General features: G+C 39.7%; 2 protein-coding genes, 1 long non-coding RNA gene and 1 pseudogene across 11 annotated transcripts; 2 read left to right on the top strand and 2 right to left on the bottom strand.

Moving 5' to 3' along the window:
- Positions 1 to 4,144: 4,144 nt before the first annotated feature.
- Positions 4,145 to 23,042, bottom strand: LOC102148322 (uncharacterized). 2 transcript variants are annotated; one of them, XR_002809693.2, is made up of 5 exons: positions 22,926 to 23,042; positions 13,907 to 13,969; positions 12,960 to 13,041; positions 9,706 to 9,805; positions 4,145 to 4,312 (listed from the first exon to the last, which is right to left on the bottom strand). It is a non-coding gene; the product is annotated as an uncharacterized lncRNA (long non-coding RNA). The 2 variants fall into 2 exon arrangements; XR_001379017.3 differs by lacking the exon at positions 12,960 to 13,041 and having other exon boundaries at positions 4,254 to 4,312.
- LOC111769807 (U4 spliceosomal RNA) lies at positions 21,763 to 21,831 on the top strand (annotated as a pseudogene).
- Positions 23,043 to 23,053: 11 nt separating the features above from the next.
- Positions 23,054 to 47,236, top strand: LGALS8 (galectin 8). Of its 8 annotated transcripts, none has more exons than XM_023630577.2 (11): positions 23,098 to 23,140; positions 28,339 to 28,423; positions 29,922 to 30,070; positions 36,651 to 36,739; positions 37,718 to 37,928; positions 39,440 to 39,559; positions 40,391 to 40,447; positions 41,368 to 41,490; positions 42,002 to 42,090; positions 42,847 to 43,012; positions 45,954 to 47,236. In XM_023630577.2, exons 3-11 carry the CDS (start codon positions 30,029 to 30,031, stop codon positions 46,101 to 46,103), a joined length of 1,047 nt encoding a protein of 348 aa, XP_023486345.1. In that variant the 5' UTR covers positions 23,098 to 23,140; positions 28,339 to 28,423; positions 29,922 to 30,028; the 3' UTR covers positions 46,104 to 47,236. The 8 variants fall into 8 exon arrangements, with proteins under 8 accessions (XP_070116244.1, XP_023487432.1, XP_023486345.1 ...); NM_001309335.2 differs by lacking the exon at positions 23,098 to 23,140 and adding an exon at positions 41,215 to 41,241 and having other exon boundaries at positions 28,261 to 28,423; positions 45,954 to 47,224; XM_023631664.2 differs by lacking the exon at positions 28,339 to 28,423 and having other exon boundaries at positions 23,064 to 23,140.
- A 1,433-nt stretch (positions 47,237 to 48,669) lies between these two features.
- Positions 48,670 to 101,307, bottom strand: HEATR1 (HEAT repeat containing 1). Its single transcript, XM_001492085.7, has 45 exons — positions 100,205 to 101,307; positions 99,730 to 99,903; positions 98,951 to 99,167; positions 96,938 to 97,079; positions 95,059 to 95,160; positions 94,212 to 94,352; positions 93,328 to 93,539; positions 93,047 to 93,180; positions 91,516 to 91,618; positions 90,456 to 90,566; positions 89,916 to 90,033; positions 88,456 to 88,563; positions 85,263 to 85,358; positions 84,745 to 84,833; positions 83,407 to 83,618; positions 82,957 to 83,078; positions 81,888 to 82,079; positions 80,218 to 80,401; positions 79,932 to 80,068; positions 78,973 to 79,165; positions 71,282 to 71,451; positions 70,691 to 70,849; positions 69,133 to 69,375; positions 68,722 to 68,853; positions 67,795 to 67,898; positions 67,485 to 67,628; positions 66,713 to 66,831; positions 66,494 to 66,615; positions 64,570 to 64,698; positions 62,932 to 63,162; positions 62,040 to 62,166; positions 60,646 to 60,806; positions 57,491 to 57,537; positions 57,257 to 57,380; positions 56,496 to 56,636; positions 55,698 to 55,987; positions 54,838 to 54,988; positions 53,727 to 53,885; positions 53,428 to 53,562; positions 53,176 to 53,280; positions 52,920 to 53,088; positions 52,258 to 52,412; positions 51,559 to 51,717; positions 49,969 to 50,077; positions 48,670 to 48,958 (listed from the first exon to the last, which is right to left on the bottom strand). The coding sequence occupies exons 2-45, from the start codon at positions 99,869 to 99,871 to the stop codon at positions 48,870 to 48,872; spliced, it is 6,429 nt and encodes a 2,142-aa protein (XP_001492135.2). The 5' UTR covers positions 99,872 to 99,903; positions 100,205 to 101,307; the 3' UTR covers positions 48,670 to 48,869.
- Positions 101,308 to 101,996: the final 689 nt, after the last annotated feature.

Below are 101,996 nucleotides of genomic sequence, written 5' to 3'. Positions count from 1 at the left end.
CTAATAATTTTCTGGCTCTGAAAGCTTAAAATTCCTATCGTAATTGCATGAGGGAAGCGCCAGAGGGGAAGGGATTTTTTAAAATGGAGAGCTGATGTCAATGTGCTGCTTTAATTTGACTCTACCATTATGTGCCCATATGGCCATCTGTATCTCTTGGCATTTCCCTTAGGAAAAGTTTTAATTATTAGGAGTTTAATATTAGCAGAGAGAAATTTAAGCAAAAGATTTTTTTAAAGTTCATTCAGATTCTAATGACTAAATGTGGGATGGCTTTTATCTGTGTTACATCCAGACATATCAAAGAGTAATTCTCAGCTGAAATAGAACTATGTCTTAATTGTACAATAATCCAAAGTAATTTTCTTTAATCTATAGCAAATAAATACCATAATAGCATAAATATGCTGATACTTTACAAAGGGGAGCGTGAAGAGGAAGGAAATTACTTTATGACTAATTGATCAAATAATTGTTAAGATTTAAGTTCATTAATACATAAGAGCTTTGCTCATTATGCTGTCTGTAGGGATCCACTTTAAATTGACCACACTATGAGCTAAACTGCTTGTGATGAGGGCCTTTTGCTTATAGAAAGAGGAAATCTCTTTAGCTAAGTTCCAACACAAACTCTCTTCAACAAAATTCTCACCTGCATTGTTATGTGAAGAGGCTTTATACTAAGATGCATTTTATTTGGCCGCAAGAAAAAATTACTAGACTCAAGAGAATGGAAAGTAAAGCTGTGTTAGCCACCACACACACCCAGGACACACACATCCACATACACACACAAAGGAAGACTCATGTGAGAGGAGAGAGACTCACGTAAAGCAAGTATTATGTAAAATTGTAAGATTTAAAATTGTTAGGGCTTAAATTGATTGCCAGGATTGTCCATTGATACTCAAGATAACCGTATGAACAAGTTACCCGTTTTTGTGACAGTAAATAATAATTATTCAATAATACAGAAAATTCAGGGTAATTGACAAAAGAGGCTGCACCTCAGTTTTTCCTTAATAGTAATTTTTATGTGGTACTGCCCTCTGCTGGAGTATAAAATCTACACACACATCCTTCATGGCTTGGTTAAGACCAACCTAGGACCAACCTTCTATTAATTATTGGTTGTTTGTTGGAACTCTTATGAGCAGCCTGGCTAAGACAGGAAGAGGAGAGTTCTTTTACAAACTGACAGGTATAAGCAGATTGAGGTTGGTATAATTGAGATGGGGGTGCCAGCCTCCTGAAGGTGCCCATCATTACCTCAGCCCGTCATTCAGAATTCCATACTCTGGGAATTACTTTTAGCACTCAGTAGGACTTTTCCTCCATGTCGAGTTAGGATGAGCCGTCTGTGGGCATTTGGTCTCTCTCTCTCTCAGCGTAGCAATGCTCTCTCTTTACCATTGTGAGGAACAGTGGCTTTCATGTAACAAGGCAGAGGAGTTGAGCTCCCTTACTTGTGCAGACATCGACCAGGAGCACTAGCCTGTCCTTTTCCTCTATAATATGTAATATAAACACGTCTTCCTTTCAATACAATATTAATAAGTAAGGTCTGGCATATTTTCTTTCCCTTTCTTTTTTAGATGAATAAATCTGTTTTGTCTAGTTTTGAGCCAGGACTATCCTCCTTAGAACATTTTTTCCACGTCTGCCCTCCCTGTTGTGTAGTTCTTCTCTCCTTTGAGTGCATGTTTCTGTTCTTTGTGTTGCTAACTTTAGAACCATCCCCTCATTTCTCGAATCAGATTTCCTCTATATGCCCATGGCCTTTTCTGTCCCAGCTGCAGGCTAACATCTGCTTCCTTTTTTGACTTACACATGCGGAAGCAATTTGTTGGATTGTCTTTCACATTTAATGACACATTGGGCCTGATAACATTAACACTGTTTTCTGCCCTTGTAACTGAAACATACATAACTACATATGCCCAAGGAAGTGACGGGAAACATTCCCCCCGTTTGTTCTGTGATTTCCTACTTGGGAATTCAGATTCCATCTTCTGAACCCTGTGCACTTGGTCATAAATGGATGGGGCAAGACTTGCTTCTCTTGTGTTTAGAGAGGATCATGGCCCTGATGCTCAGCCATGTGCTGGGCCTGCTGGAGCCTCTGGGGGAGTGGGTGCCGCACCTGTGGTCCTCAGCAGAGGAGAGCCTGTTCTCTTTCTTCCTGTGGCTGTGTTCAGCTGAGGATGCCTCCTAGAAATCAGCTCCGCAGTTGAACTGAAGAGATCAAAGGAGCTGACAGTGCAACTCGAAATGAAATGATTGAGTTTTGTCAACCCTTTTGGAAATGTAAAGGGTAGCTTCTCATGACTTCCTGAGCTGAGCCATGCTCTTCCATTTTATGTGACAGCCAGTGACCATTCTCCTTTGAGGCAGGCCCTCAGAAGCTTCATGGAGGACATTTCTTCAGCTGATGAAGGCAATGCTTTTAAACTACGAGTTTTTGTGGTACTACATGTTTATATATATATTTGTGCTGTACTTTTTAAGCTGCCTTCATTTTGATCCCCTGTATGATTTTATATTTTTCTTATAAATAAATAAAGATTATTTTTAACTATAATAATGGGTGTTTAAAAATAAAAGATTGATGTCAACTGCTATCTATAATCGGTGCTTTTAAGTAGATTCCAACACAGTCATTGATTCATGTTTTCTGTTGGTCAGTCATCAATCAAAAACCTAGTGAGTTTCTAAACTATGTCCTGGATGCTGGGGATGCAAAAATAAGCAACATCTTCCTATCTTCACGGAGCCTATAGCCCAGGGAGAATCACTGTACACGATGAGAGACATTTCTAGAGAGAGTGCTACACAGGTCCAGGAATGGGCAGGACAAAAACAGTGAGAATCACTTGGGGCTGGCCTGGTGGTGTAGTGGTTAAGTGAGCGAGCTCCACTTTGGTGGCCCAGAGTTCTCAGGTTCAGATCCCAGATGCAGACCTATACACAGCTCATCAAGCCATCCTGTGGCGGCTTCCCACATACAAAATGGAGGAAGACTGGCATATATGTTAGCTCAGGGCCAATCTTCCTCAAGCAAAAAGAGCAGGATTGGCAACAGATGTTAGCTCAGGGCCAATCTTCCTCACTAAAAAATTGAGAATCACTGAAGTAGGAAGAAAGATGGATAAATAAACAACCTGATAAAATGCTTCAGATGCTGTAATATCTGTATGTGAAGGGAGATTTCACGGTTACTTTCCACCCATCCTAACTTTGTATCTCTGGCCCAGGCTTCTGCCAAACATCCCGAACTATCAACTTGATGTCTCCACATGGATGCTTCACAGGCATCTCAAACTCAACCTGTCCTAAACTGAACCCATGCTCCTTCCTTGCAAACTTGTTCTCACCCGAGTTCCTTATCTTACCATCCACCTTGTTGCTGGTACCATCCTTCAGACTTTCCTCTCCCCTTCCCTGTCTAGTCCACCTCCCAAATATCACTTAAATCTCTTCCCTCCTCTCCATCCTCATGACCACCATCCTAACCTGAGCAGCCACCCTTTCTCACCCTATAATGGCTTCCCAGCTGGTCTCCATATAGTTGGTGGATCCTGTCATCCCCACATTAACCCCTTCAGTGGGTTCCCATTTTGAAGATAAAGTCCCAAATCCTCGATATGCCTACAAGGCCCTGTGTGACTTGCCTCCAACCCCCCACTTAGCATCATCTTGCGCCACTCTCCTGCAGCTCCTGATGCTTCAGCCACACTGGACTTCTAGGTCCTCATGGCTCCCATTCTTTTTCCTGCCCAAGGCTTCAGCATGTGCTGCTTCCTCTACCCCTGTCCATACCCCAGCTACACTCATTCCTGGACGCACTGTCCTTCCATAGCTCATCCTACACAGCCCCTAGGTCTCACCCTGGACGCCCTTTTCTCAGAGAAATTGCACCTGACTCCCAGACTTGGTTGTCTTCCTATTATTTACCTTCATAGCACTAATCACAATAGTATAACTTGATTATTAGTGTCGTCCCCGCTAGGCTGCAAACCCCAGAGGACAGGCGCCTTGTTCTCTTATTCACCTCTTCATCATCAGGGCTAACTGGCCTGGAAGAGATTCTAAATATGCTGAATGGGTGAAATGGAGCTAATGAACAAATAAATGAAAGACTCTCAATATAGCAAAGCCTTTCTTCATAATCACATGGCCCTTGAGGAGGAAAAAGTTTATAAATAGAAAATAAAAATGAGAGGATTTGTTTACCAAACCACGAATGCCTCTGGTACACTGGGAAGTCTTGTTTATTTTGATGAAGTCCATCCCCTTCCATTCATCTTCTGGGCTGAAGAGATCAAAGCAAAAATGTTCTGGAATTACATAGGGAATTAATTACAATAGCACAATTTTGTGAATATACTAAAAGCCACTGAATTGGACACTGTAAAATGGTTAATATGGGGGCCGGCCCAGTGGCGCAGCAGTTAAGTGCACACGTTCTGCTTCAGCGGCCCGGGGTTCGCTGGTTTGGATCCCAGGTGCGGACATGGCATCGCTCATCAAGCCATGCTGTGGTAGGCGTCCGACATATAAAGTAGAGGAAGTTGGGCACGGATGTTAGCTCAGGGCCAGTCTTCCTCAGCAAAAAGAGGAGGAGGATTGACAGCAGATGTTAGCTCAGGGCTAATCTTCCTCAAAAAAATAAAATAAAATAAAAATAAAATAAAATGGTTACTATGGTGAAATTTATGTTATGTGAATTGTATCCCAATGGAAAAAAAAAAAGCTTAAAAAATAATCAAAGCTGTCCCCACAGGAGAAAGTCAAACAGAAACAGCAGCTCCCAGCTTAGAGACAGGAGTCTGCAGCTGGTGGGAATGGAGGAGAAGGCGGGAAGGGGGAAGGTGAGAAAGAAGCTGGTCTTATCAGTCAGTGAAGACTGCTCATGAGCCCAGCTAGGCAACGTGTCATCCGTCTCCATGGTAAGAGCTAAGATGACAAAAGCCCTCTGGTAGGTCATCCATCTCCGTGGTAACAGCTAAGATGAACCACTGCTCTCTTGTTTTTGTTTTTTTTTTTTTTAAAGATTTTATTTTTTTCCTTTTTTTTTTCCCCAAATCCCCCCCGGTACATAGTTGTATATTCTTCGTTGTGGGTCCTTCTAGTTGTGGCATGTGGGACGTTGCCTCAGCGTGGTTTGATGAGCAGTGCCATGTCCGTGCCCAGGATTCGAACCAACGAAACACTGGGCCGCCTGCAGCAGAGCGCACGAACTTAACCACTCAGCCACAGGGCCAGCCCCTCTCTGCTCTCTTGTTTTGACTCAGGGCTGAAGATCCTGTTCCTCAGAGGGTCTGTGGAGCTGAGGACTCTGCTCCCAATGCCACCATTCATCCAAACACCTTACCCTGCTGGCCCCTTGGTCCTTCCCTCTCTCAGGACAGGAGAAAACACTGATGAGGCCAAAGTGATCAGGGCTGTAGCTTTTCTATACAAAGTATAGAAAGTCATCAAATGTTTGGTGTGGACTCAAAAAATAACAGCATAAGAGAACCAACTGGATCTCATAAACAGAGGGTACATAAATTCAAGACAAAAAATAAATTTTGTTGATATTTGTCTTTCATTCAAATTTCTCCCTCCTTAAAAAAAACAAACAAAAAACCCCAAAAGTTCAACTTCATGGTTGTCCATAGCTACCTGCCATCTTATCTTTCTCCTTTCCTTTACAGCGTAGCCTCTTGAAAGAGTTGTCTGCTCTTTCTGTCTGGAAATCTAAATTTCCCCTTGGATCCTGTGACTTGCTGAAGTCTGACTCCAATGAAAGTGTGTGACAGAGGTGAAGAACGCCCTTCTAATTACTGTAGCCATCCCCTTTTCCATACCAATCCATATCCTTATGTAGAAAAGAGCTCACCTTTCTCCATGGGTGGCTCTAGTGTCCACTGGTGAGGGTCAAATCGGTTAACAAAATGGCATGACAGACCCAACAGAGAATGGTCACACAGGATTCAAGGAGCTACTGAGACTGAGACCGAACTCAAGCCATGGCTACTGCTAGATGGGTAGGGGTGTGTTGGGGAAATTAGGTCTTCCCACAGAAGTCACATTTGCTTGGGCCTCCTAAAAGCAGATTCTGAGCTTAGGAACCAGGCATAACAAACTCTTATGGAACCAACACATACTCATAGGAAGGAAGTAGGGATTTTAATCACACCGTAGTAGGTGTTTCTTGAATCTTCCCCCAGGGGATGTCCAAAACTTTGAGATTCCTCCAACAAATAACACACCTCTAACAAACAGTGACTCAAAGGAGAGGGAACCATCCTAGCTCACTCTGTCACAAATCTCCATGAAGCTGTGGCACCCTGACTGCTCAGGGTAGCCTGTGGCAGAAAAGGGCCATGAACAGCAGAGTCGGGAGGAGCAGTGCCCTTGACCTCCAGGTACTGTGGAACCACGGCTATGTGGCTGGAAGAGTCCACCATGCTCAGGGGAGAAATGCCTCTTACAGAGAAGCCTGAAAATTCCATGGGAGAGAAACACAGGTGCGATGCCCCAAGGGCTCCCAGGGAACCATTTTTGGTTGGAGAGGCTCAGGGGCTGTTGAGGGCCTCATGTGCACAGGTGGAAGTGAGGAGCCAGGAAAAATTTTCCTTTTGCTACATTTAACATTAAAATTCATCGCTCCCTCGGCTTCTGAGACTCCATTCTCTCCTGGTTGTTTTCTACTCTGATTTTTTCCTTCTCCTCTTCTTTGTAGCCGCCTCTTCCTCGCCTATCTCATTAAATGTTGGTGGCCCTCAGCATTGCCTTTTCGCTTCCCCGCCGTCTCACATTATCCTCAATCTCTCTGGCTTCAGTTACCACCTCTGTGCTGGTGACCATGGTTTTATTTCTTAGCCCTGACCACCTCTTATGCCTCCTATACATATATGCAATTTTCTATTGAGCAAGTCCCAGGTGCTTCAAACATAATACATCAAAAATGGCAGACACAGGGCCAGCCCGGTGGCGCAGCAGAATGTGCGCACTTAACCGCTGCGCCACCGGGGTTCCCCGGTTCAGATCCCAGGTGCAGACATGACACCACTTGGCACGCCATGCTGTGGTAGGCATCCCACACATAAAGTAGAGGAAGAGGGCACAGATGTTAGCTCAGGGCCTGTCTTCCTCAGCGAAAAGAGGAGGATTGGCAGCAGTTAGCTCAGGGCTAATCTTCCTCAAAAAAAAAAAAAAAAAAAAAGGCAGACATCATTTCCTGGCCAATACCTGCCCCTCCCTCTAAATTACCTATCTCGGTGAAGAGCGTCCTTTTACTCCAGTAAGAAACTGGGAATTCAAGTTTGGTGTTGCCCTCCTTCATGACCACATCCTATTGATCAGGACCCCGCTTCAGTCCCTACGGCCAAGGCCAGCCTAGTGCCTCATCTTCTCTTGCCTCGCCTATTGCCATAATCATAACTGACCTCCCGCCCCCCAGTTTCCTTTTCTGCCTCACCAACCCCTTCACAGGCCATCCCTCATCCACCTAAAGTGATCCAAAGTCAAAATCAAGTCAAATTACTACCCTGCTTCATTCCTTGATTTGCTTCCCCTGCGCTCCGCCACCCTCCCACTTGCAGCCAAATAAAATTACGGTCCCTGTAAGTGAAGGCATAGTGAGGAAGCTTCATGGTCACTGTAGCCTAAATACTGTTTAAAAACTCAATTTAAAACTTCATTTAAAAACTCGGTCCAAGTCAAACACACTCTCGGTAGTTAGAAGCAATATTCCGTTCAGGTCCTTGATGGATGTAATTTTACTTCCATTCATGAAAACAAAAGTCTTTTACACAGCACTCAGAAAAAATACATAATGGACATTGTCTTATCTCTTCTTGGCAAGGACTATTTAGCTCTCAACAAGAAGGCTAACTGTGCAGATGATGTTTTGCTCCAAGTTAACACTTAAATATTTAATTAGAAAGCTTTCAAATGGGGGAGGTATTCATTGGAAGGTTTCCGAAAGCTTCATTCATTCAACAAATAATGCCCTTGTGCAAGCACTGTGGCAGGCCCTGATGAACTAGCGGGACATGACCCTGCCTTTTGACCAGTGTGCCCAGAGTCCAGGGCAGCCCATGCCAGCACTGCTTGCCCTCTCAGGCCCATCTCTTCCCCCTAGTGCTGGATCAAGCAGCTTCGGGCCTACTGGGCCAGGTTTTTCCTATCATAGCTAACAAAGAGTCAGTTTTCAAAATGCATGTGTAGTAGTTAGGGTTTTTCAGAGAAACAGAACCGATAGGAGGTATGTATATGTATAGAAAGAGATTTACTATAAGGAATCGGCTCATGCAGTTATGGAGGCTGACTAGTCTCAAGATCTGCAGGGTGACTTTGCAAGCTGGAGACCCAGGAGAGCCGATGGTATTAAATTCCAGTCTGAAAGCTAGCAGGCTCAAGACCCAAGAAGAGCTGATGTTTCAGTTCAAGTCTGCAGCCAGCAAAATACCAACGTCCCAGCTCAAGGCCATGAGGCAGCAAGAGTTACCTTTGACCTGTGGGAGGGTCAGACTTTTGTTCTATTCAGATTTCAACTGATTGGATGAGGCCCACCCACATTAAGGGGAACAATCTGCTTAGTCAGTCTACCAATTCAAACGTTAATCTCACCTAAAAACACCAACTCCTGGTACTAGACACACTCAGGATAATATTTGACCAAATGGTTGAGCATCCCATGGCCCAGTCAAGGTGACACATAAAATTAACCATCAGAGCATGTCAACATGTTTGACTGAATCCAGAATACTTTTAGGAAATATCAACTCTCTAACACAGTAAAAAAATTATTGAGGGCCTAGGGTGGAGAATACCCAGGGAATCATCAAAGCTATAGCTCCAAGTGTCTACAATGAAGATACTTTAATCAGTAAAGGGACTTCACAGGTTGAATGAAAGCAGAAATACTCTTAGCTCTGCCAAGTCAGGAAACCTGAATGGCACATCGATAGAGCTGTATTTCAGTAAAGTTCTGAGAGTGCTCTACCGATCAAATCGTTAGTTAGATAACAAACTAGTTCTAAGACCCACTCCTGTGAAGTTCTGGGTCTTCATTCTGCATATCACAAAATAGAATGACTGGCACAAGAATGAAAAGAATACTTATTCAGAACATCACGAGAGGTTAAATGCCAAGAGTATTTAAAGTATACGCCCTCCTTTTACTTGGGGAATGTAGTGTCTGTTCCTGGACCTGGCCAACCACCTCTCCCAAATCCCCATAACCGGCTGGGATAGCAGCTACCTATGTTGTATGAATTGAGTCGGACAACATGTCTCCACTTTCTCCACCCCCACTGGTGTTGTGCTCTTAGGCTGTCTTATTTTGCAAGGAAAGACCTAGATAAAATATGATAAATGTTAAGACAAGGTGTAACCTATTCTTATTTTCTGTTACTATGGAGATATTCTGGAGCACCTCTGAGATATAAGTACTGTGGCACTTAAATAATTCCTGTCTTTTGTTCTACCTGCTTCTTCAGGAGCAAAAGTCATATCCAAACCAAAAGGGTTGTGGGGTTTCCAGAATTTTGGAAGTATTAAGCCTGGTATACTTACATAGCATTGACTACATGTTTATGTATGTTACCTGTGTTAACTCATTTAGTCCTCACAGCCCTATGAGGTAAGTACTCTTCTTATCCCCATTTTATAGATGAAAAAAGTGAGGCACAGAATGGTTAAGTTGCTTGCCTAAGGTCACGCAACCAGTAGATGGTGGAATCAGGATCCTAACCCAGGAGTCTGGTCCCAGAGGCTCTGTGCTAAACCACTGCTATGCTTTCAAAACAACCTAAGGACAGAAGGAGAAGAAATACACATTCAGAAATTACTATCACGAGGAAGTCAGAAGATTTCTGGAACGTCTATAATTTCACTCTTGTTTTTCAAAAGCCCTGTCTTTTTCCCTACAGTGAATTCAGTAAAATCTAGGAGGGAAGGAAGGTAGGAAGGAAGAAAGGAAGGAAGGGAAGGGAGATGGAAGGAGAGACAAGTAGGCGAGAGGGTGGGGTGGCAGGAAAGCTGGGGGGAACACTGGAATGGTTACATTCCACTCCACTGTGCCCGAGGGAATTGTAGGTGGCAGCAGATTTAGGAAAAACAAAGAAAACAGGTTCTGCCTTTGGGGATTTGAGGGAAAAAAGAGAGGTGAACAGTGGACCCTAGCTTACCCCGGAGAAGGCACGCTGGATTCCCAGATACACATCCATTAGTACACATTAATCCCTCGTTTCCTGAGACCACGTTAGCCAGACTGCTTTATGGCAGAATCTTTTGGTCCAAGGAATGGTTTGCTTCGATTGGGACTTCCTTTCGTGCAGCCAGCTCCTCAAAGGCCAGCCCCTGACCCCCTGCACTCCCACAACACTCAGCAAAAACCCAGAGCAGGAACAGCAAAAATGCCGAGCACAATGGCCGTGTCGAGAACAAGACTTGGGGAGCAAAGGGGGCCTCCAGGTGTTAGAGTTGCCCATGGACATGGTCTGAAATTTTTGTTGCCTGGCCAGTACCATTAAAAGTTCTTAAATAGCTACTTGATTTCATATAGTTGTTTTGAAGAGAAGACTTGCTTCTAAAAAGAAAAAATTATATAAACTGCAGTATCAATGTATTTACAAACTATCTGTTGAAACAAAGAAATTTCAAAGAACAAACCATGTATTTTCCACACACACCTCCACCAACTTGGGGTGCAGTACTTTTGTGGAGGACATCTGGAATTGCTTTTAGGGACCCTTAAATGCTGCCCCGATGACCTAACTTTCCTAAAACCAGATTAGTGCTACGTTACACGAATTACAACATTCAGATTAAATATTTACAAGACCTAGATTATTAGAAAAGATTATTTTTTTTTAAAACGCTGCAAAGTTGTATTCATTCATAGACTTCTACACATAAAAAGTGATGTTGGGGCTGGCCCGGTGGCGTAGTGGTTAAGTTTGCATGCTCCGCTTCCATGGCCCAGGGTTCGTGGGTTCGGATCCTGGGCGTGGACCTACACACCACTCATCAGCCATGCTATGGCAGCGTCCCACATACAAAATAGAGGAAGACTGGCACAGATATTAGCTCAGGGACAATCTTCCTCAGGCAAAAAGAGGAAGATTGGCAACAGATGTTAGCTCAGAGCCAGTCTTCCTCACACACACAAAAAAATGTTGCAGGAAAAGCACAGTCTCTTTATTGGCATATGAAGATGTTCATTCTCTGTGATGGCCCTTGGTATGTGGGATGGTAGTTATCTTTAGTGTTCTTTTTGTTCGTTATCATTTCTATAATGAGAGTGCACTGACTTTATACTAAACATGCATGGTCAAAATGATTTCATTAAAAACAAAACAATAACTACAAAAACTCCCTTACAACGAAAGTAGCCTTTGGACTTTCTACTTGAATGAAACAAGAAATTTATTCAAGGTTAAAAATGTCTAAAGGCTCACTCAGGCCTCATGGGCAGAACAAGAATTGTACATCCAATTAAGTGTACAATTGCGATTAAATGTCTTTGCATCAGTGACATTCAACCAAATTCCCCAGGCAACTGGCGCAGAGAGGCCACAGGCTCACATCACTCAATTAAAGAGAGGAGCAGACATGAGCCACGCAAAAATCAAGAAGAAAATTGATGTAAAAAAATCAAGATCCTCAGGCCAGGCACTGAATTTTCCTTTGATGAAATAAAAACATTCCATTTCAAGGTTGGCAGAGATGAACGAAGGCAGAAGAGGCCTCTAGTGCCTTTTAGAGGATGCCATGGAGCTCCATGTCTACACTAGCATATAGGATGGAGCCAAGTCATCTTGCTAGGCTTACTAGTACATTTCTTGGCAGGGTGGTCAGCTGGTAAAGCCAAGAATTCTAAATTAAACAGCCAGAAATGATCTTAAATATTTGGACGTGATATCCCCTCAACAGACTGGCTAGATTAGGGGTCTGCTGTGATAGAAAATTAAATGCCTGTCTCCCTGGTTGTTAAGGCCTTCGTGCCATAGTACTCTGTGTTAGGAATGGGTAAATAACTATCTTACTAGGCATACAAGGTCATTGTATAATCTTGCCAACGTGTTTAGATAGACCAAAAAGAAGTGATAAGTATGTAATTATGAGGAACACATACTACACTAACTTGGGGAAAAGCTGGTTACTTATAGAGGAAAATTCCTTGATTATTTTTATGAACTGTGCAGCTTTGTCTTCTAGCAGAGTTGGACTCCTAGGAATCTTAAAAACCCCACATTACCATCTTCTCCTGAACACCTCCAAATACAAATTATCTCCAAAGGGCTAAGATCTCGAACAAATGTGTCTTAACTTTATGCATTTCTAAAGGAAGTTGGGACGGCACATAGGTTTGAAGTATTAGCTGGGTTTAATCCTCCTCCTTTTAAAAACTTTTTTCCAGCTTTATTAAGATATAACTGACATACAACACTGTAGAAGTTTAAGAGATAAAGCATAATGGTTTGACTTATATTGTGAAGTGATTACCACGATAAGTTTAGTTAAGATTCATCTCATATGGATACAATAAAAAGAAAAAAATTTTTTTTCTTTCTGATGAGAACTCAGGATCTACTCTCTCAACAACCTTCATGTGTATCATGGAGCATGTTAACTATAGTCGTCGTGTTGTTCACTACGTCCCTAGTACTTATTTATCTCATAACTGGAAGTTTGTACCTTTTGACCACCTTCCTCCGATACCCACTCTCCCTTACTCCCCCCACCTCCACCCCAGCTTCTGGTAACCACAGATAATCTGATCTCTTTTTCTCTGAGTTTGTGGGTTTTTCTTAGATTCCACATATCAGTGAGATCATGCAGTATTTGTCTCTCTCTGTCTGACTCATTTCACTTAGCATCACGCCCTATAGGTCAAACCATGTTGTCGAAAATGGCAGGATTTCCTCATTTTTATGGCAGAATAATATTCCATTGCATACCTATACCACAACTTCTTTATCCATTCATCCACCCATCTTCTGTCTTTTAAAGCAACATGTCACTTCACCACGAGGTGGCATTCTAGAAAGAAGAGTGTGAGTTTATAGGGTGGGACCTGGGGGGGGCGGGGTGACTGGGAAAGCTGGGGTTCTTTTGACCTCTGTGGCACACAGATAGTTCACCAAGGAAAACTCCCAGTTAAATCCAGTGCTCACTGCACTAAAACAACACAGAAGGACCTGCTGCTTGGCCCCAGGCCCAGAGGACTGGTTAAGAGCCCTCTTTAAATGTACTGCTGGGTGCCTAGATATGCTCAGTCTCTCAGCTTCACCTTGCCCCTCATCCTGCTGGCAGGGGTCAGTCCTGGCAGGCAGTCTGCCCACTGTCAGAGGTTGTCCATTAAAATCACTCTAGCTCCCTTCCTCCTACAGCTTGTCAGGAGGGATGGTGGAAATTTACAGGAAGAAGGCACCTGTGCATTTGGGATTATATTTGATTTTAAGGTCCATTGCCTTTACCTCTTTCAAAATACTTAGCTTCTAAATGAATCCAGCTTTAAATGCCTGAACTAGTGGTCATGCACAGTTCTGTTTCCCAAATCTTTTGGGTTCATCCTTGAAGAACTCTCAAGGGGGACTGGGCTGTCTCTCTTAATAGTTGCTCTTTCATATGCCTAATCCTGAATTGTCTGACTATTATGAGTAAGTGCAGTGGTTAAACTAATACACTCACCACCTGAAGTGCTAAAGGTCAAAGTGTCCTTAAAATGTGACCTGGGTCCTACACAAACAGATGGCTCTGTTCCCAGAAACAGGTCGCCTGATCCCCTGTGGCCAGGGCCTCTTCCCCCTGACGGGGCTGTCTTAGGGTCTAGTCAGGACTCTTTACCATGAGGTACAGCTCTCAGGACCAAACCCACAGCGGGCAGAATTTTGACAATACTTACAACTTGAATGGCTCCAATTCTGGGTGCTGATTATAGCTCTTGGTATATCTCTGTCCCCAGCACCTACAAAATGGGTGTGTTAACAATGTTGGATATTACAAGGTAGATAAGGAAGAATAAAACGCAAGGAGAGCTGGTGGTCTCAAATTCCACCTCCTGTGCTAAATTACCTGGGTGACTTTTTTGATGACTCATTCTTCTAAAAGCCCCACCCTCAAGGGTCCCACAAAAATTTTCCCACAGCTGGGTCATAATGTGAACTGAGCCGTTAACAGTTTTCACGACTATAGTAATGGTTTTTTCAATGAATTTGTTCTATAGATTAAAAGGGTGATGATATGCAGATAACATGAGGGGCGCAGGGTTCCTCAATGTTTGTGGTTGTCAAACCAAGACGATTTCTTGCCTAATCGTTCAGATTTAAAAGTTTTGTTTCTGCTGCTGGGAAGCACTTGCACAACTCAGCAGTCAGTGTCCTTCAAAGCTTTTCACGGTGACGTACAAATTCTTCACGAGCCATCAAATTTGTTAAAGCTCCAGTGAATTGGAGGCTAAGGTGAAACTTCTCTTCTTGTATAGATTTTGTATTTACAACTAGGAAAAAAGTTAGACACACACAGAAAAAAAGATCTAAAAGACATTCAGCTGAGCCTCAGAGAAACAAGCTCGTGATGAAGTAAACGTTTCAACCAACTGAAAATATTTCTCTGCTTTTAATGTGCTACTATTAGTAATATCATCATGAAAATAATATTTGACAAAAAAAATAGCTGGCAAAAATCTAGCAGTCTAGTAGAATTTGCCCACTATGGTATGCATAAAAGCCTGCATAAACATAATTTTAGAACTAGAAGGATTCTGGAATTCATCAAGAGTCAGATGTTAGAGGGGCCAGCCCTGTGGCCCAGTGGTTAAGTTCACATGCTCTGCTTGGGCAGCCCAGGGTTTCAGCAGTTCAGATCCTGGGCACAGACATGGCACACTCATCAAGCCATGCTGAGGCGGCATCCCACATAGCACAGCCAGAAGGACCTATAACTAGAATATACAACTATGTCCTGGGGGGCTTTGGGGAGAAGAAGAAGGAGGAAAAAAAATGGAGATTTGTAACAGATGTTAACTCAGGTGCCATTCTTTAGGGAAAAAAAAGTCAGATTTTACAGATGCAGAAAGTATAACAGCTTCACTTTCAATTCAATAAAATACTCTAAATTCAACCTAAGTGTAGTTATTCATGAGGACATTAACTCTTGAATATATTTTATAAAGAAGTGTTCCTTTGTTTGCTAATTTTTCCTCTCTTTCTTTTTGTCAAGACAACAGCACATTTTTATTGGGCTCCCTGGAGAAATGGTGGAGTTTAGGCCTAAGTAAACACTCAGCCTGAGCTTTGTGACGGCCCGAGTGGGCAATAGGCAAATAACAACAATTACTTAGCCCATTTTCCCTTGATAAAGAGAAATAGGTGGCAAGGATTTCTTCTTCCTCTAAGTGTCTGTCTCTGACATGAACTGCCTCAGAAAAGGGCTATTTTTCGGGAATGACTGCCTTGGACTAACTGCTTTTACCTCTTTTAGATGGTTTCTAGTTTTAATGTTAAATAGACACTAATAGGAGAAAACACATTAATTCATTCAACCAACATTTACTGAGCACTTGCTGTGGTCAGGCCCTCCTGCTAACTTCTGGGAATACAATGACAACTCTGACAGTCCCCAACCCCAAGGAGCCAACAAGTCCAGGAATGAAGACAGACAGGAAAACAGGCAACTGTTGTATTAGGAAGCCAAAGGTTATCTTTGATAGCAAGAATTTAGAATCTCTACTAGTTCCAATCAGTGTCTTTATGGGGAAACATATGGTAAGTTCTATCAGGGCAATTTAACCAAGAAACTATCAGAGTTAAAGGAACCAACTAGGGGCTAACAAATGTAGGCAGATGTTACCACCTTTAGGCCTAAAGGATCAATGGAAGGGAGAGGTCAGTGGAAACACAGCTCAATAGCTCATTTCTTTTTAGCACTGAATATCTGGATGTAATACAGTTTGTTTAACCACTCGTCTAGTGAAGGACATCTTGGTTGCTTCCAACTTTTGGCAATTATGAACATAACTGTTATAAATATGCATGCGCAGGTTTTTGTGGACATAACTTTTCAACTCCTTTGGGTCCAAGGAGTGCAATTGCTGATAAGAATATTTTTAGTTTTGTCAGAATTGCCAAACTGTCTTCCAAAGAGGCTATACCAGCAATGTATGAGAGTTCCCCTTGCTCCACATCCTCACTAGCATTTGGTGATGTCAGTGTTCTGGATTTTGGTTATTCTAATAGGCATGTGGTATTATTTCATTGTTGTTTTAATTTGCATTTCCCTGATGACAGATGATGTGAAGCATCTTGTCATGTGCTTATTTGCTATCTGTATTTCTTCTTTGATGAGATGTCTGTTAAGGTCTTTGACCCATTTTTTCATCGGTTTTTTTTTTTACTGTTGAGCTTTAAGAGTTCTTTATATATTTTGGATGACAGCCCTTTAACAGAGGTGTCCTTTGCAAATATTTTCTTCCAGTCTGTGGCTTGTTGTTTCATTCTCTTGACATTGTCTTTCACCAGCAGTTTTTTTTTTTTTTTGTGGAAGATTAGCCCTGAGCTAACTATTGCCAATCCTCCTCTTTTTCTGAGGAAGACTGGCCCTGAGCTAACATCCATACCCATCTTCCTCTACTTTATACGTGGGACGCCTACCACAGCATGGCTTTTGCCAAGTGGTGCCATGTCTGCACCGGGGATCTGAATCAGTGAACCCCAGGCCACTGAGAGGCAGAATGAGTGAACTTAACCGTTGTGCCACCAGGCTGGCCCCAGAAGTTTTTTTTAATTTTAACGAAGTCCAGTTTATCAATTCTTTATTTCATGGATTGTGCCTTTGGTATTGTATCTAAAAAGTCATTGCCACACCCAAGCTCATCTAGGTTTTCTCCTGTGTTATCTTCTAGGAGTTTTATGGTTTTACGTTTTACATTTAAGTTTGTGATCCATTTTGAGCTAATTTTTGTGAAGGGTGTAAGGTTTGTATCGAGGTTCATTTTTTTGCACATGGTTATTCCACTGTTCCAGCACCATTTGTTGAAAAGTCTATCTTTGCTCCATTTTATTGCCTTTGCTCCTTTGTCAAAGACTAGTTAACTATATTTATGTGAGTTTATTTCTGGGCTCTCTATTCTGTTCCACTGTTCTGTTTGTTCTTTCACCAATACCACACTTTCTTGATTACCCTAGCTTTATAGTAAGTCTTGAGGTCAGGTAGTGTCAGTCCTCCTACTTTGTTCTTGTCCTTCAATGTTGTGTTGGCTATTCTGGGTCTTCTGCCTTCCCATATAAACTTTAGAATCAGTTTGTCAATAACCATAAAATAGTTTGCTGGGGTTTTGATTAGGACTGCCTTGAATCTATACATCAAGTTGGAAAGAACTGACATCTTGATAATATTAAGTCTTCCTATCCATGAACATGGTACATCTCTCCATTTATTTAGTTCTTTGATTTAGTTCATCACAGTTTTGTAGTTTTCCTCAAATATATTTTGTTAGATTTATACCTAAGTATTTCACTTTTGGGGGGTGCCAATATAAATGGTATTGTGTTTTTAATTTAAAATTCCACTTGTTCCTTGTTGGTATATAGGAAAGCAATGACTTTTGTACATTAACTTTGTATCCTGCAACTTTGCAGTAATCGCTTATGAGTTCCAGGATGTTTTTCTTGTCAGTTCTTTCGGATTTTCTACATAGATGATCATGTTATCTGTGAACAAAGACAGTTTTATGTTTTCTTTCCCAATCTGTATACCTTTTATTTCCTTTTCTTGCCTTATTGCATTAGCTAGGACTTCCAGTACAATGTTATAGGAAAAATTACACAGTTTTTCAAAATTCTGTTAGAGGTTATGTGAGCAGAAATGTTTAAAGACAATTTACCTAAACTAGATATGGTCAAACCAGGACTGAGTTCCCTGTCTTTCTCAACTCCGAAGCTCAGGATCTTAAGCATAAAGCTCCATATCACCTCCAGGTATGGCATGGTTTGCTGTTTTTCCTGCCTCTCCCATCTTTAAATAAACAAAAGTATCAACATGCCTCACCTCACACAATCCTAAGGTTTTGCCAGTTGGCAGTCAGAGTTTAAGCTGGAAACCACTTTTATTAAAGTAAACCATTTTATTTATTAAAATAAACAACAACTCTTTACTTATGGCTCAAATGCAAAATACCATAAAATTTAGCCTCACCTTCCTAAGATAGAGTTTAAAAGGTGCAATATTATAGCTAAAATTACAGCTAAATTATAGAGAAAAAAATGGATATAACCACTAAGCAGAAGGAGATTTGGGATGATTGTTGCCCATTCTGCAAAGCCCTTAAACCCAGCTAACCTGAACTGGCACAAAAACAGACACATAGATCAATAGAACAGAATCGAGAGCCCAGAAATAAACCCACACATGCATGGACAACTAATTTTACACAAGGGAGCCAAGAATATACAATGGAGAAAAGAAAGTCTCTTCAATAAATAGTGTTGGGAAAACTGGACAGCCACATGCAAAAGAATGAAAGTAGACCATTATCTTACACCATGCACAAAAATCAACTCAAAATGGATGAAAGACTTGACTGTGAGATATGAAACGTCTAGAAGAAAACATAGGCAGTACGCTCTTTGACATCGGTCTTAGCAGCATATTTTCAAGTACCATTCTGACTGGGCAAGAAAAACAAAAGAAAAAATAATAAATGGGACTACATCAAATCAAAAAGCTTCTGCACAGCAAAGGAAACCGTCAACAAGATGAAAAGACAACCTAATAATTGAGAGAAGATATTTGCACACCACACATCTGATAAGGGGTTAACATGCAAAATATACAAAGAACTCATACATCTCAACAACAAAAAAACTAACAACCCAGTTAAAAAAATGGGCAAAAGATCTGAACAGGCATTTCTCCAAAGAAGATATACAGATGGCCAATAGGCACATGAAAAGATGTTCAACATCGTTAACTGTCAGGGAAATGCAAATCAAAACTACAATGAAACATCACCTCACTCCCATCAGAATGGCTATAATTGGCAAGACAGAAAACAACAAGTGTTGGAGAGGATGTGGAGAGAAGGGAACCCTCATACACTGCTTGTGGGAGTGCAAACTGATGCAGCCACTATGGAAAACAGTATGGAGACTCCTCAAAAAATTAAGAACAGATCTACCTTATGGTCCAGCTATTCCACTGCTGGGTATTTATCCAAAGAACTTGAAAACAAATGCATTCATGCACCCCTATGTTCACTGCAGTATTATGCACAATAGCTAAGACTTGGAAGCAACCTAGATGCCCATCAAGGGACGAATGGATAAAGAAGATGTGGTATATGTATACACAAAGGAATACTACTCAGCCCTAAGAAATGATGAGATTCGGCCATTTGTGACAACATAGATGGACCTTGAGGGTATTATGCTAAGTGAAATAAGTCAGAGGGGGAATGTCAAATACCATATGCTCTCACTCATAAGTAGAAGATTAAAACAACAACCAACAAACACATAGCAACGGAGATTGGATTGGTGGTTACCAGAGGGGAAGTGGGGAGGGAGCATGGCGAAAGGACTGATTAGGCACATGTGTGTGGGGATGGATTTTAATTAGTCTTTGGGTGATGAACATGATGTAATTTACACAGGAATTGAAATATATTATGATGTACACCTGAAATTTATATAATGTTATAAACCAATGTTACTGCAATAAAAAAAGGGAAGAAATGTAATTGGCAAGTAATATACGAAAAAGGTTACCTTTGTTAATAAAAAAAGAAAACCACACTACAAGAAAAAAGAAAGATGCACAGGATTCCAATTTCTCCACATCCTTGCCAAAATACTTATTATTATTATTTTTTATAATAGCCATCTTAATGAGTTTGAGGTGGTATCTCATTGTGATTTTGATTTGCATTTATCTAATGATTAGTGATGCTGATCATCTTTTCATATGCTTGTTGGTCATTTGTATCATCTTTGGAGAAATGTCTGTTAAAATCCTTTGCAGTTTTGAATTGGTTTATTTGTTATTTTGCTACTGAGTTGTAGGATTTCTTTATACATTCTGGATATTAACCTCTCATCAGATACATGATTTGCAAATGTTTTTTCCCATTCCATAAGTTGCCTTTTCATTCTGTTGATTATGTCCTTTATGCACAGAATTTTTAAGTTTGATATAGTCCTATTTGTCTATTTTTTGTTATCTGTGCTCTTGGTATCATATCCAAGAAATTATTGCCCAAATCCAACGTCATGAAGTTTTCTCTCTCTGTTTTTTTCTAGGAATTTTATACTTTTAGGTTTTACGTTTAGGTCTTTAAACCACTTTGAGTTAATTTTTGTATCCAGTGTAAGGTAAGAGTCCAACTTCATTCTTTTGAATGTGGATATCCAATGTTCCCAGTGTCATTTGTTGAAGAGACTGTCTTTTCCCATTGCGTGGTCTTGGCATCCTTGTTGATCATTTGATCATATGCGCAAAGGTTCATTTCAGGGTTCATTCTATCCCAGTGATTTATATGTCTGTCTTTATGCCAGTACTACACTATTTTGCTTACTAGTTTTGTAATAGTTTGAAATCAGAAAGTGTGAGACCTGCAGCTTTTTGTTCTTTTTCAAGATTGTTTGGGTTATTCAGGGTCCCTTGAGATTCCATATGAATTTTAGGATTGTTTTTTTCTTTTTCTGCAAAAAGTGCTTTTGGGATTTTGATAGTGATTGCAATAAATCTATAGATTGCTTTGGGTAGCACTGTCAAATTACTTTAAAACACAGAAATTTGATTATATATCTCTTGTGAGATATAGCCTAAGGACAGACAAAAAACTGCAAATAAACCTTGATTTTTGTTTTGTAATCATATTGTTATGATATTTATCTTTTTGTCCTGAAATTTTATTATATATAATAGGATTGCAGACTAGGTTGTTAGAAACCAAGATTTTCATAAGAAAAATGAGACGTAAATATAAAATTAAAAAACTAAGAGAAAACATTGTAACCCTAAATTGAATGAAGAGAAATGGTATAAACTCAGATTTTTTAAAAAAAATTTTTCCTAGCTCCACCCACTGAGGAAGTCTAGAAACCAACCCAGTTGCTGTGGTCATCCCTAGTCCAAATGGTGGTCTCTATATACCATTTCCCACTAACAGTTTCCTTGGAGAAACTGCTAAATCCAGGTCTGGCAGGAAATGAAAATGATAGCTTGGGACGTCTTGTCATACCAGAAAGTAAGGAAACTATCTAAGATGACCGGGATGTGTCAAAAGCCAATCAAAGGGTTAATCCTCTGGTTAAACATGGAATAATTGAAGTATCAAAAAAAGTAATAAACACACCAAATATATTAATATTCATGAATTCATAATGACTTTTAAAAACCAACTCCTTGGTTACCTTTCAGGGAGGCTAGGGAACAAATTTATTATTAAGAAAACCCCTAAGTAAAGGGAAGAAACCAGCACTTACCCTGCCTTTCTGGCATAAACTTCACCAAATAGTTGATGAAGGAAACAGTATTTCCTTATTGAAGAATTCCAACTCATAAATGCAGAAGAAATGACGGAACTGATATATCACCACTTTTCAATTCCTAATGAAATAATGGATCTAGGCAATGACCAGCAATAGCTAGTTTCTAAAAACCATTTGATCAAAAACTGGTAAGAACTTTGTAATAGATGGATAAGGCTAACAACATCTGAAACCACTGACCAGTCTTGCTATCATACAAAGAAAAACAACCAGTTTTGCGCTGTGGCAGTATTGTAGCCAATGAGGTTTATCTGAGGTACGATTATTGCTAAGAGAAAAAGTACCAGACTTAAGTGCCACCTGATGATTCGCAATTGGAAGTACATGACACCTATGAAGTCTTCTGGCCAAAGAATTGAGGCTGGGTCTTATTAAACCTTTAAGTCTAACAATCAGTTTTGAAATTTTTATAGATTAAAGGAAGTCTGAGATTTGCTTCAAAATGAGCCACTGGTAGGGAAAGAGTGGGCAAGGTGTAGATGAAAAAAGATGGGCCATGTTGATAATTGCTGGAGTTAGACAAGGAGTGGATGGGAATTCATCATGCTATCTCTTTACTTATGTGTATGTTTTAAATTTCCAAAATAAAAAGTTTTTTAAAAAGCACTTGGACTCAATAACATTTTTCTATTTGGAAAAACCACCTGAATTTCTTGCTTGCTCCAACCTGTCACAGAAATTCTTCCCTTGAGGTTCCACTTGTCACTTTATGTTATAATGAACTGTGTAAATACAAGCCGGAAGAGGATTAGCTATGCAAGAAGGGTTGGTTAAATATCGAGATGGGGTTGCTAAAGGGAGACCTTTTAACAGTATTATCAATCTCAGCAACTTTGCAAGAACAAAGACCACAATAAGCATTAACAGTTACTAATATCATTCCTTTGCACTTTTTAAAATACATATATGTAATTACTTAATGTCTAACTCCCACTAGATTTAAGCTCCAGGAAAGCTATATTTTTTACTCACTGTATCTCTACTGCCTAACATGTTGCCTGGTACATTGGAATATATATATGTATATATATATAAACTTTTGGAATATATATACAAAATTTATATATATGAACTTTTTTTTCTTTGAGGAAGATTAGCCCTGAGCTAACATCTGTGCCCATCTTCCTCTACTTTCTATGTGGGATGCCTGCCACAGCATGGCTTGACAAGGGGTGCTAGGTCCGCACTCAGGATGCGAACTGGTGAACCCCAGGCCACAGAAGCGGAAGGAGTGAACTTAACCACTGCGCCCCCAGGCCGGCCCCTATATATGTAAACTTTTTAAGTATTCTGTTTTGACTTTTAAAATTTGCATAACTTCAGATATATTCTTCTCATGTCAAATAACAAAACAGCATTCTTTAGTTAACATACCATAGCCTGCCAAGCCATTCAAGAAAAGTATTTTAAAAATAGGACAGCATCTCATTCGTTGAGCCATTGGGATGAATTAATTTAATTTACACCCCTCTGAAGATCTTTCCCATCTCCAAGATTCTTTTATTTTATGACAAAACCATAGTTCTAGAAGCTTGTCTCTCATACCTGAGAAGACTAGATTTGGGACATGATCCTGTAGAACATAAGGGGTAAGCCTGATGAATCTGAATACAGGGGTCTGGAGGGTGAAAAAAGAGATTGAGTGCTCACAGGTGGTGCTGGTATTGGGGAGTGGGCGAGAATAGCTCAAAGCAAGAGGAGTCAAAGAGGAAATGAGTCCTTTTAGAGTGGGGAGGACAGTCATAAGAGGCAGATGACACCAACCATGAAAATTTCTCTGGGAAGTAGACATATGTATAAGAAATACAGTGCTGTGGTTTTGTAAAGAATGCACTCTTCTAAAGCCTGAATAAGATGCAACTTGCCTAATTCAAGACAAATTTTCTCATGAGAATAAAGGGAAAGCAGGGTATGTGTTCTCAGAGCTCACAAATCTATAACTCTTGTGGCAAAATATTTACTTTCTATTGCTTTTTATTTATCATTATTGTTGCTAAAGATTCTAGAGTTCTGGCTCCTAAATTCATAGTAAAAAAAAAAAAGCAGTTATTTAAAGTTCTTTACAGTGTTTTATCACATCTAACTTGTCTTCCAAAATTATTGATTTGGGGGAATATTTTCCCAGCGCTGGCACCACCATTTAATACATGCTTGGCGGGTCAAAAAAATTTTCTTAAATTATAGTATCATTATTTAACAAAAATAACACAGGAATGCAATAATAAGCAAAATCGCCACCAGAAGTATTTCTTAGCCTGAAACAACATAGTTCACATCATTGACAAAATATGGCAGGTATTTGTTTAATCAGTTAATCTTGCCAAGTAGCAAGAGCATATACAGTTTCAATTCATAAGCCTAAAATCGTGATTTTCTTACTAGTTTTTAAAAAAAATTTGGGCAATATATATTGTCACATTTTGCTTATAAGACAATATTTTTATATCACAATATTTCTAAATTTTCAGCCATACTGTATTTTATATATATATATATATATATATATATATGGTTTCCTGGATAAGGAAAGAGGACAATAATTTTGATGAAAAAGAAGTTGATCCAGGGGGTCGGCCCCGTGGCCGAGCGGTTAAGTTCATGCGCTCTGCTTCAGCAGCCCAGGGTTTCGCTGGTTCGGATCCTGGGCGCGAAGATGGCACCACTCGTCAGGCCACGCTGAGGTGCCGTCCCACATGCCACAACTAGAAGGACCCACAACTAAAATATACAACTATGTACTGGAGGATTTGGGGAGAAAAAGCCGAAAGAAAAAAAAAGATTGGCAATAGTTGTTAGCTCAGGTGCCAATCTTTAAAAAAAAACAAGGTAAAACAGCGGATATATAGTAGGATGAAACATGGCTAATTTAAAAACAAACAAACACACAAATAAAAAAACAACAATAAAAAAGAAATTGATCCAACCAGAAATGATCCCTTTGTCTTTGGAACTCTAAGGCAATTGTCTGTAAATGATTTGTAACACCTACATTTTTGTTTTGAACGGATATTCTCAACTTTTATTCTTTTGTTTTTTTGGGCAAAATCATTTTAAGGGCCACTTTTGTAACTATCTCCTCTCTTGCATCATCAGTTTCTCTTCTCTACTGGATTACATGAGTACCGTTAGTAGTATGCTGGTAAATGTTTAACATCTGGTTTCTGGCGGTAGCAGCGAAGCCGTCAGTTGTAGCCATTGTCTATTTCCATGATGTAAATACTCCCATCCTGGCCAATTTCAAGGTGCCAACATGGAAGACATGTGCCAAACTGGCTCTCTGAGCCGGTATGAGCCAGCTTCAGTACACCAAGTGTTTTTCAAACCTCAGGTCATAACCCATTAGCGGATCTTGCAAACATTTTAGGGGTTATAAGCAGCATTTTTTTGATGAAAAATTAGAATGCTTCACACATAACAGGAGTATTATTTTGTGAACTTTTTGTTGCCATAATTTTAAGCATGTATGCAGCAAGTCACAATGGAAATGTAGTTCTTGCTGTGGTTTGCTTGAAGTCTAAAAGGCACCAATGTAGTATTGTCTTTCTTTAAAAGCAAAAATAAAAATAAAACAAGAAAATCAAAATCTTCCCTTTTTCCACTCCTTCCTTAGCTACAACACTGTTTCTCTGTTCCTCTTCACAGCAAAACTTAAAATATTTATAGTTGTTATTTCCATCACGTCTTCATCTCACATTTCTCGACTCACTTCAGAGTCAGCCCCCGATGACCTCCATGTTGCTAAATCCATTGGTCACTTCTGTGTTCCTCGACCTCTCCACAGCATTTGGCACCGCTGGCTGCTGTTCTTCCTTAAAACACTTTCTTTGGCGTCTGACGCCACTCTCAGCAGGGCTCCATGGCTGCCCCTTCTCAGTCCTTTTACTGGTTCTTCTCTTCTTGACTTCTATCTCCAGGGCTCTGTCCTAGGACAGTTCCTCCATCTGTTTACTCTCCTAGGTGACCTTATCAAATTCCGTGACTTCGCCTCTTATCATTTTCTCCCCATCTGTGCTTCAGTCATGCTGGTAGCCTCCCTCTTCCTGAACGTCTTAAATGCATTCTCAAGAGCCTTGGGGACTTTGCACTAGCTGTTCCCTCAGCCTAGAATGCTCTTCCCCAAGATCTTCACATGGCTGCCTCCTTTATTCATTCACCGGCAGCTTAAACCTCATCTCTTGGGAAAAGCTTTCCCCGGCACCCAACTAAAGTAGCCACGCAAGTGCTCCCAATTACGTCATCCTATTTTAATCTTCTCCAAAACACATCTCTATCTGCGTCCCCCACTGGAATGTACGTTCCACTGAAGTAGGAACAGCCCAACCTCCCTGTCCTCATGGAGCTTATAGTCTGGCGGGTGAAGCCAAAGTAAAAAGATAAATTATATAACATATTGGAATTTGGTAAGTGCTAGAGAAAGATAAAGCCAGGAAGTGATAGGGATCGTGTCTGTGTGTTTTGGGAGGGCGTTTGCAATTGTAGGGTGGTCAGGAAGGGCCTCACTGAGAGCTGATAGCTGAGTAGACTTTAAGGTAAAGGAAGCATCAAAGGCAAAGGTTCTGAGGTGGGAGCGTGACAAGCCTGTCCTAAGAATACGAAGAAGGCAGTAGCGGTTGCTGCAGAATGAGGGAGGCCGAATGTAGCAGGAAGTGAAGTCAGAGTACGGGGCTGGGGTCAGATCAGGAAGTGTTCTTGTAAGGACTTGGCTCTTTACTCAGAGAAGGAACAAAAGCTAGTGGAAAGTTTCAGCAGAGGAGTAACATTGTTTGAATGGTTTTGTCATGATCTCTCTGGCTGCTGTGCTGAGAAGAGGTTGCAGGGGCCCAAGGGCAAAAGCAGAGAGACCAATTAGGAGGTTACTGCAACAATCCGAGGCAGAGATGTGGGGCTTTCATGTATTTGTCTCTTCTCTGCCTCTGGAAGGGTCAAATAGGACAAAGCCCTTTGTATACTCGTATTCCTTATCGCCATGTCTTGTCATAGTAGGCATACAGTACATATTGATTGATTTTATTTTTTATTTTTTTCCTGAGGACGATTGTCCCTGAGCTAACATTTGTGCCATCTTCCTCTGTTTTTTTTTTTGTATGTGGGATGCCGCCACAGCGTGGCTTGATGAGCAGTGTGTAGGCCCAGGCTGGGGATCGAACCCATGAACCCTGGCTACTTAAGCCAAGCAGGCGTACTTAACCACTCCGCCACTGGGCTGGCCCCTATTTTAACTGACATAAAAACCATACTGGGCTCATTGAACAAAACAGGGACCAATGAGGGCGTTATTTCTAAGAGTTCTCTGGTTTTGTGGCTATTTTAATCGAGAATTATTTCACTAACACTGGATTTCTGGCCCTTTTACTCAGTCCCATTCGCACCTAAACACCACTTACTTTGTAAAGGAGAGGTACTAAACCGAGGCAGAACTGTGAAGACATTCAATTGCTCCTCACTTTATCGGTAATCTATTATTTCAACCGAATATTGAGAGCGTCGACTTCAGGCAAAGCATTAACTAGGCATTGGGAAATATATAAATCCATCCTCTCAAGTTGCAGTCGAGTTGGACAGATAAAACACAGCACACAGAAAGATAAGGACAAACCCCAGGTAGCCTATGTCAAGGGTTAAACGCAGCTATTTAAGTTGGATCCTGCAGAGTGAATCTAACTTGGAAAATGAACAGGAGGAAAAGGAGAGAAAAGTCACTAAGTGAATCGGAACGTGAGTTCACTGGTATGGCATGTGTAAGAAATTCCTCAATTTAAATGAAAACAAAAGCTACAGAGGAGAAAGCCCATAGCAATGACACCAAAACACGTCTTTCAAAACAAATGTGGATAGAAATCAAGTAGAGACAGGTAGAAAGATGAGAACTTTGTGGTCCCTTGCAGAAAGCCAGCTGTTCCAGGTAGCTTACATAACTTTAGTTGTATTTCTCTCGTTTTTATGGCCAGTAGGTCAAACTAGCAGTCAATGTGGGTCCTTGACTGACAAGTCAGGTATTTATTGAACATCTAATACGCTCCAAGTTGTGATCAGTATTTTTATCCTTCCCTAGGGAAGTGTATAACTTAGTGAGAAAATACCAACACTAAAATAATTGGTGAATAACCCCCAGTGGTGGCAAGTCCAAGTGAGAGTAACCAGATGGGGGCTTGGGGCTGGGCACAGGCCAGCCGTCCCGACCTCAGTGCCCCACCACGTTACTTACACCCAAAGGGAGGCAGAAAGGGGGCGCCTCCAACTCGGGTTATCTTTCGTGGCACTGTTTGGACTCTGATCCAGTGCAGACGAGGAAGCAAGCCTTGAGAAATCCCTGGCACGGACCCCGCCGCCCCGGGCAGCCCAGAGACGGGGCTTCTGGCCGCGTGGGCCCTCCCGCCGCCGGGTCAGGCGGCTGTGCGGTGTCACACTGGCCCTGGGGGGGCCCGGCTCTAAGCGCCCCGCCTCCTGGACTCCGCGCCGGGACACCGGGCGGGCGGGGACACGCCGGCCGAGGGAGAACCAGGCTTTCCCTGCCTCCTTCCCACACCCCTCCCCCGCGCCCCGACGACGGGCCGAGGCAGCCAGAGCGGCCCAGGAATCCTTTCAACACGCCCGCTGCCCCGGTCTCCCTCTGCCGGTCCCGCAGCAGGCCGGCGCGGTCCACGTCCCCAGGCGGGCAGGAGGCGGAGCTAGGCGGCCCGCGGCGGCGGGAGCGGCGAGCACGCCCCCACGCAGACGCGGGGCGGACGGCGACGCCCGGGCGCGAAGCGGGGAATGGAGGCGGCCTGACTCCTCTCGCTTCCCGTAGTCCCCACCGCCGGCCGGAGCCAGGACGACGCTCCGCGGCAGACAAACAGCCTCGCGCGAGGGGCGCCTGCGACTCCTCTCCCCGGGTGAGTTGGCGCCGGCCGTCTTCCCGGGGGCCGGCCGAGGGGGACATTCGGACGTCGCTGTCCCCAACTCAGACTCTGATGGTGGGACAGTCTCCGGTCACCCCCTCCCCCGGGTTGTCACCGCGGCAGTCGGGGCTGGGTGGCGGGGAAGCTCCGGGACGAGCGGCTCCCGGGACTCTGGCCCTCCCGGGACAGCCCTCGGGGCGTCCGGCTGTTGGCCCTGCGGTGGCCCCGCTGCGGACCCGCCCGCCCGGGCTCCCTCCCGGCCCGGGCCGAGCGCCGCTGCACACCGGGCGATGTGGAGAGGTTTCCTTCCCGTATTTTCAGTGACACGTCTTTAAAGTTTAATGACAGACCTCCGGTGCCCTCCCGGACGCTGAACGCGCCCTTTTTTAAGATGCCAAGTCATTGACTGCGATGGTAAACAATAGGAAACGCAAGTCATCTGAATTCCTTTGATCGTCCCTGAAACAGTGGTGACTTCTTGGGAGCGAATGCTGTCCTTGTGGATACTTCGAGGAATAACTGGTTTCATGCAAACCTGTGGCTTAAATTGGGTCACTCTCTGGTCACGATGTTAATTATGAATGTGGCTGTGGCAACTCTGTATCCTTTCTTTTTGTTCTTGTTCGTACTTCCTGATTTTATGGAGCAGAAGCGTTCTGTGCTTTTGACTCAAATGTGTAAGTTAACGACATAGGTTGGGGTTACATTTAGGTGGTAAACCAAGAGGTATGCGGCTTTTTTCTTAATAGAGACAAGGTAATAGTGTGGTCTGCGCATTGCTGTACAGTATAATGACAGAATCGGCGGAAGTAAAATGTAGGAAGCTGTAGTTTCGTTTCTCTTTCAGTTCTGCTTAAATCGTCAGGTTTTCCCTGAAGCAATTAAATGTACCCATGGTACTTTTCTCTTTAAAACTATAGCTAAGTGCTCCCCCCCACCACTTTTTTTTTTTTTTTAGCCACAGAGAAGACTGTATCATTAATGTTCAAGGGATTAGATTTTTTTCCTTTGACTTGTTTAATTTGGAGGACGAAGAGCACTCCCTTCTGTTAATAATAATAATAGCCAAAACTTACAAGGCACTTATATTCCATTGTTTTATTAATTCATTTAATCCTGAGAACATTCCTGTGAGGTGAATACTATTATTATTCCCATTATACCGATGGGAAAGGTTAAGTGAATCTCTCTGCTGGTTGTCCAGGAGTATTTGCTATTATTTTATTTTAGTATTTTTAGTAAGTTCCATGTTAGAAATTTTCTACTGATATGTTTTCTAAATCAATATTTCCTGTATTCATAATCCAAAATTATTTAGTATATAATATATAAGTACACTATCTAAAAATTTGGGTCAGCTCTTTGATTATGATAGCATCCTGTTAGTTGGCAAATAGTAAAATAATTTATAATTTAAATTTGAAAGGAGTTATGATATGAAGAAAAATGATACGTGCTTATTTTTCTTTCCCTCTGTTTTGGTTTTACACAGGCAAGTGCCTCACTTTCGATCTGGGAAGGCTTTAAATAAAACTTGCTTAAAATCTTAGCGCATACACGGAAGAGAGACCCCAATCAAAAATAAGGTGGAAAAGAAGGATGTTGTCCTTAAACAACCTACAGAATGTCATCTCTAACCCGGTAACTGATTTCTATAAAATCTTTCTTCACCAGTGGTAGTGTTGAGAGCAAACCCTGTTGGATAGTTAGGATCCATTTCTGGGGCTGGGGGACTGTGGTGGGTGTTGACTGAAAAACAGATACTGCCCTTGAAGCTCTAGTCTAGTGGAGGACGAGGTCACAATTACAATATGAGGCGATGAGAACAGTGTTATGAATGGAGAACGTGGGAGTACAGTGGAGGGAATGCCAACTCTGATGGTAGTAGGGAGGCTCAAATAATCATAAGGCATAATTTTCAAAGGAAAATGGATTTCTTATTGTACAAGTTTTTAAGTTTCTTTGTGTGTGTGTGAGGCAGACTGGCCCTGAGCTAACATCTGTTGCCAATCTTCCTCTTTTTGCTTGAGGAAGATTGGTGCTGAGCTAACAGATGTGGCAACTTCCTCTATTTTGTATGTGGGACGCTGCCACAGCATGGCTTGATGAGCGGTGTGTAGGTCCATGTGGAGCTCCGAACCTGTGAGCCCCGGGCCACTGAAGCAGAGCGCACGCACTTAACCACCACACCGCAGGGCCGGCCCCTTAAGTTTCTTTTATAATTAGACGTGCTCATGAGAAGTTCCTATCTTAGCTTTTCCCTCTGCCTTTCAAACACACTTGGTACTTGAGCAGGGAAAATGTCAGAAGCTAGCAGTGAGATGGAGAATGAGAAAAACTAAGGGTCTTGTCTGGGCCTCGTGCTGGTCCAAGAACCCCTTGAATGACTGTAATTGCTGGAAATTTCACTGTACGTCCTGGGAAGTGACAAACTTGTTTTAGTTTTCTGTGGTGATGAGCGTCTTTAGAGATGTCTAGTCCTCAGGTATCTGACACCGCATCGTGACTTTACTCTGAATTTAGAGCTGGAGTTGCTGCTGCTTTTGTAAACCCCCTGGGCAATAGGGAAGGTAGAGTCTTGGAAGGAAGGCCCTAAACCAGTTTTACTAGTTTATGTGGGTTCATTTTTTGGTTATTTACATTGTAGCTGTAATTCTTTTTTCCGTAAGTTTTTAATGTCATTGTTCAAGAATGGGGTACAACCACCACATCAAGCAAACTCAGTTTAGAAGAAATAGCCTTCAATGGTAGAAGTTTTAAAAAGGAAGATTTACTGAATTTGAAGTCAGTGAGACATTTTAAATGATTTTGTGCATCTTAGAGTTAAAAACATCTCAAGGTTGTAAACTGACTTTCTGTAAAGATTAAAACTAATAGTTAATAATAATAGGCTACCTGCCAAGGGTGACTGAAGTGCAATCTTGTCTCAAGCCAGGAAGAGGAGTATCGGATGGTTGGGTTATGCTGCTCTCTTCTGCCCTTCATGCACAAAGATGCCTTATTTGAATGTTATTTAGAAAATAATTTTATATATGAAAATCCCTGCATTTCTTGATGCTAGCTTACTGATGATTCTTGTAATTTCTGGGGTTAGCACCCTCCACTGTAGAGTGGAAAGGAACTAAGTTGATGTGCATTTCCTGGTGAAGAGAGCCTGGAGGAGTGGCGCCGCTTTAGAGCAGTGAAGTCCGTTCAGGGCTCCCGAGGGGCCTCAGTGCTGTTCCAAGATAGTTCATGAGAACAGGTTTCCAAAGGAAAATATTTTTGGCAAATAGCTTTTTGTTTTTTTAAAGTTTCTCTGTTTCATAGTTCTCACAAGTAGAAAAGGTTAGAGGTAGGAAGACTGAACTGAATGGCAAAAATAACATTTTGATCAGTCTTTAAATTGTTTAATACTCATTATTGTTAACTGTTCATAGTGTTGAACACCCAAATTGCACTTAAGCTTTTCTCCCATTTGTAGCTAGTTGCCCTTCCAGTGTTCAAAAGACAATGGGAAAAAAAAAAAGAGGCTGGAAATAACTTAGCTATTTTAAGTTAATCAGTTAGGGTATTGTACAGCTAGACTTAAAAACCTCTTGCATTGTGGTTATTTTGTTAGTGATCAACTCAAACACTGGGGAAGTGTTTATTGAGTTTCTACCATATTCTTTATTCAGCATTGTGTGGACAGAGAGCTGCCAGCTTTTAATTTTTATTTCTTACTGTTTCTAAAGTTTTGGTCCACATTGGCAGTAGACAAATTCTGTCCGTATTAACTCTTCTTGGAAAAGATAAAATTGTATAACGGGCCCAATGTACTTTTTTCACATTCAGTGTATTTCATTGACTAGTTCAACTGATAGAATTCCAAGATTTAAAAAAGTCAGACTGAGGCTGGCCCTGTGGCCGAGTGGTTAGTCCGCGCTCTCCGCTTTGGCGGCTCAGGGTTTCACCGATTCAGATCCTGGGTGCGGACATGGCACCACTCATCAAGCCATGTTGAGGTGGCGTCCCACATGCCACAACTAGGAAGACCCACAACTAAAATATACAACTATGTACTGGGAGGATTTAGGGAGAAAAAGCAAAAAAAAAAAAAAAAAAAAGAGTCAGACTTGCTTTTTTTTTTCCCATTCAAATTGAGTGAATAATTTGGAAGACGGTACCTATACCAGAAATGCCCTCAGTGAAATCTCTTGTTTGGCAGCTCAGTATCTACCTAAATATTTTATTATTGTTGTTTATAGAGTTCTTAAGATGTCATTGAGTGTTACCTGGTTAAGAAGTTATTAGGAGTTAAACAGATTGGTCGTTACTCCAAGTTAATAAACCGCTTGTTAACATTAATCAAAGCTCATCATTCCAGTTCCTTTAGGAACCTTGCTTCCACATTATCCTTTTCTCCTTAGTTTTCTAAGGACCTCTCTTTCTACTTTACAATTTAATCTTAAAACACAAAACAATAAAATCTTTGTCTTTTAGCCTCTGAGGTCCCTCTCAGCCTTTGTTCCCTTGTCGTTCCTCCTTTTGCTGACCACCCTCTGAGGGGGTCCGTCTCTGCTGCCTTGATTTCCTCACCCCGCTCTGCCTTCTGATTTTTCGCTCTTTCTTATTTCTTTCTTGTCTTTACCAATCTTGTCTTGAACTTCTCTCTTTATTTCTTTCGCGTCTCTGCTGATCACCTTTAGACCTGAATATGTGTACAGTGTGTATATAGTTCTGGCCTTTCACCACCATGAGCTTTCTTAGATGGCCTGCTAACCCTTCCAGATGAGTTCGAAACTGAACTCGCATTTTCCTTCCCAAACCAGCTTCCCTCCTGTGGTTTCTGTCTCCATCAGTGCCCTTCTGCTCGTTAACTTTTGCCTCCTGTGCTACTGAGCCCCCAAGAGTGTGAAGATAATGTCTTCAAAATTTAAAGTTCATTTCTGTCAAACCCAGTGGCTTTCCCTTTTTTATTATTTTTAAAATATAAAAATAATATGTGTAAATCATTTTTGAAATTCAAACAGTATTTAAAGGTTTCATTAAAACATAAATTTTCCTTCTATTCTGGTGCTCAGTTCTCTTCCCTAAAGGTAATGGTTTTCCACTAATTTTTTGTATATCCTTGCTGAGAATATATGATCTATTCAAGAGTGTGTGTGTTGTGTATGTCACCTTGTATATATCCTGTTTCTTTATGTACGTATCATAGGATATAAACTGTTCTATTACCTGCTCTTTCCCATTTAACACATTTTGGAGACATCAGCACATCTAGATCTTCCTCACTTATTTTATGGCTGCATAATTAGTCCATTGTGTGGATGCACTATAACTTATTTAACCAGTCCCCTGTTAAAAGACTGTTTCCTTTTGGGATTGTATCCACTGCTATGGTGTACATCCTTGCATATGCATCTTTGTGCACGTGTGCCAGTATTTTATAGGATAAATCTGTAAAAGTGGAATCACTGGGTCAAAGGGTAGGATATCCATTTCACTATCTTTATTTTTTGGATCTTCCTTGTTTTTCTGTGTTAAAGAAATTAACAGCCCTCCCCTTATTGAAATTGCCTTCCTTGATGTGATTGCCATGCTCTAACTGACTCTTCTGTCTTCTTTCTCTTCTCACCCCCTGCGTCCAAGTCTCCAGCACATCCCCAGTTTTGATAATTTACCAGCATGGAGTGATATCATATGGTTATGATTTATTTCAGTGAAAGGATTCAGAGCAAAATTGCAAAGGGAAAGGGCACATGGGGCAAAATCCAGGGGAAACTAGGTGCAAGGTTCCAAGAGTCGTCTCCCAGTGGAGTCACACAAAATGTGCTTAAATCCTCTAGCAACGAGTTGTGACAGCATGTGTGACATGTTGTCTACTAGGGAAGCTCATTAGACACTCACTACCTAGGGTTTTTATTGAGGGCTGGTCATGTAGGCAGCTTCTGCCTAGCACATTCCAAACTTCCAGACTCCCAAAAGGAAAGCAAGTGTTTACCATAAACTGTATTGTTTGCACAAACAGTTTAGGCAGAGTAAACCACCCTTGTTAGTTAGGGAAGTGGGTGCACCCATATCCGAGTTCCTAGACCCCAGCCAAGGGCCAGCCTTATAAGGAGGCAAGGATAGCGCTCAGGTCTGCTTTGTTGACCTTTTCTGCACACCCCTCAATTTTACAAACCATTGAGGCTTTGCCCCTGACTTTTCCTCTCTCTCATCTATTTTGATATCTTTAATAATAATCTCTACTCTGACTTTTAAGTATGAATTCTGGCCATTCACTGAGTCTCCTATTCTTTTCAGTATATTTGCTCTTAGATGTCCTACCAACCCTTCACACTAAAAGTGTTGAAAACTGAATTCATTACCTTCCTTCAGAAATGTACCTTCCTCCCAGTTTTACCATTTTAGATGGTGGCACTGTGTAGATAATTTCCTTTGAAATATCTCTTGTATCTATCCACCACCTTGCCCCCACCCCGACCCCCCGCCAATGTCTGCTGCCATCATCTTGGATTATATCCTTACCTCCTTATGCCAGGCTGTCTGGAAGTAGTCAGTCACCCAGATGATCCCCTCCCCTCCAGTGCATTGTAACCCCACTGGACTGTGGTTCCCCAACCCCGCTGTCATTATGTCATTCTAAAATCTGACCTGATCCTGCCTTTCTGTAACTGCTCCCTTACTACGTACTGTCCTTCACATGAGTTTTGTCTTTTCCTACCTCTCTGCTTCTGTAAACTGACATTTCTACCTGAACTGGCTTCCTTCTCTCTGCCTAACTATATTCTTCCCAGCTCAAATCACACCTGCCTTGTAAACTTTCTTTTGCCACCTCAGTTAGAATTCTTTATACGTTTTTCTGAAGCATTTATCTGGCACTTACTTACTGCCCCATATTTTTGGTTGTTGAATTACTCAGGGTTTATAGTTGCAAGCACAGAAGCCAATCTCTAATTTGAGCAGAAAAGGAATTTATTAAATGATGTTGAGTGGTTCTCAGAGTCTCTGGCAGGACTGAAGAAGCAGGCTTGGCGACTACATAGTCACAGACAACACCCAAAATCATGCTGTAGGACTGTTCCCACAAATAGACATCTGTTGCTACGACCTGACACGGATGGTACTTTTTACACTGGCAACAGCACCAATGCCAGCAATGCCTGTCACCCTGGATGTAGCTGCTGCCCCCTTGCCAGAGGGAATCCTGCGTGATTCTGGCTTCTTCTTGTCACTAGTTCTAACTTAGAGTCTGAGCTGGGGGTGCTGACGGACAGAGTTTCATCATATGCCCTTGCCCTCGCTGCAGTCTAGCTGAGATCTAGTGTTCATAGGTAGAGGATTTTCCAGGTGTGGAAGGAGATTCTGATTTTGAACAGCCAAACAAAGTATCACATCTTGGCATAAAGCAGGATGATGTCTGGCTTGCTTGGCTTGGTTCTGATGCTCCCACGTGGAGGAAAGAGATGGTCATGATGCAGGAGATGCAGACAGATAGCACAGGTCCCCAGTGGATGGGGAGGACAGTGGAGTCACCTCTGGGGAAGGGGAGTGACAAGATCTGAAAGTTTGTCAGGCCCCAGACAAAAAGGCTGGGTTCCACGTGGTGAGCGGGCAGGTTTAGACCTGAATACTGTGCAGGACCACCTGTTGGAGCCCACCCAAGCTTGCAGACCCAGCCAGGCCAGGGTAGCTGGATGCCCGTGTCTTGAGAGATGCATAGGCACCCAGAGCTGCTTCTTAAGATCATGCAGTTCTCTGAGTTCCAGCGTTGTAGTGTGAGTGGTAGTCTGGAAGCCCAGCAGAGAAGATTAGGCGCTTGAATCCTAGGCGTTGAGGAGTGGCTAAGTTTGCAGCCCTCTCCATGGGCAGTGAGTGTTTATCATTATCTCCGTCAGCATTGGTGAAGGGCCTAGTGTGGTCTTCATCCTGCTGTTGGGAACATCAGTGGGACATTAGGAAGAAGGGAGGGGGCATGACATTGCAATAAGTTGTTTTTTCTATTATCAGAGTTATCCTATTAAGTGGAAGTTTCATTTTACAAAATCCTTAGCCAAATACTAGAAATAGTGTTTATCTTGTGTCTTTTTCCAAAGGACTCAGAGTGATTTGCAGATATTGTGAGTATCCTGGCCATGTTATTCCCTGTAGCTCTTTGAATAGTGAGGACAACTTGGAAAATGCTAGCTTTTAAAAATGTGGTCTTTCAATATTGTTTATGTAAATGCGCATTTGTTAAAATTATTTTTCCTAGATAATCCCCTATGTTGGGACCATTCCTGAGCAGTTGGAGCCTGGAACTTTGATTGTAGTACGTGGGCATGTTCCTAACGACTCGGACAGGTAAAATCATTGTTTTAGATGAAAAAAGAAGATGAATAAATGATCTTTTTGTGATTGTGGAACAACAACAAACAATGTGGGAGAGACCATTTTGAAACTTTGAGGCCTGCTTTTGCTTTCCTCAGCAGCCCTGGACAAGGTGCCAAGGAGATTGGAATGAATGGCTGAAATAAAAGTTTTTTGGATTTTTTTATTTTATTGCTATATCTGATTTCAATATAAAGAATCAGATATGTAGTTAAAGAAGGGAATTGTGGTCAGATGACAGGGACAAAGTCTAGTTACAGTGTAACATTCCCGCAGCATCTCTTAAGATCTGTTCTGGATGGTTTTATCAAATGCTTGCTTTGGATACAAACTCTGGACTAGGCTTTATCAGTTAGAGCTCTTTGTGGCTGACACCCAAAGAAGATGTGAAAATTAAGTCTCAAGGAAACAGCCCAACCTTTTAAGACAACTCTCTAAGGTTGTTAGAGACGTAGGCCTCTTCAGGCTCACCACTCTGCTGTCCCTAGGGTGAGGTTCTCTTTCTTGTGAATCTTAGAGGCTGGAACTCCAGCTCTCACATCTGTGTTTTGGATAGCTAGGTGGGTGCATATGGGTGGGGAGGGGGCAGTGAGTGCACAAAAGGCAGATGCCAGCTGACTTTTAAGGCCATTTCTAATAATTAGTTTTCCCTGAATACTTTGCTCTCACCTCATTGGCAGAGCTTTAAGGACACACGCATGCCTAGCTGCAAGGGAGGCTGGAAAACATAGGCTCCTATTCTGGACAGATAGGCCCCAGTGATTGCTCAGGGATTCTGTTACTAAGGAAGAAGGAAAGGAAGATGAGGCAACTAGGCATTTAGGCCACATGGATGAATGAACAAAGGATCAGTCATATGTCACTCAGCCTGGATTTTTGTGCTTGCCAGGCCTTTCCCCGCAGCCTTCCTTTCTGAGTACTTATGTGGCCCATGTTTCTTTCCTCGTGTAGGTTCCAGGTGGATTTACAGTGTGGCAGCAGTGTGAAGCCTCGAGCCGATGTGGCCTTCCATTTCAATCCACGTTTCAAAAGGTCCAACTGCATTGTTTGCAATACTCTGAAAAATGAAAAATGGGGATGGGAAGAGATCACCTATGACATGCCTTTCAAGAAAGAAAGATCTTTTGAAATTGTGTTTATGGTGCTGAAAGACAAATTCCAGGTAGGTTTTGGAGAATGAAGGTTGAATCCTCATTAATGAGAACAAATGCCCAAGCATGCTTTTCACGTTACATTTTTTAAATCCAGAGAAAGAGTTTGGCTTTCTAATTTTTCTCTAAAGTTAGAGGATGGGCAGGTACCTATATGTGGGTGGGGCACAGCTGCTGTCTCGCACCAATGCTGTTGTGTGGAATACAGGTTCCGGTGCAGCCAGATCTTTTTATTAGGTCATATTTCTCCTAGCAGGACTGAATTTAGCTCAGAATTGGCCCAGCATTATATTAATTCTGGGGTAGTAAATTATAACCACCATGACTCAGAGTTTGGGGAAATCTGGAACTAATAGACAGCTCAGGAATCTAGTGTGGAAGTCAGAAGGGTTTTGTAAAGTTAAGTCTTGCCACAAGATAGTTCTTTAGGATCATGAGATTTGAGACCCAAAGGAGCTCTTAGAGATCCGACGTGTAGTAAATACCATCACCGGCTTCCTTGAGCACTTCATCCTAGTGCGGATGTGTAAGGTGGAATTTTCTCCGAGAGGCTCTTCTGCCTACTTGCCTGCAAGCCTGTGGAGCCTCCCAGACCAGAGATCTGAACTGCTTACAGTGAGGACTCTCCGCTCTCTGGTGTAGATCCTTTCTGTCCTTCAGGACTCTGCTCCCACCAGAACTTCTCCCCTAAATCTCCTGAACTCCATCAATCCCTCCCTTCTCTGGTCTTTTGAGCACTTGCATCTCTATCATTCTTTTTTAACACACGTTCCTGTACTGTTGTGCTTTGGTTTTTTCCGGGGTTTATTTTGTTTGATTTTAAGCTCCTTGAGGTCAGAGAACATACTGTATTCTGCTTGTGTTTTCCCAACACTCCCTACCCCAGTCCCTGGCATTTGGGCAGGAGGACAAGGAACTGTGTGTATGGAGACCTGCTCTGCGTCAGGCTCTGTGCTAGGGGACTCAGAAGTGACTTTGTCGTCTCCTCCCAACAGCAGCCCTTTGAAGGAGAGCTTTTTCCTGCTTACAGATAGGAATCTCAGATAAGTTGGGTAACTTGCCCATGTTCATTCATCCAGCAAATTCAACAAATAATTATTGAATGCCTGCCGCGTGCAAGGTGATCTCTCTTAGGGTGTGGTCCTAAGGACAGTGGCGGGGTGAGCTTGCAGGGCAGATCTCTGACCTGGGTTCGCAGGCCTCTGGAGCATCCGGGGAATGTTTGAACCCTCATATATATGCACAGGTACGCACATGCATATGTACATATATTCATGAGTGCGTAGTCTGTCTGGAGAGAGGGTTCATGGCATTTAATCAGATCAGGTACTCAAAAGAAGGAACTCTGCTAGTGTTGTGGATACTTTCAGTCACAGTTTGATCAGCTGTGTAACGTGGACATCTATGGGAAAAGGTACAAAATTAAACCCGGTAAACAGATTTAAATTTGGTTAAATTAATAAAATTAATTTATTAACTGTTTTTCTTTTTGGTTGGGGGGCTGTCTTCTCTGTTCATCTAGGTGGCTGTAAATGGAAAACATATACTGCTCTATGCCCACAGGATTAGCCCAGAGAAGATTGACACTCTGGGCATTTCTGGCAAAGTGAATATTCACTCCGTTGGCTTTAGCTTCAGTTCGGTGAGTGCCTTTCCATAGCCCGAAGTCTTCTCTGATGATGTTTTCTTTTTTCCCCTCCCCAAAGCCCAGTACATAGTTGTATATTCTAGTTGTAGGTCATTCTGGTTCTTCTGTGTGGGACGCCACCACAGCATGGCTTGATGAGTGGTGCTAGGTCCATGCCCAGGATCTGAACCCACGAACCCTGGGCCTCTGAAGCAGAGCACGTGAACTTTAACCACTCAGCCACAGGGCCAGCCCCCTGATGATGTTTTCTGATGAAATGGTAGAAAACATCTTTAATTAACATGTTCTGTTAAGGTGAAGATAATGTAAATGTCTCCCTCATTAGTGTATTACTTTTTTGGAAGCAAGTCTTTCAGACTAGTAGGATGCTATTTATTGTCTGTAGGATCTCAAATTTAGTATTGTTCTAAGAAGAAACCCCAAACAAACAGTCCTTTTTAGCTGGACAGGGTATATTTCCTTGACACAGGAGTACAATGGAGTATTTTTCTGAGGTAGCTTCCTAGAAGTAGAATGTCTGAGTCAAAGGATATTGCTCCTTAACTTATGATTGGTACTGCTTACTGGCTCTCCAAAAAGATGAAAACAATTTGTGCCCTCAACAACTGGGCCCATTTTCTCACATTCTTCTTGAAATTAGTTCTTAATCTCTTTCATGGTTGCCAATTTGATAAGGGGGAAAAGGACCCTAATGTTAAGTTCATTTTTGGATTGTAATTTTTACGCATGTTTTTATGTGTAGTACCATTTATAATTTTTTTTGATATGTCAGGTTATATTTAGAATTCTGGTGGATGTTAAAAGTTAATCTTATCTTTTCTTCAGGATTTAAGAAGTACCCAAGCGTCAACTCTGGAACTAACAGAGATAAGTAGAGAAAATGTAAGTATTAAATCTTTTAATGAACTACTAGATTAAAAATCTTCTTTTAATTGCCACGTAAATCAGGTGGCAGTCAGGCTGAGTTTTTTAAAATTATGTTTTTAATATGAAGAATTGTTTTTAATATTAATAGGCTGGAAGTAATCATTTGAAAATTGAGGCATATACTTAGGTGCCAGGTACTCTAAGTTTTGCTGATGCTTAAACTCTCAGTGTATGTCACCACTGCCCACCATTCTTATATAAAAAGAACTCTCTCACCCTTAACTGTTGAATAGTACTGTCATGAGGTATTTCTAGACATTGAACACCATCAGCCCACTGGCAAATGAACTTCCACATGCATCTTCTCCCCCATGGGAACAAGTGCAGTTTACACATGGAGTTGTGCTCTTACTAGGGGAGAAAGTGAGCCTTAGTGATCTCAGCACGTTCCTCCCTCTTAGATAGAATATAAACTCAACATTTGGGGAGCATCCTGGAAAGACCAAATAAAACGTGTTTGAAGCTCACATGTAGTCCTCTGAAAATGATTAATTGCTGGTGGAGGATTCAGGATTCAGATGAGCAGGACCGTAGGACTGAGTAGCCCTTTTCTGCTCTATCCCACGCTGTCAGAAAGCACCAGTGGACCGCATGTCACCCCCAGGGCAGAGCAGGCACTGCTGTCCTGGGCTCTGGCCAGTACAACCAGTAAGATCTGACTGCTCATATTAAAAAATGTAATTCTTTTCAAATATCCTCATGTTGTCTTTCTCTTACAATAGGTACAAAAGTCTGGCATGTCACAGTTTGTAAATATTTTTGCCTAGGTCATAGCAAGTGGAACATTTTCAAAATTGCCTAGTCGATGAATAGTTTAAACCTTGGAAGTCAGCTTCATTCATTCCATACCTTATTGCAGAACTGTTTCCCTACAGCCTAGTAATAGAGGAGACATTTCTAAAATCGTACCCAGAACTGTCTACACCAAGAGCAAAGGTTCGACTGCCAGTCACACTTTGACTTGCGCCAAAATACTACGTACCAACTGTTGGTCGAAGGTTTGAAAAGCCAAAAATTTTCTTACTTCTGTAAAACAAATTAAATTTTAATTAACTGGTATGTGTAACCCTACCCTCACTAGAAGCCCAGAGCAGCCACTTTGCCTTATATGCTGTCTCTGGACAGGTCTCAGTCAACCAGGCATAAAGTCTCTGAGCCATTACTGTGTATTTCCTTAACTCCTTCCATCTAGGCTGCTTCCTCTTGAGGTAGGACACAGAGCACTACTTCAGACCCCAAGCATGAGTGAGTTTTACTCATGCAGAGGATATCAGGTCCCATTCCACGTCCCTTCATTTCATTGTCTAAAAAGTACTCACTGAGTGCTTGCTATGAGCCAGGCACAGTGCTGACTGCTGGGGACCCATCTGGGACCAAGGCAGACTTAGTCTGTCCCTTCATGGGCTTTACAAGGTCCTGGCCTTTAAACATCCCCCAGTGTGTTTGGACAGTTTTCCCATGAGGTCCCTTTCTGCAGGCTTCCTAGTGCTGACTGTGGTCTCTTTTCAGACTCTGCCATTTGTTGCAAGGTTGAACTCCTCAATGGGCCCTGGACGAACTATCGTCGTTAAAGGAGAAGTGAATACAAATGCCAAAAGGTCGGTATCAGGAAGTTATCAGTAATAGTGTGATACTTTCCATGTGTGTCTCTTACTGCTTTATACTCCACAGCAGTCTTGAGATATGAGTAGGGCTAGTGTCCTAATCCTCATTGGAAAGATGAGTATATTAAAGCAAGAGAAAGTTAGACTGCCAATAACTAGTTGGTGGCAGAACCAGGACTAGATTCCAGTGTTCTGACCTAGGCTTTTTGTGGCCGACAGGAGGGTGGCGTTTTTGTCTATGAGGCCCACCCTCACCTCGAACTCCAGGGCAGCCCTGTGAGATCAGGGCACTTTTGTTAGGGCCCCTCTTGTCATGTGACTTAGAAATTTTTGCTTTAAGAACCTTCTCCAGAGATGTTCAGATTTATGAAAGCTTGAAATTAGAGCTATTTTCAAGAAGGGAGGAAAACTTGTAAATGCTCGAAGGGAGCGCCTGCTTGAGAACATCCGCACTCTGCAGCCTGAAGGCATCGTTTGGTGTACTTGCTCCAGCCCTTCAGTTTCCTCCAACCACATCTGTAGTCTCAACATTGATTTTAAAGTTTTTATATTTTTATTTTGCAAATAACATACTTACATCAATGGACTGCTGACTCAGAATTTAAAATTCCCCTTCATCTGTTTCTGTGTCCATGTGCATACATGTTTTGTGTAGTTGTAATCGGAGTTCAATTCTGACTGATGAAATTGCAGAAACTGCACTACACTCTTCTACTTGGTTAATTAGAGGTTTTTTTATTCTCTCAAAAGCTTTAACGTTGATCTAAAATCAGGAAAATCGAAGGATATTGCTCTCCACTTGAACCCACGCCTCAATATTAAAGCATTTGTAAGAAATTCTTTTCTTCAGGAGTCCTGGGGAGAAGAAGAGAGAAACATTACCTCTTTCCCATTTAGTCCTGGGATGTACTTTGAGGTGAGATTATCTTTTTTTGAAAATGGAACAGGAAAAAGTCCATTTAAATCAAGTCCTAACTTAATCTGTGGAGGTTGTGTGTGGTTGTTGTTTGTTTATTTGGAGGTTGTATTTTGAATGTCCTCTTTTATAACACAATCAGTAAAAATGGCAAAGCCAGTAGAATACCATGTTATTTGCATTAGAATTATTTGACATCTGTTGCAAATTACTGTGTAGCCCCCTATTAGTTAATAGGAATTTTGATAGGAACCTTATCTCAGGACTCGGAGTGACACGTTTAATCCTAAGTGAACACGAGGACATAGGGGCTGTAGAACTGCCTGCACTGTCTGTTGCCAGCCCTCTTGGTTAGACACAGCTTTAGGTGGCAGTCCTTTCTTCCAGGGAGTCAGTCCTGTTTGTATATATCCAGGGAAGGACACGTTCAGACCACTGGAACTTGAAGGCATGTAGTCCTGAATCCCCACATATGTGCGTGTTATAACACAGCCTTTCCCAGAATATGTGTCTGGGATGCTGAGCAGAGAATAGTCTCCTTGACATGTGGATGCTGGGTGGTTGGCTGGGTTCACTCACCAGCTTAGGTGACTCACTGCCTCACATGGTCATTTAGGGTCACTGATTTAGGTCATGCTTCAACATCTTTTTAAACTGTCACATGCTCTGGACCATTTGAGTTCTTGAGGACTTATCAAAACTAGTTGTTAAAAGCATGAACATCAAGGCTGAATGAAGGATGGCGATTTGACATTAATGTTTATTCACAAGTTCCCGTCTACTGCACAGTCCTGGGATGTGGGGTAACAGGCAGATGTGGGCTAATTATAGGTTCCCTGGAAATGGTGGATGTGGGTTTGGAATTCAGAAGGATGTGGGAGGTTGAAGGTGAAGTGGGGTTTTCCAGATTTAGGGGATGACCTGCACAGGTCTCTGGAGGAGAGAAGGGCAGCCCAAGGGTTTGTCGACTTGGCAGGAGTCAAGGTATGAAGTGTGTCTTAGGGTTTACGGAAGGGAGTTAGAGGTGAATGCTCCAGAAGGAAGTTGATCCTTGTGATTGGTGACAGGAAACCAGTGACACAACTTGTTTTTTTACTTATCTGAGCCCCAAGTTTGGAATTACTGTAGTAAAATAAAAAAGGACAATAATAATGAATTCTTTTAAATAATCTTTTCCTTTTGCTAGTTTTCTACTTCAGAAACAGTTAATTATCCTCGTGTTGGATCATTGCTCTGTTTTGTACAGTGATAAATTTTTTCCAATTGCTTCAAACTCTTGCCTTATTAATATGCTTTCATTGAGATTCTCCGATCTTTCCATTTTGCCATTACTCTGATTTTAAAGTTATCTTCTGTTCCTTGCCATTTCAAATTTATTAGTTTCAGCTACAATCTTTTAAAAAATACTTTTCAGTTTTGTAATTTCATCTGTGAGCTCTTATCAAATTCATGTTCTTGTGAGCTATTCTGTAACATTAGGTGGTTGTGAGGGATTTTGTTGTTCCATGTTTTCCTCTAGGTTGGGCTGTGGTTTTTTTGGCTTGTTATGTGTTTTTCCTGTTTTGCATAGTATGTTCATTGGCTGCATGCCATCTCTTTGCCATTTGTTCGTAATGCACTGGCTCTGATACAATATGAGTAACTAAGTGACTCTTTTTCCACTGCATCCATCTAATGCCACCTTGTTTTCCCTCCTGAGCAGGAAGCTGTGTGTTTTGTGCTCTCTTAAGATTTTGTTAAACGTACATTCATTACCAAAGGTCCCTTCCACCTGGTTGAAACTGGGTTTCCACCATTGTTGTGGGGATATAATCCGAGGTTATGGATGTTTTCCCCAGTTCTCTCTGGAGCCCTAGAGCCTTAATTTCTGTCACTTAGCTCTATTATCCACGGGATTTCCCCCTTTCCTTGTTTCCCCCAGGAGCCACTGCCACTAGTCCTATCAAAAGAACAGCCTTGGTTTGCTTCTTTGCAGATTCAGATTTTGTGCCTCAGTCTACCTTTGGGGCTGGGGCCACGTTAGAAGGCTTGATGGAGGCCAGAGCATAGGGAAGAACACAGTGCAGGTTCACCAAACTGGCCTTTTCTGTGTGGGCGGAAAACAAATGGTAGAATCAGTGGCCAGACTGGTGGTGGGAACATGGTATCAGAAAGTATGAGGTTTAGGTGTAAAGTAATTTAAGAGGATAGTAGTTTCTTTTGTTTTTTACTGCTTTGAGTTTTAGCCAAAGACAACTCTGAAGGGCTAACACCAGTGGTGAATCTAAACCAAATCTCCGCCAGAATGCTAATTACTCCGTAGAGTCATAGAATATTGAGCTTTGAAGAGCTTTTGAGAAACAGACTTGCGGCCAAGATGTGCTGAGCTGGGATGGAAATTAGGGTCACCAAGCAGCTGTGCCGTCGCTAGCAAGTGCTCTGCACTTCTGAAATTTCATAGTCTGATTTGTCCAAGACCCTAGAGTTTGAGGGAGAAAAGTCAGGATCCAAGTCCCTTGGTTCCCAGCCTCTTAGTTGGAGTCAGCTCCTCCGAGAGGGAGGCTCAGTCCGCAGTTTTCCTGCTGCGTCTGAGTTCCAGACGTCTATCAGTGAGGGAGCGGCAGCTTTCCACTTCCCCAGGAGCAACTGGCAGGAGAGGGCTGCAGGAGAGGGAGCCTGTGAAGACAGGAGGGCCAGCCAGGCCCCGGGGACAGTGGGAGGTTCCAAGCATCTTGAGAGTCACTTCCCCTCAGAACAAGGCAGAAGGTGCCAATGCCTGATACCCCTTCGTTAGATTAGGGTCTTAAAAAGCCCAAGAGGGAGGTTACAGCAGCAGGCTCGGAGAACTTCTCTATGTATAAAGTAAACCAGATGGTTCACTTTTTGACACTCTTGTTAGTGTGCAAGAAACAAACGTTTAAACCAAGGGGAACCGTTAATGTTGTGTGTACTTTCTTTCCAGATGATAATTTATTGTGATGTTAGAGAATTCAAGGTTGCGGTAAATGGTGTACACAGCCTGGAGTATAAACACAGATTTAAAGAGCTGAGCAGTATTGACATGCTGGAAATTGATGGAGATATCCACTTACTGGAAGTAAGGAGCTGGTAGCTGACATGGCTGCTACAAAAACTGAAATATAAAATGGCTTATGTAACACTGGCCTTGTTAAAATGCATCTCACTGTCATTTATGTTATGTCATTTATATATATTGTTAAATTGAGGTTGCATAACATTAAGTCCTACTTACTGGGTGTTCTCAGTCCTTGCCATGCAGTGTGATTGTCTAGAACAGAATGAGGAAATTTGAGCCAACAGCAACTTAAAGCTATTATTAAGGCCTTTCTAAGCTCTCCCCCCAACCTGGCCTCTTCTTTTTTAAACCCACGTTACATTCAACAAGTATTTATTAACTGCCTCTTACAATACAGTAGCTAACATGCGTTGAGCACTTATTTTTTGCCAGCACTGTGCTAGGAGCTGGGGATATATACACAGTGGTGCCCCAAACCAATCTGTTCCCTGTTGTCTTGAGCTCAGAATCTTCTGTGCTCTGCCGCTGTTTTTTCGACAGGCATTGAATAAACTTACCACTCAGCTAGTAAATCACCTAAAGACACTAATTTATAGAATACACTACCCCTTCACCAGTGATCGCTCTCGTAACCAGTGTTCTATCATGTCCCATAACTGAAAGGATTGATGTTGAGCTACATCTGGCGATTTTCTTCAGCATAATAAATATCTAGCTCTACAGCATTACCAAATAATTGACATTATGAAATCTGAACATGGCACAAAGATTAAGGCAAAAACCAAAAACAAATGGTGTTGAAATTCACTTGATATCAATCTCAAGGCCATTGATTTCTATACCAGTAAATGCTTATTTTAGAATATTTGAATTTAGGGTGAGTCAGAGGTCTGCACATACTCCTACAGAAAGTTTAAGGTAGAAGCAAGATGAATTCAATTTATAAAATGATTATGGGTAACAAAGCAATGTCAAGATTAGACTTAATGATTGTTTATAAAGTAGGCACTAGGAGAAAGTAAAATACCCCGAGACCAATGAAGCAGAGGCAACAGAGAAATCTGCTGCTTCTCCACATGCAAACCAGCACTGCCTCTGCTCTTCTAAAGGTCAGTCCCTCATCATTAGCAACTGAGATCCAAACATTGTTCTTTCTAAGTGATTAAAATCAAACCTGCATCAGCAGGTTAAATTGTTGCGTTTCTGTATTTTTTTCTCTTAATCTTTGAAGCACTCGGCAGAAGTTCTTTGTGGAATTCTTACAGGTCAGAACTTGTTACGGGAAATTCCAAAGACTTGGGAGTGGGGAGGGAAAAAGCTCAGTCAGTCAGATCATTTTATCATATTAAATTGCTAGGCTGAATTCTGCCAGGATTTAGGAATATTTTCATAACAGACTTTGGTTAGATTTTATTTGTATCTGTATATCGAAAAGAATACTATTACCAGTCTTACTTTTTAAAAGTACTTAGTGTGGAAACTTCTAGCTCTTAATTCTTTTCTACTTTTGCATCTTAATTTACTATGCTTTCTTGCCAGGCTCAAAAAAACATTGTGGGTGGGGGTGTTGGGGAAAAGTGGTAGAAGCAGGAAGGCTCTAGAATCCCCCAGGGTTATTTTTTTCTTCATTAAAGAACATCAGAGGGCAGGACTGAGATGTTGGAGACTGTAGGCCACTTAGGAAAAAATAAAAGCCCACTTAACATTGTTTCCTCTAAGGCTTAAATATAGTTCATTTTCATTTTTCTTTACATGGAGGTATTACTAAGACCTAAGACTGATGCTTTGAGAGAATAAATACAAAATCTTAAAGATATTTTCTGAAAATAAGCTATTAGCATTTATAAATGAATCCTCTTGAGACATTTCTTAAAGAGAAATATGCATTCCTCGCAAGCTCACTCTCTAAAACTGCAAGTTAGCCTTTTGCTTCTTTGTCATAATTCTGCACTAAATTTCTATATTAAATTAGATCAAAGGCTTTCAAGCTCAATTAGAACATTCTATGGGACAGTTCTTAAATTTTAAAAAGGCATAAATAAATAAAATGCCTTGGGCAGATTTAATTTTATTTGAGCCCTCACTTTCCAGCTTCACCATGACATAGTACAGAGATTAGAGAACTTCAAAGCTTTGAAGAAAATCTGGTATTTACTTTCTTTCTCCTATGAGTAATTCTTGGTTAACCCCCAGCAGAAACATGATCATTTCTAATCCTAGAGGGGCTCCTTCCTGCCACCTAGCTTTTCTGGGCCCTTTCTAATTGTGGGTCAGGCAGGTGTGGTTGTTTTATAAACAGCCTATTGCCTCCACCCCCACAAGACACAGACAGATAAAGACGACAATCACAGTCCTGAAGGAAAGAAGCGCTTCCCTTGGGGGGCGCACACACAAAAATGACTGCTGAAGTAAAAATCCCAATTGTGCTGAATAACTGTCATTTCCTTGAAGAGCTGCTTTGAATGCAATCTCTGACACGAAGACCATGTACCTAAGACATTCCTTTACAGAAGAGTTACGGCTTTCCATTCTAAATGAGGTTTTGTTAGCTTTGGGTGCTAAAATTAAACATATCTGTAATATTAATAACATCAATCAGAAAAGACTATCATAAAGGTTTAAATAAGCACAGCAGTCTGTATAAAAACACCATGTATCATTTACTCTTTTTGCAATTCTCTACAACTGGTGTGGGAGCACAAACCAGGTGGGGATTTTGTAAAGAAGTCCAAGTGGGTGTTAAGGCACCAAAAGTAACATGGTACCAAACAACCAGAAACAAAAGTATGAAAAATAAATCTGAACTCTCAAAAGAGTATGAAACACCAAAAAACCCAAGTTTCAGAAGTAGCTCTGGAGTGGCTCTCCCAGTACAGCCTCCAGGTGCTGAACAGTCTTCTGGCACTGCTGCTCGACTTCCTCACATTCATCTACAAGAGAAAACATCACAGCGAACATGGCAGTCTTCCTGCCTCAGTTACCATTAGCCTAATTCTTTACATCTTGCATTCTCTGGCAATCATTCAATCAAGGGAGAGAAATGAAGCACATTAATGAAGCAGAAAGCATCAGGGAATACCTCCTCCGTATTCCTCTTTCCTTCCTTCCCTTCTACTTAGACTTGGAAGCTGAATAAGATAGACCCCCCCAGAATAGCAGTGCGCAAATGAAAATTCCAGACTCCCAGCAATGCCATTCTTGAGTAGCTCACACGGCTCTTCTCCCGGATGTAAGAAACAAAGGTGAATGTACTTTGTTTTAGATAGGGAGTGAATCGTTAATATGAAAGCATTTATCTATTTGCCTCCCTCATCCCTGCTTAATAATAAGATGTACTGTTATTTCCTGGGCCGAGTGGTGGCACAGTGCTTACTGTGCCACAGGTGCAGCACTACACGAACCTGGACTTAAACCCCAGTTCCACCTGTGACACTCACTGTGCTAGTTTATTAAATTACTTAGTCCTTTTAAAACCTGTAGTTTCTTCCTTTATAAAACAGGCATAAGGCATACTGTATGCCTTGTTGTGAGGATTAAATGCGATCATCTATGGAGAACACTAAACGCTGGTCATTATTAACAGGCAGCTATCCTATTGCATCCTTAACGGCACGAGACATTTGATACAGTACCCTACATCTGGGACCAAAATTTCAATCATATAAATGTATGAGGTTAATGAAAAAAAATATTGTAGTCTTTTTGTACTATCACAAAAAAACACAAAAGTAAAGACAGTGAAGATTATAATGTAAACAAAATCTCAAATGGTCAGGAGGCTGTCCCTTCCTAACCTGCTCCCTCCACCCACTCAGAGTAGGAACCTGGCCTCTAGCTTCGGGCAGAGGATGGAGCCCAGGGCTAATCACACTTATCCATTATCATGGGCACATTTTCACAGAATTTTACTGTAATTATTTCTCAATAGTTTGGGAATTACCTTCCATCAGCTCAGCTAAGAAAGGAATGGATTCTGGTAGCAAAACAATATAATTCTCCTTTAGTTTTTCAGCCAGTGCTAATACGGTAATCAAAGCAGCAAATCGAACCTGAAAGGGATAAAATGATAAAGAATGAAAAAAACAAGTATTGCTATATTTATTATCTTAAGATCTGCCTCACTTGAGACAAGTTCTAACTTTTTAAACTGTTGTTTCACATGAGTTTGTTTCACTTTATGTCGATTCAACTTTCATCTTAGAAAACCAGTTTATTTACCAATTTGGGATTTGTTAATACTATGGCAACCTTATAGATCAGTGTTTTTCAGACTGTGTTCCAGTATTACAGGGCTTTAATGTGAATGTCTTTTTATAACATTTTCCTTTAAAAAAACGAATTTAACTGCACTGGAGCTCACCGCTCGCCTGGCTGACAGAGATGATGCCGCCCTGGCGGTGGAGTGTCCCAGGCCATCTCAGGCAGGACTCCCCACCCTCAGAATGCTGTGTGGTCACCACCATAGCTGTGAGGGGCCAAGGGACCAGCTCTGGTCACACACTGTCTCAGCCCTGAATAAAAAACACACTGTGTCACAATGTCCTAGTTTTGGAACTTGGAAAAAAAAGTTGAGGTGCTTCCCACATGACTTGTCTATGACAAGGAATGCAAGTAGTTGCTGCGTAGTGTTAGCCATTCACTTTGAAACAACAGCTGTACTAGTGCTTTCTGGTTTGGATAATTTAAAGAATATTTGGATACAGTAAAGTGAGTTGTTTAAAGAACATTTGTAACTACCTATGTTCAATCAGTATTTTCTTGATATTGTACAATCAAAACATTAAAATAAAAATAAATTTAATGCTACAACTTTATAAGAACTTACAGTTTAAAATCTGGGGTTTCATTAAAATAGCCTCATTGTTCTCATTATTTCCTAATAAATAAATGTTATGAATTTCAACTAATAAATCTACTAATAAAATTCTGTTTTGGTCTGTTTTATCCACTGAGGTTCTAGTGTGATAATTAGTTGGAGAAATGGAGATTCATTGCTAGAACAGTTTGAAAACTTTGACACTCGGGTATGGGATTTTAACTTCCACTCATCCCCGCCCCCCATGTTAGTGGGTGTCAACCATCACCACTTACCTTTCTTCCACAAAATCCTAAGCCTAATGTATACAATGGCGATGATACATTCCTCTAACTCAGAGGAACATTCTGTGGACAAACTGAAAGCATTTGTCTCTGGGAGCACAATGACGTTTAAATGGTGCTTAAAAAACACAAGGAAATACTGCAAGTCTTTTCAAGATTTACAAGTATTTAGAAAGTATTTCAGTACTTGTCTCTAACACACCATGGGGGTGGGGGGAAGACGACTATTTTTAAATAGCCTAAAGTAAAAGCCAAACATTTTTCAGGTTCAAACTTCTGCCTAACACAGCCCAACCTCTAGTCCTAGAAGACAAGCAGTGATGTTTGTCCCTGCTAGTTTACCACGGTCCTACGTCCATAACCACTTCAGGGTTGTTTAGGCTATATGGTGACAGCACAGTAACAGGGCTTGTCAACCACAGCTCCTAACCTTGGGTGAGGAGTCCCTCGTCTTTAGCAGAATCTGGTAGTTCAGTGGTTTCCACAGAGAGTCGTCTGCCATGGCCACTGAGAACTGTGCAATGCATGGTATCAGGTGCTTCGTCACCCGTTCCTGGAACTTCTCTTCTCCTCCAAGCCTGTTTTCCAGCTATTGAAAGACAAGGACTTGAGCAACAGGTTTCATTTCTGCTTGAAAAAATACCCAATGTGTAAATAATATTTTACTATCCTTCATAATATTAGTGTGCTCAAAAACCAGGTATTACTCTAATACTCTCTCTAGAGCAAATTTACCACCTTCTGGGACTCAAATAGAAAATCACATCGCCCTGAGCTTCATCTCTTTTCCTCCAGCAGAACATCTTAGAGAGTTTTTTTCAGAGGGCAGCCAAACTCTGAAACCACCTCAATAAACCCAGTTTTAAAAAAATGTAACCATTAGACCTTGTATCACACCTTTCACTCAAAAAATTCAAAAGTAAAACTCAGTAAACACCACTATGAAGATAAGTTATATCCATGAAAAATGAGAAACTGGTTCTGAAATTAAAATTTTGTAAAAAAGGAAAAACAAAACTTGGAGGAAAAAAAAAAGCCCAGCAACTGTCATTTTGGTAGATATAAAACCCATAAAAATTTAACCAATGGCTTCCTCATCTTTTAACAAAAGATGGTTCTTCTTGGTTACCTGATCCACCAGGGGCATCATCAAGGCTTCTGCTCTCTCTTTACTTAGAAAATGCTGAGTGTCAAAAAGGAAGATTTTATATAAACAGTTCAAAATAAACTGTAATAGCAAACAGCACTTTTCAGGGTCATTTTCAGAGTCAAAAAACGCTTCATCTGTAGATAGGGGAGAATGAAAACAAAAACAAAAAAACTGAATTTCACAATTTGATCTCCAGTGTTTAAATTCAAGTCACTATTAAATCAGGAGGGTTTTCTAAAATGACCTAGATCATAATCAGGATGAAGACAGAACACAAATAAAAGGGATGGTCTCTCGGATAAGCGATTCCTCCTTTTAGAGTTAAGATTCTCAGTTGTTAAGATTGCTTAGTTTGGCAAGTTACCAGTTGTCAAGTGGGTTGATTAATAGTATTAAAGAACAAACCAATCTTAACTTCAATGTTTTAAAGTTACTTCCAATAACTTACAGCAATGCTCATTTTACTTTACCCTGCCTTCCAAGTGAGTCAATCACAGCATGTTTTCACTATGCTGAAACAAACACGTCAATGCTTAAGGCCTGACTATAAAATTCACCCTCCTCATGCTTATTATACTAACTGTACCTTGTGCAAGGTACATAGAGCAAGGACATCAACAGAACCGGAGTCAGCTACCAACCTGTTTTGGAGATGTTCACCTGGTTCAAGGTGTCAGCAAAAGGCTTCACTAAATGGCCAGCAAACAGAGTAAAAAGCCCTTTCAGTTTCTCAGCAATGCAATCTGCCACGTTGTAAAATGTCAACAGTCTGTCCTTTGGGGCATCCTCTGTTTTAGCCCAATCAAACAGCTAAAAAGATAATGTAGTATTAGTTTCTTCTACACATCCTGTAACACATATATGAGTCCATAGGAGATGTGGAGGAAGAAAGCGTACCTTGAAGAACAGAGGTCTGAATGTGACTTCAGAAAGTTTCACAACCATGGCTACTAGACAGTCAATGATGCAATTTTCCGTTTTTCCAATTTCCTCCAGATCATTCTGGGAATAGAAGAGCTGATTTATTAGAGTACTGACATCTAGCTCTAATAATTTTGGCAAGTACAACAGGTTACACAGCTGGTTTTTCTCTGGCTCTTAAATAGGTATAGATAAGTTTAGGATTTGGGGGACTGGAAATAAGCTTACCTCGGAGTGCTGTGCTCGAAAGTCCAGGGCCTCCAAGAAAAATACAGTCAGCTGAGACTGATGGGAGGCGAGCTCTTCCTTCTTCATGACCCCAATGTGCTCTTGCAAGATGCTCATAAATGGACCCATGTGATTCTACCAACAACACAGTAAAGAGGTGTGCCAATTTTCAATATTCCTAGAGTTCACTAATGCATTTATAAATGAATTAAACCACCACACTCCTCTTCAACTGAAAATTTAAAAGTTTCAGTACCATATCTCCCTTCTCCAAAGTCAAATACCCAATGTGGTCTAACCTTCCAGTTCTTCTCAATTTGCTTGTACGTTTTGTTGATGGCTGGCAGTAACACTCGAGGTGAGAGCGTGGTAGCCAGTGTCTTCTTAAGAGACGTGAGACGGACGTGAGCCTGTGAGGCAGAGCCCATTTCACTAGTGATTTTCTCCAAATGAATCACCTATAGGAACATCAAAACAGTGATGAAGGCCATAATGGGCACTCATTGAGAGCGTCTACACACCTAAGGAAAGTCAGAATGATGATGTGAGAAATCAATCCAAATGCTAGTGATTGGGAAAAGCTCAGTGCATTTCAGCTTCACATGGAATCCCTTTTAAAGCCAACCCCCCAATGTCTGTAGATAAAAATGAGCAGACGCTCCCTTCCCAGGTGGGAATCAGGGATGGGGGTAAATGGTGGGAGGTGGAAGGACACAGAGCATCCAGACTGATGATTTTCTTAGAGGACACGAATCCAGGGACCTTGAGAAGAATCAAGTTCTTTTTAAAAAAATCTAGAAAGCTCCCCAGATGCAGAGGTCTTTTTCTGTAAGAAGCCCTGGCTCTAGAGTAGGTGAACTGGTGGAGTCACTTGCATCATGGCAGCTTCGGCTCTTCACCTCATAAATGGCAGATGATCCATAAGACAGAACAGAACAAGGGGTCCTTCTCAGGCATCTTCAACTAGAAGTGCCACCTGCCCATTGTCTGTCTGCAAATAACCGATGGCCTGCAACCTAGGAATTCTGCTTTGAAAGACATCTGAGGATTAAGAAACCTTTCACAGTAGAAACAAATAGGGCACACCAGTTTCTAGAAGAAGTAATAAGAGGCAACCCAACCCCAAAGATATCTCAGGGGGAAAAAAAGCAATAAAATACATTCTGCAAAATCAAAAAAAGAGCAGAGCCTCATGACAAAGTGATACCATATCACTGTCATGATTAAGCAGATAGGGACGGTGGAAACGGAAGAAAAAAACGAACATATACAGTAAAAACAAGCAAATCTTTTCAGAAATAAACTTCCTGCCAAACAAAAACTAAAAACTTAACAAATAAAATTACTAAATTTATAATCTTTCCCTTCCTGCTGCCACCTCACATACATGTCGTGGTCACTGTGACCCACCTGCGACAGCACGCCTTCTAGGTAGGGGCTGATGAAGTGCGGGAGAGTCTCAACAACCTTCTGCAGGGCCGCCAAGGCGCTGAGCAAATAGACCTCAGCCGAGACCAGCTCGCTGGTGTTCTTCATTGTCGTCAGCAATGATGGCATCAGACTGCACACAAAGAATGAGAGTTCTAGAGTAACTTTAAGCAGAAGCAGAGAATGGAGAATGGAGTAGAAGTTGTGAAAAAATCCAAACACCTGTGCTCGTTACATCTCTGCGTGTGTCACAGCCTACAAAGTATCGTCTACACATTGTACATGACTAAGCGCAAGAAATCTCCCAGTGCCAACAGTAGTGACAGAACAGTCATTTAAAAAAATAACATCTTTCAATTTAACACCTGCTAAGTGTCAGGCACTGTGCAAAAAGCCTTACACGCACTGCCCCACGGGAATCCCACGAGGTAGGTGCTGTGTCGGTTTTATAGATGGCAAAGCTCTAACAGGCCGAGTAGCCTGCCCAAGGCCCCACAGCCAACACACGCCAGAGCCAAGGAGAGAGCCAGCAGCATCCAACTTCGGAACGTCGGCAGCACGAGGCAGCTTCTGCCCAACTGGACTGGGCCCCTCGAAAGGAGCAGCACCTATTGCTTCCTAACAGCAGCTGATCAGAGGGGAGTGAAAACTGGAGGATAATAAACATCATAAAGGTAAACGAGAATGTTTTGTTTTTCAGTTTGAAGAAAACATCAATTCTTTAACAAATCTAATTTTAGGTAACTTTTACTTAGAGACAAAAAAAGTCACTAAGGTATCATCTGTCAATCTGTACAGAAAGCTGGTGTGACGGCTCCTGTGGCAGGCCCCAGCCAGCATACCTGGGAAGCTGGGGGATGGCCAGTGCTTCCAGCGTGGAGGCCACCTCCGCTACACACAGCAGGGCACTTCCCAAGACATTCTTCTCCTCCTTCGTTTCGGGAGCAATCAGCCTCACTGCAGCGTTCAGCACTGGCACAAAAGGCTCCGGATTTTCTCTACCAAAGTTCTTGCACAAAAGCTTTAAGGTATACAACGCTGTCTGTCTGTTTATTGCTTGCTCTTCTACTGCCTTTTTTCTGTGCTGCACAATGGCCAAAAGGACTGGAACCAGTTTTAGGAAATGGTAAACCTGAAGAGGACAGCCAAAATTCCCAAAGAATTAAAGCTGCAGAAAAAATGCTAGTCCCTATCTCCATTTTTATTGCTTGAAACTGCCTAAATGGAAATCAGACCAAGGTCCTAAGCCACATGATTATACACAAGCAATTGTTTCTCTATCTGCTTCATTTATTACTAAGTGAATGCATGTACCTGTGCCCAATTTTTGATTTATAGAAAGCACTCTACTAGTCTGGAGTAAAAGAGGACTAGAGTTATGCTAAAGCCAAGGCAACGTATGGTCTATATTAAGCAAGAATTCCCTTAGGCTGAAATTCCATTCTGAGAGCTCTTACAACATATATACACGCTCCCGTCAGAATTAATATCCCATTTTAAAATGCATACACACATCACAGCATTGCATTCAGATAATGATATACTTATTTAAACCCACTAGAGAAGCCTAAGGGAGTTCAATGCAACTCTTTGATAAAGCCTAGAACAGTAACTGGGGCTGCTACGCAGTCTTCACTTACAATTTTCTTCTTCCAGGATGTATTCTGCTGTAGCTTGTTGTTCAAAAGATCCAAAGCTTTCCGGCGAACGGATGGCAGTGGGTTACCCAGCAGCCCTCTAATCACAGGAATGAACATTTCTGTGGGCAGCAAGGCATTGACCTATACGGCAGTTTTACATTTAACAACAACAAAAAAAATAATAATAAAGGGAAGATCAATTCAGATTTCAACACAGACTTCTATTCATTGCATATCTTCTAGGGGTCAGGCATTTTGATACACATTTTCTTACTTAATTCTTACATTACCCTTTCAGGTAGGCATTACTAACCACATTTACTAAAAAAACAATAACAGCAACAACAACCTGATGCTAAGTGAATTGCTCAGTGCCACGGAGCTAAGTAATTTAGCTAGATTTTAAACAGAGATCCTAATGTCCAGGCCAGTGATATTTCTAATATACCACACACTCTACCTAATGGGTATTTTTCTTTTATTCCACATAAATAAAGTGGAACATTATAAAGTATTACATGACCGAACATTTAAGCACATTAAATATTAAGGCACATGATCTCCTAATTGGTACAGAAACAACTGTTTTCCAGACAAATTTATTTCTAGTCATCAAGAGATTCTTTTCCAAGAAAAATCTGAGCTGCATTAAGGGAAGCTATTGCTAAGTGTATTGTATAAAGTAGAACTTTGTTAAATAATTCCACAATGACATAAAAACAGCAACCAAACATAGCAGGTGGGGAGAAAGGAGAACCTACCTTATCTAGCATGTCATACGCTTTACTAAGGAGCGCTCGCCAAAACTTCACAGTTAGTTTGTCTACATTTTTCTCCATGGATTGTGCTACGGTGTTAATATAGCCAAGGACTGTTTCTAGCAACCTAAAACACAGGAGACGCATGTGAGAGTTTTGTGTACTATTTTTCCAGCTTTTTGATAAAAAGTTCGAAATTACTATCAAATAAAAATTTTAAAAAGAAAAGTAACATACCTCTGTTCAAGGCCTTTTAAAACCTGAGGACCACCACTTTCAACTACCTAATTTTTAAAGAAGGCGTCATTAGAACAATAGGGAAGCTGATAATAAAAAAATCATTTGAAGTGGGCTCGATGAAACTCATCTAAGACTATTGAACTCAAACTTCCAACAGTGTTTTCTGACAGCACAATTTAATCAGGTTCAGATCATCCCCATCATACAATAACTCTATTTCCCTTAATTAAATTATTCTGTTCATTTATTTTAGTTATATTCTATAGGTATTAGTAGTATCTTTAAAGTACTACAAAGATTCAGGAAAATATGGCAAACAATCAACACCCGTTTACCTACTAATTTTATGAAACACTCATCTTTCGTTAGCTCTTATGTAATAGCTCGCTTTTAATCTCAAGATGTTAAACATATGGATACAGCTGTCGTCCCCTTTGCACTGCTCCCTAATCCCAGTCTCTCACTACCTCAGGCCCCACAAACATGAATGTACATATCAGTCAGCAACACGCTTTTTGGATAACATTAGATTTTTGAGATCTACCTGTGATGACTTATGTTGTTCTGGTTCATTCATTTTTAACTGCACACAGTATTATTACTCTGTATATACTGCAACTTATTTATTCATTCACCTCTGTTGGCAGACATTTAGCCTATGTAATCAAGGCTAAAAAAGAACGTTTTTATATCTCAAGCATCTAGGCAAGTTTTCGTAGAGCGTATATACTGAGAAGAGTTACTAATCACAGGAGATGAGCATCTTCAACCTGACTGGAACCTGCCAACTGCTTTCTAAAGTGGTCGTACTGACTCACGCTACCCATCCCTGGGTAAGAAACGACTGTCTCCCCATAGCCTTGCCACTTTGTGGTATTAACAGCTTTTCAATTTTTGCCAGTTTGATGGATATCATAGTGGCATGTCATTTAACATGCATTTTCCTCATTAGGGAGGTTGTTTGGTCAAGTATTAAATGGCCATTTGTGATCCTCTTTAGTGAATTCATATTCTTTGCCAATTGTTCTAATGGAAACTGATGCTTTCTGATTTATAGAGTAATAATCTACTCTTAGTCTGTGGCTTTCTTTGCATTTTGTTTATGGTGGCTTTTGCTGAACTGAAGTTTTTAGGAAATTCTCCTCCATCCTCTGGTCACAATGATTTTCCCCTTGATTTTCTCCTCAAAGTTCTAAGTATTCCTTTTCAGACCAAAGATTTTAAGCTACCTAAAATTGTCTCTTGTTTACAGTGTGAGATCAGTCTTTTTTCCACACATGGAACACAAATTGTGCTAGCTCTAGTTCTTTTTCCTTTTTCCCCACTGCTTTGTAATGTCATCTGCCACACGACGCATTTCTTACACGCACACGGGTGTGTGTCAGGGCTTATGTTCAGTCACATTGATCCATGTGATCACTCTGCACCACCACTGTCCTTGGATAGCCTGTTTGATACACAGCAGCGTCTACAGTCATCCCCATCAAGCAAGCTTGCTAAACTAATTATTAGTTCTATGAGCTTCTTGATTCTCTTTTTTCTGATTCTTACACTTCCTTTTTTTTTGCAGGGAGAGATTTGCCCTGAGCTAACATCTGTTGCCAATCTTCCTCGTTTTTTATTTTTTCTCTCCAAAGCCCCAGGATATGGTTGCATAGCATAGTTGTAAGTCCTTCTAGTTCTTCTGTGAGCCACCACCACAGCGCTGCAACTGACAGACAAGTGGTGTGGTTCTGCGACCAGGAAACGAACCCAGGCCACTGAAGTGGTGAGAGCACCAAACTTTAACCAGTAGGCCACCAGGGCTCTCACACTTCATTTCTTTTGCTCAATTGAAAGAAGGGCCTCCTTGTTCCAGACTTTAACAGGCACACTGCTAATGTCTCATTGTGAAGTGTGATGTAAACTACAGATTTCTGACAGATATCTTTATCAGGCCAAGGAAGTTTCCATCCACCTTGCATTGCTAAGAAGATTTTTTTCCTTAAATCATGAATAAATATTGAATTCCTTGAATCATTTTCCTATAAATATTTCAATCATCATACGGTTTCCCCTCTTGATCTTTTCATGCATAATAAGAGATACATAACAGATATTCTAACGTTCAGCCAATATTATATTCCTGGTCAGGATCGTGGCCCTTCTTTCTCAATGCTTCTGTATTTCTTCATTTTGTTTCTGTATTTCCTCCTTTCTCTTTCATTGTTTAAAGTTAAAACACAAACTGAAAGGTGCACAAATCATATGTGTAAAGCTCACTATATTCAGGTAAAAAAAATAGCATATTGGGGCTGGCCTGGTGGCACAGTGGTTAAGTCTGCACATTCTGCTGCGGCAGCCCTGGGTTTGCCAGTTCAGATCCCGGGGGTGGACCTACGCACTGCTTGTCAAGCCATGCTGTGGCAGGCATCCCACATATAAAAGTAGAGGAAGATGGGCATGGCTGTTAGCTCAGGGCCAGTCTTCCTCAGCAAAAAGAGGAGGATTTGCAGCAGATGTTAGCTCAGGGCTAATCTTCCTCAAAAAAAATTAAAAAAGCATATTATTAGTACCTCAGAATCCCTCCTCTACTTGACCTCCATTACTACTCTTTTCCTCCTTCTCAAAGATAAATACTATCCTTACTTATAAAACCACAGATTTATTTTGCCTATTTCTGAACTTTATACAACTGGAATCACGGATGCACCCTTTTGTGTCTGCCATCGTTCCTCCTATAATGTTTATGAGAGTCATCAGACGGCTGTGTCTCACCGAGGTTCACCCGTGTCCATTTATGACAACAGACACTTCATCCACTCCAGTGCTGACAGACACTTGGGTTGCTGCCACTTCTGGGCTACCATGAATCATGTATTACTAACATTCTTGAAGATGTCTTTTGGTGCACATGTTCATACATTTCTGTTGGGTATATACCATTTGAAAATGGAATTACCAAGTCATAGGGTTTATATATGTACAAACTTAGTAGATCCCGCCAAACGGTTTTTCATGGTGAATTGTACTATTCTTTTTCTACTATCTTTAAAGGCATGTCTCATGTTTTGATGAGGTTATTTACCAAGCTATTTTTACTAGTTTAAAACACAGTTCCTTTAGAAAAAGCAAAACCGTTTTATCATAAACACATTTAAAGAACACATCACCTTTCTGATAAAATTATTGGAAGCCAGGAGCTGAGACATGAAGGACACTGACAGAAATTTGAAATGCCGCAGTTGCTTGCTAGTGTGAGCGTCTACATTAAAAACCTGTAGCATCTGTTCCTGTGATTCACTCTTATTGGACACTGTTTTGGGAATGGTTTCTGAAAAAGAGCAATACAACAAGTGACTGCACTCAACTTCACTTGACTCTTTAGTGTAGACACAGATATAAGGAGAATGGTAAATGGGATACAATTCTGAGAGAGAAATTTGTTCATCTATTATACCCAGTTTTTCCTCTTCTAAATTAGTGAAAGATGTGAGTGTACTTATCAACAAAGTACCCAACGGCCCTGAGAAGACAGTGTATGACAAAAACAAACAAAAGCAGGGCAACTGAGATAAGCAAATGGAAGACAAAAATACTACAAGAGGAGTCTTTAAATGTTGGCTCCATACCCAACTTCTGAAGCCTCAGAGGCATTTACTTGGTGGCCCACAATAGACTGAAGCGGGGTCAATTCTAGCCTTCAATGTTTAATTCTAAAAGTTTGAAAATGTATATCCTAAAACTTTGTAGAATCTCGTATTCAAGTGTGTCTACCATGAAAGGGGTTAGGGGTGCAGTGTTGGGAGGCTATGGTGGGCCACTTAAAAATTACTGTCCAAGAGTGACTCAAAACGAAGACTTCTTCCTGAAGCATGTCACCATGTACATCTCCCCAGGCACCTTCCAGTCTGTCCCTGCCTAACCTGAGCCGCCTGCAGGATGAGTCAGATGACTGCCTGGCCAAGCAGGGAAGACGGGGCAAACGGTCAGCCACCCAGATAACAGTCCCCGCGGAGTCCTCAGAACCTCCTTTCTAATGCACCTTCCTGTTCTGCTTCGAAGGGCAGAGAACTAAGAACGCTCAACACATCTACCCTTTCTTAAGGCAATCACATTGGTGCCACAATTAGTGGAATTTTCAAGACCATATATATGGTAAAATTTGAATATTTAGTTACCACTGCTGTGGTATCTATTTTTTTCCTTCTTGTAAACGTCTTCACAGATACTTTAATGGGAAACTAAGAGATAGCTAATAAAGTCCTGCTAACTGTCATTGTACCATAATTCATCCTTGACACTTGTAACACTCCACAGCCAACACATCAGCGTAAAGGCACAGAGGGATAAAAGCCAGTGTGTGAGGAAAGGCAAGGAGAAACCCGACTTATTATTTTCCATAAAGATTTGAGAACATATACAACCACATACTCAAATTAAACATTATTAACTTCCTTAAAATCCTTCCAAAGATGTACTATGGGTTCTAAGGACAACCTGCATTGTCTTCTGCTTCTCCCGAGCCTTCAGATTAAACAATGATTCACACCTGACTCCTGCTTACCTTCTTTTTCCTCAGGCAGCTTTATTAAGTACTGGAGGATATTCATCAAGCTTTGTATCTGGTGCTGGACACTAAATTCACAACAGACTGAAATCCAAAATTCAGTGTCTGCCTCTAAAATAGCATCCTGTTCAGAGAAGAGAAATAGGTAACAAAACTGTACCTATTAAATTTATGTTTTAATAAGTACAAGTAAGGGAAATGTTTTAAAAATATTTCTTAGCACACAAAGTCACTATATATTGTTCCTTACAGTCACATGCATCACCAGAGGAATGAGGTACTGAGCTCCTTACAGGAAGAAGCCAATTTATGAGAATTATAAGGGCCTAATTCCAGGATAACCTGCATTATGATTTCTGGCAGAACTGCACGTACGACTTTATTCAGAGTAGGTCTAGATCCAGTCCTAGAGCCCATGTCTAAGAAGTCATTTAAAAACAGCCCTGGACCTGTAAGTTTTACCCTCATCTATGCGAACAGGGCTCTTCAAAACAGTCACCTGTGTTGTGATTTCAATGATACTGACAATCTTCCCTTTCCCCACGAAAGGCCCTTAGAACCACTTTCAAGAGACAGTTTCATTACTTTACAGCAGTACGCTGTTGGGCTTAAAAGAACCACGCAGCATGGCACTAGTATCAGACCTGTTTCTTAGAAAAGTCAAATCACCCTCAGGAGATATTTTGTTGCTACTGAGGATATTCAGATGGCCACAGGCTCTGACAGCAGTTTTAAAGAATGCCAAAAACATCTTTAAAAGTAGTTCTGAGCAAGCACTGTTAAGTAATGCACAGTAAGCATTCACCAGCACCATGTTTAAACTGGAAAATGTCACAAAATCTGTGTGAGACATCACCGTTTTCCTTATCACCCCACCCTATATTCTCACCTTTTCTCCATAGGCAGCCACCAGCACTGTTTTAGTGACATACTGTTCAAAAAGCAAGACGAGGAGAACCCAGAGGAATCTTTCTGCACCTAGTGTATCAACTAGCTGAACAAGGATGGGCCGGCGCCTGTGCTCCGGAACGTGTGGCAGTGCATCCACGAACACATTAATGATTTTCACCACGATTTCTTCCACATTTCTTGTGACTTCTACAGAGTCTCCACCATCAGACTACAGAAGAGCAAGCAGGGAGAGTGAGTAGGAGCAACAACCTTCACCAAACAAGCTTTAAGTGGAAACGAAAAGGCCTTCACGTGTGCCCAAAAAACTTATCAAAATAACTTTAATAATCAAAGACCAGTCAGGAAATACACAATGAGTAGAGCTATGTCCCAGGCACTACTTGGCCCTGAGGGGAATACAAGGCATAGGATGTGAGCCCTGCCTCAAAGGTGATTTATCATCCATATGAAACAAGAAACACACCTGAAAAGACAACAGGAGGCACTACATGGCAGATCCCAATATGCGCCGTCTGGGAAGCTGCAAAAATCAAGCAGGATTCTGTGCCTTGAGAAGAATGGGTACAATCTAGAGAAGCAGAGCACAGAAAGGCCAACAACTCCCTATTGCTTCCACAATAAATCCAAACCATTTTACTCTGGTATTGGTGCTCCAAACATGCTTGTTGAGTGGAAGAATGAATAAATACTTGAGTGTACCACTAAACAACGCCTTCCACTCCTACTTGTCTCAACTCTTGGCTCTTCACCAAACTGATCTAGATGACATTCTTCACACACACTGTGCACATTCCTAGACTAGGCCTTTTCACATGCTATTGATGGCTCTGCCATCTCACTGAGCATATCCTAGCCTTCTTTCACACCAGTTCAAATTTTATTTCTTATGTAACTTTGTGGTCTCCTTGGCCCATATGGACTTTCGCCTATTCTGAACTCTTCGGCATATTTATCTGTTCTTTTGGCATATGTCATATTAATGCATATAATTATTTTTTTATATATACGTGTCCTGTACCGGCTAATTTGTTAGACACAGAGAACACCAATCTAATAGCAAGATTCAAAGGAGAAGGGGCCGAGTATGGGTAAACAGAAAACTCAAGACGACGACCAAGCTCTTTCATCTTCAAGGCTGCTTTTTAGTTTCAATTGTTGATTCCTATGGCAAAGACTACGTCTCACTCATCTCTTTGACTACTTAGCGCTTAGAAAATGCTTAAAAAATGTTTGTTGAAGCGCATATTAACAAATTTGCCACCATCGCTCCAGAATGTCCTGTCTTCATCAACCTGCATAAGGGTATTATCGAACTCATGCAACGTCCTGAAATACAGTCAATGTAAATCCATTTGTGAGAGTAATGTTAAGGCGCTTTTATAGTTACACCCTTGCAGCACAGCAGAACCAGCTATGCATGTTTACTCATATTTTTGGAAAAGACATTATTTCCAAGATTACTTCTCAGCTTCACCATTCTAAAATTTAACAGGCATGAATACTTGACATTTCAGAAAGGCTTTTAATGTCATTGATTTACTACTACTTGAATTTCATACTACATAAAATTTTTCAACTTAAAAATAATAGTAATGTCAGTATAAAGACAGCTTACCTGAATAAGTGCTGGAATAACCATTTTCACTGTCTTGTTAATAACTTGAAAACTGTAAGTATCATCTAAACGCATGACATTGGCTCCCATAAATGTAAAAATAGACATAATGTTGTGTAGAACTTTATCCTGAAAGAAAACACATCTTTCAACATCTTCTATTTTAAACACATCAAATATCAATGACTCATTATAACGCAACAACAATAAGAGAAATAATTTAAAAATGGGCAAAGGAGGGGCTGGTCCCACGGCCTAGTGGTTAAGTTTGGTGTGCTTTGCTTCAGTGGCTCGGGTTCACAGGTGAGGATCCTGGGCATGGACCTACACCACTCGTCAGCCAAACTGTGGGGGCAACCTATATATGAAGTGGAGGAGTGGAGGAAGACTGCACAGATGTTAGCTCAGAGTTAATCTTCCTCAGCAAACAAAAAATGGCCACAGGATTTGCAAAGACATTTCTCCAAAGATAAACAAACGGTCAATAAGCACATGAAAAGATGCTCAGCATACTAGTAATTGGGAAATGCAAAATCCAAATCACAAGATACCACTTCACACCCACTAGGATGACTATAATAAAAAAGACAGACAGTAATAAGCCTCAGGGAGGATGTGGAGAAATTAGAACCCTCATTTACTGCTGGTGTACAGTGTAACTGATTTGGAAAGTATTCTGGCAGTTTCTCAGAAAGTTAAAAATAAAGTTAGCATCTAAGCCAGCAATCCACTCCTAGGTATACTCCAAAGAGACCTGTAAACATGTTTACACAAAACCTTGCATACAAATGTCCATAACAGTATAATTTTATCATAACAGCCAAAAAGTAGAAATAACTTAAATGCCCATCAACCGGTAAAAAGATATATAAAATGTGGCATATAAATACAATGGAATACTATTCAGCCATAAAAAGAAATACTGAGTCAAGCGTCAACACAGATGAACCTTGAAAACATTATGCTAAGTGAAAAAAGTCAGACACAAAAGACCACATATCATATGATTCCATTTATAAGACATTTCCAGAATAAGTAATTCCATCAAGACAGAAAGTAGATTAGTGGTTGCCAGAGGCAGGGCTGGTGGCGGCAGAGGGAATTGGGAGTGAATGCTAATGGGTATAGGTTTTTTTTTGCGGTGATGAAAATGTTCTGGAAGTAGATAAATGGTAATGGTTACACAACTTTGTCAATATACTAAAACCACTGAGTCCATACTACAAATGGGTTAATTTTATGGCAAACTATATTTCAATAAAAACAAAGGAAAAAATATCAATGATTTACTGTGTCTGGATTATCAACCCCTTTGAGAGCCACTGACTATTCCAAGGAAAAAAAATTCTATACACATAAATCTTGCACATGATTTTAGTAGATTAAAAGACCCCCTAAAGCTCATGGAGAAACCACAGATTAAGAACCTGTGGCCTGCATCCCCAATATAAAAATAGCTTCAATCTCTTCAAAAATCTTTAAATGATGTAGTTCTATTAGGGACAATGGATTTGCAGAGATTTCTTTAACTGAGGTAGTTTGTAATCAAATTAATTTCCTTAAGTCACAGGTTGAAAGCTGTCTGAGGGTTATCTGAGGATTCATGGGACAGTAATTTTTTCCAAATAGCACTAATACTACCACTTATTAGAAAGTAACATTGTGTCAGGCACTGTGCTAAATGCTAACCGTCAATCATCCAATCCTATCCTCACAATAATCCTATGAAGAAGGTTACTTTATTCTCTATTTTACAAAAAGGGAAACCGAAGCTCAGCAAGATCAACCAGCTCACACTGTCTCAGCTATTCAAGAGGCAGGGCTGTAAGATCCCAAACTGAGTTCAAACCAGCAAGCATCTACGCATTTTCATGGAAGAAATTATCTGAAGTATCTGCTAGAACCTTAAATCATTAACACTTACAGGAAATATCCCAGCAACAGTACCCAAAAGTAAAAGGGCATGGTGATGGGTCTGAGGCATCTCTGAAACGCGGATGCACTGAACTATCAATTCCACATTGAACTTCTCCTCATCAAGAACATCTACAGTGGTGAGAAATAAAAAATCTCTTAAGTGGGAGGTACATTCACACTCAAAGTAAATAATTTTTCCACCTTTTCCTTCCAATGAAGTACATACCTTTTGGTATCTTGCCACCATCTGGAGAGAGTTTTTGGCAGATGTTGAGCAAACAACTAAGAATTAATTGTTTGGTGTATTCCATGTTTCCCTGCTCCGGTAGCAAAGGTTCTAAACACCTTTGGGACCCCCAGAAGAGAAATGATGGAAAATGAAACAGTTGTACAGTTTCAGGGATACATTAATGACCATTGTTCAGAACACATATTAAATAAGGAATAAACTAAAATAACATTAAACATAAAGTCTATAAACCAAGAAGTAAGATTTCTCTCACTTTTTCTCATACAGGCAGCTGCTTATGTCAAATTACCTCTCTTCTCTATTGTACTTTCCATCAACCTATTTGGAATCTTCTCAGAGGACAAGCCTGAGAATTACTTTGCTTTCCAGATGAAAGCACAAATCCACAATTCAATGTCATACACTATAGCTATCTAATAATATATACCTACAAAATACAGTGGGCGTCACACTGCACCTTCAAATACCAGTAATGATGCCCCAGGGACACAGTATTGAAAGTTAGGAAAGGAAGGAGGCTGTAAGGTGAGTCATCATTTATACACGATACAGGATGAAGCTCAGGTTTGGCACTGGCAATGGGTACCTGAAACCATTCCTTAAATCTTCAACTAGAGTACTCAATTTGCTTTATTTTACAGACTAGTTAAGCAAGAAGAGAATATCTTGAAAACACAATGTTAAATAAAATAAGATGGGTAAGAAGTAGAATCCTCTTCTCTCACAGATGAAGGGCAAGTGTCATTACCTTGATAGCAGGTTAAAAAGAGTCGGTATCAATATCTGAGGATTTTTGAGTTTCTTTTTGTGCTGCAGTAATTCTAGGATGAGGGTTACTCTTTGCCAGTAAGAATCTCCAACTTCCTGAACAGATTCTAGATCTTGTGATTTTCTGGGAAACGGATAAGACAAAAAGTTGGAAAAGCAAACACAATGCCAAGCAACAATTATCGTACCTGATTATACCAAAATGATGGGTATCAAAAAATCACAACAGTTTCAAAACATTCAAAGCCTCAGGAACAACAGCACATTCTCACTGCATTCATAGCTCTTACTTCTGCTGCATTTTTTGCCTTCTTGTTTGCTGAATTGTGCCTAAGGACTTAGTCTTATCTGGTGGCTCCAGTTCTATTCTGACTTGTTCGGCATTAACAGAAATCTGAAATATGAAGGAAGAATGGTTGATGATAGAATTCCATGGGATAAACTTAGAGCAGTAAACATTAAGAAAGACAATGAAAACGTTTATGTCTCTCGACAACTCTAGGGCCCAGCCCAATCCCAAAGGCAAACACCACTGACAATTTCTTATGTATTCTTTTGGAAATTTTCCATATACTAATAGCTCTATAAAGATCAAAAAAAGAACGCAAACAGGAGCAGATTAAAAATTGCTCTGTACCTTAATTTGTTCCACCTAATGTATCTTAGAAACCTAAATAAATATGTTAAAATTCTAAGAACTGCTGAGTCTGGATACTAGGATTTCACCATACTACTATTTATTTTGTGAATGTGTTTTCTCCTAAAAAACACAACAAAACAAAACAGAGAATAACCAGGTGGTTATTCTGATGTAGAGCTAGGTTTTAATACACATATAAAGCCCTGAGCAGATTCTCAATCCCATTAAATGTCATTAAACAACTATCTAAATTAAGTAATCTGTTACCAAGGTGAACACCAAGCCATCACTCATTCCTATTCCTTGCATAAAACTGATAGATCCTACGTAATACAAGTAAGATCCAAACTAACACACACCCTACCTCATTAAAACTATAATACTTCATACAATAAAAATAACGGTGAAGACTTCTAATTCTGATTTTCTACTTCTCTATGACCACCTTTTCCACGATTCTTGATAATGGTAACAGCCAACTGTCTAAAAGCAGTGTCAAATGGAGGATACTTAAACATGGGGTTACTCGGAAGAGAACAGACATTAATAAACAAATTACAGAAAGTTTGCAACTTACCCCTTTAAAAACACTGCTAATAGTCTGAGCACAATGTGAATTTTTACAGTTCACCAATAAATCAAACAACATACGCAAAAGCATCTGCTGAACTTTTTCATCTGATATAGATGCAAAAAATGGCTTTGTAATCTAGAGGTAGAAAAAAGGCAATTGAGCTCAATGAACAAACTTGAATTCCACAAAATGACCTTTATATCATTCTTTCTTACAATGTAAAATTGTTCCCAATTTTATCAGTTAAAATGCAATTCTTTTTAATGATCCAAATACATCGTGTAGTTTTGTAAAATGGGTCAAATATATCATATTCCTTTAAAACATGTCTACTCCACTTTATCTTCTTCAAGTCAAACATTTCAAATTTCTAAAAGCTTGAACATGCTTTAGTTTCTGAAAGAAGTCACTGACCTTTTCGAGGGCTGTAATCTGAATGGTTGGCATTCCTGTGTACAGTTCCTTTGTTGTATGCATAGCTTTTATAAACATATCTAGACTCTTTGGGTCCTTATGTAAAAGGGAAGCTGAATATTCATTATATTTTCCCAGAATGAGATGCAAAACAATGGCCTCATCTTTCAGGACAGCTGTGGGCTCCTTCTGAATCTTTTCTAATAGTTGTTCACCCATAGGCAATAGCTGAGAAAGCACCATCTAAAATTTGGAACATTTATTATTAAATAGTTATCTATACTGATAATAGTTTTGCTTGCTTTACAAAGACATCCAAAGATATCATATTGGAAGACTGGGAGCTCAGCCTAGAGAAAAAACCCCAAAATGATGACCTTTTGGACACAGGGATGACTATTAATCCAACTAAGGCACTCGGTCCCCTCTGCTGCTCAGGCTGTAAAGGCCAAAAGCTCTAAACCCTTCAGAGATCAGAGGAGAAATAATCTGAGTGTCCCAAGACTTTCTGAAAATAGGAAATACAAACTAAAGTTTTAGACTATAAAAATAAATTTCAGCTTTTCTAAAACACTGCACACTTCCCCAATGTTTCTATCTTGGTATAATTAATATTAATTCAAATTACGTATGTGAAGCCTTCAATAACAAATCAGGAGCCAGCAAGACATGGTTTGCAGACCAAATCCAGAGGACCATCTGCTTCTGTAAACTTTGTTTACCAAAACACAGCCATGCTCATTCATTTACATACTGTCTGCATCTGCTTTTGCAATATGATGGCAGAGCTGAGTAGCTGCAACAGAGACTGTATGGCACCTCGAGCCTAAAATAAGTACTATTTGGTCCTTTACAGAACAAGACTGTCAACTCCTAGTTTAAACTATACCAGGCACAACACAGAGCTGATAAATGCCATCTGTTGGCTCACACCAAGAAAATAAAATCAAATGGTTTTCACTTCACTTTATCCTTCTTTTAGTTCTTTAAGTTGCAGTCAGTCCAAAACTGGTGAAGGACAGAAGCATTTCTGGAACACTAGGATGAGGAACTTTTTCACTGCTCATCAGCACATATCATCATATAAACAAGGGGTCATAACCTCTTTCTTTTGTATCATAGGCTTCCTTGATAACATACTGAAAGGTATAGATTTTCCCCCTAGAAAAATGTACAACTACATACATTTTAAAAATGAGCAAATGATTTGGGAATGTTCAGACTCTTATGTCCAAATATATTACCTCGGGGAGAATTTTTACCTAAAGAATAGACGTAAACCAACAGTTCTTTCAATAGTGCACTTCAGTGTATTTCCCCACATGACTTTTAAATTCACTTAAAACCAAGTCAGTGATTAGACAGGGATAATAACACACAATTTTCAAATGGAAAGAAACTCACTCTCTCTTTTTCTCCACCCCAACTCTTTCCCCTTCCAAATTAATAAGAAGATTTTCACTTCTAAGTGCATATATGTAACTCTTGCAAATGTCTTCCTTAGAATAATCTTTAGTAACATCATGTGGAATGTATAATCCACTCAAATTGTGTATACCTCACTGTTGACTTCCTGAAGTACTTTCATCAGATCTTTTGCAATATAAGATGGGCAACTATATACACAATAAAGTAGGTTTTTCAAAGTTTCAGACAACTTCTGATGAGATTTCAGTTTCTTTTCTCTCTGTAGTTCCTCAAACAAAGTAGCCAAATCCTAGGATACGAAAAAGAAAATTGGATAAAAAAAGGATTAAGGAACTACAAAGGGTGCATGTACTAATTATGGAAGATTCTTTCCCCAATGATGAGACATGGCTCAAAATTTTTCATCTCACCTTGAAACCTTAATAGGAAGGTTATCAATTAGTTAGCTTACCATCTCAGTTAGCTTACCATCAAAAGACAAACATTGCTCTGTTAGCTGATGAAAGGATAGCAGAATGGAAATAGGATAGCAGAATGGAAATATGACAGCTATCTTTTTAAAATGCAGCAAGAAAGATTTGCAGACATTGACATCAGTTTCTAAATTCAATGATTTAGTAGATCAAACTCTCTGCAAAGCAAAATGTCAAGAAAGGGGCAAACTGTTCATGTGCACACACAGGCACGTGCACACTCAAACCTTCTTTGCTAATGAGTTTACCTGAACAACGTAGGTGGCATCTGAGGTGATCTCCTCTGCTTTGGGAACCAAATGATCTATTACCAGATGAAACTGGGATGCCACTCCACTGAGGGCCTGCAGACAGTGAACGGCAGCCCTACGGACTTCTTTTACTGGGCTTCCCAAATTAATGAGTAGAGATGTTACCACTAAAACCAAAGGGAAAAAAATTTAAGGAACAATTTAAAAAATTTAACCAGTACAAAATTTAAATAGTACCAAAGGGTATAAGATGAAAAGTTTTCCTACCAAATCAAGCTCCCTCTCCAAAGACTATTCACTGTGTAATTGTTTACAAGTCTAGAAAAATGTTAGACATACACTAGTGTATTCTTCTGAAAATATGCAAATGAGAGCATAGTACATATACCCTATTCTGCACCAACTGCTATCACATCTCAATGTATTTGGAAGTATTTTCCATATAAGTACACACACATCTAAATCAAATTATCCTTTCAAAATCATACAGCTCTCTGTTGTATTTCACATATTTTTAAAACCAGTACCTTACTGGTGAAAGTTTAGGTTGTTTCTAGCCTTTTGGCTTTAAAACCGCTGCAACAAACTCATGTGTATATACATCCTTGCAAAGTATGCAGAGTACCCATTTGTGCATCATGCTTTGTGAGTGTTTTGTCCTGAATTGACATTTGAAAAGGACATTCTTTTACCAACAGAGGACAGTCACACAACACAAAAGACATCTGAGAGACCCATGCAGCCATACACTTGAAGGAAGAGGTGCTGGACCCCTGGGAGGAAGTAGAAGGAGGTAAAGGGATCTCCTCTCCCTTCTGGCAGCAACCAAGGGCATGGGACCATGCAGCTTGAGAAAAGGCGGTGGGGGCAACTCTCCATGGGAACACCTTCACTCTCCAAGTTCCCTCACAGCCCGTGGGAAGGCCCCACACAGAGGTGGCTAAGCTATAGTGGGGGTTTCATCAATTCAGCACCCCAGGAGAGCAGATAGCAGGGGCAGAGCGAGAATGCCCCTGGAAGTGGGCACGAAGAAAGCACACCTCCCCTCCACCCCTGCCTGGCAATCCAGCTCAGCCCATACGCCAGAGTACCTGCACATATGTTAGAAAAGCAGAAGCTATGAACAAGCGAGCTGGAAATGGCAGAGGGGCCCTGTCAGCATACATTCTAAGGATAGGCACAGACACCAGGGATTGCTGCAGGCTGAGAATACACAGCTCATGACCCACCCTCAGTAGCAGCAGGTGGAATGTGTGACCAGATACTACTACTATATGAAGGCACAAATCCACACCATCAAACAGTATGGAGATATATATTAATACTTGAGACCAGAAGGAAAATGACAAGCACCCAGAAATCAATCCTGAAGGCACATTTACAATCTAAATGACAGATAATTGAAAACAGCTATCATAAAAAAACTCAACAAGTTACAAGCAAATACAGACACAGTTTAATGAAATCAGGAGCAAAATTAATGAACAGACAGAATCCTTCACAAAAGAGATTGAAACTATAAAGAAAAACCAATCAGAAATGTTGGAGATGAAAAACACGATGGATGAGATAGATAAAAATCCAGAATCCCTAAATAACAGAGCTGATATTATGGAGGACAGAATTAGCAGTCTGGAGGACAGACATATAGAAATGATTCAGATGGAGGAGAGAGAACTAAGACTAAAATGAAATGAAGAAATTCTCCGAGAAATATCTGACTCAATTAGGAAATGCAACAGAAGTATTATAGGTATTCCAGAGAGAGAAGAGGAGAATGGATCAGAGAGCTTGTTCAAAGTAATAGCTGAGAACTCTCAAACCTATGGAAGAAGCTGGAAATACATGTAAAAGAAGCTAAGAGAACTCCTAAATACATCAATGTAAAAAGACCTTCAAGGCATATAGTAATGAAACTAGCAAAAGTAAATGACAAAGAAAAAATATTAAGGGCAGCGAGGCAGAAGAAAATAAGCTACAAGGGAAACCCCGTCAGGCTTTCAGCGAATTTCTCAGCAGAAACCTTACAGGCTAGGAGAGAGTGGAATGATACATTCAAAATTCTGAAAGACAAAAACTTTCAGCCAATACTCTATCCAGCAAAAATATCCTTCAGATATGAAAGAGAAATAAAAACTTCCCCAGATAAAGAAAAGCTAAGGGAGTTCATTGCCACAAGAACCTCCCCTACAAGAAATGATCAAGAAGGCCCTCATACCTGACAAAACAAAAGAAAGGGTTTACAAAGCCTTGAGCAAGAAGATAAATAGGCAGACGAAATCAGAAAATTGCAGCTCTCTATCAGAACAGGTTACCAAACACTTAATTATAACATTAAAGATAAAGGGAAGGAAAACATCAAAAATAAATGTAATCTTACCATTTTAACCACAAACTCACAACACAAGATGGAATAAGTTGTGACAACAGTAACTTAAAAGGGGGAATAGAAAAGGGATGGAATCAGCTTAGACTAAGGAAATAAGAGGTTATCAGAAAATGGACTATCTCATTTATGACATTTTTTATACAAACCTCATGAAAACCACTAAACAAATGATCAGAACAGAGACACAAATGACAAATAGTGAGAAAACCATCATGGAGAACTACCAGACTGAATTGCTAGTCCAAAATACATGGGACAAGATATAAGGGAAATACAGAACAATTGGAAAACAAGTGATAAAACGGGAGCATTAAGCCCTCATGTATCAATAATCACTCTAAATGTAAATGAACTGAATTCTCCAACCAAAAGACACAGAGTGGCAGGACGTATTAAAAAACAAGACCCAACAATATGCTGTCTCCAGGAAACACATTTGAGCTCTAAAAACAAACACAGGCTCAGAGTGAAGACAATACTCCAAACTAATGGCAAACGAAAGCAGGTGTTGCCATACTTATACCAGACAAAGCAGACTTCAAGATAAAACAGGGAACGAGAGACAAAGACAGGCAGTATATAGCGATAAAAGGCACACTCCACCAAGAAGACATAACACTTATAAATATATATGCACCCAACACAGGAGCAACAAAGTACATAAAGCAACTGTTAACAAACCAAAAGGAGGTATTAACAACAACACAATAATAGTAGGGGAGCTTAACACCCTGCTTACATCAATGGATAGATCATCCAGACAGAAAGTCAACAAGGAAATAGTGGATTTAAATGAAAAAGTAGACCAGATGGACTTAATAGATATATATAGAGCACTCCCTCCAAAAACACCAGAATACACACTCTTCTCAAGTGCACATGGAATATTCTCAAGGATAGAACATATGTTGGGCAACAAGGCAAGCCTCAATAAATTTAAGAAGATTAAAATCATATAAAGGATATTTTCTGACCAGAATGCTAGGAAACTAGAAATCAACTACAAGAAAAAAGCTGGGAAAGGGACAAATGTGGAGACTAAACATGCTACTGAACAACCAATGGATTACTGAAGAAATTAAAGGAGAAATTAAAAAATATCTGGAGACAAAGGAAAATGAAAATACACCATACCAACTCACATGGGAGGTAGCAAAAGAGGTCTTACAAGAGAAATTCATAGCAATACCTTCACAAAAAATCTCAAATAAGCAATCGTAAAATACACCTAACAGAAAATTCATAGCAACACCTTCACAAAAAAATCTCAAATAAGCAATCGTAAAATACACCTAACAGAATTAGAAAAAGAAGAACAAATAAAGCCCAAGGTCAGCAGAAGGAGGAAAATAATAAAAATTAGAGCAGAAGTAAATGAAATTGAAACAACAACAACAAAAAAACAGTAGAAAGGATCAATGAAACAAACAGCTGGTTCTCTGAGAAGATAAACAAAAATGACAAACCCTTAGCCAGACTCAGAAAAAAAGGGGGACGGCTCAAAGAAATAAAATTAGAAATGAGAGAGGAGAAGTTACAATGGATACGACAGAAATACAAAAGATAAGAAAATACTATGAAAAACTATATGCCAATAAACTGCAAAACCTAGAAAAAATGGATAAATTCATAGATTCATACAACCTCCCAAAACTGAATCAAGAAGAAACAGAGAATCTGAATAGAAAAATCACAAATAAAGAGATTGAAACAGTCATTAAAAACCTCCCAAAAAATAAAAGTCCAGGACCAGATGGCTTCTCTGGAGAATTCTACCAAACATTCAAAGAAGATTTAATACCTATCCTTCTCAAGCTATTCCAAAAAGCTGAAGAAGATGGAACACTTCCTAACACATTTTACGAGGCCAAGATCATCCTGATCCCAAAGCCAGACAGGGACAACACAAAGAAGGAAAATTACAGTCCAATATCGCTGACGAACATAGATGTAAAAAATCCCCAAGAAAATACTGGCAAACCAAATACAGTAATACATTAAAAAGACCTTACACCACGATCAAGTGGGATTTATACCAGGGATGCAGGGATGGTTCAACATCCACAAATCAATGTGATACACCACATTAACAAAATGAGAAATGAAAACCACATGATCATCTCTATAGACACAGAGAAATCACTTGACAAGATCCAACATCCATTTATGATAAAAACTCTCAATAAAATGGGTATAGAAGGAAAGTACCTCAACATAATAAAGGTCATATATGACAAACCCACAGCCAACATCATATTCAATGGGGAAACTGAAAGCCATCCCTCTGAGAAGAGGAACAAGACAAGGGTACCCACTCTTGCCACTCTTATTCAACAGAGTACTGGAGGTTTTCGCCACAGCAATTAGGCAAGAAAAAGAAATAAAAGGTATCCAAATAGGCAATGAACAAGTGAAACTCTCACTGTTTCTAGATGATGATTCTATATATAGAAAACCCTAAAGAACCCACCAAGAAAGTTTTAGAAATAATAAATGAATATGGTCAAGTTGCAGGATACAAAATCAACATACAAAAATCAGTTGCGTTTCAATACACCAACAACAAAGTAGCAGAAAGAGAAATTAAGAACACAATCACATTTACAATTGCAACAAAAAGAAGAAAATACCTAGGAATAAGCTTAACCAAAGAGGTGAAAGACCTGTACACTGAAAATTATAAAACATTGTTGAAAGAAATAGAAGGCACAAAGAAATGGTAAGATAATAGTTAAAATGTCCATAGTTCCAAGAGCAATCTACAATTCAATGCAATCCCTATCAAAGTTCCAATGACATTTTTCACAGAAATAGAACAGAGAATCCTAAAATTTACATGGAACAACAAAAGACCTCGAACAGCCAAAGCAATCCCGAGAAAAAAGAACAAAGCTGAAGGAATCACACTCCCTGATTTCAAGATACACTACAAAGCTATAGTAATCAAAACAGCACAGTACTGGTACAAAAACAGACACAAAGATCAATGGAACAGAATGGAGAGCCCAGAAATAAACCCATACAGCTATGGGCAGCTAATTTTCAACAAGGGAGCCAAGAACATACAATGGAGAAAGCAAAGTCTCTTCAGTAAATAGTGTTGGGAAGACTGGACAACCACATGCAAAAGAATGAAAGTAGACCATTACCTTACACCAAATACAAAAATTAACTCAAAATGGTTTAAAGACTTGAATGTAAGACCTGAAACCATGAAACATCTAGAAGAAACACAGTCAGTATGCTCTTCGACATCGGTCTTAGCAGCATATTTTCAAGTAACATGTCTGAGTGGGCAAGAGAAACAAGAGAAAAAGTAAACAAATGGGACTACATCAAACTAAAAAGCTCTGCATAGCAAAGGAAACCATCAAAAAAAGGAAAAGACAACCTAACGACTGGGAGAAGATATTTGCTAAGAATGTATATCATAAGGGGTTAATATCCAAAATATATAAAGAACTCATACACCTCAACAACAAAAAACCTGACAACCCAATTAAAAAATGGGCAAAAGATCTGAACAGACATTTCTCCAAACATGATATACAGATCGCCAAAAGGCATGTTCAATATCACTAATTACCAGGGAAATGCAAATCAAAACTACAATCAGATATCACCTCACACCCATCAGAATGGCTATAATTAACAAGACAGGAAATAACGAGTGTTGGAGAGGATGTGGAGAAAAGGGAACCGTCATACACTGCTGCTGGGAGTGCAACCTGGTGCAGCGACTCTGGAAAACAGTATGGAGATTCCTCAGAAAATTAAGAATAGAACTACCCTATGATCCAGCTATTCTACTGCTGGGAATTTATCCGAAGAACATGAAAACACAAAAACATAAAGATACATGCACCCCTATGTTCATCACAGCATTATTCACAATAGCCAAGACTTGGAAGCAACCTAGGTACCCAGCAAGGGATGAATGGATAATAAAGATGTGATATATATATACACAATGGAATACTACCCAGCCATAAGAAATGATGAAATTTGGCCATTTCTGACAACATGGATGGAGCTTGAGGGTACTATGAGCAAAATAACTCAGAGGGAGAAAGTCAAATACTGTATGATGCCACTCATAAATAGAAGATAAAAGCAACAACAAACAAATACATAGAGACAGAGACTGGATTGGTGGTTACCAGAGGGGAAGGGGGGAGGGAGGAGGGCAAAAGGGGTGATTAGGCACATGTGTATGGTGATGGAGAGTAAGTAATCTTTGGGTGATAAACATGGTCTAATCTACACAGATATCGAAACAATGTTGTACACCTGAAATTTATATAATGTTATAAATCAATGTTACTGCAATAAAAAATTTAAAAAAGAAAAAACTTTCTAAAAAGTAAATCCACCTGAAATAGGGACTGCTACTTTATAGTAAGTGTAGAGAAACAATTACATTCATGGTATTTTATTTTTCAAGTAAAACTTTAAATTGTTTCTTTACCTTACATTTTACAAAAGTTTGGTTACAACTGTAATTATGTGCTCTTTCAAGGAGCTAATAAAAGATAAACATTGAGAAATTGTTCTGGGAAAAGCGTACGGTCATTCACTTTGCTTTCACAGAATACATATAAAGAGTGATTTTGGAATTGAAAAAATAATCAAGAACATCTTCAAATTTCCCAAGGGCCATTCTTATTCCTGACACTAAAGTCATTCCATCATCCTCATCTACTTTCTCATTTTCAATCACTATAGGGTCTAATTTTGCCAGATATTCTTATTTGCCAACAGCTTTGCAAGTCGATCCACTTTTCAATATCATATTCATCAACTTCATGAAATTCTTTTGCAAAATTTGCAATTCTACTTTATAAAAAATAGAAATTTTATTTTTTTAGTGTTTCGTGAGTAGGTGCCCAACCTGAAAATGACTTACACCTGATAAAAGAGATAAATCCAGGAGGATTGAGTGGAGACCCATTTTATAAGTAGTCAATTGACTGCTGAATTGTATTATGATGGTTTGGCTTTCCTATATAACCCTGTAACTGCTGAAGCTCAGGAAATGAATAGTTGGATATTAATAACCCATGACTAACCATCTGCTATTTCTATTATTTGTTTTGGTGAGATTTTACAATTGACATTCATATCTTAAAAGCAATACTTAGATGTAATCAGAAATAGTTGGGAAAGAGAGAGAGAGTGCACACTATTTAAAAAAAAAATTAACAAAAGAAATTCTCCAAACTACACCCTTCATACACTACATATAGAGAAAGCATTAACAGTTTGTCATGACAGAAGATAACAATGCCACTTGCAATACCTGGAGAAGCTATGGATGCCAGTTTGTGTTTATATTGTGCCTTCTGAGAAGAGAGCATCGCACAACCTATATAAAGAGCTTGAGTCTGCAGCACTGTTTCCACGCTGTAGTTAAGTGGATTTGAAAGGCTAGAACCATAGGTCCATAAAACAGAAAAGAACCTGAATAACTGAAAAACATCTTCTAGATGTACCTAAATTGAAAAAAAAGAAGATAGTGAAGTTTAACTTTCACTCATACACAGCAGTTCCAAATCCTCTGTTCACTAGTACAATTACAGAAAACAATTTATTGCAATGTTTTGCTTTGTCTAGTCACTTAAAATTATTCTACACTTGGTATTTTAACCAACTGAGAAGAATGTAAATGAATCCAGAGGACTGATATCCAAAGGACTCACCATAATTTTGCATTTGAACACATTTAACAAAAAAAGAAAGAGGACACTAAGCAGAAAACCAATACAAGAGTGATGCTGGGGAAGTCTCATTAAGAAAGTACTTCAGAGATGGAGTGAGCAATGTCAACTGTGTTAAATGTCGCCAAGAGGGCAAGTAAGACAAGAACAAAGAACTGGCCATTGGACCTGACAACATGGAGGTCACTGGTGCTGTGATGAACTTTCTCAACTGAGTGACTTTGCATATCCTAAATCATCTCTCTAAACATCAGTTTCTCTTTGGTAATGGCATCAATCAAACAAACAGATTGACTGGGCTGATGTGATGATTAAATATATTACAGGCCTAACACATTAGTAGGCATGCAGCAATGTTAGTCTCTGTCCAACTTTCTGATTGGTGTCATGATTACAGTACTGCTTAATAGGGCCCATGTTTATTATCACATACTCTTCACTATTTGTCTACTTCTGTTTTCATTAAAAACTGTTATTACTGAAATAATCTGCAATATCTTCTAAAAGGGAAGAGTATGCCTGAAAAACATGAGCCCAGTACCTTTATGAAAAGTTTCATCAGAACTCTGAAATGAATGGCATCAGCACCACTGAGTATCATCTCAAAGAGCCCAATAAGCAAGTGCAGATAGTCTCTGCTGTCTTCTTTCAGTTGTTCAGGGTTCCACCAAATGTCATCTATGTGAACACGAAGAGAAAGGGAAACGATGAACGAACTTATGTGGACACACTGCTGGGAACTTTTCACTCAAGACAAAAAACAGTCGTGGAGTCAATAATCCAGTTTTCCAGAATATCACATTCAAAAGAGTCACACCTTGTCCTACCTTTAGGAAAAGATTTAGGAGCCTTTAGTGCATGAATAAAGTTTTTCAGTGAAAAGACGAGTAAAACTGAGTCCTCCACAGCAATCCTCTGGGCAGTGTTGAGCTGTTCTATGTAATTTGCCCACAGCTCCACTGGAATTCCTCTGTCCATCATCAGCTCAAAATGCCATTCTGAGGGGATTTCCTGAATTGGTAAAGGAATCGAAAACAGCACAAATTGAAAGGGGTTCTGCACATGGGTTATATAGGTGGACTGCAATGGATATATGACTGAGCAATATGCAAAATTTTGTCTACATGTGCATTTAGCAGGGGAGAGGATTAATAGCTTTAATCAGATTTTTAAAGAGGTCTAACCACTCTTCACAAGAAAAGACATAAGTAAGTTAACCATGGCTTCATTTTATCTATGTTTCTGAAAACATCATTCCTAAAAACAAATGTTATTCACATAAATTATGTTTCTTAAATGGCACATTTCTAAAAAGAAAGATAAGGAGTTGGATTTCTGCAAGATCTTTAAAGGGACTTTCCTCATTTCACATTTTTACTGCTAATCTGAAGCAAGTACGTGGTAAAATCTGCAAACTTGCAGATGTACTAAACAAATAGCAAAATGTCAAGGTGTTTAGAAATAACGCTGCAAATGCCAAAGCATGAGAAAAGTGCAGGAACATAACAATGAGACTGCGTACAGGCAAGGGGAGGGTAATAACTTGGAAGGAAAATAATCCAAAGCGAGACTTCTAAGATAATGTCTTTAGTGAGGGATTTCATGGGCTCAATGTGCTGCTACAGCCGAAAAGATGCTCATGACTCCCAGAAATGGTATTCAACATAAAACAATGTTATCTAGGTATACATAAAACACTCAATTTGTCCACACTTTTAACAGTGGGAAGAAATACAGTTCAGGTTACCACACTTTACAAAAGATAATAAAGAACGAAGAGCCTATCTAGGCTACTTGTTAGAATACGAAGATTCATTCTTCTTAAGTTTACACAATTTTAGCACACAATGGCTATGACCAGAACTTGCAAAATCATGAGGGTAAATGTAAATGTGAAAAAGATGTGATTTGTTTAGCAAATCCTATAATGAGGAGCCTCTGAAGTTTGGAGGACAAACAAAAACAAAATACTATCACATATAGCAAATGTTAAAAGAAGTAATATTATTACCTTAAGATGTGGTACTAGGTTAAACATAAACAACTGAAACAGCCTCCTTATTAATACTGTCAGAGACAAGAGCAGCTGGCAAAATCCAAATCTAACATAATATTAAAATAATACAAAAGATCTATTTTTAGTAGACAATAGAATGAAGTAATATTTCATTTAAGCACTAACATATCTAGCGAATTCTTCATCACAAGATGTAGTTAAGTATAGCTTGCAAAATTATGCAACAAAGATGATACAGGGAAGAGTCAACCAGCAGAGACAAAACATTACAACCCCGAACTTCTAGGATTCAATTAAATTTTCTGCAAAAGGAAGAGAGCGCCTCATTCACTACCTACTGCTACCCAACGCCGCTCCACATTTCACCCCTAGGATCCAAAGACTCAGCATTACAGCCTCCGATCTTCAGTTCTGCTGTGATGACCAGGCCAGGCTGTGACTACTCAACGTCCCTTCCTCCAGACACTGTGCACTCCTTACCACTGCAGTGATGACACTTTCGAGCTTCCTTATTTTTTTCTGCAATAAACTGAAGACTCTTATCGCAAACGGAAAGTGAGTTTCTTTTAAAGATGAACAGCAAGAGACAAGCACAGACATGATCACGTGAAAAGTCACTTTCTGTTTCAGGTTGAAGGACTCCTTTTCTCCAACGCTTATTAAATCCTCCACCTTGAAAAATAAACATACTCCATTATCGGTAGCTCTTGGTTTGCATAAAACAATTTTCTCTACTTCAGGCCTATCTAGATACTATGTGTTTTACATTTAAAGTGAGATGACAAATGTAAAGCCTTAAACAAGTAGTAAGCACTGATTTCTAAGTAATTATAAACATAAATAATTTCAAAACTTCTAAAGAACATAATTGCACTTCCTAACCTGATGTTTTTTTTTTTTTTTTTTTTTTTTTTTTTTTTTTTTTTTTTTATTTTTTTTAAAGATTTTATTTTTTCCTTTTTCTCCCCAAAGCCCCCCGGTACATAGTTGTGTATTCTTCATTGTGGGTTCTTCTAGTTGTGGCATGTGGGACGCTGCCTCAGCGTGGTCTGATGAGCAGTGCCATGTCCGCGCCCAGGATTCGAACTAACGAAACACTGGGCCGCCTGCAGCGGAGCGCACAAACTTAACCACTCGGCCACGGGGCCAGCCCCTAACCTGATGTTTTTAAATTACACACGTAACACCTTCACAAAGGTTTGTTTACTAAGGCAAAAGAAATTTTCTCCTCTTTTAGCTTATATTTTGCTATTTTAACAAAAAGTATGACTTCAATATTTTAAATGAGAGGGAAAATGGAAGTTGAAAAAGTACACATTCTCACTGGTCCAATATAAAACCACAAGGGAAAAAATTAAATTATGTAAAATGTTAAAGATTTTCAAACAATCTGCGGAATATACTAAACAATACTATCCATGTTTAAAGCAAAGTACTCAAGAATGCAAAACATTTTTAAAAAGAAGAACAATCTAGTAAAGCATACACTGAGAATCTACTAAGATTATGGGAAGGAAATCTTGAGGGCGGACCTGAACAGCAAACCTACCATCTTTAACATTGAAGAAGGGTCCCCTGAATTTATATTCTCAGCCAGCAACTCAATCATCTTCTGATTTGCTACACCAATTAGTTTTCCTGACTTGGTGCTTTTAATCACATTTTCAAGAGCTGTTAAAAAAAGAAAGAATTGAACACCAGAGGCCCCTCGTGGCACCAAGACTCACGTAAAGAATCATGTAGAGTAAGGAATTTAGGCAAAATTTTTACAATTTCCCTATGAAGGTTTGCTTTTTATTTTTCCTTTTATCCAATTCTGATCAGCTAGCTTCCTTTTCAATGTGTACTTTATATGTTAACAAAAAGTTGTAAAATTTTGCTGGCATATAACAAACATAATTTCAAATAATAATTATAGCCAATTTTAAATTGTAGTTATCTTCTTTATAAAGTGTTACCTGTTCACTGTTTCTAAAAAAAAAACACCTGAATTTCTTACCTTTTTTCCAGCCTCTTAACATAGGATGCAGAGAGCAAATTCCTGATTTTGATAAATGTATCGCGATTTTCATCTCAGCAGATTCCATATCATCATTGTCGATGATCATAAATGGCAACAGATGCACCACCACCTGATTTGACAACTGATCATTTTCACTCAGTATCTCTTCTTTAATTAGTATGTCTGCTGCTATCTCAAGTACCTTGTACCTAAAACATATGTAAACACATTTGGTTGAGAGACACCCCAGAGACTTCAATTCAGCAAGAAATCATCATTACATTATCCAGCTCAACCGACATCATCCTGGTCTCCTTACCAAACACAGCATTCAGAGACACCAAAACATCACTTAAAATCCATGCTAGTCAAGGAGTTATTTGGGACAGTAATTTTAAATTAACTTTGTCAAATCTTTTTTTCTGAGAAATCATTAGGTTAACTAGAACACGAAACATAATATCACACTCTGTCTCAACTCCACAAGAAATCAGATTCACTCATAAGTTCAAAAAACATTATCTGAACACATAATATGTGCTAAGAACTAACTATGATAGGTACAAAAATCTGTAAGACATGCTCTCATCCACTAAGTATAGTCATTTTTCCCATGCAAAAAGTTTAGGTGCCAAAAATAAAATAACCAGAACTCAGCAAATACTACAGAAAGGTATTGTGTGCCTCTGAGCTTAATTTTTGTTTAATATATTTGTATTTGTTTTTAATTATAAACTGGTATCTTAGCCTTGTAAAAAAAAATCAAACTAGGATTATATAAAGTAGAAAATTAAAGCTCCTGCCCGGGGCCGGCCCGGTGGTGCATCAGTTAAGTTCGCATGTTTTGCTTCAGGGGCCTGGGGTTTGCTGGTTCGGATCCCAGGTGTAGACATGGCACGCTATGCTGTGGTAGGCATCCCACATATAAAGTAGAGGAAGATGGGCACGGATGTTAGCTCAGGGCCAGTCTTCCTCAGCAAACAGAGGAGGACTGGCAGTAGATGTTAGCTCAGGGCTAATCTTCCTCAAAAAAAAAAAAAAAAAAGCTCCTTCCCATTCTATTTTCCAGATTTCAGTGTTATATCATACATTATATACTACTTTTTCCATTTTATTAAGAAAAATTTCAAACATACAGAATAGTATAATGAGCCCATACAAACTCAAATAAATTACTTTTATAGAGCAAGAATGTTACATTAAGATCCATTCCACTACCATGACCAAAGGGTCACACAACTAAATTGTAAATTGCAAAAATGTAAAAAAAATCAAAGTGAACTTGATTTAAGAATTCATCAATTCAAAATAGTATGAGGGGAAATGAATACATACCATCCCCTATTTTTTGAAAGTTCTGCTCTTCGAAAGAGATTCAGAAGATTTGAAATGGTCGCTTCTGAACTAAAGTGTTGTTTGAAAATCTAGAGGGGAAAAAAATATCCATGAGTAAATTTTTACTTGCTTCAAATACATATGGTGCTTGTTACATGAACTTTAAAAATAATGAATTATAAAGAACTTATCTCCCACGAATTCTAGTATAATTTCAAAGTTTTAAGAAAGCAATTTCTTAAAAGTGGCATTTATGAGCCAATTTGCCATGATCCCGAAGTACTTATTTACTACTAACAAAAATTCACAAAGCACTTTTCCATTTTGAAGAACTTCCCTATATATAAAATTGCGCAGTCTAATTACTCCCATGAGCTTTCCCCGAGGCTTAAGTCTGTGGTCTCCAGAGATCAAATATCTCCAAAAATATTCCTGCCTAAAGCAAAGAATCATGAGAGAAGGGCAAGAAAATATTTACAAACAAAATGTGCATTTCAAAGAACAACAAATTCACTCACCTCAAAAGCACTTATGGCCGATAAAACAACATCTATACTGTCATCACCTAATCGGGTTAAAACAGCTTCTTTTATGAAAGACTCATCGATACTCTCCTGAGCAAGAGAAAAAAAATACTAATTTAGATGTTGCCAAAACCTCTTAAGACTTTACACTAGAAAGAAAGCATAGTTTTGTGAAAAGCAGACCAGAACATCCATCAAGGAACAGACTCTGCCCTGGATGTGAACTCAAACACCAGGCACACTTGCATTCAATCAGATAATCTCTAAAGGTCCTTTTTATTTATTTATTTACATTTTTTTGCTGAGAAACATTCACCCTGAGCTAACATCTGTGCTAATCCTCCTCTATTTTGTATGCAGGTTGCCATCACAGCATGGCCACCAACAAGTGGTGTAGGCCCACATCTGCAAACCAAACCTGGGCTGCCAAAGTGGAGCATGCCAAAATTAACCACCAGGCCACAGGGCTGGCCCCTAAAGGTCCTTTTTAGATGAATAATTATTTGGTACAAACATTTCCCGGGGCCAGCCCGGTGGCGCAGCGGTTAAGTGCGCATGTTCCACTTCTCGGCAGTCCAGGGTTTGCTGGTTCAGATCCCGGGTGTGGACATGGCACCGCTTGGCAAAAGCCATGCTGTGGTAGGCGTCCCACATATAAAGCAGAGGAAGATGGGCATGGATGCTAGCTCAGGGCCAGTCTTCCTCAGTGAAAGAGAAGGACTGGCAGGAGTTAGCTCAGGGCTAATCTTCCTCAAAACAAACAAACAAACAAAAACATTTACCAGTTTCCACCGAAAATATTATAAAATATGTAGAATCAAAATATAATTTTTTCATTAAAAAGTTCATCTTGCTAAAATGAGAGCCCAGATACTGAGAGCGCGTAGACTAAAGAAGCAGAACGTCCAGGTCTAATCCTAGCTCTAGCATTTCCCAGCTGACCTCGAGCAAGTTACTGAACCTTTCTAGGCCTCACTACAGTCATGTGTCGCTTAACGACAGGGATTTGTTCTGAGAAATGCCTTGTTAGGCCATTTCTCATTGTGTGAACATCACAGAGTGTACTTACACAAACCTAGATGTTACAGCCTACTACACACCTAGGCTATCTGGTACTAATCTTAGGGGACCACTATCATATATGTGGTCCATGCCTGTCCGAAGTGTCATTATGCAGCACAAGACTGTATTCTCATCTATAAAACAGGGCTAATAACAGTACCTACCTCAAAAGGTTGTTACAGGATTAAATAATACATGTCAGTGCTTAGAACAGTGTCCTACACATAGTAAGTACTACTAGACGTTAGTTGTTATCATCATCAAGATTTTTACAATAAAGACATGCACTGAGAAGCCAGTCTTCCAAAAGAATCCTATTTTTTTAAGTAACAAAAGAAAACAGAGCATATAAACATTCACAGTAACAGAAAACTAAGACTGCTAATTAACCTGAATATATGTCCCTACTCGCAGGTGATGAAAACTAAATAATCCTACAGAAAAAATACAGGTCACTCTGTTGAGAGAGAAAACTAAAATCCCTAGAATTCATAAAACTGAAGTCAAAGTTTCATGTATCAAATGCCACCAAAATTTTCTCAAGAGCTAACAAGTAGCCAAATATCCCAATCTGGAATTCTAGAATAGAACCTAAGACCTATCACTGATGGAGAAGGGAAAATGAAATCAAAGCATGCAAAGAAAGACAACCGCAATTATAATACTGAAGCCTGTGTCAAATGTATACAGCGCCCTTCCCTGAAAAACCAACCAGAACCAGAGGATGGGGAGGAAGGGATTAAGAGTAAAAGAAGGAAGGATAAGAACAGCTTCAGGAATATTAGGAGATTCCAGGAATCCCTTTCTTATTCCAGGCACTGAAATCTTCCTCTTATAACAAACACCTGTAAGCAATGAGTTTAATTATCCAACAAATCAGTAACGCGAACCTATCAGCAATCTGTGAAAGAAACCTAGAAACCTAATTCATGCCACATTGGAAATGAATTAAATAAAGCAGTATTTTTCAAATTTGAGTACTACATCAACCATTTAAAAAAAAAAATTCTTAGAGACCCTAATGTGGCTTTTATTATTTATATACCAATTTAAAAATTAAGTATACCTCCTTAAAAATACAGAAAAATAACAGAAAAATATTAAAAATATAAAACAAAGTTTGTAAGTCAAATATTTAAAAAACCCTGTAAAACCAGTAAAATTCAAATTGAGATGAATTCAATGTAGCTGAAATTAAATCCCACTTATAATTTGAATCTGGTTTTAATTGCCATGACAAAAATTCTACAGAATGCTTATACCACCATGTACTACGAGGAAACTAAACTCTACCACCACTCTTCTTTAGTCCAGAAATTTTCCAGATATGCAAATAGTAGTACATAAGATGATTTTAGACACTATACAGATGAACATTCCTGTTTTAATTATAGTAACTGTAGTAAAATGTATATACAATTAGCACTTCAAATCCATGATCTGAAGGCTATGTAAAAAAATGAGTCTATCTAAAAGTAACTAAAGAAAAATTGTAAGAAAATAATATGAGTGGCGAGCTAATATTGCAAAAATTGTGAAGGGACTGCTTGAATAACTAAAGTTCAGAAAGTACCACTCTTTGAATCACTGCAAAGTCTTTGTAAAATATCATTTTGGTATAAAGGCATTGTTTACAAATTAAGTCAGCCTCTGTACTTACTATTTCGAGCCACCAAAATTTTAAACACAAACACAACTGTAGGTACTGAAATCATGGAACAGTTCTCCAAGAGCAACCATGCTCACGTCCTCAAATACGCTGTTAAACTTCAGACTATCAAAAGCAAACTTCAAAACTGAAAGATTCTCAGATAATTTGTGAACCTCTATAAATTGATCTATAAATTCCAGTTTGAAAAACACTGAACTGAAAAGCTAAACTAATAATCTGCAATGTGGAAGCATATGAAAACAGTTGTTCTTAGGGCATACACAGCTTAACATGGCGGCTATTGGCATGCAAGGTCCTAAATCTTTGTCTAGTATACTCCCATCTGCTTTATTCAGCTTCTCTCTATAATTCCACAATATAGATTCTAATTGGTAGCTTCAATTTCTTATTCTAGATTTATACTGTTCATCTTAAGGATAAAAACATCACAAACGAAAGTGATCTGACACAAACCTTTGATGTTTTCATGATATTTTTCAGATGATTAATGGCCAGAAGTCTCACGGGAGCAAGCGGATGATTCAGACTGAGCATCAAGGAGGTATCAGAATCTGCTAAGAACTATAGGATTCATCACAATTACCACAGGATTTCACCATTAAACCGCAGCCGCACATGATCAAGAACAAAAATCAGAGAAAACCACTCCAAACTACCCAACATATTCATTAACAACCGTCTAATTTCAGAAACCAAAATGTAAAGCAAAATCTTTGTCTCCAGAACATGGCATGAGTTAAAACAGATGAAAAAAATTGTTATTGTTAATGTGGTGATTTCATGTACACCTGTGTCTATATGTAGGTTTAACTTGGTGAAGTAATTCTTCTTTTTCCTTTCTTTTAAAGATTGGCACCTGTGCTAACAACTGTTGCCAATCTTCTTTTTCTTTCCCCCCTCTGCTTTTTCTCCCCCAATCCCCCCAGTACATAGTTGTATATTTTCAGTTGTGGGTCCTCCTAGTTGTGGCGTGTGGGTTGCCACCTCAACGTGGCCTGATGAGTGGTGCCATGTCGGCACCCAGGATCCGAACCGGCGAAACCCTGGGCCACCGAAGATGGAGTGCTCGAACTTAACCACTCGGCCACGGGACCAGCCCCTGAAGTAATTCTAGGAAGTAATTTTATAGCATTTATGTATATCTGATTCCAAAGCGAAAAGCTTCTAAGACAAATCACTATATTAGCACCTAAATGAAAATATAAATTTAAGAAATTGATCATTAAAGACAGATTACAATTCATATAAATGATACAACGGTGACATTCAAATTAGTGACAATTTACTTCATTTATGTAATTAGACTAAGAAGGAAGTCTGTCTATCAACCTAAGACTGGGAAATAAAATACCAATAAAGATGAAAGTCTAATTTTGGAAGAGAAAAATCAAAACAATCATATTTCTTTTCAAAATATTTATTTTCAAGGCTAATTATAAGAACTGCTTAAATGTCTAACTTCTAGTATGAAGATTTACGGTGAGTCACCAGAAAACTCCTGAAGTTCTAACATGATCATGAGATAAAAATCCACCTCTCTTTTCCTAATCGATGATTAAACAGCTATATGTGGCTAGTGAGTACTGCGCTGGAAAGTGCAGATACAGGAGAACCAGAAACCTAAGCGAGGCCCCCTTTTGGTGATTGCTAACTGAGATCATATATATAATTTCCAAACAATATTTCTTCTGAAATAAGTATCACATCCACTTGTTTAAATTACGGTACCTTTCTCCAATTATTCAATTCCTCCCTCACAGCCCTACTTTAGGTAACTAGCAAACTGTTGAAAATCTCATTTCTCCCTGAAACTTTCCAAAGAGAGGAATGAAGGAGCAAATTTCCTTCTGGAGCTCTTTAAATAACCGCAAATATACTCCTAAGTGTGATAATTCCCCTGAAGAAAAACTTACCTGATATTTTCCTCCACTTGTAGAAAGAGAGATAAATTGGTGAAAAATCTCTTGTTTTTTTAGGTCTGTAATTTCCTTTAGGCGTTCCTCTAACACAACATCCAATGTTCTGGGATATCTGGGAAGAAATTAAAGAGTTAACTTATTATTCTTAATAAAGTAATTAACTACACACACCATACAGGTATAAAAGAAAGACACAAATAAAATTTTAAAAATTACTGAGACTGAGACTTAAAATTTTAATAAACAGTATATGTAAAACCAAATGATACTGATCAAGTTTGTTACTATGACCATTCCAACATCAAAAGTCTCTCTGTAGAAAAATTATACCCTCTACAGTCCCCACACAACTCTTACTTTCTCTTATATTTCAAATATATTTAAATCCTATATCTGTCCCTTCCTGAGGAGGGAAAAAATAAAGACAGTCACTTTACAATTCAGTCACTACATTAAGATGTGACTTGTGAATCATCTGTTTATAAAACAAGAGGTACACATTAAAAAAAACGCACAAACACACACACGACTTACTTGCTTTCTAAAAGTCTGATAAGGGGAAGAAACTGTTCATTAAGCAAAGATACTTTATTAGGATCAATTCCTTCCTGTGAACTGTATGAAATATACTCTTCAAAAAGAAGGCTGCAAAACAAAACAAGTATCAGCAGACATGAGAGTTACGATTTATTGAGTACCTATTATGTTTTGGGTGCTTCGGGAATATGACCTGTAACTGTCATACTTCTACAGAGTAGAAACTATCCTTATTTTAGAGATACAAAACTAGGGCCAAGGGGTCTTATAATTTGCCTGAGGTCAAATCAGAACAGCAACAACAGCTAACACTTAGTGCTCACTACTGTGACATAAAAAGTAGAGCAGGGCTTTCAACCCCGGTCTAATTCCAGAGCCCAAGCTCTCAACAGTGCTTCAGGTGTTTACTCTCATTTAATTCACAAGCCAACCCTGTGAGCAAGGGGCACAATGACATACACCAGCAGACAGGTACCCGCCCAATTTTACACAACGGCAAAACCAGATCCAGGCAGTCCGACCTTCAGAACTCACTACTCTGCTCTCCTGGAAACGACAGAAGCAGGATTCAAACCTAGGTGTGACTGCAATGCCCATGTGCTTTCCACTGTATCAAGGTGCCCAGTAAGTAAGAAAAGAAAACGGAAGGCTGAACTACCTTTACAGAGAGGGAAGAAATAATAAATAATCTAACTTCACACCAACCCTCAGTATTAAGTTTCTAATTGATATTTACTGAATGCCAACTGGGATGTACTGTTTTAGGCATTTTGGTCCATTTATTCACAGGAAACTCTAAACAGCCACAAATTACATGTAGCTATAACCCAAATTTAGCTTATCAACTTTATACAATCATGTATAAACACCAAAAACAAGAGAAATTACTTTTTTTCTATTGCCACAGTTATTGGACTAAGTACTTACAATTAATAAAATGATATAGACAAAGCAAGATATAAATTATAAAGGGATACTGGAAAACTGACAACCAACCCCAAAAAGTATATAAGCCACAAAAATACAAATCAAAAGCATGTCAAAAATAATAGCTTACCTAGCCAACAAATGGTCTAGATTGTTCTTCAGTGATATATTTCTAAGTATAGCTTCTAAGTGTCTCCTGTAGATTTCACCATCCATCCCTTCAGTTTCTTCTCCTTAGTATACAACAAATTAAAATCGATTGGGGAAAATTTCTTTGCATGCTTACACTATTGCATTTATTTATAGCAGATATTCTTTCTATATAACTCACTTTAAAACATATACATTGATATCAAGCTTTTTACCTAGTTCAAAAGTGTACTCCACCTATTTAGTCTTTTACATTTTTCAAAGCATTTCTGTATATACTACCCTCATTTATTCTTTACCTGAAGTTCTCTATATTTTTAGAAACAAGTATTATCATACCAATCTCATGAATCAAACACAAGTCAAAAAAACACAGCCTTTCCCCAGGTCCCAATACAAGTGGTCAAGTTGGGACCCAAACCTAGATCTCAATAAACTACATCTGAAAATAAGCTAAACTTTCATCTTACTACCTCCTTACTCAACCAACAGCTGTCATCTACTCCAGATTTGCTATAAATATATGAATCAGAGTTGGCCCTGCCTTCAAAGACTGGGATCGCATTACCCATTGCCAACAGAATAGAAAAAATATCCTTTCATTTATGCTAGTTATGCTTCCAAAATGCATGTTCAAACCAAGATTTGGTTAAGCACACCTTATTTTCCAATAGACTGACATAATTTTAGAGACGTCTTTTTTAGGATGTCTTTTTTTTTTTTTTTGAGGAAGATTAGCCCTGAGCTAACATTGGCTGCCAATCCTCCTCTTTTTGCTGAGGAAGACTGGCCCTGAGCTAACATCCGTGCCCACCTTCCTCTACTTTATACGTGGGATGTCTACCACACCATGGCTTGCCAAACAGTGCCATGTCCGCACCCAGGATCCGAACCGGTGAACCCCAGGACGCTGAAGTGGAATGTGTGAACTTAACTGCTGTGCCCCAGGATGTATTTCTTAATTCAAGTAGCAATAGGACCAAGTATTTCTTTGTTGTCTTTGTGTAGTTATTGAAGGGTAAAAAACACATAATGTAAACAATCAATCTTTTGGCTTTTTTTTTAACTTGGATTTTTATACATGAGATTTTCTTGGTCCTACATTTTCAATGACTCAAGGAAGAAAAGCTTTTTGGCAACTGGGTATTGTGAACGAATCACTGACGTTCATTATATATCTAAATGAGAAGGGAAAGTTTTACTTGATAACATATTTTAATTGTTTTAAAATAATTCCATAGTCTTTTTCAGGCAGAGACTGTTTAAGAACACATATTTAAAAAAAAATAGAATTCTGAGCATTTCACTCAATTAACAAGGATCTCTCTTCAACTAACTTGCTCCCCACCCCAAATGTTTTTCACATAAGAAAAACAGACAAATTACGCAAAAGCAATTGAATAGTAGAAACTTGAAGTATCTTAAAGCTATTAACAAAGGTATGGTTCCTATTTTGAGAGAATCAAATCTTAGAAAATAAGTTTCTGGACACAAAATGTAAAACCACATACCTGTAACATGATTAATGATGGAGACAACCAGATGCGGAAGCATGTATCGCAGAAGAGGACTGATGTCATATATTTCAGAAATCCCATGAAGTATTGTAATAAGATCAGGAACATTACACAAGTGAGGAAACGGCCTTTGAAGAAGCAGGTATGTAAGATTATGACTTTACAAGTTAGACGATGAATGGCAATTTAAAAAAATAGCATAAAATTTATCTTATAAAAAAATTATTCAAAATAATCTCATTCATCTCTAATTATTATTTCTCAATTGTACGTACTTTTTCCCAAGGCTCTCTGGCTTCTGCCTCTGCAGGAGCACTATCAAGCAACCTAATCCATCCTTGATCAAAGAGGGAATTTTGGTCAACGTTTTGATGATCTGTGAAGCCAATGAATTAACGAAGGTATCTTCCATTGTCACTTTCACAGAAATCTGACATATTATCATGTACGTTGCAGCTCTATAATCTGGTAAAGATGATTTCAGTCCCTAAATATTTTTAAAAATATAAGGGAAAATGATAAACTATATTATTTCATTCTACTTAAAACATTGCTTTACCTTGAAAAATTAGAAATATCATAAACTAGAAATTAATAGAACCTAATTCACACTGAGAGTCAACCTCTCCTCAGGAGTGAAAAATCAAGATGTTGACCCTTTCTCCCTAGCAGACATGGAGATGACAATTCTCCTGGATGAGAGAAGGATCTCAGTAGGTCTCCCAACTCACACATCCACTAGACATCCTAACAGTACCTCTGTGGGGAATCTGGAAGGTGGGAGGCAACAAGGCACTTGGGAAGAAGAAACATTAGACACAGAAATCAATGCAAAAGGAATGATAAAAGAGCCTTTGCCTTGAAGAGATTTTCTAATCCATCCTCCTTCCAGTGAGGTCACAAGATGGCCAAGAAGATAGATCTGGTATACAGTGGCAGGTCAAATAGCCTTATTCTTAAGGAGCCCTAATTAAGATCCTAATTAACTCTGGTAAGTTTTTAAGACAAAAGAAGTTATTTTTTACCTAAAAATTAAATCTCATCAACCATCTGAAATAAACTGTCAGTTTTAAAACATTTACGTCTAAGCGAAATTTTCAAAAGCAAGAAAATTCCTTTAAGTACAAATTAATCTACTTTACACACGAGCAGGGCCAACCTTTTGGATATATGGAAACAGCTTGGCGACTATATTGTCTGATATGTCCTTAGCAGTCACCAGAGCAGACACGATGGTAGAAGCATAAAAAGTTAAAAGCACCCTCAACTGAGCTGAGCTCCCAGGATACTCAGCAAAAACCTGGAACAACAAACACAAACACATTTAAGAGTGAAAGACCAAGTATAAAAATGTTTATAGCTCTCGACTACATCAGGCTGACATTTTAAAATTTTTTTGTTCTTTTTCAGGGAAGATTTGCCCTAAGCTAACATCTGTTGCCAATCTTCCTCCTTTTTTTTTTTTCCTGCCTCCTCCACCCCGCCAAACCCACAGTACACAGCTGTGCATAGTTCTAAGTTCTCCCAGTTCTATGTGAGCCGCACCCCCAGCATGGTTACCAACAGACAAGTGGTGTGGTTCTGCACCCAGAAACCAAACCGAGGCTGCCGAAGTGAAGCACACTGAACTTTAACTGCTAGGCCATCAGGGCTGGCTCTTGACATTTTAATTTTTACCATATGAAACTTTAAATAAATAACAAATTCAATGGTTCAATTAAATACGGCAAGAATGACATTTTTAGATTGTCTTTTTAAACTATTTAAACAATCACTATAAATAGAATTTGGTAAGGAATAGAATAACTTATTTTTAGAGAAAAACACCTTTGGTGACGAAAGAGTGATCAAACCACTCATGCTCCTAAACAGATCATTTAACAAAGGGAACTTCTTCAAAGTACCATCCTTACTAGGGAAAGCCTTAGTATGCTTGCTTTATTCAGAGCAAGCAACCTTCTAATGAAACTACACATTCATGAAACAATATACCACTCACCACTCACCTTTACAGATCTTGTTACCAGACTACAAATGAAATCCATGAATCCAAGATCTTTGTAGCAGTGGGTAACCAGAGTTCCTTTAGCCAAGGGCACTCCAGATTGCTGTTATAGACAGAAAGAACCAGGTATTACTCAGGACATTCATCAACTGCTCATCAGTTTTAAAGTGTCTACCATAGTAACAGCTTTATACTGCTGTAGCTCATAATATAAAATATAGCCTCTCCTTATAACTGGTCATAGAGACGAGATTACCACATAAAATCATGCAAACTTCAGAAATTCAAAAGAGAACGTTAGCAGTGAGGGTGGAGGTACTCAGTGAAAAATGCTTACTTATCATGCATTGCATTTTGACATATATTTATCTAAATCTGGACTTTCTAGATTCTTAGTAACTCCACTGGTTAGAGTTGGCTTTTGAGCCAATGTGATATGGTTTTGTCACTGCTTTACAATAACGCTAGTAATAGAAACAGACTAGGAACCCGGCCAACTTATACTATTCCCACTGCCTAGCACTGTGCATGGTATGTACTAGGTGCTCAATAAATATTGGAAAATCAAGGAAAGGAGAATTTGAAGTGACCTTTAATAGGTGAATGGGGTTTGGACACCTGAAACAAGTGTGTCTAGGGAGCAGCAAGATCTGTGTGTAGACCAGCGGAAAAAATGATCTTGATGCGGCCAGCCCCGTGGCCGAGTGGTTAAGTTTGTGCACTCTGCATCGGTGGCCCAGGGTTCACTGGTTTGGCTCCTGGGTGTAGACCTACACGCTGCTCATTAAGCCATGCTGTGGTGGCATCCCATATAGAAGAGCTGGAGTGACTTGCAACTAGGATAAACAACTACGTGCTGGGACTTTGGGGAGGGGGGAAAAAAAGGAAGACTGGCAACAGATGTCAGCTCAGGGCCAATCTTAAAAAAAAAGAGACCTTGATATTAACAGTGAATGCTGAAAGGTTTGATAAGAAGCTTTATCATAGGTTGGCCTTCTCTCATTAAACATTCTTTAGTTCAAGTGCTTTACATCCAAACTTTTAAACTTCTAATTAAAAATTCCCATTCCTTTCTTTTTAATAATTCTGATCATTGACCTCACTATCATCACCCATAAACTTAACTCTTTCCACAGTCCCGCAGATCATTAGCCTGCTTTCATCCCCATTTACCCTCCTCCCAGCCTGAATCGCCAGGCTCAACATTCAGTAAAATTCCTACTAACAACATACATCTACTTCCTCTACTACATGTGGCAAACAAAGTGATAACATCAAGTCAATTGTTTTACTACAAAATCATGAAAACATGTTATCTGATCTTAGCCAGACCCTTCCTGTAAGGGAACTATCCTTTTATTCACCTGTAAATTAATTCCTAGCATCTTCTTTACAACTTCAATAACTTCCCAAAGTCCTTCAAGTTGTCCTTATCCTTTTAATTTTGTATTATATCTGCTTTTCTTCACCTCCAACTTTTTTTAAGCTCTTCAGTTCCAAAATTTAAAATGCCAGACAGCATGGTACAGTGGAAAGACATAAGCTTTAAAATCAGATCTGGATTCAAATCTTCTCTCTATCACTTTATAGTTATGTGAACTTTGGCAAGTAACTTAATTCTGTGAGCCTCTCCTCAACTGTAAAAATGGAGTTTTGTGAGAATCCAACATAACATAATGTAAATTGTCTAGCCTGATGTCAGGTACTAAATAAAAGCCAGCTATTATTCATAATTGTTTCAACTGGAAATTAGGAAATAAAAGCGATGGAGGTAATACTTGGACTACTCTCAGGAGCACTAATGACTAATGATATCATTTTTCCAAATTATATCTCTTAAGACTTGTAATGATAATAAATGTGTCATTCAACAATCATACCTTAACTGGCAACAACCAGAACCACTTGTGCTTTGAATTATTAATTTTTAGAAGCTGTATAACTCGCACAAATATTCTTGTCTCGTGGTATGGCAGAACACAAGCAATGAGGCTATCTTGATTATAAAGATGGATATGGAACCTGGAGAAAAAGCAAACAACTCAAACTGACACAAAACTTATAAGCACTTATTTCCTTATGTGTCCAAACTGTATTATCAATGAGCTAAAACTACTTAGAATGAGTATCAGTGAGAAGAACCACACAACTATAAGCAAAACACAGAGCACTTAAACATAAGCCCTCTACTTTGCACTAAAGTACTCCTCAACAGGGTTCTGCCAATTTCTATGCAGCAGTATTTTTTAATATTCAATATCAAAATTTATATCCCATTCCCTTCCTCTCAACTTTTTAAACTTCTTATTACATTATCACACTGTGGAATGGTTGCAGTCAAAGCACCAGAAAAGCAACTGGCCATCTAGGCAGCAATGCTCAGCTTCTCTCTATGCTCCAAAGTTCACGTTCCAGACTCCTCAGCTTACCTAACTATCATAATTCTGAAACAAGAAGACTAATTGAAAAGAAAATCACATTACTTTCTTTGAATAATAAAAAAATTATCAAATTACAACCCTATACAATTTGTCCATGAACTTCACAAAACTTGGTATTGGTCCCTCCACCTAATAACATAAGACAGATTTATTAATTCTGTCAGATACATTAAATCCTTTCTAGCCTATAAGACCTAGCTCAAATGCCTTTTTCAAGGTGCTCTTCCGAATTCTGCCAGTCAAGTCCCTCCTATGTCTGTCTAAACTCTCCTACCTTTGATCTGTACCTTTCTTGGAAGACCATACCACTCTGCCTTTTACTGGTTATAAATATGGCTTTAGTATTAGCCAAGATGTTACTTTCGCCATGAAGCTTTCCTCAACTACTTCAGGCAGAGCCACAGCCCCAAACTTTGCAGACGCCTTTATTACAGCGTTTATTTCAAAACAGTAACGAAGGGTGGCCTACCCATCCTTGTACCTAACTTAATGTTTGCTAAATAAATAAGTTACATGAATAAGTATATGCAAAACCAAATGCAAGGAGTACTCCTTATATTACTGGTCTATTTGGGGAATATTAAACGTTACAAGACAGAGGGAAATATTACAGACTTGATTCTTTTCTGTCTGATGAGTCTAATGTTCTGATAATCAGAAGATCCAAATTAAATTTATGTTTTCTCAGTGACTCACTTGCTTCCTTTGCCCCTATGTCTCCAATTAACGAAGTAGAATCTTCCTACTTTTAAAACATATATATGGGAGAAAAAACAAAAACATGTAAGCTGTGACATGATACTAATGTGAAGCTAGTAAGTGAGGAAATAAACTAAGTAAACTTACTGAGACAATCTCCAAAGTGGATGAAAGATCAGCCCTCGGAAACAACCTTGTATCTCAGCTCACTAGTTGTCTGACCTTAATCCTTCTACAACTGTTTTCTCAACTATAAAATGGGGATAATACATGTATCTCCCCATAGGAATGTTGTGAGCATTAAGATCATGTATGCAAAGTGCTCACAATAAAGCCTGGTGTATAAATGTCCAATACACATTAGCTATTATTCTTTTTCTTAGGTTATGGTATTTCAGAGAATACTATTACCTTCTTCCCAAACCACTGTTTTTATTTTGGCAAAAAATGAGTTTAATTATACCCTTTGCCCCAAATGTGCAGTGACAACTTGTAATGGCAAAGTGACAGGAGCTCCTCAGAACTAATGAGGTTAGACTATTTACTCAAAATCTTCAGTAGTTCTACTTTCCATATGAACAAAAATGAGTTTCATAGTAGAAGGGTATGCTTCTCTCATCCAATAGACACTGTGTTAACCACTTAAAATATATCTCATTTTTCAGCTTTAAATTGACAAATGTTCTCATTACTTAAGTTTTTAAATGATCAGAGTTGTGAGCCCACAATTATTTTTGTAATTCCATTTGTTACCTGTGAATCAACCACTCCAGACACTTCTGTGCCGGCTTCAGCAGGAAGTAAGGGGACAGGTGAATAAGGAATAATGAAATGTTTTCATCCAGCTGCTTGTTCACTGCTTTAGTCTGAACGCTGCGCTCCAAGGTTTTTGCTAGCTGGCTGAACAATGGTGCTTCAAACTGCTCAAAGGAAGGATCGATTCCAAGCAGCTCTTCCAGGCCAGTGCATCCTAGGAAAACACCAGTTCATTGAACAATTCCCTGTAAGCAAACTCATCTCACCCCTCTTTTATGGTTTTACTTATTTCTAAAAATCTCTGAACTCTTTTAGTATGTATAACCTTTAATACCATCCCAAACACTGATTTCTAGTGTTCAACATATAAAACAAATCACATCTCACCAACTAGGAGAACAGAAAGTACTTCCTGGCAGGAAAGTACATTCCTTTTTTTTCCTTTTAAACATCCCCCACAATAACTAGGCCAGTCCTCAGGGAAGACACCTCCTCCACCCCAGCCACTGACTACAGCCCCTTTGGCTGTTCGTCCTCTCTATACATTAGTTGACCTCCCGCAGCTTGTTTGTTCGTCTGTGAAATTCAGATCCCACTGCCTACACACATCTCAAGCATCCAGCACAAGGTTGTTATTCTCTTCATCTTAACGACATAAGTCAATAAGTCAGAAACTGCTAAGGAAGAGGGCGGGCCAGAAGAGAAAACACGAAAATACAGCAACATCCAGAAAACAAACGCTTCGCAGAGCTTTTCTAAGTTGAAGAGTAGCTCACCGATAGCAAAGGCGGTGTCCCTGTCGATGGTGGCCGCTTCCTTGGGGTCAAACAACAGAGAGGCAACTTCATCTCTAGACAGGAGACTGGGATCAGTTTGAGGGAGGGCGAGTCGTTGGAGCTGCTGGGCTAAGGACGTCATCTCTCAGGCAGGTGAACTCCTAAAAACACAGGCTAAGAAACATGACCACTGTGAGATGTCTACAAAACTACAGGATGGCTTTAGTGCAAGAAGCAAATGCCTCACGTACGAGCAACTCTCCTGTGCACTCAGCGCAGTCGCGGACAAATGACCGGCTGTCCCGGGGCTCGCGGACTCCGGAGGGGCAAACACTGCAGCAACAGAGTTACCCACTGATTACAGCCCCTGGAGCCGCCCGAGGCTTTCTTCAGCCCCGACTCCGCAGAGACTCGAAAACGCGTGGACATCTTACCCTCCGTTGGGATACCGCCTGGATCCACAGCTTCTACTCACCGGGAGCTCGACGTCGTGCAGCTCTCAGAAGCCAAAAACTCTTCACAGCAGCTCCCACATGTTACCAAAAAGCCCAGCCCTCGCCCGGAAACCTAGAGCACGCCTCAGGGGAACTTCCGGTTTCGGGCACTACGGCAAGAGAAGAGGTACAAACTTGCCGGAAATACGACAAGATGACTCCGCCTCCCTGCGGCGAAGCCCCGCCTCTTTACCACGCCAGGCTTGGGGCTCAGGCTGTGGGTTCCGACTCCTCCGCTAGGGTCCAGCCGACTGCGCCGTGCCTTGTGTCTGAAGGTTTCAGTTTCTGGGCGGGCCTTTCGTGAACTTTAAGGATCTGTAGCCGGAATCGTCCATCTAACATACACTTATCCAGCTTTTACTATGTACCAGCAGCATCGAGTAGTGGATAAAACTATGAACTGTGAAGTCATGTTGCCTCGTTTAAATCCCAGCGCTAGTGCCCCTGGGCTGTGTGAGCTCCACCGAATTATTCCATCTCTCAGAGTTTGTTACCTCCTCTAGAAAGTGAGAACGGGCTGAAAATTTCATCTGATGAGCTGCTCGCAATGCTAGCCGCTCAATGAATGCTGGATACCACCGCCTTGGAGCTTGGGGGCGTCACTCCACTTTGTATTCCTGGAGGACAAGTACTGTGGGGTTTTTGCTCTTAAAACTAACTTTGTCGAGATATGATTTACAAACCAGATCACCCACTTAACAGTTCGATGAGTTTTAACAAATGAGTATGTAGGTGTCACTATCTCCCCAGTCAAGACATAGAAAGTTTCTATCGCCCCCCAAAATCTCCTCTTGACCCTTTGCGAGATGCCCACGCCCCCTCCCGGCCCCAGACAACCATTGGTCTTCCTAGTGACACTATAGATTAGTGTTGAGGAAGACAGTCCCATATGGATATGCCACAATCTGTCCCCAAAGCAGTGCGGTATGTGATACAAATGGGGTGAACTGGTCTCTCCAAGGAGCTGCACGGGACGCAGGAGTGACATTGGATATCCTATCCTTTCTTTGCTGGATGTATTAGTTTCTCTCCAGAGATAGAGCTCTTCCGTGCCAGGGTGTCAATCTTTCAGTAACCTTCTTCCCTGCAGAAGAGTGGAAACACGGTTACAGATGTGGGGGCTCTCTTCTTCTAAACTCTATGCAGATTTTCTCCTTTTATTAACACAATCTTTTGTTGTTGTTTTGCTTTAACAGCATTCAAAACAACCAAAGAAATCTCTCCAATTATTTTTACGGTTAATAATCTTTTTCATGTGGTGTTGATTGCTTGCAGAGAATAACAGGATTTTTAAAGTTCTGGTGGTATCTATTTCACCCTTAGAAACATCTGCCGAAGAAATTTTTCTGTTCTTATGTGTCCCGGGAATTTTACTTTTATAAAAGCAATCAGCTTTGGGGGAAATGATAGTAGTAGTAAGATATGAAAGTAGTGAGAAATGAAAATCAAGCCTATTTATCCACAAGACATATTTGCTTTTTTACTTAAAAAAACATGTTTTTAAAAGCTTTATCAAAGTGAAAATAAAAAGTGCTGCAGGTATTTGGTTCAACTCTTTCTATGTCAGTTTCCATGATATATGGCGCCATACTGAGTTTTACTTTGGAAGTAAACTAGGAAAGTACGAAGAAAACAAGTCAGAGATTCATAAATATAATTTTTTTAAAAAGGCTTGGTTTAAAAAAATAAACCAAGATCTTGAATTATATCTTTTTCTCCATTTTAAAAGAATCCTTTGGATATATTTGTTTTATATTTGTATACATATTTGTA

The sequence above is a fragment of the Equus caballus genome, chromosome 1 (genome assembly GCF_041296265.1).
Source record: "Equus caballus isolate H_3958 breed thoroughbred chromosome 1, TB-T2T, whole genome shotgun sequence".
Taxonomy (NCBI): Eukaryota; Metazoa; Chordata; class Mammalia; order Perissodactyla; family Equidae; genus Equus; species Equus caballus.
This window is presented reverse-complemented; position numbering and strand designations above follow the sequence as displayed.

Bases quoted from the DNA above. Each gene is read 5' to 3' on its own strand.
- HEATR1 (XM_001492085.7), bottom strand. From the start codon at position 99,871: ATGACGTCCTTAGCCCAGCAGCTCCAACGACTCGCCCTCCCTCAAACT. The intron at 67,629-67,794 runs GTAAGAGCTATG...TCCGTTTCCCAG, and splicing joins AGGCAAAAAATGCAGCAGAA to AAAATCACAAGATCTAGAAT. The intron at 52,413-52,919 runs GTTGGTAGCTGA...CCCTATCTACAG, and splicing joins GGTGAACATCTCCAAAACAG to ATGAAGCGTTTTTTGACTCT.
- LGALS8 (NM_001309335.2), top strand. From the start codon at position 30,029: ATGTTGTCCTTAAACAACCTACAGAATGTCATCTCTAACCCG. The intron at 30,071-36,650 runs GTAACTGATTTC...TATTTTTCCTAG, and splicing joins AGAATGTCATCTCTAACCCG to ATAATCCCCTATGTTGGGAC. The intron at 41,242-41,367 runs GTAAATATTTTT...GTTTCCCTACAG, and splicing joins AGTCTGGCATGTCACAGTTT to CCTAGTAATAGAGGAGACAT.